General features: G+C 37.0%; 11 protein-coding genes and 1 pseudogene across 12 annotated transcripts; 5 read left to right on the top strand and 7 right to left on the bottom strand.

Moving 5' to 3' along the window:
- The first annotated feature begins 22816 nt into the window (after positions 1–22816).
- On the top strand, positions 22817–26121 carry LOC110763281 (uncharacterized). Its single transcript, XM_021966035.2, has 2 exons — positions 22817–23259; positions 25843–26121. The coding sequence occupies exons 1-2, from the start codon at positions 22960–22962 to the stop codon at positions 25975–25977; spliced, it is 435 nt and encodes a 144-aa protein (XP_021821727.1). The 5' UTR covers positions 22817–22959; the 3' UTR covers positions 25978–26121.
- A 2370-nt stretch (positions 26122–28491) lies between these two features.
- On the top strand, positions 28492–31955 carry LOC110763285 (uncharacterized). The gene is made up of 7 exons (XM_021966037.2): positions 28492–29375; positions 29807–29939; positions 30022–30075; positions 30188–30279; positions 30872–31107; positions 31226–31396; positions 31474–31955. Exons 1-7 carry the CDS (start codon positions 28684–28686, stop codon positions 31569–31571), a joined length of 1476 nt encoding a protein of 491 aa, XP_021821729.1. The 5' UTR covers positions 28492–28683; the 3' UTR covers positions 31572–31955.
- A 3960-nt stretch (positions 31956–35915) lies between these two features.
- LOC110763278 (Myotubularin-like phosphatases II superfamily) lies at positions 35916–49841 on the bottom strand. The gene is made up of 19 exons (XM_021966031.2): positions 49563–49841; positions 49373–49453; positions 49054–49128; positions 47790–47861; positions 47072–47141; positions 45956–46005; positions 44622–44911; positions 44428–44501; positions 44288–44351; positions 44003–44068; positions 43500–43599; positions 43294–43407; positions 41806–41975; positions 41626–41710; positions 40363–40581; positions 39507–39566; positions 39283–39347; positions 37601–37880; positions 35916–36937 (listed from the first exon to the last, which is right to left on the bottom strand). Exons 1-19 carry the CDS (start codon positions 49677–49679, stop codon positions 36419–36421), a joined length of 2571 nt encoding a protein of 856 aa, XP_021821723.2. The 5' UTR covers positions 49680–49841; the 3' UTR covers positions 35916–36418.
- Positions 49842–65595: 15754 nt separating this feature from the next.
- LOC110766352 (protein FAR1-RELATED SEQUENCE 5-like) lies at positions 65596–67848 on the top strand. Its single transcript, XM_088248611.1, has 2 exons — positions 65596–67610; positions 67701–67848. The coding sequence occupies exons 1-2, from the start codon at positions 65596–65598 to the stop codon at positions 67846–67848; spliced, it is 2163 nt and encodes a 720-aa protein (XP_088104737.1).
- Positions 67849–69574: 1726 nt separating this feature from the next.
- LOC148296731 (uncharacterized) lies at positions 69575–72629 on the bottom strand. Its single transcript, XM_088248941.1, has 6 exons — positions 71590–72629; positions 71349–71510; positions 70477–71264; positions 70240–70333; positions 70065–70160; positions 69575–69982 (listed from the first exon to the last, which is right to left on the bottom strand). The coding sequence occupies exons 1-6, from the start codon at positions 72430–72432 to the stop codon at positions 69590–69592; spliced, it is 2376 nt and encodes a 791-aa protein (XP_088105067.1). The 5' UTR covers positions 72433–72629; the 3' UTR covers positions 69575–69589.
- Positions 72630–75232: 2603 nt separating this feature from the next.
- Positions 75233–78856, bottom strand: LOC110763277 (type-1 restriction enzyme mjaxp r protein (DUF668)). Of its 2 annotated transcripts, none has more exons than XM_021966029.2 (2): positions 78699–78856; positions 75233–77829 (listed from the first exon to the last, which is right to left on the bottom strand). In XM_021966029.2, the coding sequence occupies exon 2, from the start codon at positions 77760–77762 to the stop codon at positions 75957–75959; it is 1806 nt and encodes a 601-aa protein (XP_021821721.1). In that variant the 5' UTR covers positions 77763–77829; positions 78699–78856; the 3' UTR covers positions 75233–75956. The 2 variants fall into 2 exon arrangements, with proteins under 2 accessions (XP_021821721.1, XP_021821722.1); XM_021966030.2 differs by having other exon boundaries at positions 75233–77848; positions 78699–78846.
- Positions 78857–84557: 5701 nt separating this feature from the next.
- LOC110763275 (GABA transporter 1-like) lies at positions 84558–89468 on the bottom strand. The gene is made up of 7 exons (XM_021966027.2): positions 89123–89468; positions 88274–88510; positions 87913–88010; positions 86870–87056; positions 86574–86704; positions 85639–85872; positions 84558–85236 (listed from the first exon to the last, which is right to left on the bottom strand). The coding sequence occupies exons 1-7, from the start codon at positions 89247–89249 to the stop codon at positions 84856–84858; spliced, it is 1395 nt and encodes a 464-aa protein (XP_021821719.2). The 5' UTR covers positions 89250–89468; the 3' UTR covers positions 84558–84855.
- A 2785-nt stretch (positions 89469–92253) lies between these two features.
- LOC110763274 (GABA transporter 1) lies at positions 92254–95958 on the bottom strand. The gene is made up of 7 exons (XM_021966026.2): positions 95731–95958; positions 95224–95454; positions 94861–94958; positions 94320–94506; positions 94028–94158; positions 93111–93344; positions 92254–92701 (listed from the first exon to the last, which is right to left on the bottom strand). Exons 1-7 carry the CDS (start codon positions 95855–95857, stop codon positions 92321–92323), a joined length of 1389 nt encoding a protein of 462 aa, XP_021821718.2. The 5' UTR covers positions 95858–95958; the 3' UTR covers positions 92254–92320.
- Positions 95959–106370: 10412 nt separating this feature from the next.
- LOC148296730 (uncharacterized) lies at positions 106371–106988 on the bottom strand (annotated as a pseudogene).
- A 12917-nt stretch (positions 106989–119905) lies between these two features.
- On the bottom strand, positions 119906–122195 carry LOC110763284 (OVARIAN TUMOR DOMAIN-containing deubiquitinating enzyme 5). The gene is made up of 3 exons (XM_021966036.2): positions 121870–122195; positions 121456–121557; positions 119906–121153 (listed from the first exon to the last, which is right to left on the bottom strand). The coding sequence occupies exons 2-3, from the start codon at positions 121545–121547 to the stop codon at positions 120283–120285; spliced, it is 963 nt and encodes a 320-aa protein (XP_021821728.2). The 5' UTR covers positions 121548–121557; positions 121870–122195; the 3' UTR covers positions 119906–120282.
- Positions 122196–124992: 2797 nt separating this feature from the next.
- Positions 124993–130132, top strand: LOC110774480 (P-loop containing nucleoside triphosphate hydrolases superfamily protein). The gene is made up of 7 exons (XM_088249573.1): positions 124993–125262; positions 125918–126565; positions 126849–126937; positions 127718–127817; positions 128227–128478; positions 129108–129274; positions 129678–130132. Exons 1-7 carry the CDS (start codon positions 125104–125106, stop codon positions 129961–129963), a joined length of 1701 nt encoding a protein of 566 aa, XP_088105699.1. The 5' UTR covers positions 124993–125103; the 3' UTR covers positions 129964–130132.
- A 7539-nt stretch (positions 130133–137671) lies between these two features.
- Positions 137672–142493, top strand: LOC110763280 (glucomannan 4-beta-mannosyltransferase 9-like). Its single transcript, XM_088247740.1, has 9 exons — positions 137672–138417; positions 138502–138600; positions 139195–139447; positions 139916–140026; positions 140126–140262; positions 140677–140790; positions 140871–141070; positions 141350–141544; positions 141702–142493. Exons 1-9 carry the CDS (start codon positions 138136–138138, stop codon positions 141862–141864), a joined length of 1554 nt encoding a protein of 517 aa, XP_088103866.1. The 5' UTR covers positions 137672–138135; the 3' UTR covers positions 141865–142493.
- The last annotated feature ends 329 nt before the right edge of the window (positions 142494–142822 follow it).

Below are 142822 nucleotides of genomic sequence, written 5' to 3'. Positions count from 1 at the left end.
CGTGAGGACACGAGGATCATTCTAGGACCAGAAGTGGTCCCCGATACCTGGCCCACTCGCCGATTGGGCTGAAATTTGGGTATGTTATAGCACACACCCATTGGAACAACTTTCATGAAGATCTTCACCTCATCCGAGCCCCAGAGCATGCTGATCCAAGGCCAAGAAGTTGACCTACGAAACTGGGCTGCCAAGGGTTTGTAGCCAAAATTAGTTTGTCTTTAAGCTCTTCTTCCATTCACCCAAATCAGGCCTTAACATGCATGGATTGCATCATTTTCTATCCAAAGCCATCATTGTTACCTAAAGCTCAATGAACTGAAAGATAAACACAAAAATGATTAAAAGCACAAGTTTAACTCAAAAACATAACCAAATCATAAGCTAGAAGGGTACAAAATGATATACAATTATGAACCGATCAAATACCCCCAAACCTAGATTTTGCTAGTCCTCGAGCAAAACAACACAAAACAAAGTTAAAAACAAAACAAGAAGTTAACTAAACCACTTCCGCAGGTAACTCGATTGCATTGAGCATATGCAACAAGCCTTTAAACCTCTAGGCATCCCTAGTAGGAGGAGTTGTGTCTACTGAGGGTTTAACAGAAACGATACCCACAAACATTTTACTAACTCTACAAAACAAAGTGGTTATAAAACTTATTAGATTTGTTAGTCTTTAAGCAAAATAAAAGAAACACAAAAACAAAAATAATTACAAAAACAAAAACAAATAAAAAAGTAAAAATAAAACTCAAAATAATCTTTCCGAACATTTTCTGAAAAGAAATGACTCATGCACATGACTCAAAAGTTAAAAGCTCAATTTTAGACATTATTTACAAGGCGGCAAAGTTCAAAACACAACATGCTCAAAGTGTAGTAGTGTGATAGCCAAATGCAACAAATTCCCCAATCTTAGTTTTCACACAATTTCAAAAATCATACCAAGCACAAATGCAACTTCAAATCTCACCAAAGTTGTCCTCTCACAAATGAATCACTCAGAAGAGGGCTACAATGCAACACTCAGTTATAAACATGAGATTAGAGTTAAATCATAAAGGACTTAACTCAAAATAGGAAGATGAAGAACTTGCATTAATATGATCTCAAGAAGGATGCCAAACACTTAAAAGTAAGAAAATGGATGCAATTCAACCATATGACATTTAAGATCAATTTAGGTCTTTAACATAGGTTGTAATGGGGCCAATGGTGTAAGGTGAGTAAGAAATGAAAGGTATGGATAATACAAAGTCCAAGGAACTCAAAAATGTAAGAGCATAAAATAATTGTTTACAAGACTTCGAATCATCACGATTAGATTTTTTTCTTTTACATGATCAAAACTCCTTATACCTTCATTTACAATGATTCATACTCCTTTCCTTTAATTAAACAAACACCAATTTATTTTGAAGGCCCAAAAATGAATTTTCAATTAACCACCACTTAATCACAACTTTTTTTTTCTTTTTCTTTTTTTTCTTTTCTTTTAGCAATTGAGTGAAGTTCTCTTTTTTTTTTTTTTTTTCCTTTATGTAATATCCCTTCCAAAACTTAGCATGAAAAACACATCCGAATTAGAGCTCATGAGTTCCTTAGAAAGGTAAATATTTATTTTTCGGGCTAAGGCGAGGAAATATAATTGGTAAAATGAAAGAAAAGGTTTACTTGTAGGCTCAAAATGGTTAACAATGGAAAATCATGCTTAAGCATGCATAAGGTTAGCTTGAAAGGCACAAACGATCCAAAGAGGGCCTTAATATCACTTCTTAAATGTCATGAAATCAAATTGCATAAGAATGAATGACTTTTAAGTGTTCAACCAAATCAATGAATAATGAGATCAAACAACAACTTTGATGACAAGAAAATAAGAGTATGTGTATAACACTCATGAAATGAAGCACAAGGCTCAAAAGCTCACATTGTATGGTTATATAAGTCTAATTTATGCTTGATACAATTCTTTGGGTCATGCAAATCCTTTAATTGGAAAATTATGAAACAAATGGCAAGTGCAAAGAAGGTTTCGAACATATCATGCTAGAACGATGCCAAATTAATTAATTAATTTTTTAATTTTTAATTTTTTAATAAAAATAATAAAATGAAATCCAATTTTTATTTAAGTCATGCAAACATTTATCACAATCTCATCATAAATGTTCGGAAAGTGACTCAAAACAAAACAAGACTCAAAATAAAAAAAATAAAAACAAGCAAGAAATTAATTTAATTTATTATTATTATTATTATTTTTTAAAACAAAATTTACTTGCTAAACTCCAATACCCCCAAACCTAGAAATGAACATTGTCCTCAATGTTTAAAATTTAGGCACAAGCAATGTCAAAAATAACAAATGAAGGTATTAAAGCAAATAAAAAATCACAAAACACACAAGAGTTAAAATACAAAAATAAAATAATTACAAAATAAAAATTACAAAACAAACAAACAAATAAAAAGAAATGAAAACACTCAAAATAGTAAGCCCTAAATAGACAGTCTTACGCAAACTAAAACCCAAACGATTGAAAACCCAACCCAAAAGAAGGTTAACCCACTTTGAAACCTAAATAATGGTGAAAACCCGACCCACGATGAAATCCGAAGCCCACACGTTTTTTTTTTTATTTTAAATTTTTTATTTTAAGATGAAACGTGAATTGGGAGCGCAAAGGCGGGATTTCTGAAAAGAGAAAATGTGGTCCCTAATGCCTTTGTTCCTGGGAAGTCACGGGCAAAAGAGGTGAGGGACGTGTCGGCGCGCAGAGGCCGCTGTCACATCCCCCAAGCCAGAATTATTGGCTTCTTGGGTGAAGCGGGATGACTTTTTTACTTTGAAGGTGGTGAAAGGTGAAAAATGCAATTAGGGGGGGGTTGGGGAACGGGTGTGGCGACAAATAGAGATAAGCCGTAAGGGCCGCGCAAAACTCAGAAGTGCAGTGGCTAGGGTTAAGCAGAAACTAAGTCTATAAAAGAGAAAGAGAAAGAGGGGGGAAAACACACAACTCAGAAACACACAAAAGAAAAAAGAAAGAAGAAAAGAAAGTGAGAAATCAAATGGCCTCTTCCTACCCATTTTCGTTGGATCTCAACCTAGCTCCACCGACTCAGACACGAGGCCAAGCAGCGGCACCAGTATGGATGCCCTACTTTGCCTCCGCACGGGGGCCTGTGATAGTAACTGACTCAATACTCCTAGACAACGATGTTGCCATTGGAGTGACTAGAAATTTAGTGACTCCTAAAGATATACGTGTGCTGGGGACAAGGGATGACAACCGGGTCGTGAGCGATGCCCTGGCACTGAGCGTGCAGAGTACGGCAACAGTCGCAAGTTTGGGTCATCGCCTACTTGCGAAGTCCCATGAGGTAGAGGTGCTAAAGGGTCAGTTGGCGGCGGAGCGAAGTATGGTTGAAGAGTGTCAGAGTGCTATAAAAAGCTTGAAAAGGGAGAGGGCAAGGATAGTGGAGGTGAATCGACACCAGCTAGAAGTATTGCGGGACGAGAATAAAAACCTATCAAAAATGGTAGATTTGTATTCTCGCGACATGCAAAAGCAGCTGGAGGACCTAGACCGACCGGGTAAATGCAAGTAACTAGATCGCGACAGAAATTACGCTCAAGCGAAGAGTGCGATTTTTGGGAGCTCGAGTGATGAGCCCCAAGAGGCTGTGCGTGAAACCCCGGAAGAGGACAGCCATATGGCCAAACTCAAAGCTCCAATGGTCGAGACACCGAGCACTGTGAAAAAGTGATTTCTACTGCACTATTGGTGTTTTTATTTTTATTTTATTTTTGGTTGTTTTTGTTTCTATTATTTTATTTTGGAAATAAAAGAGTAAGGTTGCAGAAAGAAAAAGAAAAAGAAAACACACTTCTCAACTAAAATAAAACAAAGACGACAAACGGAAAAGAAAACACAGTTCCCAAACTTAAATAAAACAAAGATGATAGCCGAAAGGGAAAGGCAAAAACACAAAGCACTAGAAAATGAAAGTAACGGGGAAAAACATAAAACACCAGAAAACACGGAAGTAAAAAAATAATAATAATAAATAAATAAATAAAGTGAAAGTAAAGGTGCTCCCCCTTGAAGCGATTAGGTCGAGCATGCCCGGGAAATCCGAAATGGTGTCGACTCCCTCATCAGCATATGTCTATTTAAACCACACCTCGGCAAGCAGATGATACCCTGCATTTCTTCCTGCAAACTCAAGGAAAACCATAAAAAACATCCAGAAACAAAACAATGGCATTCTCACCTATGCTCATTGATGACCTCAACCTTGAGTTATCACTTGCACCACCGAATGCCCAGATAAGGGCTCCTCCAACTCCTGTCTTCCCAAACTCCACATATCATCACGGCACAGCCTCAAACTTTGCTGAGGCAATACCGAACTTTTCTGAGGCAATGCCGAACAGAGCAGTGCTGCTGGGAGGCATGATTGACAGTAAACTCACATCGGCAGATCATTTGCATGTGGCACGTAGGTCTGACAAGATGGCGGTGGATGAGTCCCACTCTTTAACTGTCCTCCATGCGGTCTCGGCTACCAATTTGGGCATGCGATTACTGGCGAGGATGCGGGAGTGCACAGCGCTGACTGAGGAAGTAGCTTCATTGAAGACTTTGGTGGCGGACTTGCAGAAGCGGCTCTACAGTGCCAACCAGAATGTAGAAATGCTGCAAAAGAGAAATGAAGACCATGTAGAGCTGCTGCAGATTCTACAAGTAAGAGAAAATAGAGGCATGCCATGATGATGATGAAGATGAAGAAGATGATGATGTTGTTGTTTTTTTTTTTTTAAAAAAAAACTTTTTTTTTCTTTGTTTGTAATGCAGAGTTTGAAGTGAAATTAAAAAAAAAAAAGTGTTTTTAACACTCAGAAATAAACTAACTAACCATACCATGTAAATAAATAAATAAACTAACTTAACAAAACAAAAACAAAAACAAAGACTCAACAGAAAAGAAAACAAAGAAAATAAAAATTAATTAATTAATTATAAAGAAAAAAAAACTTAATTTAAAAACACACGAATATACAAGCACCTCACGGATGACCAGTTAAGGGCCTCAGAAAACACAGCCAGGGGATCCGGGAAGGTTGGAGGGGTCACAATGGTCCTGCTTAAAACCCAAACTTCTTAGACACCGAAGGTGTCGCCTAAAGAACTCCTAGACACTGTATTGACGGAAGTGCTTACTGGAGTTACCATAAGTCAGCTCATATGAAAAATCTTTTTTTTTTAAAAAAAAAATTTAAAATTTTTAAAAGATATTTTCGTAAGAAAAAGAAACAAAAACAAATTTAGATAACATGAAACAACAAACCATAAACGAAAATGAACTAAGTACTCTAAACAAATTCAAACAAATGACAAAAATTGTTGTACTAAAAGAAACAAACCAAGAAACCAAAGAAAAACACAAACAACACCTTCTATCACCCTTTTATCACCATTTGGACAGATTCGTTTCTCTTTTTTCAGCTTCGACCTCTGTTCAGTTTTTAGCCTATAACTTTCCAACCGTAAGTCCAAATTTCACGTTCTTTATATGGTTGGATTCAGCACAGAAAAACAAAGAACTCATCGTGGACCAAAAGGCAAAAAAAATTACGGAAATAAACAGAATTCAAAGAAGAGAAAGGATTGAAATGCTCCCCCTTGAAGCGATTAGGTCGAGCATAGATGCACTTGGAGGTCGACTTCTCCCACTGCTCCACACTTCCCATTCTTATGATTGAGGTTGCCACCTCTCTCCATTTTTATTAAGCTGTCATAAATTGCTAAAAAAAACACACAAACTTGAAATGGAATTAAAAGGATTAGGAAATAAAAACTAAAATGAAAAGGAAAATCAACACACATCCAATTCCATGCTTCAAAGCAACAAGCACCAATGGGTTGTGTAAGCTGGGACTTAAACCCAGTTCTCTTGCTTGTTGGGCAATTGTCCTTTTCTGTTGGACTACAAACACAACTTGTCCATTAACGTCATTAACTTTAAAACAAGAAATTGTCCAGTTAAGAAAAAAATAAAATAAAGTAGGAAAGCCAAATAGAATCAAACAATGTTACCGATCCCCGGCAAAGGCGCCAAAAACTTGTTGCGTCGATTCAGCTGCACCAAAATGGATTCAGCTGCATCTTCAACTTGTGATACTCGCAAGTGCACGAGCCGTTCGGTAGTATAACATATGTAAGTGCGAGGTCGATTCCACAGGGATTGGTGATTGAATAATCTAATTCATTTTTCAAATAAAAGTAAAGTGGAACTAAGAAAACTTGAAGGAAAATTTAGTAAAATCATTTTGTTACAACAATTGACAACTTGAAAGGAAACTAAGAGAATTTGAGGGAGAGAAGGGAACGGAGCTCTAGAGAAGTGTTTGAGAGCTCCCCCCCTTGGGGTGTGATTTGAAGCTTGAAGACTTCTCTATTTATAGGGCTAAGAGGGAGGAACATCATGATGAATTCCAACACCACAATTCCTCTTTTAATACAACCCATAACTCTCATTTCATCTTGTCTATGTTAGTGTGGTTGGAATCAATTCCATCCCATACTTCTTTTGCTGCTCTTGAAGCTTTCTTCAGATGGGTTTTCAAAGGTGTTCAATTGTGGCTGCCTTTTGCTTCCAACCCATGTGGTTTTCTTTTGATTGCTGAAAAGAAATGATTCTTCTGAACCAGACTTGGTGTAGGAAGGCCAGAGGTTTCAAAACGTATCCAATGAGGCTCAAATTTGGATATGTTTTACTAGACACCCATTGGAACAACTTCTATGAAGAAAGCATTCCCATCGGAGCAGTAGAAGTATGTGTTTTGGGCCTTACAAGTTGGCTGCCGAACAGAGACTGGAATTGACTTCATTTCATTTCATTTCTTTCTTTTTGCTTCACATGCATGCACATGCTTCTCTTTAATAGCTCCAGCATGTACCAACTTGCTCCTTTAGACTTTCATAGCTGGAATGCCTCCCTACTTCACTCATTATGTTGGGTACAAAGTCAGTTATGGCTAAAAGGAGGCACATGGCTAAAAGCTGGCAGCTGCAAATCCTCCTGAGCAGGGTTCAGTGTTGGACGGGCTAAGGACTCCAGATATGTTCAATTGGGCTGCAATTTGGGTATGTTATAGCACACACCCATTGGAACAACTTTCATGAAGATCTTCACCTCATCCGAGCCCCAGAGCATGCTGATCCAAGGCCAAGAAGTTGACCTACGAAACTGGGCTGCCAAGGGTTTGTAGCCAAAATTAGTTTGTCTTTAAGCTCTTCTTCCATTCACCCAAATCAGGCCTTAACATGCATGGATTGCATCATTTTCTATCCAAAGCCATCATTGTTACCTAAAGCTCAATGAACTGAAAGATAAATACAAAAATGATTAAAAGCACAAGTTTAACTCAAAAACATAACCAAATCATAAGCTAGAAGGGTACAACATGAATCAACGAAAACGAAAACAACATGAATCAACAAAAGAGAAATTACCTGAACAAGAAAAACCATAAATCAATTAGCTTTCATAAAATCTTTAAGAAAAGGCATCACTCAGCCAAATCAAAAAGTAGATACCTTTAATCAACAGTGAGCAATGAAATTATGTTTTTTTCTTCTAGACCCAAGATTGTCTGCAACTTTGAATTAAGAAAATATCAAATGAAATCAAAAGGATATGAATATAACCTTTGGGAACAGCAACACAAACAGCTGCAAGCCTAATTCTAAGCAACATCAACAACAATTCGAAGCCCCTATCACAAATGGAACAAATATTAGAATCAACATACCTAGCAACAAAATTCCATAAAGACACTGCCAAACCACATGCTACTCTTTAAAAAAATAAACAGAGCAATTTGCATGTGAATAATTGAACACAAACAACAACAAAAATCCTACAAACAATCCAAATCTAGAGCAAAATGAAAAACCAGTCCAATCAAAGGCTGAGATAATCATAGAGAGTGACTTTTAGCAACCATACCTCAATTCTCAGCGCGGAGTCTTCTGAGCGGCTGAATTTGCAAAGGCCGATATGGGATGAAGGTTTTGGAATGGGAGAAGGAGGAGACGGCCTGTTGTACGTTGGACTAAGAAAAACTAATCATATGAATACCAAAAGGAAGGCTAGATTCGTAGCATGCCTCCCCAAGAGAAAACCACGACTCCAGGCGCATCTCCAACAGCGCATAGCAGCACACCTCCCCAAGAGAAATCGACGGCTCCCAGCGCATCTCCAACAGCGAACGCGAAGTTTCCATGGTTGCCCCTTAACCAGCCCAACCAAGCTGGTTCGAAATGGATTGGAAACAGAGACGTCCTCTGAGCAAACGAAACATCAAGAGCAAAAGAGACGCTAAGGGGAAAGAGCAAAAAGAGAAAGTAGGAAAAAAAAAATTAGAGAGGGGCAACTGGGTCTTTTCACTGTGCTTCTGAATAGGACGGGACCAAGAACAGAAAGCGGGGGCAAAAACATAACTTCACTGTTCCTAATGAAACCCCCTAAACTATATGGTCATTTTCAAGTTCATATCCAATTTTAGACACATTTACAAGAACATTCTTAAACTCCCGGAAACCTTACAAATTGCCCCCTCTATTATCTAAACTGTTAAGTGCTTACATGGAAACTTTGAGTCCCACTTTTATGCTTATGTACAATTAGTCCATGTAGACAAAATAATATTTAAAACTTTAAGGATTCATTTAAAAGATTAGAATAATAATAAACCTAAAATCTATAGGGAAAAAAAAAAAAAAAAAAGGCAGCAACCCCCAATGCCACCCCTTTCTCTCTCTCCCACCTCACAACCACCATCTTCCCCAATCAACCTGCACCAACCTCTCCCACCCTGCATCAATATTCAAAGTTGGCTCATTTACCCATTTTTTAATTCATAACCTTCAAATTTTGGTAAATATCCAAAGGTTCAATGGCTGAAATTTTGAAGAACTGAAAACAACCTTTCAATCTGAAAAACAAAAAAAAACAAAAAAACAAAAAAACAAAAAGACCATTCAAGTTCTCAGCGTTGTTAAGACGGACATGTCTCCAGTGAACCATGTCGCCGCCTCGATCCTAATCTATATGTCTCTCTCTCTCTTGCATCTAGACTAAGTGGGGCTCGGTGTCGCCATTGCAGCGACCAAAGAACTTAGCAACGAAGACCTTTGGCTTCAGTGGTTGGATATGGGATTGCAATTGGGGCTAGGTCTTTAACGGATCTAGAGTTTTGGACTCGCCGAATCTGTGTTGGATCTATGTCGTACAGGGGTTGGTTTGGACTAGAGGAGCGGGGTGGGGGAGGGAGATTTGGGGTAACGATGGGGTGGGGGCTTCGATTGTGGTTGGAAGGATGTTACAATCGTCGTTGGATGGAGGTGGCAGTTGTAATTGGGTAGCTGAGGTGTCCAAAAAAAACAAAGTTCTTGCATTCTTTCACAGAGAGAGAGAGAGAGAGAGAGAGAGAGAGAGAGAGAGAACGGTTCTGGAGGGGATGCATTGAAGGGCTGGGTGTTTTGGCGGTGGTGTTGGGTCTGGTATGGTAGTAAGTTGGGCTAAGGGGTTGGGAGGAGGAGAGGGACAATGATTTTCTTTTTCTTTTGATTTTAAATGAAAATTAATTATTTAATATAATTTTACTTGTTTTGTATAATAGTTTATTAGTTTTTTGTCCACATGGAACCTCACATCAATTGAAAAATAATTCTCACAAATGCTACATCAGCATTTAATAGATTAACTAACGGTTTAGCTATCGAATGGGGTAAATTGTAGGGTTTCCGGGAGTTTGATTATGTACTGGTAAATTTCTCTAAAATTGTGTATGAACTTGAAAATGACCCTATAATTTGGGGGGGGGGGGGGGGGGGTTATGTAGTTTGTCCCTTTTTTTTTTTTTAAACGCTCCATCATAACAACATTGTTGGTGCTATATTTGACAATAATATTATTCTTTGATCACTATAGGTTAATGCTTAATGACAACCCTTAATGAGGAGAGATTACTTGCCTTTTTTGGAGCTACAATAGGGGAAGAGAAGCTTTTAAGAAGTCTGGTGCCTATGAGGTAAATACTAATAATGAGATTTCTGCAAAACTTGATGCTATGTGTGGTTTGCTTTAACATGCATCAAACGATAGAATTTCACCAAACTGAGCATATCGTCATACTCTAGATGACGTGGGGATAATTCTAAGTCTGAGACTGATCACTGACATAGGTTCCACATGCCATGAACAAAAGGTGATAAGGGGCAATAAAATGGTAATACCTGGGCAATAAAGGGGTAATAAACAAACTGCATACTCCTACTATAATGAGTGGCGGATCGAGGAATCTTACATCAAAGGGCGATAGTGTAAAACTTCCTAAAAAAATTGAGGATGAAAAAAACATTGAAAATGAAACAATATCAATGTCATTCATGTCAAAAACAACATTACAAACTACAATTGTCCACGACGAGGCTTCATATTTTGAAAACATAGCATTATAGCTTTATTTTCAATACAAGAGAAAACATATTTCTCAATGTAAACCAACAAACTATCATTCAACCATTGATCTCTAATTTTGTTCCAAAGTGAACCCTTGATAATATTCATGACGGAAAATTTCCTTTCCACTGAAGCTGTTGCAACTGGTAAAACTAAAGCCAATCATTACCAAAAAATTGAGTATTTGGGGCATTTAATATTTGCCTCTAAAAGCAATTGTAGAGGCAAATATCTTGCAAAACCTCACCTAATGAGAAGGAGGGGCGGAATGAGAATGGGCCCCTAATACACGCGCCTCTATTGTTATTAGGGGCAGAAAATTTCAAAGATCCGCCCTTACTATTTGTGTTGCAACGTTGGCAGATTACATTAAAGATCTTTAATATAGGGGCAAATATCCGCCCCTAATACTTTCAATTATTAATTTTAAAAAAAACACAAAACACAAAAGCAGCTCAAATCAAACACAAATTTTGTGTTTTGAATTCAAAATTTACAAAAACGATCCAAATTATTTTTCGCTCCCTCTTTTCTCTTCTATTCAAAGTTTGAATTTCAAACCCACGTCCACTCAACTCGAACACAGCTTTGCAAAAGAAATCTCAAAGCGTTTCTTCTCATTTTACTGCAACACACGAAGCATTTCAACGATTCCTCTTTTCTGGATCAAAAACTATTAATTAACAATATATCAACAATTAATAGACTAACATTAACCAAAATTTTAAACAAAAGAAGAACAGTCGTATAATTTGTATGAACAAACCTTGAGGAAAAATCAATCAAATGATTAAAATGATCCAAGAAATTATTCACCATTCCACTTCAAATTCTTCAAAACCTGTGGAATGTACCTGTAAAAATGAAAACTTCGAAAAGAAAAAAAACCATGGATTAAAGAATACAAATTGAGTTTTTCTTTTCTCTATTGCAAACCTTTCTTGTGCTTTTTCTTTTGCTTTCTCGGATACACCAAGTGAATATTGCATGGGAGAAAGAATAAGAAGAAATGGGAAAGAAAATACGACGAAGAAGGAAGAAAAGAAGAGAGAACGATTTCAGAGCTAGACGAGAGCAAAAATGAAGGAACAAAGAGAAGAACTAAGAAAGAATGAAAAAGGAAAAAAATTGAGATGAAGGGTTGTGCGGCGCTGGAAGAAGAGGAAGAGAGAAATATGGGAAGTGGGTGCGTTGGTGTTGGAGAATTAGGGTTTAGATTAATCTCTCTTTTTTTATTTGTTAAAATCAGCCTCTGAAAGGAAATAATTAAATTTAAAAAATAAAAACATTCATCTGCCCCTAATAAAAGTCATTAGGGGCCAATCTTATTTGCCTATAATAATTGAACTTTATTGGGGCAGTGTTTACCACCCCTATAGGTAGTAAAACTAATAGAGGCATTTACTATGCACCCCTATTATTGTTATAGCGGCATGTCCATATTTCCGCCTCTAACAAACATTAATAGAGGCAGATCCTTATTTCCGCCCCTAATACTCACATTTTTTGTAGTGAATGTAATAAGCAAGTACACATAATTGAATGCTTGAAGCATCCTTGTCTCCACCAATTTGTTTTAGCAAGACCACTAATCCCTTGCAAGTGATAGAAATCACTACTTGAATGTACATGATGAATATAAAGCTTAAGTTGATCTTGAAGTACCAAAAGATCCACACCTGAAAAGTCTTGAGGATAAAATTGAGCAAGGCGAAGTAACTTTTGTTTAACAAAAGCCACAAATGAATCATTTGGGCTCAAACATGCCAAACAAATAAGCAACTCAGTATTACCTCAGTAAAGTGATCATCTAACTCCATAATTTGCTCATCAATGACATAAATAAATAGCTACACACGATAATGATGACGGTTTGTCTTAATTGGAGCATTATGCTTGACCTCCCTAGAAGTACAAATGTCTCATCCATGTTAGGAACTTCAATATGATGTTTGTCATGAAACAAAGATACTTCATCAACCAATACATCAAACCCATTATTCATCATCCAATATAGTTTTTCCTTGCATAATTTCACTAAAGCCATCACATTCACAATTTCTTGATCTTTCTTTCGCAATGATTGTGACTAAGATGGGCGCGATTCGGGTTGGACCGATTTTTGCCTCAAATTAGAACCGATCCAATACTATTCATCTGGTTTGGATCGATGTGGTTTTAATAAAATAATTTCACAAACTATCCGGTTCGAGTTGAACCAATTTCGGTCCGATTCCAGTTCAGTTCGGGTTGAACCGGATTATAAAAATTATTTTTTAATACAATTTTCAACTGAAATTTTATTTTATTTAACTTGAAAATTAACAAATTATTCAATTTCATATAAAAATAAATATTAAAGTTAGAAAAGAAAGATATTTTGAAATTGAACTTGAATAAATATTAGTTATTAGATTAAAAATATAGCATTAAATATAAATAAATATTGAAATTATATATTTTTTAATTTGACCGGTTCAGTTCGGCCCGGCCCAATTTTTGAAGACATGAAACCGGATCCAAAACCGATCCAAACCGGCCTGGTTCAGTTTTTGACCGATTGTTGACTTTTTTGGTCAACTCGATTTTTTTCCGATTTGGTTCGGTGCGGTTTGGCTTAGATTTCCGATTCCCCAGTTTGAGTGCCCACCCCTAATTGTGACACATCATTTGTGAGTCATAATATAGCTTTCATCAAGAATACGTGAAACACAAACTCAAAAGTAAGTATTTCTCTCATTAACTTATTTGCTTCATTGGCACTATCATTGAGATTATCATTAATAATGTTTTGAAGGACATGAACCACAGATGAAAACATAGAAGTGATGCTAAGTAAAGTACCATAATGTGAGTTCCATCGTGTGTGACCCGCACGCTTGAGATTTATTTCATGATTTAAGCTTCGCCTCGTTATAAGACAATCATTTTCAAAAGTTATCACAATTTCTTCTTGAAATTACGCTCTAAGTACCCGTTTGGCATTGCTTATTTGGGGCCATAAGTGATTTTTTGAAGTCCAAGCCCGTTTGGTAAAGGGTTAAAAATCACTTTTGTCAAAGAATTGCTGTGAGCAACTTTCATATTCCAAAAATGCCCTAATCTAATTTCACGCTCTCTCATTCTTCTCGCTTAGGCCTCTCTATTCAGTCGTGCTCTTCAGTCTTCATGCCCTCTCTTTCTATAGCTCTTCTCTTCCATTCGTTTCTTTTTGGATCAATCGAAGCAAAGGCACAATGTAAGAGACACAGTATATATATTTATTCCCAATTTTACTATTCCCTTTCGCTTTAATTTATCGAATTTTAATTGCTGCTTTGGGATGAATTTTGTGCTTGTATTTGTGTTGAAGTTTTTTTTATATTGTTAAACCAAAATCGAAATTAATCTATGTTTTTTGTTGCTTTTACTACCATGTTGTCGTGTTTGTTGTTTGGGGTTAAGGATGTTTAGATTTTAGGGCTTTGGTGGTTTGATTAGGGTGTTTAATGAAAGGTGCACACCAGGTGTTCGACTAAAGGTCTGAACGACCTTTCACATCTGTTGTTGCGCACAACAAAAGGTGGTCAATTAGTGAGAGTAGTTCCAGTGGAAACTTGTAGGAAATCTTTCTGTGAGCTGCCAAAGTTGCCCTCATGGCCTCAGATCAAGGTGCACATTTTGATCTTGTCAGCTGGGAAATCTCACGGCCTGGAGCTCCGGGCCGGGGGGATATGCGTTAACATGTGACGTCCTTCTTTTGGATGCTGTGCGGTTGTGCGCGGGCGTGCCAGCACGGTCTACCGTGCATCGAGATGGTGATGTGGATGAAATGGTTAAGTGGTGCGCCTGTTTGAATTCGACTCCTAATCAAACGATTGTGGCCGAGAGAGGAACTGATCTCGGCCGTCAAGTTCACGGCCTGAGCTACAAGGCCGTTTAATGGTGGTGTTGATGGTGGGTTTTGGGGCGGTGCTCCGGCGCGTTGCTCAGGGAGCGACGGTCGTATGATATATGGGGTGAATGAGAGAGTAACAGAGATGGTGCTCCGGCGCCTTGAAAATCAAGGGTCGTATGATATATTGATGAATGGATTCTCCTTACAATCTAACACTACTCCTAGGAAAGTAAGTAAAGGTATTGAAGGTGCATTACATGAAAATATAATTTGCTCCGTGGGAGGCTTTTGGTTTGGTGTTTGAACCCTTTGAATGTAGCTTGAGCTTGGTATTTATAGGAAGAGCCCTTGGAGGAGGAATCGAGGCTGAAAATCTGCGTGGTGGAGCATGATCAGAACAAGTAGGTAGTCCAATCGACATTTGGGATCGTAAAGTATGGTGGTGTGACTCCATAAATCCTGGTAAATCTCGGCCGCAGCCCTGATCGTGGGTTCTGCGCCTCTGGCCGTGGAGACGCATTTAATGCTCTGATAGCTGGTAACCTAATTTCTCAGGCTATAAGAATTTTTTTTTGTAAGAATGTCTGCGCTTAACCACTCTGATTTCTGTCGCCAAATCCTGACGTTAGTCACTTCCCCTCTTCCCTCGTGCATTAAATGCCTCTTTGCAGCCAGTGGGTTTGCTAGTCAGAGGCCTTACTTCATTAAATGAAGTGTGGGCCCCGACTGCCACGTGGCGATCTGTTTCTAACATCTTTGGCCGTGTCTTTTTCGTCCTTCAGCCTCGGCCTGCAATGCCGCGGTCGAGGCCGAGATGATTATGCCTTCGCCGCTTTTCCTTTGTCTCTGGGAAGACAAAAACGCCACGTTCAGTTCATGAACAGGTGCTAGGGCCGAGCAGAAACGCCTTCGGTCACTTTTACAACCGTGATTTATTAGGCACAAACAGATCTGTGTGGTAATGTTGGTTGAGTTTGAAATTATGCCGCATGTAGCTTGTTTTCAAATTGAAAGGGGGCTAGCCTGGATTACTTAGTGTTGTGTGGGGATTAAAGTAGATAAACATGATAAATTACTAGGTTGTTTTCACATTGCAAAGGGCCAATGTTGTTTCCATAGTTACCTTGTTTTCTTGCATGCACTGGCCTATGTTGTACTAGACATTACCTTGATTTTCTGAAAAATCTCAAGCCTCTTAGAACATAATCATTAGCGAAGATATGATTATGGCAAGTTCTATTACGAGACCTCTTGCATGTATGTGACTAGTTCACCCTTTTCTTGACCATCACTTTTTCATATGTTTGTTGAGGTTTGCGGAATCTGAACTGTAATCTTCTCTAATGGAAGCCATTCCTATAATTTGGCCTTGTAGAAAGGTCTTCTGGAGTTGCACTGTATCCAATTTGTTGCTTTGCCAAATCTTACCTCCTTATGAAGTTGTTGAATGCCAATTAGAAAAAAAATGAATCTTCTATATTTTACACCATGATATGATCAATAGATAGTTATCTACCTTTCTAATGCAATAGTTACTACAACTCTGAATATCATGGCGTCTTGATTTGAGCTATGGTAGCATCAGTGCTCTTACTGGTGCTCTCTCTCTCTCTCTCTCTCTCTCTCTCTCTCTCTCTCTCTCTCTCTCTTATTATAATGTTAGTTTAATATATTGTAGGTTGTGCTTACAAGCATGGTAATCTTCTTCTAATTGGTAGCCATCAAAAGGAAAGGTGAGTTCTTGTCTACGAATGAAATTACATTTAAGGTTTGAGATTTTTTAATGATTCCTGCCGAAAGCAAAAAAACTTTTATGATTATTCCCTAATGAAATAAATTTAGAATTTATTATAGTTTATGGCAAGATTTCTTTTGACAATGTACTTTACATAATTTTTATTTTAATTATGTGATAGGGTCTGTCTCTTGAGCAATTCAAGATTATAATTCCTAAAATTCCTGCATATTTCATTGTACAAAAATTTCTTCTTTAATTTTTATCAGCAAAGCTGTATTCATAGTTCTACTAGCACACAACGAGGAATGTCCTTTACACTGTATTGTTGAATACTGAGATGAACTGATGTTAAAATATATATATTTGTTCGTTAGTTCTCTGTCCCTTAATTTTATATTTTTGCTAGCTTGAACCATTTATGAAGATGTTACTTTTTAATTATACAACAACATATTAGAACATAACATGCCCTATTAGCCTTGTTTTCTATCCATGGTTTTTACAGTGTGACTTTCTAATCCCTTAATCGGATTGTATGCAGTCAGTTAAATGTTACCTATTCTTGCATTTGAGGTAGATGAACAGCTATGCACTGTTCATATTAGATAAACATCTATACACTGCATTTGAGTTGTGGCTAGTTTGGTTTGTTTTGTAATTCACTTGCATACATATTTTATATATAATGTCTTTGTTGTAATAAGATGGCAAAGAAGAATAGTAACTTCACCACAACTAAAAATGTTGCAAGTGGATCTGAAAAATTGTCATCATTGTGGAATGCTCAAACTATAGCCATCTTCATTGACCTTTGTATCAAGGAGGTGGATATAGGCAATCGTCCCGGTACTCACTTTAATAAAGTTGGATGGGCAAGGTTGGTTACAAATATTAGTGAAGAGATAGGAAGACCGTATGAAAAATTACAATTGAAAAACAAGTGGGATTTACTAAAAAAAGAATGGAAATTATAGAAAGATCTAAAAGGAAAGGAAACTGGTCTTGGGTGGAATGTCGCTAAGAATATCGTTGATGCATCTGAGGAATGGTGGCAAGATAAAATTGAGGTTTTTTTGTTTGTTATTGTTTTAATATAATTTCCATAAAATACTATAATCCAATATTAAAACACAATATAATTTCATAATCTCAATAGTCAAAATAATCAAATTTATACAAATGCAAGACAATCCATCTTTGAAAGTAATGATCATTTAAAACAAAGTCCACTCATTTCCTGATAATCAAAGCCAAGTCCCAAGACTCGCTTTCACAACCAATCAATCAAGTATCCCATGACTCCAAATATTTCATAAACTTCAAATATTAATATAACATCCAATAACCACAAAATGCTATAATCCACAATTAAAATTACAATAAGAGTTCATAATCTCAATAGTCAAGATAGTCAAATATACATATGCATGACATTTCATCCTCAAAATAACGATCAATAAAACAAACACAAAGCTCACCCTAAGAGGTCTCTCCTTTCAGAGTACGCGAAGTATGGGTACCTCACTCGAGAGCATACGCAGATCTAATTAATAAGTGTACCCAACAATGAATTCTAACTCAACACTCAAGTTCCCAGGTCTCAAGGTGTGCACAACCTTTAAGAGGGTTTATAAGGTCATTCTAGTACTTTTCAAAAGGTGAAACTAACTTGGAAGGCTCACGATCAACCTAGAGGTCAAACTTCCCATATTGGTCAACCGGGCCTGCGGGGCCCATGACCTTCGATTTCCGATCCAAAAGTTCTAATGCATTCAACGGCGTCCACTAAACAAGTCTTGTAAATTTGGTCTCGATCGATCGGTCGGATGTAAGCCAATTACCCGATCAGACGGTGATTGCTTCACCCAACCCTAGAATCATTGATTTGGAGTATTCAGGACTCCAATTCTCGATCCGCATGTTCCCACAAGATCCTAGAGGTACAAAGAACAACATATTTGAAATCGAGACCGATCAAACGATCTAAACCTATCAAACCCGAATATCGCATATTGGGTGCAATATTCGTTCGACTGTCAAATGATAACCGATTCCAAATCCAAGCATATCGTCGTGCTTAGGACGACAAGGAGAACATTTTAGAATGTAATGGGCCGCCACACAATGGCCCACACGCCGCCACCTTCGGTCGGAAGCGCATGGGTGTCTTGAGAAATTTCCAGCAACGGAAAATTCTCGAAACACCCTACAATACCTATACCAATACTTTCAGACTAACAAGGGAGTCACCAGAAATGGCGTCAGAAACTTCCAAAATACTTGAATTTCCAGTCATTCCAGTTTAATTTCCTTGGGTTTTTGAGCTGTGAAAATGGGTGGATTAGATAGAGGACATCGATACAAAACTTTTGCAACCAATTTCACTTGAATCGGATACCGGACGACGACGAAATCGCCGTCAGAAAATTGCTGCCGCGCGCGTAGAGAAAGAGAGTGTCGGGAAGAGATGGAGGAGAGAGAGTGACTGGTCTGTTTTAAAAATTCAATTTCGAAATATTTATGGTTGTGCCACTGCACTTCCGTTAACCACAACTTCTTCGTTAAAACTCCGATTTGGGCCTACTACGTGTCTATGAACTTGTGAGAGCGAGCTCTACGAAACAGTGCCACTCATTTCCCCCAAATCCTTCTATATTAAAAAGTGACCAAATTACCCCTAATCCCAAGGGCAAAATTTTAATTTCACAAAAGAATTAAATTGGATTAAATCGATTAAATTGGGTCAGAGATGTTACAGGAGCAGAAGTTGGAATGTGCTATAAGATTCTAAGATTAGGCTGTTAAATCTAAATAAATAATAACAAACATAAACAAAAAATTAAAAATTAAAAACCCCTATATGTATATACACTTACGTATACTTCAATCCCTAGGTTGCGAGAATCCCTAAAAATCAAATCAACAGTTGCACCCACTACATCACTAACAATACGACATCATTTTCTTCGAGGTATTCTATATACTATTTGCTTTCAAGACCCAAGTCAATCTCAAATTGCGTCAGCGGATGACTTGCACTTACTAGGAATTCCTTGTTAAAGACTAACAATTGCAATGATTTATCCCCATCATGATGAACTTTCCTTGCAATTTGTTAAGAGAAAACAGTTTTTCCGGTTTAACTTTATTCACAAAACTAACAAATAACATGTGCAAGCTTCCTTAATTAAGTATCACACCTTTGTAGCAAGAGATTACTTATAGCTTACACAAATTACATGTTATCTTGTGCAATCATAAACAAATTACAGGATAGATTCTATTTGTTGAAAAAATTTATCAAGTAATTTAGGTATGATGCAATTTTGGTTATTTATTTCATTAGGGTTTGAGTATTTAGGTTTGGTTTTGTTATGAAAAATTTGTTGATTCTCAGAACAAAGACAAACACTTATCTAGCTCAGAAAATAACCAAACAAACACAATTCAAGAGAGAAAACCCTAAATTGCAGTGACTAGTAATTTCTGCCGTGAACAGTGTTTTAGGGGGTTTTGGTGTCCGTTTTTTACGCAATATACCTTTCTGAATAGGGAATGACCTAATTAACACAACTTACTGCCTTGTTATGACATATGGGCATTTTTAGGGTTTTAAGGCCATCTGGTAGGTCAAAAACGTGTTTAAAGTTTTGAAGATATGAAAATCAAATTAAAACATGCTTTTCCAGATTCTTTAATATTCTTGATATTTAGAAAAAAAAAACATGTTTAATCCATCTTCAAATTTTAAACATAACCAAAACTCATCATGGCATAAACAGATAAGAAATCGTAATAGCCATGCTTGAAAAACAATTTCAGTGTGTGCGAATAACCATGTGCTTTGATACCAACTGTTAGATTTCTTTATATGCATGTTCATGATCTTTCACACAATCTAAAATATATAAAGACATACTTGATGCCATCTTTCTTGAGTACACGAACTCTGAACTCATTCAACCGTAGGAGCAACAATCCCAGCAAGAACAGGAACGACTGAAGACTTCTGCTCTCTCTCAGAATCTGTTTCAACTCTCTCTTTATGATGAGATTAGGGTTAGAGAGACGAGAGCAGGGCCTTAAGCTTATATAGACTAGGTCAAGTCGTCTCTACTCATCACCAAGGGCCAACTTGACTAATCTTCCAAGCCCACCAAACAACGGTTCACACAAAAAAGGAAACAAAAAGGACCCCTTAATAGGCTTCAAAATATTTCCTTATTCCACAAGGATTTGGGCCTCAAGGTATAACCTAATTTAAACTCTTATCAAAGCTTAATATAACTGTGGGGGTCTTTTTGTTCCAGCAGCCTGACGAATGGGCTGGGCTGCCGTAAGGAGTGATCTGGTAGAATTATCCCCTTGTGTCTGAGTTCGAAGATTAAGCCCCAAGAATGTTTCAAAAGGGTAGTAAAGCCCTAGGAAACACCTTGGTTACCTTCACCAATGAAAATAGCAACAACTTACAGATAGATTTTCTAGCTTGGCATGAGAGGCTTGTGGCATGGAAGCAAAATTGTTATGAGTTTAGCACTGGAGAGAAAGCTATGTGTTTTTGGAGGTATTAAGGTAGAAGAGGAGGAGTTTGTAGGAAGATTTGGCAGAGAATGAGGGAGAGAGATGAGAAGGTGTGGCTTAAATGTCTTTCCGGCAGCTTGACAGAGACTTTGTCAAATGCTATGATAATCTGCCAGAAGAGGGAAAATGGGGAGAATGGTGAATAAAGCACGAATTTGCTAGGTTTTGTAGGTGAGAGAGGAAGCTTGCTCTCCAGATGTGGGTTGGTTTTGATGGGTAGAAGATGGCCCTTTTTATAGCCGTTGGAAGCCAACCTTTCCCAAAAAACCCTAATGGTTTCTATCCAATTTGGCCAAGCTTCTTTCCTTCATTTCTCCTCCCTTCTTTTGACTTATCTTATTCTGGCAAAATCTTCTTTGCCCAATCCCACAAAATCAGGGATTTTTAGGAGCTCAATGCTCTTCCCGCGGCTGCCACAGTGGAGAACCTCCCATTTTCAGCCATCTTCATTCCTTCTTTTCTCCCCTTTTCCATGGCTAGATCTGATGGAGGGAAAAGAAATGGGTAGGTACACTGGTCTGAAGGGTGCCTTGGCTCCTAGCAACCTATGTACGCTAATACCCCATGGTTCTTTGCATGCTCCACCTTGATGTTCGTTATTTGCCCATGTGCTGGAGCCTCCCAGCACATGGGCAACTTTGGCTCTTTGTCATGGCTTTTATCTCCAGCCATGTGTTGGAGATTACAAATATTTATTTTGGTTGTGTGGGCTTTTCTAAGGTGATGGTCTAGCTAATTAGGGGGATGGGCCAATCCTTTTCAAGTGATGGCTATTTTATTGAGATAATGGGCTGATTTTCTAGGCTATTGGGCTGCTTTCCTTCTCACTTTTATGCTCACCCACATGTTTGGGCCTAAGAAATGGGCTTGAGTTTCGAGGCTCCCAAGCAACTCGAGAATTCCATTTCTCGGCCCATCAATGGGCCTCATGACAACTTGTTACCATCCATACCACAACCCACTCAAGCAAGCCCCGGGCATTTGCGTGGCTTGGGCCCACTTAAGCTTGTAGCGTGGCTAGGTGTAATAATAATGATTTTTGCTTGGCATTGCATGTCGCTTGGCGTGCTTGAATTTTGTCGCCTTTAAAAGGGATATGATGCCTAACAGGATAATTAGCATGGGTTTGTAAGGTCGGTGCCTTTTATAGGCTCATTTCAATTCTTAGCATGACGGATTTCACATTTATTTGGCATGGCACACGGATCGTGGCTCGTGCAAGCGTGCATGAAGAATTTCACATGCTTCGAACCAAGTTTCTTCTTAATAAGGTGTCGCACTGGGCCGGGAATTTATTTGGGCCCAATCCTGGATTTTTTGGGCCTCAACAATAACTTAGTATCTAGTGTACCGATCTAAATAGGAAACATAACATAGAGGACCTTTGGATTTGAGATTTGGTGGGAGTAGAGACATGGGTTGATGAAGGTGTGGAGGGATGAGACGAAAGAGAGATGAGGGAGATACAAGGGTTGTGGAACAAAGGGAGAGGGAGTTCAGAGGGAAAAGTAGAGGATTGATGGGCCAACATTAGAAAATACAGCAAAGGGAGGGCTTTCAAAAGGAAACACATAAAGTAAAGGAGAGGAGCCATACAAAAGGAGGCGCAGTAGCCACACCATAGGTGGTGGAGGAGTCGCCTCGAATGGCCGCAGGATAGCCACCAACTGGTCAGGAAAGGGCGGTGGAGACGAGAGAAATATTAGAGAGAATGAGGAGCCTATCTCTCTAAAGCTTCTCTGTTAAGAAATTGCACGTTGTTCAATTTACTTGTTTAAACTCATGAATGTTACTCAAAAAATTGATGAATATCAAACTATAAATTTGATTTTGAGACCTGTCCTATTTTCTTGCTCATCTTATCTTTAAAATTATAGCACTCTTTGAAAAATCTGGATTCCCTAGTAAATCTGGGCCTTTTGACCAAAAATATCTGGGCCTTGGGCCCTCAATGTAACTAAAAGATAAAGTTAAAAGAAAATTCATAATTAAAAGCTTTTATTTTATTATTTTCATAATAAGACTACAATGTGTTTTTTCCAAAAAAAGAAAGAAAAGAAAGTTTATTTTTTAAAATTTTTAATTAGACGAGGACGTTCTGGAGTAAGAGATGGAAACATACAAAAGCGTTTTCAATATCTCATGAACATCTCCTACTCTGTTTCCTCCGCCGTTTACAAGCCGCCAACCCCACTTTCAGAATCGCCCTTCTTTCGCAGAAATGGCAGAAAACTCGGAGATTGTAAGCAAAGAAGAAGATCCTAAAGGACCCAAAAACTTATTCTCACTGTTTCCCAAGTTCAAGCTTCAATTTCCATTCTTGAAGCAAGAACCAAAAGCAGGCGTGGCTGTTGAAGATGAACCGAGGAAAGCAGTAGCTGGTGATGAAGGACTTGAAAGTAAGACTCAGAAACCGGACATTGTGAGGTTCCCAAAAACGCAACTTGTTGTTCCTCCTCCTGTGGCGGTTGAGAATGAAGAGCCTTCAACTAAGACTTCCAATCCTATTATACTCTGGCAGGCATGGTTTTTTGAACTTTATGTATTTATTTTTTCTGATTTACATGAATTTATGTTGGGTATTGAGAATAAATGGAGGGAATGAAGAAAGAAAATGAAACCTTGTGTGTTATGTTGTTTGGTTTAGAATTAGTTGTATTTGAAATATGGGTTTTCATTCATGATGTATGTAAGTTGGGTTTCATGCATCCTCTTAGGTGAAGATAAAAGTTTTCTTAAGGAAAGGTATTTTGAAGAAAATAAATTTTGGGTACGAACAAATATCATATCATGTTGTGTGGACAGAAATCTATTAGAAAAAAAAAAGTATTTTGTTTGAACTTTTGATTACAAAAAACCAAAATTGGAATAGGAAGGGGCCAAGTATAGGAGTAACACTTAAAGAAAGGGGTTTTGGGCACCCAACTTGGGATTCACAACCCTTTATCAAAGTTTGCATTGCTTCCCCCAAAAAGGGGTAAAAAAAAGAAGTCAAACAGAAGGTTCTTAATTTTGTTTGTACCATGAAGCCTATAGACTCACCTTGCTATTTATTTCATTATTGCTTGATTATAGTCCACTGAAACGTTGAGAACAGCAAGATGCTTGTAATAGAGAGCAGTCTATATATGCTTAAGTGGTTAAGTAGCCTAGCTTAGTAAACATATGGACTATGGGATTTGGAGGAAGTACAGCAAGGATGAGGAGATCTGTTTACTTAACAGCGTATTGATATTATGAGATTTTGTTTTGAAGATTGGTGATGACAAAGTTATGCCAATGTCAAATGATGATTATTTTAGCACAGTGGTGGAAATTCCCAAGTTGGTTCCTTAGGTATGGTTGAAAGAGTGTGTAGGGGAAGTTGTCATTGAGATGTAGGCGGGGTGATGAATATCAAGTATAATTCACTAGATAAGAAATTACATAGTTATGTTGGTCAATATATGGGTTGGCCAATATGTAAGGTACTTATCTGCTATTTTTGGTGCCTTATTAGTGGATGGAGATATGTTGCTAAGAGTTTGAATGATTTATGTTGAACAAGACACTTCCTTCAACCTAACATTTCAGTATCTTATGGAATGTAATTAACTAAGTTTATGGTTTAATTATTTCGCTTGTAAGGCAACAGGACTTGGAACATCAGTTTGGTAACGGTTTGATACTTGTTGACTGGATGAGCTTTGCATCTCATGTGAGACACCTGGTTCTATGTTCATGGTCAGCTGAATCTTTAGATATTTTAGTAAAGCCCCATTAGTGGCACTGATTTCAAAGCTCTAAGAAAGGTGGTTAGGATTTCATTGTTTTGACTTTGTTTCTTTATAAAAAATAAAAAAAAAGATTTCTTTGTTTTGATAAAAAAAAGAAAAAAAGAAAAAAAGAAGATGCATATTTCATTTTTCAAGGAAGCACATGAATCAAACAAAGAACAGTGGAATAGTTGAGGAGATGGGATAGGCCACTAGCCCTGCTCTCCACCATCTCCTTCAGTTCGCTTGTGTTCGTATTGTATACCTGTACTCATTGAGGCGGGAGGCTGAAAGTTAATACCATGTGGATCCTTGTCTTCTCCTGTTGTGATGAAATTATCGGAGCTCGCTATGAAGTTCCGACTTTGTGGCTTTCTAGTATCCAAACTTGCACTTAAGTTCAGATTATGCAACAGCATGCTAATAGTCAATCCATTAGCGGCTAAGTTCATCGGCTTTCTGTCCGTTATTTGTCTCAATGAGCTATTTTCTTTCTTCTCCAGCATGTTTCATTTAGCTTTTTTTCCCTGTTAATTTGAATATTTTCTGTTCTCAGTACACATTCATTAGCCTCCTCATAGTTGTACTGATCACCCATTTGTTTTTGGGCACATCTCATATCAAATTTCACTCATTATGATAAACTGATACTTGAATTAAACGAGGGAAATTAGATAGGACCGCAACTTTTCCAGGCTGTCTATATAGGTGCAAACCATGCATTTTGGGGGTTTAAATATCATGTTGAAGGCCATATCTTGTATACAGAATAACATGTTTGTTAAATTTTGAGTTAAAGATTATGAATAAGAGGGGGTATGGGTGGGCTGTGGAATACCTACATATTTGAGACTTTGGGGTTGTGTTTGGCAGTCATCTGAATATTTAGTAAGGACAGTAATTGTTTGGTTGATTATATTAGCCATTGTGTTGGCTTTTCATTATTTTTTTGGTACAGGTTGGTTTTTTTTTAAATAATCAATGTCGACTTTGTACTCTTTTCTAATGTTTTTAATTGGCAGTTTTTCAGCTTTCCCAATGAATTTTCAACTACTTTAGCACTGTGCTTGTTTGTGGGTACTGTGGCCAGATGGTTGAGGTTTCAGTACACTTTGTTTCAGATATGGAAGAAAAACTTAGCTGGAACTGGTGGTATATGCACAGGTTGTATTTTTCTCTCCCCGCTTGGAGAGTGAAAGACAACTGATTTATACAACCTTTTCATGCAAGTTTTTCTCCAGTTGCGAATATGAACAGACACTAAAGGAAAATAAAGCTGGATGTCCTTCAAATTTAAGTTTTACTTATTTCCTTTAATTATTTAGTAATTTTACTTTGCCTACTTTCAGGTTTACGCTATTGGGGGGTTTCTGGTTTTGAGGTGGATCTGGGCAAGATGGAACGAAAGAAGGGATCGAAAGGAGGGGTCTTCTGATGATGAACAATCTTCTCCTGATGATGAACGATCTTCTCCTGATGAATAGGTTTTTCATATGCCATAGTTAACCCTTGAAATATGGAACATCGATAATGCACGTTACTTTCTGGATTCCTTTTGTAAGAAAATCAGTCCATCAAAACATCAGTGTGCTTAGTAAAGAAAGTGGCTTTCCTTTTGATTTCCTCTATTCATTTTGTCACTACTAGTTATTAGATTAAATTGCTCTTTTGATTTGGTTCCCTTTGATTGCTTATGGGTTACACATCTCATGGATGTGATTAGTTGTGCTGCACAAACTAGATTTAGCTTTCTGATACAAAAATCTTGGACACCTCTTAACAATCTACTTTGATAAATTGGATCAAGATATACATGTACCAAGAAAAGCCGGACAAAACTACCATTCGAGTGGCGAAACAATGCATTTGCAGCCTAATTTTGAGGACATCTGCATCCCAAATTAAGATGAACAATGAAGCTTGTTAAAGTTTCTTGATACCATAATTAATGATATCTGAACGTGATCTATTACCCAATTTTTATACCAAAATCCTTATCATGATACAAGGAGGAATGCCAATTTGATGAGTTCTAACTTCTAACCAGAAGTGCTTTTAACTGCGTTTGACAAAATCATTTAGATATGTAATTATGGTTCATAATAGCGATTTATGAATGCTTTTCTATGAAGCACTTAAAGTCTGTCTAACAAAAATTTCGACGTTTCTTATAATAAAAGTGTTCACAACAAAAACGTTTATGAGCAAAAGTGTTTTCTATAGAAGTAGTCCCAAATGAGACTGTAGACCAAAACTTTGTACTCGAAGGACATAAACTATCACATCTCAGGATCAGCTCCACTGTAGCACGATATTGTCCATTTTGGGCCCCCCTCTCTGCCCTCACGGTTTTGTTTCTGGGAACTCACGAGCAACTTCCCAGTGGGTATCCCATCCTGAGATTGCTCTAGCCCCAACTCGCTTAACTTCGGAGTTCCCATGACTCCGAAACCAGTGAGCTCCCAAAAGGCCTCGTGCTAGATGGAGACGGGCATGTACATATAAGGCACATCATCCCCTCTCCGTTGGTCGATGTGGGATCTTACATAAACACCACCCCTCTCCCCCCCCCCCAAAAAAAATCCCCCAATCTTTTTGACTTCACCATCCTCAATTTTTTTTTTTATAGGCAAAATTGTAGCAAAAGTCCTTGGACTAAGACCGAACTTTACTTTTCGACCCTCATATTACTAAATTGTTATAGTGGTACTTTAATTATGCCTCCACTTTCAGAAAATCGTCCTTTCTGTCATCTCAGTCAACTTTTCCGTTAAAAATGAGGGCATATTTGTCTTTTCATTAATTTTAAATTGATTAAAATGTTAAATTTAAAATAAATAAATAAAAACTCTCTCTCTCTCCCCACCGATTTCTTCTCCCCCCATTCCCCATGACCACCACCCGCCCTAGCCCGCAACTACAGAAAAGAGAAAACAAAAAAAATCATCCACAAAATCCAGAACCCTAACAACTACTAGAACCCTAGCAACTACAGGAAAGAGAAAAAAATTCATCCACTGAGGCTTGTTTTTTTATTTAATTTCTTTCTTTTGTTGTTTGGTTTTATTGGAGGATTTGGGTCTGATGTGTGTTATCTCATCAAATAGATGGGTGTGGGGGAGAGAGACTTGGAGCCAAGATTCCAAATCTAAAGGAGAAATTGGTGGGGGTCTAATGTGGGTTATTGGGTGGGAGAAGAAATTGGTGGGGTTTGGGGGAGAAGAAATTGGGGCTGGGGAGAAGAAATCTGGGTGTATGGAGGGGTAAGAAGAAATGAGAGAGAGAGAAATGAGATTTATTTTTCAAATTTTTTGTGTGAAAAGACATTTTTGCCCATGCTAAGTAGGACTTGTCTATGCCATGTCATCATTTTTAACGGAAAAGTTGACTGAAATGACGGAAATGACGATTTCTGAAAGTAGAGGCATAATAAGTACCATCGTAACAATTTAGCAATATGAGGGATGAAAAGTAGTCTTAGTCCATGGACCATTGCTACAATTTAGCCTTTATTTTAAGTTTTTAATTTTATTTTCAAATTGAATTATGAAATATTGATTATCAATTTAATATGTTCATATCTTAATTTTAATTTTGTTAATTAAAAAGTCTTGTTTTAAGTTTTTTATTTGAACTGAATTTTTTAAAATTTTAAATTATTGAGCTTTTTTTTCATATCAATTTCGATTTCATAATTTTTGTAATGAAATTTGACTGATGAACCAATTTGACTAATTGGACACATGGGGACCTAATTTCCCGAATCAATAGCACATAAATTGACGAATTTGATGGATTATTTTGGTGAAGGGAGTATTTTTACACATCACTTTAACTTTAGGTGTACCATTATTATCAAGTGCAAAGAGAAAAATCATTGTTCTCCTTTATATTTTTCAATTTTCTTATTTCGGTATAAAAATAAAAATAAAAATAAAAGTTAAGAAAAAAAAACCGGAAAAATTCTGTAGAGCAAATGAATAGAGACGTGTTGGTGGTAGTCCAAGTGTAAATGTGTAACCAGACGTTTGGCGTAGCTGACGGAACCGTTACGACTGATGACAACACCACAATCTCACAAGTTCCCGAATCCCTAACCCTTCTGTTTCCGTCTCCAACGTTCCGTCACTTAACCTCAAACGCCGTCGTCTCCTTCCTTCCATTCTCCTCAACCTCAAACGCTAACCCTAATGGCTTCCTCCGACGATTTCTCTCTGATCGACTCCTCCTCTCACCTCCACGCGCCGCCGCGCCCCCGTGACACAATCGACTCCACCACCACCGCCAACAACGGCGATTTCTTCCCCCGACCCTTCCCCGACGACCCGGACCGGAGTCCGAACCCGACACGAACCCCCAACACTAAACGGAGCTCTTACTACTACAAAAAGCTCAAACCCTCCTCCGCAAACCCTAACCCTACCACCAGCACTACCGAAGCCGAGTCCTCCAGCGGACCGGAAACGGCGTCGCAGCGGGGTGACTATCGGAAGGACCGTGAGGAGTGGAGCGACACGGCCATCGCGTGTCTTCTAGAAGCTTTCACTGAGAAATTCAATCAGCTGAACAGGGGAAACCTGAGAGGGAGGGACTGGGAGGAGGTGGCTGAGATGGTCAGCGAGCGATGTGGGACTGGTGGTGGTAATAAGTCAACGTACAAGACCGTAGAGCAGTGCAAGAATAAGATTGACAATTTGAAGAAAAGGTACAAGGTGGAGCTGCAGAGGATCACTAGTAGTGGGTTGGGGGCCAGTCATTGGCATTGGTTCAAGAAGCTTGAGGTCATTCTGGGGAGTTCTCTTGTGCCTAAAGGTGGCGGTGGTTCGGATGAGGAACGCAGCAGCGGCAGAGCCAATTCTAATGTGGCTAAGCAGCCTAAGAGGTATGGTAAATTGTAGTAATAAATTTGGTATAAGTTTGTTGATGAATTGATTGTTTTGGTTTGCTGGGGTTGTGATTTTGTGTGAATTATGAAACGGGGTTTGTGAATTTTTATGTGGTTTTAAGACTCGGCAAGTGAGAAATGAAATTTCAAGTCAGTTGGCAATATAAGAGTGAAACTGCTTGAACTTGTTTCTGTAGTTATCCTTTTGGGCCATTTGACTGAATAAAGTGCGCCCTTTGGACTAGAGTTAATGGCATTGCTTTCATGTTTCGGTGTTTTTACTGGTTGAAGACAACAATGGGCTACTTTATAGGTTTTCTTGCTCAAATGAGTGAAATCGGCTAGTTGGGTGTGTTTGATTAGTGATTATTGGTTTTCTTCTCCCAAACAAAACATCTTTATGGAGTGCCAGATATTTCTATTGGCAGATACACGCCTGGCAGCACTGGATTTACAAACAACCTGAAATCCAAATCGATGCCAAATGTAAAATGGAAAAGAGTAATGCTTAAAATTAGTGGTGCTGCATTAGCTGGGGACTGCCAGAGCATCGACCCCAAGGTGCAAGCTTTAGCTGACAGGTTATTGATGTTTGATCAAGTGTGCTGAATAAATAGGCTGAGCTGCTTCTTTCTGTCGTTAGGTAGCAACGCAGATTGCTGAGGAAGTGGCAAGAGCTTGCCGTCTGGGGGTGGAGGTGTTTCCTGAACTTGCATTTCTTTTTTAACAATAGTTTTTACTTCCATTCCTTCATAATATTTGTGTTTTTTCTCCTAACTTAAATTCTTTGAATTCTATTCTTTGTAAAGGTAGCAATCGTTGTTGGAGGCTGTAATTTCTTTTGTGGAGACACATGGGTGTCTTCTACTGGATTGGATAGATCTACAGCATACCAAATTGGGTAATGTCCAATGTTTTGACTGTAATTGCAATTATAATCTGGTGTCCACTACTTTTGTTCAATTATATGGCTTGGATATCATCGTGATTGTGTTCAAATGGTCAATGAGCAACATCAAATTGGGTAATGCCCAATGTTTTGAACTGTAATTGCAGTTTTTTTCTGGTGCCTTCTACTTTTGTTCAAATTATGTTCAAATGGTCATTCTCCTTTATCAAAACTAGTTTTGGGTACTTAAAGGGGGCCCCTTTTGATTTAAGCATGTCTGGATGTTTTGTGTAGCATGTATATGCTTTATTTAGTGGCCTTGTGGGTTGTTAGACTTGGATAGAAAATTGCAGGGATTTTTAGAATTAGCTAGATTTTGCATATGCTGCCTGTCTGGGTGTAAAGTAATGTGGGTATCACTAAAATATTTTAGGCTTATCCCTTTGTTTGCTTCAGTCGATAAAAAGAAAATCCTTTCCTTGCTTACATCTTTGCATTTATATCTTAACTTCTTTTAAAAGAATGGAATAAGCAATCAATACACTTATCCTAAACTTTTGATTGGTAGAAGCATACTGATGTTTTGACGTTGATTTCTTACCAGTATGATGGCAACAGTCATGAATTCTGTACTTCTTCAATCAGCTTTAGAGAAGGTAGGTGTTCAGGCACGTGTCCAAACAGCATTAACAATGCCAGAGGTTTCTGAGCCATATAACAGGCTTCGAGCCATACGACATCTTGAGAAAGGCAGAGTTGTTATATTTGGTGGAATTGGTGCTGGCACTGGAAATTATCTCTTCACCACTGATATTGCAGCAGCCTTGCGAGCTTCTGAGCGTGAGATTCTACCATGTCCCCTATATGTTTTGTTTCTAATATACTTTTTTTTTCTCTATGCTTCTTGTTCCTTTCTCTTTCTGTTCCATATGGTGTACATATATGTTTTCTGGTTCAGTTAATGCAGAGGCAGTTCTTAAGGGTACAAACTTTAATGGCATATACGAGTGTCATTCTGGTAGCAACAGTGTCACTGTTGATCATACTTGCTATAGGGAGGTTGTTTCTAGAGGCATTACCTCTGTGGACGTCATGGCATTAACATACTGTGAAGAGAATGGAATTCCTGGTTGGTCTCATTCCTTTCCTACTTGCACAAATGTTAAACCCTCATTTTTACTAAGAATAAATGTGCTTTGTCTGTAGTTGTAATTTTCAATTTGCTGGAACCTGGAAATATTTCCAGAGCTTTATGTGGAGACCAAGTTGGAACTTTGATTGATCAGGCAGGAAGGATTAGCTAATGCATATGGAGCAATCCGTTCCGATGTTTTGAAGTGTGGTTTAAGTTTCTATGAAGTACCACTGGTCCTGAAAAGGATGTCGGATTTTCTGTTTCAGTGGCTCCCCTTGCATTCGCATGACTGTAATTTCCCTCAGAAAACCTCAGTCTCTGTGAGAGAGAGCGCGAAAGCAGACGAGTTAAGGCAGTTGGTTCATTGTAAATGTTAACAATTGTGTATTAAGAAAGCAGAGGAAGCAGCTGGGTTAGGCAGTTGGTTCATTGTAATTGTAAAATGTAAAACGGTTGTGTAATAAGAAAACAAAGGAAGAAGGCGGATTAATGCCTATGTAAAGCTCCCAACCGTAGGAAATTTATGAATTATTATTAGTTCACAGTTCATCCATTTTTTCGGCTCCCATCTCCTAACCATTAAGTTCACCTTTTCTTTTTTATTTATTTATTTTTCTCTCTTTTCCCTGAGCTTGTAATTCTTTTAAGCTTCTTTACTGCTAGTCCTGTTGTAACCACTGAGTTACAATAAAAATGTAAAATCCCAAATATTTGGCTGCAGCCCTTCTTTTCGTGTAAAATTTTGACTGATTATTATACAATTTTCTTATGTTCAATTGTAATTGTTGCCTGACAATTTTGCAGTATTTATACAACCAAATGTTTAATTAGTTGAAGCGAATTAAAGGATTAATAATGGAGCATTTCTTTTATATACTTGATTTACCAGTTGCCCTTCATTTATTTAAAGAACGTAGCTTGGCTTCTTAAAACTGAGGATGAATTTCTTGCAATTGTTGGTGTATTTCCAAAATGGATGGCAGTCACTACTACCTTACAAGGCAGGGTTTGCATGCACCCAGGGGCGTTTCTATGTTAAGGGCAGGCTGGGCAGCTGCCCAACCCAATTTTTTCCAAAAAAAGATATTGAATGGCTAGCTTCTCTCCTCTTGTCTTGTCGACAACAACTTCTCCTCTTCTCTGCAGCAACTTCTCATCTACTTCTCTTGATATATAGACATCAACTTCTCCTCTTGTTAGCAATAATTTCTCTTTTTGGAAACAATTATTCTTCTCATTCTCTCTTTTTTAATTATCTTATGCATCTTTAATTTGAAATTGAGTATTCTAGGGTTTAGGAATGAATTAAAAATTGGGAATTTTGTTGAAATTAATTAGGGCTTTGATTTTAGGAATTTTGTTGAGATGTTTGATTTGTTGTTGATATTTTTGAGTTGTTTGATTAAATGCATTAATGCTATTTTGAGAATTTGTTTGTTTTTGTTGAGATGCTGATTTCTCTTCTTGGCAAAATCTTCCTGAATCTCCCATTGTTAAGCCTCAAGTTGAAAGAGTTGAGAATCAAAGAGTCGATAATGATCAAGATTTTAATATTAGTATCTCAAATGTGATCCAGGATTACGTTGTCTAGTTTTAATTATCTCAAGTGTGATCCAGGATTACGTTGTCAAGTTTTAATTATATCTCAAGTGGAGTTGAGAATCTCCACTCATACCGTCATTGGCAGACCCAGAAAATTTTTAGCGGAGGTGCAATATTGACTAAGTATGAAAAATGGTATTTCGGAATAATCATTTTCTCAAGATAATTTTTTGCGGCTTTTATTCCTTACACATCAAATAAGAAAACTTGATTTTATGGGATTTTAGTATGAAATATATATTGACTTAATGAGCCATCATTTTTAGCCTAAATCGAATTTTGCACTAAAACCGATTTTTCATATTTTGATTTGGTGGTTATTTGATTTTCTAGTATTTTTATTCGAATTCAAATGGGGGGTACTTCCTTATTTACATTGTAAACTTAAGTAAATGGAGTAATATAAAAATAAATGAAAATGGGCACCTACAATGGTTTTTCCGGCAAGGAGAGGTGCAACTGCACCTCCTTGCGCCTTACCACTGTGTACTGTCGGGTTTTGTATGTAAGTTTTGCCCGATGACATTCGAATCCTGGAACCGACATTGCATGCACCACCTCTAAATAACCATAGTGTTGAAAATTTCTTCTCTTTTTTTTTGGGCCATATATGTTTAGTGTTCGTCTTCTCCAAATTTGGGGCTGATGGCTTGCCTATTGTGGAAGCTGGAAAACATGATTAGTAGAATGGAAGGGGAAGATGAGGAAGGGGACGAGGAAAGGGTGACGGAGGTTCAGGCAAGGAGGAAGGGCTCTATGGATATGAATGGTCAGCTGAACAAACACTAGGCAAGCAAAAACAAGCACATGATTATCACCGGAAGGCATAGAGCAAAGGGTAAGAAGGTGAACACCGGAGAGGTAAATTGCTCAACCAAGACTTGAATAAGTTCAAAACATAAACAGGAAACACTTCGAAGTACATAAGTCAGAACATAAACTCTTGCAACATGATCAAAGTACATAAGTTTAGTACACGGCACAACACCCATAGCTAGTTCACAGTAAATCAAATCTTCTAGAAGAACTACTGGAATTTTCTTCTCCTTTCTTTTAGACCTCAATGGCACAGAAGCTTTTTAGTTTGTCCCTATAATGATGATAATCGGTGCACTCGTCCTTGCGAAACTTACATTCACGACCATCATTGGCACATTTGAGATTGGGATGCAAACGCATTGTCTGCCAAAAAGAAAAAAAAACAGAAAAGGATAAACTTGTTAAAAAAGAAGAAGAAGAAGAGCTTAGTAAGAGCATAGTAAATTAATGAAGGCTGCTCATGCACGCACAAAAAGGACAATCTGGAGGGCTGTCTCGCAATCATGCTGCCTATATGAATCGAGAATTTTATATAATGGAGTTTTAACATGGTTAGGCTAGGCTGCTCATAAAGAGCTACATGCATATACTGAGATTAATTAAGATGAACTTGGAAAGCTAATTAGCAGAGTCCACTAAACGATGGCGTAATCCAAAATGGTGTTGGGACACCATTTCCCCAATAACTTGGAGGGGAGTGTTGGGTGATGGTTTTGTCCTCTTAAGTTGAAGATATGCCCATGTCACATGCTATGGATGCATTTTCTCCAAAAGTGGTGGAATCATCTGTGTAGTATCTGCAGGATAGTTGGAAGGGCAAAATGATATTGACTCGTTGTCCCCTACGAAGAGAGCCTCGTCTCCAATGCTTTTGACCTCAACATGCTCAACGTGCTCCGATTCACCACCTTCATCGTCGATTAGTACCTTGAAACCATAAAGCTCGTGGTCATGCACTCCCTAGAGGAGTTTTCCTTTTATTTGACAAATCTTCGAACAAGTAACAGATCTCCCTTGGTTGATTTCACCAGATATGCTCGACCTTTATAATGGTCTTGGTCTTGGAACATACAATGAGGTTATGTTGGAAAATATTTCTTAACCAACATGTACGAAGAATTCAGGTCGAACGTCACAATCGATCCAGTAACGCTTCCAACTGCATAGACGACTTGGCCTTTGTTTAAAATAGCGTCAGTGAACTCATATGATGCAAGTCTAATGCCAGTCGAATAACTTCGTCCTCTTTTAATGAAAGAAAAATAGTTGTCACCAAGGGAGAATGTTAGAACCGCATAACTGTCCGGATTTAAAGCTGGATCAGCGGACAAAATAACATTGGGGGGCGATCAAACAATTCACAGTGATACAATCCCGGAGACGGCACTGCTTTGCTGCTGAAAAGGTTCAAGAGAATTATATGGGAATTCAATATTCTGAACATTCATGCAGAGTTTTCCTTCACAAAAGCTATAGCGCTTGGCCAATTGGTGTTGGGTTGGGATCATGAGCATGGGAGGTATGTTGTTATGCCATCGAACGATTGTAAACTTTTGCAAGACAAGACCATTCTTTGCAAACGGGAGCAAATCGACCATGATCAATGGGTTCCAACAACTTATCAAGGACAAAAAACATAGAGGAAGGTTTGCCCATTCTGAATCAAAATCAAACTCAGAAACAGAATCAGAATCGCTCAATGCATCTCTAGCACCACCACCCATCTTCCTAAACCTAGCTGCGGTAACTGGCAAGCCCTCCTCACCTTTATTTATGCATACATGCATGGCTGTTTCTCTAGCCTCTTCTTAATCTGATTTATATTTTTATTCTTATTGTTGGGGCTTTTTTTCATTTTAAAATCAATTTTCTGACCACCAAAACTAAAACGGGACTTCAATCAGAACTTTTCCCTCCTTTATCTCCCTCTATTGATAAATGCGCACATATTGTAATTCACAAAAACAAATCTAAAATCCAAAAAATAGCATGGTTTAAACTAATTTGAATAGTCAGAACTTTCAATTTTTTATTTTATTTTTTCTGTTTGACAATGTTCAAAACTTCAGAAAATAGAGGAAGATATTTCCACTAAAAGAAAAGCAAAATTGTATTGCATCCGAATCAATCCGGGTATACATCGATCGATGCCGACAAAAATAAGCAAAAAGAATTACACAACTCAAATTGCCTAAAATCTGTACGCAGGCTAACCTAATTTAGGAGATAAATTTTAGCCTTTATGGTTTCCATACGAGCACCTGACAAAAAGAGTATGAGAAGTAGACGACCATATATACAACAGATCTTGCTTGTATCATTTTGGTTTTCCTTTCACCACTCCACAGACCTGCCTATACTAAAAATGGTCTTCAACTAACTCTACATCCTCTGTACAAAAGATCTTGAGACCCATCCTTCAATTTTTGGGTCCCTCCATCTGCGTTGCTCTCATGTTCATTTGATAGTATTCTATAAAAAATCTTGGGATGTTCTAAAGAGACTTGGAACTCTACCTGAAAATTTCAATAGGAAGAACCTTGGAGGAGTGAAGTTGGTGCTCAAACCTCCAGCAGCTCAAAATCTAAGTACTGCTCATTTAGGCTGGAAATAGCTATCATAAATAGAAAGTTTATCAAATGCCTCGTAGTTGGCCTTCAGTCCGACAAATTGGCTAGCCAACTGAGCACAGCCAGCATCTGGCCACCTGCAGCCTCCATCTCGCATGCGTAAAGGGCATAGAGTTTCGCATACTCGATCAATTGGGTTGCTGGAAACCACATCATCTGCCATAACTGTAATTGAAACAGAGAGGTCTGATTTATCATCATGCTGTACAGCGCCATCTGCTTCTCTTCTTGAGGAAAAAGATGACTTCAGTGGAGGTTCAATTTGGCTGCTTTCAACATCAACGGTGCAATCTCCACCGCTTGAAAAGTGGACCTTGCATCCCAGTGATTGTATAGCTCGCTTTACGGCCTCACTTTCCTTGCTTGCCCTCTTGGCCAAAATCATAGCTGAGCTGCTGACTTGCTTTTCATTTTGCAAATCTGCACTTAACAATTCCATAACGGCAGTGATTTCTTTAGCTTTCCTTTCTGCCGCTTCTTTTTCCTGTGAGGAGTTTATACAGAACCAACATTGCCAACAGTAAATGTTTTTATTCATGTCACATAAGCAAATTTGGAATGCCATTTTATTTCTAGGAATGTAACAATCAGAGATGCGCAAAACATAAATCACTGCTTTCAATAACATAGTAAGCACAACAAACAAAATGTTAATTGACTATCCCAATTGTTTGTTGTATCCTTAATCGGGTGAGTGTGAAATAGGGGTGGTAATTTCAAATACAACTTGCAAGCAACAAAAAGATGCATACACATGTTTCTTTTGGTTGGCTGCAATCGTGAGCAATATTGAAAAGAGATTATAAATAAAAGATTAAGAACAGATACCTTTGAAACATAAAACATATGTTTAACTGGCATTTCATGAACAAAATTTCAGATTGTCTTCTGCTTTCATTTCATAATCCACTTTTTATAAACTCTCTCGATTGAGTGATTTTTCAATTTTCTTTTTTAGTCAGAAAAAGAGTCTTAAGTCTTGAGTTCTAGAGAGCTCAATAACACACAAATATATATACTTAAACCTTTCAACTGGAACATCCTACAAGGTTTGAACCTGCAATTTAACAGTCCAGCCATTCATTCATTCACTCACTCAGTCACTCAACTCAGTCACTCACTAGGGCCTAAAAGTAAGAACTATTACCTTCTGTAGTTCAGAGAATTTAATATCCATCTTCCTAAATTGAGCTTCAACATCTCCAGCTTGAGCCTCTGAGGGACAAGCCCATCGGAGATGGAATTGAGGCCAAAGAGTTGGTGCTAAAGCTGCTGCTGGAGGCAATATTGGACCATCGTGCTTCAATGGATCATAAAAGTAGTTATAGTGCACATGAGAACTTCCCTTCGAAGCACGCAAATCGGCCAAATATGCCCACATGCATCCACAAGCTTCAGGTACACCACATTGCTGCCTCTCCTTTTCACTGAAATAGATAAGCAAACAGGAGACTTAAGTTAGTCTATTTCAAATTTCAGTACTTCTCTCAAATAATAAAAAAAGAAATTAAATAACCAAACCATGATGAACTCAAAAGAAGCTCACACAAAAAGAACACACAAAAAGACAAAAAGACAAAAAAAAACGAAGGGGGAGAAGAACAAATAGATGTTGACCAAGTGAAGGATTTGGTTTTTGACACTGCCAGTAACTATGATATCAATGCATGTGAACAACTAGAAAACCTCACAACTATCAACATTCCGAAGACATGGACACACCAAGTGATTAACAATGAAATATACTAGAAAATATCACGAGTAGAAATCAAAATATAATAAGAAATTTCTGAACTCATTATCATGAGTCTCCCCTGAACAAAATTTGATATTCATTCCAATGCATAATGTATGTCATTGATAAAGTTTAATCCTTTCCAAGCTTCAAAAGCGTAGTTGAAACAGCTAGTCGATCTACTAGATCACTACCTTGCCCTATCAAATATGTCTAAGCATTTGAAACACAACCTGCTCTAGATTCTTCCCCATCCTATCCAGACTATCACTGCAGCCAGCTACATGCAATCATATGATGACTTAGTAATACATGTACAAGTACATTATTACAGAGTAAATTAAGATGACTAGGTTACACAATTCACTTACGAAATCTCTATAGTTACTGCTCAAGTCTGCTGGGTAATGGTCTGCTGGAATAACCTTTGTTATTTTGTTTTTTCACCTGTTTACATCTTAGGTACCTGACTCCACACCCTAAAGTAATAAACCCTAGCCAGGAAAAACATAATAATAATAATTTAAAAACCAACAGAAACTAAACTGCCACTTGAGCTCCTCATGTATGCATATAATGATATTCAAAGGTTACCTTCTACAAAATGCAGGAGATTATTTAATTAGGTTTTGACCTTTCGGGCTCTTTTGGTAGAGTTTTTTTTTTGGAAAGTAGAAACTATTTATGTTGAAATTAGGATTTAATTTTTTTTAGGGCGAAGGTTTTTTTATCCTCTTAATAAATAGAGGCTAAAAGCTCTGTTGTAAATTACTTAAAATTTCAATTACCAATAAAGTTTAGCCTTCAGCTTTTAAATTTCTTTTGAGAACTCAAGGTTTGTTATTTGTTTCCCTCTCATAACCATGGAAGATCAATATCCATCAACGTATGCCTACATCATGTCACGCTCGTAAGAAAGCCCAATTCTGAGATACTAAACAAAACTGTGAATTCACCATCTTGAGATATCTATACATTGGTTTGATTCTCATCATGCAGTCTAATCTAAAGGAAGACAGATCAATTAAGAGTATGCAAAAGATCAAAGCCCCATAACAAACTGCTTCAAGGTTAATGCTCATAAAGGAATTTACCTATTACAGAAGAAGTTTCCAAAGCGACAGGATAGAACACAGTCCACAAGATCCACCAGGAAAGCCTAAATCATAAACCAGTAGAAAGTAAATGAACTATTGTTCCCTGACCACAAAGGGCAATTAAAAGAACAGATAAAGCTGTTCGATAACACATTCAACTACATTTGTGATCAGTTTCATCAAAAAGAGAAACAAGTGTACTTTGGAAGAAGGATACATACTGAAGAGAACTCAAAAGCGAAAGGATACATTCGCAACAATTGTGAAACACAATCAACCCACTGCATCAAAATACAAACTAGATTAATTACCGTATGAATGCTGAAGACAACAATTTTAAGTGCAACACATTCTCCTTTCAAATGGAGAGAAAGTACAGAAAAATCTAGCATACAACATTCGAACTGAAAAAGGAAAACTTGACAACAAACTGGAAGTTGGACTGAGAGTGAATTGCTGCTCAAATCAAATTCAACAAAGAACTAACCACTTATTTTACAATTTTGGTAATACGTAATTATATATTGGATGTCACTCTTACATCTCTCAATTAATAAACCTGGCTGCTCCTATTTGTGCACAAGAATAAAACATCAAATAACAAACAAACAATGCATTTGTAACTAGAAACCTCAAAAACATAAAGAATTGGAGATGATGTACTTTTATTGTAACTAGTGTAGAATACCTCACATCAGGTGGAACAACAAAATTAGATGAACAATAGTGAATTAAGATAAGTCCTAAGAAGATGCAAAAGATAACTACCTAGATACACATTTAATCCACAACCTCTATAATGTATTTTAGGAATATTTTGTTTAGGAGGTGTGCGAGTTGAGCAAAATATTTTTGTTTTTAACTTTCTAGGAAGATGGGAAAAGAGGTGGATGGCGAGAGTTGGGAGGTGACAATTGTGCTGCTCTGTCATCTCTTCAGATTCTAATCATAGCCATCGGATAACAACCAATAGCTTATTAATTGAAGGATATCCTCAACATTTAAAAATTGACATTGATTTAGAAGTATAAAATAGTGAGTTAATACTTTATCATATACCCACATAACAATGCGCACCTGCAGAAATATGGGAGAATAGTTGTTCTGTGCGTGAGAAGTAGGCGGTTGAGATGTGAACGATGCTGATGGCTGACGCATGGGTGATGACTGGATACTCCCAGTAGAGGACTGCCTTGTCAATTCAGAAGGTATGCTGCAACTTCCTGTTACAGTTGGCATGCCCACTCGATCTGCAAATGGATGACCAAATGCTAGCCAATCTTTCTCAATAAGTGCCTGCATAGAAGAAAATAATCAAAGTATTTTTGAGTCACATTACATCACAAGTGCACATTCTGAATGTTCTAAGTCAAAAGACATTCGCTACTGTCAGCACCTGACCATATGTTTAAACTAAATATTTTACAGTGCAACCCTGTAAGAAGTTGAATTCCAGGATATGTACCAGTTTCACAATTTTGCCAAGTATGCAACTCGAGCATGTGTAGAGTTAAAATAAAAAGGGAAATAAAAGGGGCTTTCAGCATTAGGTCCCTACACATAAGCTTTCTCTGCACCCAGTCAGGCAGAAGATTATATTCTGTATGTGGTTCCCAAAAACAGAATTGTTTTTTTTTTTTAACAATCTTTTTATTTTTGTCATTTTATTTTCATTTCTTAAAAAATGTCAATGCTTGGATTGATAATTTACAGTGTAAGGTACCGCCCCAAACCCTAAATTCCCCTAAACCATACTAAACCCTCCGAACCATCTATTTTTTAGGTTTCCTTCAAAGATCATCTCTACAAAAATCACTTGAATCCAAATCCATTTGACCGCTCAATTAAATGGTTGTTATTTCAGTGTTTTCTTGAAGCACCGTGTTCGTCTATTTTATTAGTCACAACTAGATGTCTTAATGGTTTTCAATTTATCTAATTTTTTGCCACAATGATCTATGAATAAAGACTTGAAAAATAGACGATTCGAATCATTGAAATTTTTTTTGTAGTGGAACCCCAAAAGGTGTGCCATTCCGAGCAATCAACACTCCGACATCAAAACCGCAGAAGGACCACCTAATAAATGGAAACAAATGCACTCCTTTTTAACAGAAATGAGTTTCTGTTAGGGATTTTGGCATATTTTGCCAAAATAAAAATTATCCTACATTCCACCTTGCATGTAAAGTATTCATAAAATTGAAGAAAAACTAGGATCATAAATGATAACAGCTTAGAAAGAATTTTCTAAGCCTAATATGACTCGAGGACCACAGATAAAAATACAACTTTAACTGTCCAAAAAAAAAAACCTGTCCAATTATGTCCAGCAGATACCTGAAATCCTGTGACTGTCCGATAGTATGGATCAAGCAGCAAATTGGCAAGCGAAATCAGCTGAGTAGTTCTGTCCCATCCATCACTAAACAAACGAATGGATTATTTGGAGATTAAAACTCCATAAATGGAAACACTGAATCAGCTAATTTGATGGAGTGCAATAATAATATAACTTACCTACAATGCACAAGCACCGATGCCGACTCCAAAGCAACACGGGCAGCAATCCAAGCAGAACCAGCCAAGACACTTTGAACATGTATTAACCAACCACTGTCCCCAAGAGTTGACACTGAAGCAGACATACTGCTAAGGTTGCCTCCACCCCAAGTCCATCCACCGTGTCTCTGTCAATAGCAACAAGTATAAAACATATATTCTCACCCACCTCAAACACAACTTTTTTTTTTTTTTGGGTAAATTTAAAACAAAGGCCATAAGAAACTTCATCTTCCCTTATTCTTTTTCTCTCCTTTTTTTTCACTGTAAATACTTTCACCAAAATCAATATTCTTAACAGTGCTTCTTAGAAACCCTCAACATCAGTGGCAAAACCACTTTTAGGCTCATGGGATTGGGGACCACAACCCTCTGAGTTCTCTAAAAGTACTCTTGTTCCACTTTCTGATTTAATACATCTAATATTGGATTTGGCACCTTCCTAGTATATGAATAACCCTCATTCGGTAAAAAATAAAAACCTTACTTGTTGCAGAGTGTAAAAATCTTACTTCTAGGGATTATTTAACCCTCTACAATTTTTTTACAGAATTGTTGCAGGGGGTCATTTGTTTTGGCACACGGGGATCTTGCCCAAAAATCTTGATTCAGTCAATGAGTACATATTCAACTTTGAGAAAAGTTTACGGAAGAATATCAGATGCAAATTGTGTTCGTAGTTTTTGGGTGTTTATATTTCTAGGTTTGCCCCTTTTTGACGTGAGAAGTGGATATTTCTTATAAAGGTTTGTGAGGAATAAATTGATGGATGGGTATGTTACTGTTTACGGAAACCCATATTCAGAACCAGTCCTATAGCTTCAAAAGAATGTTGGGGATGCGAAAGGGGAGATGCAGCCTTGGGGTTTGATCGTCAGATGAGAGAGAGAATAGGAGAGGGAAGAGAGGGAAGAGAGGGAAGAGAGAGAAGAGAGAGAGAGAGAGCAGTCCCCAATATACCCTGAAAAATTGACAGAAGCAATTGTCGGGGGCCAAAGTGAAACTTGACTTCAAATCTGAACACCAATTTTTGACGAAATTAATTTAGGGACAAATTTTTGACATAAATCAAAGTCATTTAACTTGGTGATGCCACGACTTAAGATACAAGCTACTTATCGACATTCATGCTTTGGAATTGCAGATGTATGGTCTTCCCAATAACCTTATCCCAACTATACTGCCTATTTCTCATGGTATTCTCGAGACAAGAAAAGATAATAGCTATAATTTTTTTAATAAGAAACTTGAAATTTATTAAAGAAAGAACCAAAAAAAAAAGAATACAAGATCCGATGGACGAGATCCATCAAAAGTAAAGAAAATCATGTTTTATCATACCTATAATACAAGATACTTAATAGCCATCAGAAGATAAACAAACGATAAGTACCACAATTTAACACAGATAAACAATCCAGATATTCATAAGATATCAAGACTAACCAAGAAAGATGACATCCCATCCGATGAAGCTGCACCATGAGTGTCTAAGTAGTCCCTAAGCCGGGCAAAACTCTCTCTCATTGCGTGTATGTTGTCTATCCCAAAGAAAACTATCTGATACACCCAAAAAAAAAATAGTATGTTATATATTTTTTATATTAAACACCATAAGATGCATAAATGAAAATTGCAAACCATAGACATACCTCAGATTGAAAATAATTTGAAGATGACTCAGAGCCACCTCCCATGGCACCATTAGCTAAAGCATTTTTTCGAGGTCTTGCATCGGCTATATATAGCTTCCTGGCACATAGAAAGAAAGCAATCAAACATTTTAACTTCTTTAAACATATATATATATATATATATATCATAAGATATACATGTTATTAAATAGTACAACCGAATTTGTTTATCAGAAAATGATTAACACCACCTTTACTTATTGAACTCAAAAAGCTCCCAAGCATAGAAGAATGTTATGGAATAAGAAATGTTAAAAAGTAATTAATGAGGACATGCATCATGGAAGGACATAGAGGCTTTTAAACAGCTTATAAACACTTCTTAATGCTTGTTGTTTTGCAACATGCCGCACTAGCGATACTAAGTCATTAGGAAGTCGATGAAACAAGAAAACATGAACGTGAAAAAATAACACAAACAAAAGTACAAAGCAAAACGGACAAGAAAACTTATCACTTACCTCCGTTTACCTCTTGTACCAGTAAGTTGAGCACAAAGTGCAGCAACAATCTTTTCATCGGTGTTGCTGTAGACAAATGAACAGATATGAATTTGTGGATCAACACAATTTCATAAATAAAAAATAATAATCCAAAATATATTATAATATATAGGTGCTCCAAATTCGAAGCACCAAAAGTACATTCCTTTTTAGGCTGTCCCCTTGATTGTGTCATGCATGTCTGTACTCTGTGTGTGCACAAAAAGACAGTAGATTCAGCTTTGAAAACATAGTTTATATTACCTTCTCATATTCATCATGATACCAACCAAGGGTTGGGAAGAACGTGCAAGAACTGCTCCAGTTTCTGTAAGTTGTCAAGAATATTAAGAAGCAAGTACAAATACCACAACAAACAGAGTAATGAAAGACTTATAGCATACTTGGATGACACCACGTAACTACAGGCAAGCGACCTCTTGCACGGAAATTGGAAGCCTGGAGCACTTCATCATCACTAGCATCAGCAACCATGCAAAATTATTAGTTGTGTAGTTCCAAGGCAATGAAGCAAGCCTCATTAAACCCTGAAAAGTCTTAGGGCAGAAGTATGGAAGGATGCATCTCAAACTCTTACGTAATGGATTTCGGAACTATCAAGGCAAATGGATAACTCTGGCACATTGTATAGCTGGAATTTATACTACTTATTCTCCACAAATCATTGGAAAATGTGAATGAACCACCCTCAATCATATTCATCGATGCATGTAAGGAGCCTTTTCCGAGAAGCCGAAGATACTCATTTAGTAACCGCACCTTTGGGTTGGTGTTATTGAATTTGGAAGGTCCAGAAACAAAAGCATAAAGATCCCATAGACTCGCTGGCTTTGTACACTTTAATAGTGCATTAAATACTGCACGTCTCTGGAAGTTTTTTTTTTTTTCGGGTGAAAAACAATACCCATGTTAGACTGCTGTTCACAACTTCACATGCAAGCAACTAAAAGAATTCATCATAATTTTAAAAACATTTCAGCTTTGATACACGACACCAAGGTTTTGTAAGCCATTTTGAGTTGATAGGACACAAGAAACCAATTGTATAAACTGCTCATTCTTTTAAGTTATCATATTGTTGCATTCTCCCCTCTAAGCAAAATTATGTCAGAACCCCTAACATAACAAACTACTCTTTGCATCATTGTTTTTTGTAGTTTGTATTTTATGCGGCAGAGAACTTGTCCACAATTTTGTAATTTTATAAGGCTCTAATTTTTAAAAGAAAAAAGCTTCTTTTACTTTGCACATATGTAAACATAAACTGAAGTATTATATAAAGTAACATATATAAGCATAACGTACATATATAAGTATAATATACATATACAAGTATAAAATACATAATACTTTTTCTGTATATGTGGTCCAGACGTGCTGCCCCTTTGTGCAGCTGCCAGCAGCTGTTACGAATTTGGTTTCAGCTGTTGCTAGTTGCTGCAATATGCTGCTGCAAAAGGTAGCTGCTGAACTGCTTTTTGCAACTTTAGCTGCATTTATTCTTGCTGAAATATTGGAGAGACTGTCCAAAATTTCGACCAGACTTGTGGCATTTTTTGTGAAAGTTAAAGCTAAAGCCTCAATTTTCACGACATGGCAAAAGCATAGTAATGTCCCCTTATGTTGACCGCCTCATTTTTGGTGAAAGATGATGATGATGACTGATGTTAATTAGACAATCAATGTAATGAAGAGCATTCAAGGGATTTCATAAAGTGCATTTTGTCTTTAAAAAGAAAAGGACGATCATCTTAATTTGATAACATTAGTTTTTGAAAGTGTCATTCAGTTTTTTCACACCATAAACCATTTGATAGTCTTTAACCGAAATTTTAAGGATATAAAAACTTTAACAGTGATATACTGGACCAGAATACAAAAGAGTCAAGAAGTATTCACAGGAAAATTTACCTGCCTTGTTTTAGGGCGAAAGCCAAAGACGATGATCCTCATGTCTTTACCTGCAAAATACAAATGCATGGAACTATTAGTTCTCTCAGTCTCTGCAGAAGACCTTCCATTGGACTAGCAAACTAGATTTAATAAAACATATGAGTATCTAATCAACGGATCCCATACACAACCACTCATAGTTGGAGCCACAATTCCAGTAGTTACTATGGAATTAAAAAGAATAGATTGCTTATACAAAATATAGATAGCTACACAGCTAAGTCTTATTGAAGGAACCTTAAATTTCCCAAACATCAATTAACAAAGGATCATAATGAACTAACATAATCCCTTCAGTCACTATGACCATATGTGGAAAGGGATGCGGTCTAAACTTCAAACTTCTAGCAGAAGTAGAGGGGAAAGTGCACGGCTGTAGTGAGAAGTCCAAATTGTTATGAACAAGCATCCACAAAAACATTTGGCTCTTGTGTAATTACTTAAATCTACTGGAAACTGTAAACTTGTTCAAGTACAATTCGTCATTGCAAATTTCCACAGTGGTCATGACAGCAAACAAAGAAATGCGTATGATCATGAACGCTCTCAGGTTGATCATAACGGAAAAGAACACATGTAGGCTGCTTCTTTAAGTGGGCATTCAAAATTGTATAAGTTCTATTCTCACCACACACCGAGAGAGAGAGAGAGAGAGAGAGAGAGAGAGAGAGTGTGTGTGTGTGTGTGTCTCTGTGTCTGTGTCTGTGTCTGTATCTGCAGAAATGCAAACTGGCACTATTCGAGAAAATCAAAGTAGACCATGAGGAAAACTTTCGCCTGCACAAAACCATTGATCTTTAATACCACTCAGTCAGATAACCATGTTACTGCCATGCCACCCATACTTAGCAGTGCTGAAGATTTCTGTGTGGTTCACCAAAACTATCTAACAATCTACAAATTACCATTAAAACGGCAATTTGACTGAATTAGTTTAGATCTAGGATAGAATCCAGACCTCTCATCAAACACATTCTTCAAATGATACACAAAATCTCACATGACAACCAATTAAACAAGAAAAAGATTCAAAGCAATACAAAATTAACATGGGTACTTCATATGAAATCATACCAATGACCTGAAGAAGTCGCCTTGATGGAGTCTTGTCAGATTGACGAGGGGTTGATTGATTCTTTACAGCCTACAAACTCAAGGAAATACAATGAACTGGATATTGCCATACACACAAAGAAAAGCACAATAAAAGGTGAAAAACAACATTGAATAGTAAAATAATTAAAAGAGTCCGATCACTAACAGACATATATATATTGGTTATTTTTCTTTTTGAGTCCATTCAATGATTTAGTTGAGCAAACAAAACCAAGGAAACTTAAGTAGTCTTAAAGCTCTGCCATCTCTCAAAACATGGCAAGGAATGAATTTATTCTCAAAAGAACAAGAAGAAAGAAACAAAGAAAATGGAACAACAAGTGAAGAGATAAATGGTTCAAAAGAAAAAGATCATATGTCAAAAAGGGTTGATCACTGATGTATTGTTGGTATATCACTAGCAAAGTGGAACAACCAATAGGAAAGCACGAATGCCAAACATGATGGAGGTGGAGAGGACTTGGATGAGAGAGCTTTTGTAGTTAAAAATGTAATAAAATATTTCATATGAATAGAGTTTCTTTTAAATAATAAATATTAAGCATTTCACTAACAGTTAAAAACATGTGACCGGGCATCTCCTGTAAAAGTTGCAATTACAAATATATTTGAGACTGGAGCACCAAAACCAAAGTTATCACAAAAGATAAATACGCATATCTCAATTAGAACTTACAATTTTGTTGAACTTCTCAATTGTTGCCAAAGGTATCGTGCCAAGTGCAATAACATTCCTAGTTCCCTCACTCTTGAAAAACAAAAAGTAAGCATATCAAATAACCTGGGGTAGAAAAAAAAACGGGAACACACAAGTACACCACCAACCAAGACCATCATTATATCAAAGATTATTAAATACACGAATTAAATGTTTTACATTCCTCCAAACCATAGGCAACTTAGGGGCAAACAATTTCACTAACCATAAAATACACAGATATAAGACCTAACAAATGCAATATGTAGTAGAAGACCCTTTTTTTTTTAATGAGCAAGCCATAGGGCCAGAATTGACATGATGGAGATCTATCCATTGATAGGTAAGAGGGCTCCTCTCTTAGCGTTTCACACTAAGCAAGTATAACATAGCATAATATAAGAACAGGATCTCCAATTTCTTCTCACAAATCTTGAAGTGTTTTCTTCTCCCATTTGTTTTTTCTAATTTTCCCCATCACCTTCTTCCTCTTCATCATATGCATCAATTGCACATTGAAACAATGTCGAGCAGAATATATGAAACAAAATCAGAACAGGCCAGATTAATATGGCTGACTGTTGACACTATTCATACAGATACTCAGGTCAGCCCAATATGTAAATTTATGGCTTTACGTAATTATACCAGCATTGTTAGGACTCAAGATCCCACATTGGAAAAATAGCAAATCCTAGAGTGGTTTAAGAGCTCTTGGGCACCCTTCCCTTACAAGCCGGTTTTTATGGGCAAGTTCTACCCATGGGCTCTTAACAATTGGTATGAGAGTCTAGTTTCACCATGCAACTGGGCCCCATTCTATGGAAGGGGCGACCTATAGGCTTGATTAAAATGATCGGTGTTATGTATGGGCATGATATCGAGTCAATGAATACTGACGAAGACGTTGGGTACAGAAGTGAGTTGGAATGTTAGGATTCAAGATCCCACATTGGAAAAATAGTATATCCTAAGTGGTTAAGAGCTCGTGGGTGCCCTTTGGGGCGTATCTAAGTTTCAACCGAGAGAGAGAGAGAGAGCGAGAGCTTTTTGTTTCAAACTCACTCTTCTAACATTACTCACTCTAGATTGCCACATATATAACATCAATTTCAGTGTTAGCAAGATTATTCACTCTTCTAACATAAATTTTCCTTGGGACATGCATAAAACGAACAGAACTAAACTTTAGAATGATCACATTGAAGAGGGTATATTGTCGAATATCATATGAATTACTTACCAAGAAAAGAAGACGAAAATTGGTCACTATCAAGGTACCTGCCTCATCAGTATTTGCAAGAACAACGCCATACCCCTGAAAGTAAACTTTGAATATTAAGGTTTCTTATGCATACCATTAGTTAATGAACAAAACACCACATTACATCCATCTTCGTCAGTAACTATTGTTGTTTACAAATTTTACAAAGAAAAAATCCTCCACAGCTATGCAGAATTGATCAAGAATTCAAAACTGCAAGAACAAAAGAATTACATTGCACTTCAACAATCCCTATTTCGCATTATCATTCAAGAATTCAACAAAGAATTCCAAGTACCTCAACTTCGACCTGTTCAGCTTCAAGCAAGCACTCCAATTGCACACGCGAAACCGACCGAGAAACGGACCGCGAAACCGGCTGGAAAACAAAAACAAAAAACAAAAAATGAAGAAATTGATCAACTAGATTTCATTAGAAACGGAAAATTCATAGGCACAGAGCCCTAGAAGAGAGGAAAGAAGAGGACCTCAATGGTCCAGTCGAGGGCGTCCCAGCTACCAGTGACCTCCATCTTCTCGGACTCGGAAGAGTCCCTGAGAGGCGTCGATCGACCTGAGCTTGAGCGGGGCTTTGGCGCTGCCATGCGGCGAAACGACACCGTTTGTCCAGCTTTTGACAAGATAATAGAAGAGAGAGAGAGAGAGAGAGAGAGAATTCGAGAAAATGGAGATGGAGACGTGAGGTTTTGTCGTCGCTGTTTGTTGTGGGTGGAAATCGGCTATGCGCTTTACCTGCCTTTCAAAGGAATAGCGGTTCGCACGCCATCTATTATATTATTGGACTTGTTTTCGTTCGGAGCACTCCTTCCTTTTCTATTTCCGCACTTTTAAGTCAACTGGACCCAAACTTTGATGAGAATTTTTGTTCGGACTAAATATCCTCAAGGAATTAACAATCCACCCAAATTGTGTCAATTTATCCTTAATTTGACCAAAAGAGAAAGCTGACTGGGACACTTGACCAAAAAAGTGGAACTGCAATTTGGTCTTTTAAACAAATGAGCCCGTTATCTTTGGACATCGACATGTTTGCGCTTGCTAAGATTACACCGTAGAGCTTAAATCGATCTATATTTCAGCAACATCAGCAATTTAACAAGTTTTTCACGAAATTCAACGACATGGACCAACTTAAAGTACGGTGATGCGGACATCATTGATTAGTTTCCTAATTTATTTGTTAGTTTTTTAGGTTCTCTAGTTTTCCATATTTTTAGTTTCCTAATTTATTTGGGTTAGAATTTCTGTTTTAGTAAGGGATTTTTATTCTATTACCTCTAGGTTTTAATTTGCTATAAATACCCTCATGTAGTTCATTGGAATGGAAGTTGAGTTATTGAGTAAAGTTTATTTTTCCATAGATTGGAATTCTTGTGTGAAGCCAAACCCATTGGTTTGCCTAAATATTCAATTCACTATATCATACATCAAATTTGTCACCAGAGCCATCTTATTGTTTTTCCTAGGGTTTGAAAATTTCGAGTCACTTTTTTTGCATGCGGTGTATTGATTGTATGACTCCAACTTAGGCTGGTAAGACATACCAACTAGAGATGGACTCTGAACGAATTGTTCAAATGTTGGGAACTCTAACAAAGCAAGTGACAAATATGACCACCATATTCGAAGAACGATCCAAATTCGTTGGTCGTTTTGCATACATAGAAGCATCTATTCAACATGACAAAAAAAGTGTGAATGGAGAAGAGTTGAATCATGATATGAGACATCACGATAGAACGAATGACCGAGATGGAAAAAGACGTGTTGGAGCAGAATTTCTTTCAAGAAGAAATGCCTCCACGGGTTCTCGACTGAAATCCGTACACTTCCTTGATTGGAAAAGAACTTCGGAACGAACGATGGAAATGGAGTGAGTACTGCAAAAGCCACTTTGACGCTCAAGTCAGTGTTTGTGCAGCGGACTCTTAGTGCTCAATTGAATTTTTTGTACCTTTGCTTGGAGGTTTAGTCGGGTTTTCATAGGGCTTCGGGTCCTTGGGTTTAGCCCTACTTCCCTAGCTTTGTGCATCCCATCCTCCACTTCTTGGTAATGGGGTTCAGATGATCGGGTTGTGTCTCCCTTGCTCCGCACTTCTCTAGTGGGAGGGAAGTTCGATCATCCCACATCTTTTAATCATGGCATATGGGTTAATCCATGACACATGAGATTTGGTCCTCACAGTGGCCCCCTTTTTTCCTCTCTACACGCTTCACGGGTGGAGAGGGAAAAATAATTTAAGTGCAATTTGGATTGCTTCGGATTTAGCGCGCGATGTCATGATGGGCTCATGGCTGAGCCTAAACAAACAAGTTTTTTTTCTTTCTTGGGCTTGTTGGTCAAACCCAAGGGAATAATTCATATTGCATCATTGCCAACTGATCGGTTCATAATTGTATATTATTTCTTACCCTTCTAGCTTATGATTTGGTTATGTTTTTGAGTTAAACTTGTTCTTTTAATCCTTTTTGTGTTTATCTTTCAGTTAATTGAGCTTTAGGTAACAATGATGGCTTTGGAGAACATAATTCATGCAATTCAAGCATGTTAAGGCCTAATTTGGATGAATTGATGAAGAGCTTAAAGACAAATTCATTATGGCTACAGCCCCCTGCCAGTCCAGTTCCGTAGGTCATATTGCAAGCTTTGTTTCAGCAACCTACATAGCTCGGATGAGGCCACATTCTTCATGAAAGTTGCTCCAATTGGTGTGTACTATAACATATCCAAAATTCAGCCCCATTGGATAAATCTGGAGTCCGTTACCTAGCAAACACAGAACCATGCTCAGGATGGATCTTATCAGCGCGGAAAATGAGTTAGCAATTTGTTTCGGCCTTAACTTCTTCCTCCGACCTTGGATTAGCCCAAATAACATATGGATGGAAATAAGACATTCTGAACTTCAATTTAGAGTGCTTAAAGTCCTAATTTGATTAAGAGAAGCCCAAGTTGTAAGCCCTTGAAGTTGCTGGTCATGCTGACCTCAGCATGTGCTGGTTGGATGCTTGGTCATGGTGAGCTAGGTATGAGCTATCATTTCTGGTTGGAAGCTTGGTCATGGTGACATGAAGATGAGCTAGGGCTGCTGGTGGGATTTAGTGGTGAAGTGCATCAACCAATTCAAGATTTTCTAATACAAGTGCATCACCCATTTCAGATTTTCTAATACAAGTGCATCAACCATTTCAGATTTTATAATTCAAGTGTTGTATGCATTAGTCTTATTGAATTCTGATTTTCACTTCCCCTAGGCCTATAAATAGGGAAGTTCTCTAAGCTTGTAATAACACCCCAAGGGGGGGGAGCTCTCAAACACTTCTCTAGAGCTCCCTTCCCTTCTCTCCCTCAAATTCTCTTAGTTTCCCTTTGTAGTTCTCAATTGTTGTAATAAGATCATTCTATTAAATTTTCTTTGTACTAAATATCAAACACATTTCTCTTCCTTCCCTAAGTTCTCAAATTCTCCAAGTTCACAAACATCCTCCAAGTTCTCAACCACTCTCTTCCAAATTCTCAAAGTTCCTAAACACTCTCTTCCAAAATCCACAAAGCTCTCAAAACACCTCTCTACTTTCTTCTCCAAATCCTCCAAGTTCTCAAACACTCTCTTCCAAATCCCCATGTCTTAAACACATTCCCTTCCAAAATCCTCAAAGCTCTCAAACACATGTTCTTCCAAAATTCTCTAAAGTTCCCAAACACTTTCTTCTCCCTCCTCAAAGTTCTCAAACACTTCCTTTCTTCCTCAAAGTTCTCTTAGTTTCCTTAATGTTTTCTTAGTTGTAATTTATTTTTCTTTGTTATGTAAATTCTTTTCTTAAGTTTTCAAGTTGAATTAGTTTCCAAGTTTCAATTATGGTTTTTGTTCTTATTCATTATGCTTATAAGTTAATATGCTAGTTTGAATGATTGATCACCATTTAGGCTTGCATGTTAGCTATCTTGGTTTGAATTAAGAGTATACACCATGCTTTAATTCGAATTGAACTATGAATAGGAAGAGTATGTATGGACATTCGACAACAGGGATTAGATACATACTTGGTTGTTTAAAATGTTCTTCTATGCTTAATGGGTTCCTAATGCTTAATTTTAGGTTAGACAACAAATGATCAAATTAGGGAATTAGGAACACAAGGTTATGACCACACACCATGGCTTAATCATACTTTAGCTAGAATCAATCCATTAATCTAAATTGAACTTGGGAACTTATTTGCTTGAGTTACTTATTTCTTTCTTCCTTGTTTTATGTTCTTTGTTTTTGTTTCTATTTTGTGTAGGGAAACTAAATTGGATCATTCAATCACCAATCCCTGTGGAATCGACCTCGCACTTACATATGCTATACTACCAACGGTTCGTGCACTTGCGAGTATCACAAGTTGAGGATGCAGCTTAATCCATTTTGGTGGAGCTAAATCTACGCAACAAGTTTTTGGCGCCGTTGCCGGGGATCGGTAACATTGTTTGATTCTATTTGGCTTTCCTACTTTATTTTTTTTTTTCTTAACTGGACAATTTCAAGTTTTAAAGTTAATGACATTAATGGACAAGTTGTGTTTGTAGTCCAACAGAAAAGGACAATTGCCCAACAAGCAAGAGAACTGGGTTTAAGTCCCAGCTTACACAACCCATTGGTGCTTGTTGCTTTGAAGCATGGAATTGGACATGTGTTGATTTTTCCTTTTCATTTTTAGTTTTTTTTTATATTTCGTAATCCTTTAATTCTGTTTCAAGTTTTTTGTGTTCGTTTTAGCAATTTATGATAGCTTAATAAAAATGGAGAGAGATGGCAACCTCAATCATAAGAATGGGGAGTGTGGAGCAGTGGGAGAAGTCGCGACCTCCAAATGCATCATGCTCGACCTAATCGCTTCAAGGGGGAGTATTCCAATCCTTTCTCTTTAGTTGTTTTGTTATTACTTCAGTAATTTTAATTTTCTATTTCTTTTATTAAAAAAAAATTAAAAAAGATTTTTTATATTAGCTGACTCGTGGTAACTCCAGTGAGCGTCTCCGTCAATACAGTGTCTAGGAGTTCTTTAGGCGACACCTTCGGTGTCTAAGAAGTTTGGGTTTTAAGTGGGACCTTTGTGACCCCTCCAACCTTCCCGGATCCCCTGGCTGTGTTTTCTGAGGCCCTTAACTGGTCATCCATGAGTTGCTTGTATATTTGTGTGTTTTTTTTCAAAAAATAAAAACAAAACAAAACAAAAATTAAAAAATTAAAAAATTAAAAAGTTTAAAAAAAAATTGAAATTTGAGTTTTTATTTAATTTTCCTTGTAAATTGCAATTTGGAACTTCTTTGTTGTTTTTTTTTTCTTTGTGTGGTCAGTTAGTTGTAAATAATAATAAATTAAAAAAAAAATCAATTTGGAAGTTCTTTGTTTTCTTTTATGTTCTTTTTTTTGTTTTGTTAGGTTAGTTTATTTATTTACGTGGTGTGGTTAGTTAGTTTATTTCTGAGTGTTAAAAACACATTTTTATTTCATTTCAAACATTACAAACAAAGAAAAAAAAAAGTAAAACAAAAAAAAAACTAAAAAAACAAAAAAAAAAAAAAAAAACATTCAAGTAAATTAAAAATAAAAACAACTTCTTCATCTTCATCTTCATCTTCATCTTCATGGCATGCCTCTATTGTCTCTTACTTGCAGAATCTGCAGCAGCTCCACATGGTCCTCATTTTTTCTCTGCAGTGCTTCCACGTGCTGATTGGCACAGTAGAGCCGCTTCTGCAAGTCCGCCACCATAGCCTTCAAGGAAGTTATTTGCTCGCTCATCGCGGCACACTCCCGTGTTCTCGCCAGCAATCGCATACCCAAATTGGTAGCCGAGACCGCATGGAGAACAGTTAAATTATTGGACTCCTCCACCGCTGCTTTGTCAGACCTCTGTGCCACATGCAGATGATCTGTCGGTGTGAGCTTGCTGCCAATCATGCCTCCAAGCAGCGCTGCTCTGTTCGGCATTGCCTCAGAAAAGTTCGGTATTACCTCAGCAAAGTTTGAGGCCGTACCGTGATGATATGTGGAGTTTGGGAAGACATGGTTTTGAGGAGCCCTTATCTGCGCATTCGGTGGTGCAAGGGACAGTTCAAGGCTAAGATCATCAAGGTGAGTGCATGAGGATGCCATTATTTTGTTTTTGGATTTTTTGATGTTTTCTCTAAATTTGCAGGAAGAAATGCGGGGTGCTCTTCTACTTCACCGAGATGAGTTTAAATAGACTTATGCAGATGAGGGAGCCGAAAGCACTTCGGATCTCGAGGGTGCTATCCTGTGCTCTTTTCTCTCGGATCCCTTCATTTCTGGCGCAAATTGCGAGCACGTTTTTTTTTAAAAGGGAGCATGTCTACACTTTCACTTACTTTTGCCTCCCTGTTTTCTGATGTTTGTGTTTTTGCTTTTTCAGTTTTTATTTTATTTTATTTTATTTTATTTTATTTTCAATTATTTTCTTCTTGTTTGACTGGTTTCTTAATAATGTAGTTGGAAGAAGAGACAAAATTAAAGATGCGTCTTGGGCACCTGGTGCAAGAATCCCAACTCTTCTTTTAAATTATTGTTTGAATTGCGTGTTTATTTCAGTTTATTTATTTATGTATTTATTTTGTTTTTTATTTAATTAGGTAGTATAATTTAAAACTCATAGGATATTCTTTGAAGGAGCTAAATTTTTGGTAACTCCAGTGAGCAACCGCAGTCTATACAGTGTCTAGGAGTTCTTTAAGGCGACACCTTCGGTGTCTAAGAAGTTAGGGTTTTAAGCGGGACCATTGTGACCCCTCCAACCTTCCCGGAACCCCTGGCTGTGTTTTCTGAGGCCCTTAACTGGTCATCCTTAAGTTTTTCTCTTAAAAGAAGAAGCAGTTATTTGTGTATTTACTTAACTAAAAATAAAAAATAAAAAAAATAAAAAATCTTGTTTGGGTCTTCGTGTTTTTGTTTGATTGTCGTTCTTTACATTTAGGGTCAATCGTTTCTTTGAGATAGCTAACGTTTTTATTTCCCAATTAAAGAAAAAAAAAACACACATACACTTTAAAATTAAATAATAAATAAAAACTGAAATCATTTCTTCTTGGCGCTCGGTGTCTCGACCATAGGAGCTTTGAGTTTGGCCCTCTGGCTGTCCTCTTCCGGGGCTTCACGCACAGCCTCTTGGGGCTCATCACTTGAGCTCCCAAAGATCGCAATCTTAGCTTGAGCGTAACTACTCTCGTGATCCGCTTGCTTGCGTTTACCCGGTCGGTCTAGGTCCTCCAGTTGCTTTCTCATGTCGCGAGAGTACAACTCTACCATCTTTGATAGATTTTTATTCTCGTCTCGCAATACTTCTAGCTGGTGTCGATTCACCTCCACAATCCTTGACCTCTCCCTTTTCAAGCTTTTTATAGCACTCTGACAGTCTTCAACCAAACTTCGCTCCGCCGCCAACTGAGCTTTAAGCACCTCTACCTCATGGGACTTCGCAAGTAGGCGATGACCCAAACTTGCGACACATGCTGTACTCTGCACGCTCAGTGCCAGGGCATCACTCGTGACCCGGTTGTCATCCCTTATCCCGAACACACGTATATCTTTGGGAGTCACTAAATTTCTGCAAACTCCAATGGCAACATCGTTGTCCAGGAGTATTGAGTCATTGACAGTCACAGGCCCCCGTGCGGAGGCAAAGTAGGGCATCCATACTGGTGCTACTGCTTGGCCTCGTGTCTGAGTCGGTGGAGCTAGGTTGAGATCTAACGAAAAGGGGTAGGAAGAAGCCATTTGATTTCTCACTTTTTTTTTCTTTTTCTTGCTTCTTTTCTCTTTTGTGTTTCTGAGTTTGTGTGTTTTTTGTTTTTTGTTTTTTTCCCTTCTTTTTCCTTCTTATAGATGTAGTCTTTGACAAACAAACCCTAGCCGTTGCAGCGTCTAAGCGTTTTCTGAATATCCAGCGTTCCTCGAGTCCCACAACCTTCTCACTTTCCAACCGTTTCCAACACATTTGTCACGACTTGCTTTGTCTGAACGGACGCGTTCAGCAAAGTTGTCGCGCCTTTCCATGAGCCCGTAATTTTCGCTTGTGGATCTGCGGCGCCTCTATGCGTCGACACGTGGCTCCTGCTTTCTGCCCGTGACTATCCATGAAACGACATCAGGGACCACATTCCCTCTTTTTAGAAATCCCGCTTTGCGCTCATAATTCACGTTTTATCTTTTTAAGAAAAAAATTAAATTTAAACATGTGGGCTTCAGATTTCATGTTGGGTCGGGTTTTACCGTTGTTGGGTTAATTTCATTTTGGGTTGGGCTTTCAATTGTTTGGGTTTCAGTTTGTGTAAGACTATCTGTTAGGGCTTACTGTTTTGAGTGTTTTACTGTTTCGTGTTTTTTTATTTATTTATTTTATTTTATTTTATTTGATTGTTTGTTTTGTAATTTTTATTTTGTAATTGTTTTATTTTATTTTTGTATGTTTTGTGATTTTTATTTGCTTTAATACCCTTCATTTGTTGTTATGACATTGGTTGTGGCTAATTTTTAAACATTGAGGACAATGTTCATTTCTAGGTTTGGGGGTATTGGAGTTTAGCAAGTAAATTTGGTTTTTCTTAAAATTAAAAAAAATAATAATTGAAAAAAAAAAAATTTATTTATTTTTTTGCTTGTTTTTATTTTAAGTATTGTTTTGTTTTGTTTTTGTTTTGAGTCACTTTCCGAACACTTATGATGAGATAGTGATAAATGTTTGCATGACTTAAATAAAAATTGGATTTCATTTTATTTTAGTGTTTTTTTTTCTTTATTAAAAAATAAAAAAAAATTTGGCATTGTTCTAGCATGATATGTTTGAAACCTTCTTTACACTTGCCATTTGTTTCATAATTTTCCAATTAAAGGATTTGCATGACCCAAAGAATTGTATCAAGCACAAATTAGACTTATATAACCATATAAAGTGAGCTTTTGAGCCTTGTACTTCAATTCATGAGTGTTATATACATACTCTTATTTTCTTGTCATCAAAGTTGTTGTTTGATCTGATTATTTATTGATTTGGTTGAACACTTAAAAGTCATTCATTCTTATGCAATTTGACTTCACGACATTTAAGAAGTGATATTAAGGCCCTCTTTGGATCGTTTGTGCCTTTCAAGCTAACCTTATGCATGCTTAAGCATGATTTTCCATTGTTAACAATTTTGAGCCTACATGTAAACCTTTTCTTTCATTTAACCAATTATATTTCCTCGCCTTAGCCTGAAAAACAAATATTTACCTTTCTAAAGAACTCATGAGCTTTAATTGGGATGTGTTTTTCATACTAAGTTTGGGAATTTCGAAGAAAAAAAAAAATCACACAATTGGTGAAATAAAAGAGAAAAGTTGTGATTAAGTGGTGGTTGAATGAAATTTCATTTTTGGGCCTTCAAAATAAATTGGTGGTTGTTCAGGAAAGGAGTGAATCAATGTAAATGAAGGGTATAAGGAGTTTTGATCAGGTAAAAGAAAAAAATCTAATCGTGATGATTCGAAGTCTTGTAAACAATTATTTTATGCTCTTGCATTGCGAGTTCCTTGGACTTTGTATTATCCATATCCTTCATTTCTTACTCACCTTACACCCTTGGCCCCATTACAACCCATGTTAAAGACCTAAATTGATCTTAAATGTCATGTGGTTGAAATTGCATTCATTTTTCTACTTTTAAGTGTTTGACATCCTTCTTGAGATCATATTAATGCAAGTTCTTCATATTTCTATTGCGAGTTAAGTCCCTTATGGTTTAACTCTATTCTCATGTTTATAACTGAGTGTGCATTATAGCCCTCTTCTGAGTGATTCATTTGTGAGAGGACAACTTTGGTGAGATTTGAAGTTGAACTTATGCTTTGTATGATTTTTGAAATTGTGTGAAAACTAAGATTGGGGAATTTGTTGCATTTGGCTATCACACTACTACACTTTTAGCATATTGTGTTTAGAACTTTGCCGCTTTGTAAATAATGTCTAAAAATTGAGCTTTTATTGTTAAAACGTTTAAGTCATGTGCATGAGTCATTTCTCTTCAGAAAATGTTCGGAAAAATTGTTTTAAGTTCTTTGTGTTTTTGTGTTTGTTTTTGTTTTTGGTTTTGCTTAAGGACTAACAATCTTTAAGTTTTCTAATTACTTTGTTTTACAGAGTCAGTAAAACGTTTGTGGGTATCGTATCTGTTAAACCCTCAGGAGACACAACTCCTCCTACTAGGGATGCCTAGAGGTTTAAAGGCTTGTTGCATATGCTAAATGCAATCGAGTTACCTACGAAAGTGGTTTAGTTAACTTCTAGTTTTGTTTTTAACTTTGTTTTGTGTTGTTTTGCTCGATGACTAGCAAAATCTAGGTTTGGGGGTATTTGATCGGTTCATAATTGTATATTATTTCTTACCCTTCTAGCTTATGATTTGGTTATGTTTTTGAGTTAAACTTGTTCTTTTAATCCTTTTTGTGTTTATCTTTCAGTTAATTGAGCTTTAGGTAACAATGATGGCTTTGGAGAACATAATTCATGCAATTCAAGCATGTTAAGGCCTAATTTGGATGAATTGATGAAGAGCTTAAAGACAAATTCATTATGGCTACAGCCCCCTGCCAGTCCAGTTCCGTAGGTCATATTGCAAGCTTTGTTTCAGCAACCTACATAGCTCGGATGAGGCCACATTCTTCATGAAAGTTGCTCCAATTGGTGTGTACTATAACATATCCAACATTCAGCCCCATTGGATAAATCTGGAGTCCGTTACCTAGCAAACACAGAACCATGCTCAGGATGGATCTTATCAGCGCGGAAAATGAGTTAGCAATTTGTTTCGGCCTTAACTTCTTCCTCCGACCTTGGATTAGCCCAAATAACATATGGCTGGAAAGAAGACATTCTGAACTTCAATTTAGAGTGCTTAAAGTCCTAATTTGATTAAGAGAAGCCCAAGTTGTAAGCCCTTGAAGTTGCTGGTCATGCTGACCTCAGCATGTGCTGGTTGGATGCTTGGTCATGGTGAGCTAGGTATGAGCTATCATTTCTGGTTGGAAGCTTGGTCATGGTGACATGAAGATGAGCTAGGGCTGCTGGTGGGATTTAGTGGTGAAGTGCATCAACCAATTCAAGATTTTCTAATACAAGTGCATCACCCATTTCAGATTTTCTAATACAAGTGCATCAACCATTTCAGATTTTATAATTCAAGTGTTGTATGCATTAGTCTTATTGAATTCTGATTTTCACTTCCCCTAGGCCTATAAATAGGGAAGTTCTCTAAGCTTGTAATAACACCCCAAGGGGGGGGAGCTCTCAAACACTTCTCTAGAGCTCCCTTCCCTTCTCTCCCTCAAATTCTCTTAGTTTCCCTTTGTAGTTCTCAATTGTTGTAATAAGATCATTCTATTAAATTTTCTTTGTACTAAATATCAAACACATTTCTCTTCCTTCCCTAAGTTCTCAAATTCTCCAAGTTCACAAACATCCTCCAAGTTCTCAACCACTCTCTTCCAAATTCTCAAAGTTCCTAAACACTCTCTTCCAAAATCCACAAAGCTCTCAAAACACCTCTCTACTTTCTTCTCCAAATCCTCCAAGTTCTCAAACACTCTCTTCCAAATCCCCATGTCTTAAACACATTCCCTTCCAAAATCCTCAAAGCTCTCAAACACATGTTCTTCCAAAATTCTCTAAAGTTCCCAAACACTTTCTTCTCCCTCCTCAAAGTTCTCAAACACTTCCTTTCTTCCTCAAAGTTCTCTTAGTTTCCTTAATGTTTTCTTAGTTGTAATTTATTTTTCTTTGTTATGTAAATTCTTTTCTTAAGTTTTCAAGTTGAATTAGTTTCCAAGTTTCAATTATGGTTTTTGTTCTTATTCATTATGCTTATAAGTTAATATGCTAGTTTGAATGATTGATCACCATTTAGGCTTGCATGTTAGCTATCTTGGTTTGAATTAAGAGTATACACCATGCTTTAATTCGAATTGAACTATGAATAGGAAGAGTATGTATGGACATTCGACAACAGGGATTAGATACATACTTGGTTGTTTAAAATGTTCTTCTATGCTTAATGGGTTCCTAATGCTTAATTTTAGGTTAGACAACAAATGATCAAATTAGGGAATTAGGAACACAAGGTTATGACCACACACCATGGCTTAATCATACTTTAGCTAGAATCAATCCATTAATCTAAATTGAACTTGGGAACTTATTTGCTTGAGTTACTTATTTCTTTCTTCCTTGTTTTATGTTCTTTGTTTTTGTTTCTATTTTGTGTAGGGAAACTAAATTGGATCATTCAATCACCAATCCCTGTGGAATCGACCTCGCACTTACATATGCTATACTACCAACGGTTCGTGCACTTGCGAGTATCACAAGTTGAGGATGCAGCTTAATCCATTTTGGTGGAGCTAAATCTACGCAACACCAACCTATGCACATTGTTGACCTTTCATGCATTTGAATCCTTACTTTCCATGTGAAACATCCAAATATGAATTTTGTCGTGCACATTTCAACTATGGATTTTTGTGCTTTGGCCAACCTCATGTGAAATATCCAAATATGGAGAGCCAATCCCTTGCGCAAGTGGACTCTTTCAATTTATTTTGAATTTTCTCACTACAGCCGATCCCAGATGGGCCCCAAGCAAATTTCTTTTCTTTTCCTTTTGCGTTTCAGCCGATCTAGTGGACCCTATGCCCTTTGCGCACTTGAGCCGATCCGATGGACCCCATGCCCTTTGCGCACTTGAGCCGATCCCAGATGGACCCCATGCAAATTTCTCTTCTTTTCCTTTTGCGCCGATCCGGTGGACCCCAGCTCTCTGCTCTTCCCTTTGGCGCTTAAGCTGGTACAAAATGGGTTTTTTTTTTTTTTTTTTTTAGCGTGGGGTGCGCTTGCGCTTGAGCTGACCTTACAGACTCCAATACCTTTGAGCTGACCTCCCGGACCTCTGTGCCTTCGGTTTCTCAGTTGATCCAGGTGGTCTATGACTTCTTCTTTTTTTTGGGTGCACCACTTGACTTTCCAGACCCCAATGCCCTTGAGCTAACCTTCCGGACCCATGTGCCTTCGGTTTCTTAGCTGATCCAGGTGGTCCAGGACTCTTTCTTTTTTTTGTTTCTGGGTGCGCCGCTTGACTTTCCGGACCCCAATGCCCTTGAGCTGATATTCCGGACTCATGTGCCTTCGGTTTCTCAGCTGATCCAGGTGGTCCACGGTTTTTTTTTTTTTGGCTGCGCCACTTGACTTTCCGAATCTCAATGCCCTTAAGCTAACCTTCCAGACCCATGCACCTTCGATTTCTCAGCTGATCCAGGTGGTCCATGACTCTTTTTCTTTTTCTTTTTTTCTGGGTGCGCCGCTTGACTTTCCGGACCCCAATGCCCTTGAGCAGACGTTCCAGACCCATGCGCCTTCAGTTTCTCAGCTGCTCCAGGTGGTCCATGACTTCTTTTTTTTTTTTTTTTTTTGGGTGCGCTGCTTGACTTTACAGACCCCAATGCCCTTGAGCTAACCTTCCGGACCCATGCGCCTTCGGTTTCTCACCTGATCCAGGTGGTCCATAAATCTTTCTGCTTTTTTTTTTCTTTTCGGGTGCACCATTTGACTTTCCGGAACCCAATACCCTTGAGCTGACCTGCCGGACCCATGCGCCTTCGGTTTCTTAGCTAATCCAACTGGTCCATGACTTCCTTTTTTTTTTTTTGGCTGCACCGCTTGACGTTCTGGACCCCAATGCCCTTGAGCTTATCTTCTGGACCTATGCGCCTTTAGTTTCTCAGCTAATCCAGGTGGCCCATGACTCTTTTGTTTTGTTTTTTTTTTCTGGGTGCGCCGCCTGACTTTTCGGAAAAGGGACTAATATGGGCGTACAATTGGAAAAATGGAAATATTAGAAGGGTTAGGGTTTAGGGTATTAGTCCCTTTCCTATAGCAGGAACAATTTGGTTGCAATTTTTTTTCTTTCATGCTCTATATTCAGTTTAAGTTTCATGCTTCATGATTGTAATGTTTTTTTTTTAAGAAAAGCGATAAATTTCTTTTTTAGTTACACTATTAGAATTCTGAAACTTTAATTACTTACTTCAATTTGGGTAATTGTCATCATAGAATTTGATTGGTTGTATTTTGAGGTTCTCTCTTTATTTGGTTGTTGTAGTTCATTCTAATTACTGTTTTTTTCTTTCTTGCTGTTCAAATTTGTAGATTGTGTAATTTTATGATTTCTCTTGCTTCTAATTTTTTCCATTTTTCCTATTGTAGGTGCATAAATTGCAAGGAAGGTTCACATCACTGCATTGGTTACCGAAAAGGAGTATGTATACATGTAAAAAAACAAAGGAAATTTGTACTGAAAAGGAGTACGGATACACGTAAAAAAACAAATAAAGGAAATTTATAATGGATAATTTGTCTTTGTGCCAAAATCATGAGTTGCTTAGGTGAAATACACATCTGTTTTTATTATTTGATTGTGTCTTCCGAGGGGTGGTGCCAAGTTTTGTGTTATTCAATGTGAAAGGAAAATCTCTTTGAGAAACCAAAGTAATTTTATATTTATATCTTTGAAGAATTCATCTTGCGATGTGACGTAAGAGAAGATTAATTGGTGACTCTTTCTCAATTTAGATCAGGCCTTCGTCCTGAGCTTCAAAGAGGATTGATTCCTCATAACGTGAAAACTTTAGAGAGGGCTTTTGAGGTGGTACAAGAATTGGAGCATCATCTAAAGTCCTCCAATGTAGTCAAGCAAACTAATTCTCAAAAATCTGATTTTCATGTTGGCACATCCAAGACTCCACCATCAAAGGGTTTTACTACGATTAATTTAGTTAAGGGCTATTCTCTGGTGGGAACGTCATTTTGCGAACCTCTAAATCAGAACACCGTTGGATCAAATCTAACGGATGATAAGAAGCAAGTGTAACTGAAAGTGGGTAAAACCGTACCACTGGAACGTGGCTTCCTCCCTCCAAAACACACGCCACACTCTTGAAGACCACAATATCTCCCTCCAAAAAAAGTTCTGTTTCTTTGTCTCCATTTGTGTCTCTCTCTCTCTCTCTCTGTGTCTCAAAGAACATGGTTTTCTTCTGTTTTCTGATTTGCTATTTTGTTTGAGGAAAGAGAGCTGTTCAGTTTTCTGGTTTGGTGATTCAAATAATACAAAGCAAGGTATTATCCTGATGAGCACATGCACTGTAATTCATTTTGTGTTTTCATTTTTCTGGTTTGATGATTGTGTTCTGTGCACTTGTGAAGACTTGAGGACCCATCTGGTACCAAAAAAACTGGTGCGCGTAACACCTTGATAGAATCGTTGAGCACAGTCGAAACTAGCATTGACTTGGAGGAGAAAGTGTTGGAGCAAATCGGAAACTGGAGTCGTCGTTTGAAAGTGTTGGAGCAAACTGGAAACTAGCGTTGAGTTCGAATAGTTGAGAAGACGAAGATCGAATTTGTTTGGGGTTATTGCTTCAAATCGACGACAATATCATATTTGTTGAAATTTAAAAGCTCAAAATCAATTACGAGGTAAGCCTCTATTTATACTTGAGAAAATGTTTTGACCAAATATATGAGCATAATTTACGCTAGTTTGGATGTAGGTTGTTTAAAGTTTCAGTAGAGACTTCAAAAGGCCTCCTGGGTGTAGCATTTATATTCAGTAATAGGTTCATAGATTATTTTGTTTCAGACTCCACGATTTACTAATGTTGCATAGTCTAGTTGATATTTGTGGAAAATTTGAAGATCAAAATCACTTATGAGGTAATTGATATCTTGTATTTGTTAATTTTGGTATCCTGGAGGAAATGTTTTGACCAAATATATGGGCATAATTTACGCTATTTTGAATTAGGTTGTTTAAGGTTTCACTAGAGACTCCAAAATGAATCTTAGGTGTAGCACTTGTATTCACTAATAGTTGAAATTTTTCGTTTCAGACTTCATTATTTACTAACATTTGATAGTGTATTTGATATTTGTTGAAAATTTGAAGATCAAAATCACTTACGAGGTAACTGATATCCAATATTTGTTAATTATAGCATACTAGAGGAAAATATTTGACCAAGTATCTGGGCATAATTTACGCTAGTTTGGATGTGGGTTGTTTAAGGTGTCACTAGAGACTCCAAAAGTATTCTTAGATAAAGCATGTGTATTCACTAATGATTCATAGAATATTTCGTTTCAGACCCCATTAGTACTAAAGTTTCGATAGTATATTTGACATTTGTTGAAAATTTGATATTTCTATGTTTATATTTTGCATATAGTATTGTGATATTTGAAAGCTCTTTGAATGTATGTGGCAATATTATTATGATGGTAATATGATTTTCAGGGTTAAATTGCAAGAATTGTGAAATGGAGTCTGAAGCACAGGTGACACCGGAAGTTAGTGTGGAGTTCAAACCAAAACTAGGACTTGAATTTGATTCCCTTGAGGATGCATTGAAGATGTATAATCTGTATGCACTAAAAGCAGGATTTGGTGTTCGTTGTTCTACAACCAAAACGTCAAGTGTGACGGGGGAGATAATAAGGAAAGAATTTGTATGTTGTAAACAAGGGACAACCAATATTACGGGTAAGAAAAGAAGACGAGGATGGGTTCGAACTGGTTGCTTGGCTAAACTTGCTGTTTTGTTGCCATCTTTGAAGAACAAGTACATTGTTGTAGCCTTCAAGGAGGAACACAACCATGAAATGACAACATACGACCAAGTCCATTTGTTGAGATGCCACCGTAAAGTTACTGAGTCTGCAAAGGTATATAATGCATATCTTTCAAAAGTTAATATCCCGGTACATCAACAATTAAGCATTCTTGAGGTGCAAGCAGGCGGAATGGAAAATATTGGGTTTTTAAGGAAAGATGTCTATAATTACCAAAGAGACATGCGAGCAAAGGTGACTGGTCATGACGCAGATCTTCTTAATGAGCATTTTTTGCGTGAACAAGAAAAAAATGCATCATTCTATTTCAAGATAGAGGTAGATTCAGAAGGACGAATGGGTAATGTATTTTGGGCAGATGCAAGGTCAAGACGAGCTTATGGGAGTTTCGGAGATGTGGTGGTATTTGATACGACTTTCAACACCAACCGTTATGGCATGGTGTTTGCGCCTTTAATAGGTGTTAATAATCATCGTCAGACAATATTGTTTGGTTGTGCTTTCTTAACCAGTGAAAGCACAGAAGCATTTATTTGGTTGTTTGAGAAATTTAAGAAAGCCATGCCATGTGGGGCACCGAAAATGATCATTACTGATCAAGATGCAGCCATTGCAAAGGCAATTGCAGTAAGTCTCCCTACAACATTCCACAGATATTGCATATGGCATATAATGAATAAGTTGACCGAGAAAACCGGCATAGGAGAATGTTTTTTAGAGCTGTGCAATTGCATATGGGATATGGACACCAAAGAAGAATTTGATGCGAAATGGGAAGAAGTTATCACAAACAATGGGCTGAAAGAGCATACGTGGCTGACCTCAATTCATGCCTTGCGGGAGAATTGGGTTCCGTCATATGTAAAACATGTGTTTTCGGCTGGGATGTCAAGTAGTCAACGGGCCGAAAGCTGTCATTCGTTTTTCAAACAATATATTAACAAGAACAACACGTTGATGGAATTTATAGTACGTTTTGAAAGAGCTCTTGCTTCACAGAGGCACAAGGAATTATTGGCTGATCATGTTGATCAGAACGAAAAACCTCCAACTCCATTTCTCACACCAATGCAGCTTCAAATGGGAGGCATTTACACAAGGGGAATTCTTGACATCTTTGAGCGTGAGGACTTCGAAAGCCTTTTATGCTTCTTTGAAGTTATAAAGGAAGATGACACTCTTTGTACATACAAAGTTATTGAGAGGGTACAGCCGGGGGTTACAAGGACAAATGAGATTGTGCATGAAAAAGATATTGATCAAGCTTTTTGCAGCTGTCGTGGATTCGAATTTCGTGGTATTCCGTGCCGACACATCATATCATTTTTAAGAATGAAACAGGTTGCGTATTTGCCAGAGAAGTATATATTAAAAAGATGGATGAAAAGTGCGAAGGCTGGTGTAGTTTTCGATAAGGATGGCAAAGAAGTTAAAGATAACGTTGATGGTTGTATTTTGGTTAAGAGATCAACATTGTGCAAAGTTGCAGCCGATTTGATTGATTCGGCGTTGTTGTATGATAAAGGTTCTGAGTTGCTGCAAAAAACGTTTAACGACATTCGTGGGAAGCTTATTAGCTTAGTGTCATCAAGAGCTCCTCTTGAAGAAGCCAATAACGAGGGGGAAACTAGTTCTGTCCAAGTGAGAATAAAAGATCCAAACCGAGTAAAATCAAAAGGTCGTCCGAAAAGAGTTAAAGGACAACGTGAGAAGGCTGCGGGACGACATAAACGTCGGTGCACTGGGTGCAGGAAGAGTGATCATGATAGAAGGAGATGTCCAAGACTTGGGATCCCGTAAGCAAAGATATCGTCTATTTTAGTTGAAGATATTTTCTTTTAACAATTTGTCATTATGTATGAATTTTTGTTGTGCACTGGTTGCAGGTCTTCATCTTCAGAAGCAGACATTGGTGCTCCAGTTACTGAGAATATGCAGCCCACTCAAAGGACGCAGAACAATGAAAGTACTCAGCTTTCTATGGCAGAGGCATTTATGCAGGAGTTTGATTTAATGCATGGACCCGAAGTTTGAGTATCTAGTGAGTCTTATTGCGTCTAAAGATACCTTTATGAGTACCTTGTGATACTTATATGCACTGACAGAGTTTGAGTACCTACTGGTACTTATTGGTACCTGTTTGCTTTGGTTTTCAATGTGCGTCAAGCGTTTGAAACACTCTTGTATTTCGTACTACTCGCATAATCTTGAAGGTTTTTTTTTCTTTGTTGACAATCAGCGATAATGATACTAAAGATTAACTCGACATATAAATTTATGTAGGAAACTGATAGCACACAAAGGAAGACTTGAAAACGCGTAGGAAACTGAAACAGCAAGTTCTGGGCGACCGGTCGCGGATACCTTGCGACCGGTCGCGGATACCTTAGTGACACCTTGCGGATACCTTACGACCGGTCGCGGATACCTTGCGACCGGTCGCTTTGGCACAGAGTCGAAAACCAATTCAGACTTTGCAATCTGCCGGAAACCGACCGGTCGCCCATAACCTGCGACCGGTCGCTGGTCTTTATTTTTGTATCTTTTAATTGAGCCATTTTTCTCAACATGTGGAAGCCAAGCCATAATGCTTCAGTAAACTCCAGTTGTTGATATGATGAATTTAACCATCGGTTGGTAAATTGAATCTGGAAATAATGAAAATGCATGACACCCACTTGTTTTATCGAACAATTCCATTCAACATAAAATTTATGTTTTAGTAAATATGGTTGAAAATTACCGATAATGATATTCTATGTTAAATTGACATATTTTTTCCCTTTTAGCACCGGTCGCTTTTCACGTTTATTGAAATTTCGACTCTGCCTAAAAACGACCGGTCGTCACTGTTCACGCGACCGGTCGTCACTGTTCATGGCGACCGGTTGATCAAGCCTTGATGTCATTGTCTCCATTCGGAACTGGTAAAGAAGAAAGAAACCGAAACCAACCCCAAAGCCACTACTAGGACACCCGGGGAACCAGTTTTGGGACTTATGGGGATCCACTTATGGGATTACCAGTGAAGGAACAAGTGCACCACCAGCCGATCAGAAGTTCCCTTTTTGACTGAACATGTGCAACTCTGTTGTATTCTTATTTTGTTTAACTTTTTTATTTAAAGTATTTTTTTTCCCCTGTGTTTTATAGATTGGTCGAGACGTGCAATACATGCATTTCATTATGGGGAATGTCGACTTCTTCAACCAACACTGAAACAAAGAAAAGTCGGCGCGGTGCTAAGATGGTCATTTTGGCTCCTTATTATAATTATAATGAATTTAAAATAAAAAAATATTTTTGATTAGCTAAAATGGAGTGCGTTGCTAGTAAAATACAGTTTTTTAATATTTGTTCTATAAACAAAGGAGGCATAGCCCCAGCAAAAGATATTTTTTATACCCTCAGTGCAAATCAGAGGGGATCTGGTAATCCCAACAGAATCCTCTTCCAGTACCTAAACCATTCTTACCAACAAAATGAAAACATGAACTACCCAAATAGAGCTCTACCGAAATAGTTCAATAATTCCATCACCCACAATCACACCTATATACTGCAGCATCCCTGCAACAAGTCTATTGCAAGCTTTAACCGGAATAAATGGATGGCATCAGCACTCAATTGCATCAACTCTACATTGGAGCTGAGAAATTCACAATATTTTAGGACAAATATCCCGCAATCCCCCCTGAAAGTTAGCATGACACCGTAAAAAATTTACATTATCAATTTGCAAATAACATATGTAAATTTGTAGGTGGAAAGTTACTCACCCACCAACTTGTTGGGGAACATCAGTTACTCGATTCACTGGCCACTCAGTTGTTCGTAGAGGACAACCACCAACATATCCAGCTTCTTTTAACAACATAGGGATCAATTTCGCAACCGGCTGCAATGCTTTTATCAATGTTTGAGTTCTGCACAAATCTAATTTGGAATCGTACACAAATATTTCACAAGTGGTTAAATCTAAAGTGAGTGTCACCCAGTGCTTCTGCCTTACACAATTGTAAGGCAGAAAAACCTTCTTAACAGACATCCAAGGTTTACTCCACTTATGCAGCTCGCCGTTAACCATTTTCACTAGAGCTCTACTATGGGGCCTGTCGTCTTTTCCCCCATAAAGCCGCATATGCTTCAAATCTATTGCAGCATACTTCTACATAGCACCATATCAGTTATGCATCAATTTAGATACCAATTGAACCAAGTCATCATGCTTAATTATGAAAGAGTTATACCTGAAACAGAGTATCGACTATCGTCCAGTCCGAACCCACTAAATTTGGATACCTCTTCTGCCGCTCTCGTACCAGATACAATCCCATGTCAATGTTCTACACCAAAAGTGTTGTTTTCAATATTAACCTAATAAATGAACCATTATGGTGGAGTAATGGAGATCTCTATACTTACCGTGTCATCCAACCATCCATTCATGCTCAGAAGGCGAACAAAGAAGTCATGTGAAGCGTCTACACCTTCTTCTCCACATAATCTCACATGCGAACTGCAATTGTCAACAAATATTGCAATCAAATCAGATTCGCCAAGTTCGATAGGAGAAAAGGCAATCGGACTCACCAACAGGTCAATAAGTTGTCATAATACAATCTTTGAAATTCATTAAAGGCTAAAACCGGGATAACTTACTCCTTTTCTTGGCCCCATTCCCACAAGAATTTCGCCATCTTTAGAAGGGAATCATGAGGAATTGGCCTCAGGGGGTCAAAAGTAAAACCAACTGTGTCATCCTCAATATTGGGAAACTCCTGCCCTTGCCATGGAGTTTCTCTTAGCACAGACCTTGGCCTCTTCATGGCAGGCTGAACAGTCGTACCTCGTCCTCGAACCTTCTTCTTTTGGACAACAGTTACACCATCATCAACATCATTCTTATCTTCATCTGCTTCATCATCTTCAATTGAGATTTTCCTCTTTCGACAAGGGTTTTGAAGAAATGTAACTAGGGTCCGACAAACCAATGCATGGTCATCCCAGTTTATCTCAGGGGGTATGTATTCCAGCTCTCCCTTATCATTTACAACAACATTTTCAGGCTGATGACCGTGACCCTCATTTCCACCTATAGAATCATCTTTTTCCATTGGGGTCACCTTTACAAAAGATGGCAGAACCACATTGCCACCTCCATCGCCTATAATTTTTCTCAATGCAACCAACTCTAACCTCATGACTTCCATTCCATGAGCAGTAGAGTCCTTGAAATGTACAAATTTCTCCCACTGCTCACTTTTCTCGTGATGCAATAATGCAATCTCATCCCTCAACTGCTGCACAACATGGTTTACTTCAGCAAGGTCCTTACTTAATTGAGGACCAATATTAGGTGCATCACCTTCAGGAAAATCTGATCCCCAACTCCAGTAATTTTGCTGCATCTCTCGTAGACTTGGTCGCAGCAGGCGCAACGAAAGAGGCTGTCACAAAAACATAGTTAACATGTTATGTACAATACACATAACAACATCACTCATCAAATAAAGATATTATTTGGTGAATACCTCTTTGCTCTGAAAAATGTACGCGTTCAGCTTTCTAAACTCGGGGGTTTTATCTGTAGATTCCCACCAGCAAATCCGAGGCATTAATTCAGCTTCATCCTTCCGCTTACAATATCTCAGGGGAGCCATTTCCAATTCAGGAATTACTTCATAAGCCCAAACCTACACCAAATCATTTCCTGAGTCAATACTTATTTATGAACATAACTTTACAAAACATAAATTATTAACTAAACAATACCTGGAAAGCAAAACTCAATCCCTTTATACTCCACGCTGGTCTGTTAATTCTTATACGCTTCTCGTTCTCCACCTTTTTCTTCCTTTTTTTCACGGCCCTTTTCACCTCCTCTTTTCCCTTGCTCTGTCCTTTTCCTTTCTCATGATCCTTCTCATCAATGTCTTTTTTCCCAGGAGCAAACAACAAAGAATCCTGTAGGTACTCAAATGATATAGAACCCCATGGAAAGTTGTTGAATTCCTCCATATTATGTACTAAGTGTACATAGTCTTCATTGATCCTAACAATGGGGGCTTTCCCCAATATCACAAACTCTACAAAGTAAAGCATTCCCAATTTGAAGCAGTCTTCACTTCCCCTTTTGGAGTTTAAGAATGCTTTTTCTATGTCGTGTAAGGTTATGTGATTCTTGTTGGTGAAATGACGATTAAGCAGCTGATGCACACCACCATCTGCACTAGGTATGGAAGGCTCTACTCCAAATTTCAACCCACTAATTAGACAGAAGTCTTTTGCAGTGAACTGCACCACTTTGGACCCTATTGCATAACTAAGCCCGTGCATGTCCTTGACACCGAGTCCAGCGACGCGGCGAAGGGCCAGACCATGCACGAGTTGACCACTAAATTGAATTTTATCTACGTCCATCAAGTGCCCAAAGCATGACCCTCTAAATCTTCTCCTGTGTTCTTCATTGAACTGCAACATAAAATTAGAAAGTACAGTACTCGGCACACACAAATTATTTACCCTCGCTGAATACACCTCTGATTCCGGACAACAAAGTTCGAACCCATATTCCATTTTATACCTGCAACATACAACATGTACCCAAGTTAACATACAAAGTTCAACACGTTCAGATACAAAATCTGAAAGTCATATCTATACTACTCACTATCTCAGATCCCCTATTCAAATGAGAAAAACAAAGCTCTAGCATCTGGTGTAAAAGTAGACATAAATATTAAATATCTAATATATAAACATTGAGATACAGAATCTGGTATCCAAATCCATACTAGTCACGTATTAGAAACACACAAAAATGATACCCATATCCATACTATTTGCACTTTTATCAACACCTTCAGATACAAAATCGGATACCCAAATTTATATTTCTTACCTATTATCAAGATAGAAAAATGATACACATTCAAATTTAGAATATGATACCCAAATCTGTACTACTCAGTTATTGGCAAGATACATAAATGATACCCAAATCCATACTCAGCTATTCGCAAGATACAAAACTGATACCCATATCCGTGCTACTCAGTTATTGGCAAGATACAAAAATCATGCCCATATACATACTACTCGCATACTATCAACACATTTGGATACAGAATCGGCTACCCATATCCATACAGAATCTGGTATCCAAATCCATACTAGTCACGTATTAGAAACACACAAAAATGATACCCATATCCATACTATTTGCACTTTTATCAACACCTTCAGATACAAAATCGGATACCCAAATTTATATTTCTTACCTATTATCAAGATAGAAAAACTTACCCAAATCTATACTACTCAGTTATTGGCAAGATACATAAATGATACCCAAATCCATACTCAGCTATTCGCAAGATACAAAACTGATACCCATATCCATGCTACTCACTTATTGGCAAGATACAAAAATCATGCCCATATACATACTACTCGCATACTATCAACACATTTGGATACAAAATCGGCTACCCATATCCATACAGAATCTGGTATCCAAATCCATACTAGTCACGTATTAGAAACACACAAAAATGATACCCACATCCATACTATTTGCACTTTTATCAACACCTTCAGATACAAAATCGGATACCCAAATTTATATTTCTTACCTATTATCAAAATAGAAAAATGATACACATTCAAATTCAGAATATGATGCCCATATCTATACTACTCAGTTATTGGAAAGATACATAAATGATACCCAAATCCATACTCAGCTATTCGCAAGATACAAAACTGATACCCATATCCGTACCGTACTACTCACCTATTTGCAAGATACAAAAATCATACCCATATACATACTACTCGCATACAATCAACACATTTGGATACAGAATCGGCTACCCATATCCATAATAATCAAAATATGATCAACACATACCAACAGAACTGGCTGATGCTTCTTTAAAATATCAAAACTCGATTTGGGAGAAGTTCAGAAATGCAGATTTTGCACATACCGTTGATGATTCTTAGGCAACACTCGATTACGGAGGAGGAGGGAAGGAATGCGCGACTGGAAAGGGTTTTGATATCAGATGCAACACTCGATCATGAAGAAGTTTAGAAATGGGTCTTGAGATGAGAAGTTCAGAAATGGGTGAGAAGTTGATATTTTCCACAAATGAAAACCTCTTTTTTCTTTAATCTGGTTTTTGGGTGAAGTTATGACTTTTGGGTATTTGTTGTCAGATTTTGGGGTTTGCAGATTTTGGGGTTTGCACTGATAATTCATAAATTAATTAAATGGTGCAAGGAATTATAAAAAAAAAAGGCGCGCGCGGCAAAAGAGAAACCACATTGCACCCGATTCTACTGTGAGCTTGTTTTTTCTATCCAACCGTTGAGATCACTTCAATGGCTGAGATAGAGCCCCAAATAGAGGTTCGCAAAAAGATGTTCCCACCTGAGCCGCTGGCTTTAGTTAAAATTGCCAACGAAAAAGGAGCACTAGTGGATACCCATGGTGGTGGGATGACAAGGTGTTATAAATGTCAAGGTTTTGGACACTTTGCTGTCCACTACCCAATGAAGGAGGCAACAAGAAATCTGTGGAAAGAACATTACGCTGAAGGAACACTAGTGGATACCAGTGGTGGTGGGACGATAAAATGTTATAAATGTCAAGGTTTTGGACACTTTGCTGTCCACTGCAAGAAATTTATGCAAAGAACATCACGCTGAAGGCACATTCAACCCAAGCTTGTGAATCAGTCTCCACCAAACAAGCAGGTGCAAATTAAAGAGGACATGCAACGCATTGATGCCGACATTTTGGATCGTGATTCCAACTTTATCTCGCTGGAGTCGAGCTCTTCTCAACCAGGAGGAATGCTGCGGACATCAGTGATTAATTTCCTAATTTATTTGTTAGTTTACTACGTTCTCTAGTTTTCCATATGTTAGTACGATTTCTAGTTTTCCAGATTTCTAGTTTCCTAATTTATTTGGGTTAGGTTTCCTACTGACTAGGCTTTAGTCTGAACCCTATTGCATTTGGTGCTATGTTAATTTCTTGAAACATTTTGACTATTGCATGTCTTTCTAATAAATGATTTGGTTCTTGGAAATGCTTTGTGTTTAAGAATAAATAATATGAAATGATTTTGTTTCTCGTACATGCTTTATATTAAGTCGTATAGGCTCTCTTCCTCTCTGTCGTATATATATATATTTTGTGTTAAAATGAGTCCAATTTTAGTCTCAAAGGGCAGTATGTATTTGACTGGTGAAAACGTGCGGCACCAGTTTATCTACTTTGACTGAGTTTGCATATTTTGGATTGCCTGAAGTATTAATTTATGTTTTAATACTAATGTATTAAAAAACTGTTCTTTTTTTCACAATGTGAAATTCTAAACTACTCCAATCTACCGAGACGGAGTTTCGAACCCGGGTAAAACATCTGCAAATACATTGTAATTTTTGGATTTGTAATACAAGCTCAGACAAATTTCTATTCACTCTCCTAAGTCATGGAATTCAAATTTAACTAATTATCTAAAAAGTGTATAAAATACTTCATAAACTAAAAAAAGAAAATTTCTAGAAAACATCCTCAGAATTCTTACCAAAACAAATTAGCGCTTACTGAAGATGAGGGAGGGCCGGGTAAGTAACAGGCAAGGCTAGTGCATATATGGAGACGTAAAGCTTGCCATCACAATTCAGTCGCTAAGAAAGAACATGCTTCACCATAAGAGGTTTCACCATAAGAGGCCTTTGAGACGTGGAGAGGGCCTTCTATACTAGATTTACAATCAATTATTAAAAACGTATAGCTGATGAAATATACACGGTACACAGCTTAAGTAAATACGGCAAACCATGCTGCGCGAATAAAAGAATAGAGGAGCCAATTCCAGTGGCTTGAACTCTCACCAAAAGAAAGAATGTTCGGAAGCTCTGTCTCTACCTTTTAACTTACCAAAAGAAAGGATGCCTTTAATACAATGATATTGAAAGTAGTGGTTGTTTCTCCGGGACCAAGCAATGATCAATCTGTCCAATAGCATTCGGGAATTTCATCGACTAGCCAGGTAAAAGCATTTGCTTAATGTGGTTAGTCGTGAAAATGATTTGGTAATTTCCGTGATCTGAAAATTATACTACCCATCCAGATCCAAAAACTCATCATAGATTCTACTGCTACCACTCTCTAATAGAGCTTTTGCATTGACTTCTCTGCCAAATCTCCAGACATAATTCAACCCAACAAGCAGCTCTGTTATTGTTGCTTCTGTCTTTTGTTGATTTGCAAAGTAAAGGGTTTGTACCAAAAGCACATGTGTCCTGGAAACCAAGCTTTGCTGTTCAAAACTCCTCTCAGATTGCCATCTTATCATATTATGAGCAAGAGGTGCCAGCCACTCTAATATTCCTGCCATTGCCTCATTCCACTCTCCAGCAAGAACTGTATCATAAACTGATGAAGTCAAGCTCTTACTGTACGGCTTTAGTCTGGCCCTTAATGTAGCTCTCACACTTGCAGGCAGCATATTGTACAGGTCATCTCTTGCATCAAGACCAATCAAGTGAGGAGATGCAACTAACTTCTCAATTACGATGATAACGTTTGCATAGTGCAGTGCTAAGGCAGCAGCACCAAGGGTTTCAGGTGGGGCATCCAACAACCTGTGCTTGGAACTGAAGATTGATGTACTAGGATGACTTTTGTTGCCAGAAGCTAGAATGTCTGCATTGGCATCTCTGGCTACATTGAGAATTGTTGAACGAACATCATTTGAACTCAAGTAGCAATTGGTGACGGGTGAAATGTTTGCAGTTATCATGCATCCTTTGAAAGGTCCAACTTGAGTCAACCTACTGGACTTTGTGTGTGATTTCTTCCCATGATTAGTCTGTGAGCGATTCCACAACTTCCTGATGGTTCTATTCGTTGCAGCAATTGCGCCTGACTTTGTTGTTGACCTCCCAAGAGGGCCTGAAAAAAAGTTGACATCTCTATTCTTTCCCGAAATAGGGCCTGATTTTGTAATTGAGTCACCAAGAGGACCTGAATAGCAAATGTTGGTTTTATTTGTTTCCGATATTGGCCCTGATATAGCACTAAACCTCCCAAGGGGACCTGAAGCAAATCTTGGAAGACCATTCTTAGGTGGACGGACTGAAGATTGCATTAGTGCAGAAACTGAATTGCTACGATTAATGTGATCAGAATTAATAATTCCAGAATCTTTGGTATCACCAGCATCTACCATCTGTTGAATTCCAAAGACATGATTGATCCTACTGAACATTGTGAAGAGAGATCTTGCCAAAAGGAGGACTACGTAATCATAAGTCCTGTTCCACAGAGAGACCTCTTTCAAATTCTTCACCTCCTGCTGCTTCCACACTACCTTCTTCTGAAACTCAAGCAAATTCACACCATCTAAGTCATCATTTCCCTTCATTCTCCTCAAATTTTGTTCAAGCTCTGTAAGCACTTCCATCTCTTCATACAAATTTGCATTCGCTGAAATGAACTTCTCCATCTTCTTAGCTTTCCTTTCCATCTTCTTCCATGAAAATTCCCATCCATAAGGGTCAATACCATTATTGATCCAATCAGTAAAAGCATTCTCAAAACTCTTCAATGCAGGATCAGTACAATTTTTGGCAAGCCTGGCCACAGATTTTGCCACGCGGACCATATTCTCAATCAATTCGGCGCATATCAACCCTACAATGAAGTCATCATCATCTGACACAAGCTTTTTTATACCCACTGAATTTGTGATTTCTTCTCTTAGCTTAGCAACCTGTTTATCACTCAGAAATTGCCATAGGTGGACCAGCTTAGACATCAAGCTTGCAACTTCAAAGGCCAAAACTCCAATCACTGCTTTCTCAGGCCCCTCATGCTTCCTTTTAGTCTTCCAAAGACTGCGAAACCACGATTCTGCAACCATCTCTTACACCCAGAAAAGGTTTTGATAAATGATCTCTAAGCCAAACCCCACGTCATATTTCTTGATCCTGCAAAAAATTTATAAACCTATGATCAAACGATTAGGTCAAACAGCTAAAATTTAGGGCATTAACTTGAAGAAACACCCAGACAGCTTAATATCAAAAATTCAATTACCATAATGCTCTCCTAGGTTTCTTGTCTACTACATGAAAAGTAGAGGAAGGGGAGAGGAGGAAACATAATCCGGATATTAAAATTTTGATACGCTGGAATTTGGGTAGAATCAGAAAACTAAGTTTTTTTGCTTCTGTTCAGTGGTTTCAATTTTTTGAGAAGTAAAAGAATACTATAAGAATTTCATGCATCCAAGATCCACAAATCAAAAGAAAAGAAAGCTACTCCTCTCAGAAGAACCTATTCTAATAGTATTGGTAAGAGAAGTCGGCTTAGCTAATGCATGAAATGGCAACCCCGTAGACTCTTTCTCGACAACTAACCTCAGAATTCACTAACAAAGAAAAGCAAACCCCCCCAAAATCACAAGAAAATAAATCTTTGGGCAAACAGTTCATAACAATATGTGACAGCCCAAAATCAAAATCCCATTAAATCAGCAAAATTCCAAGATCTATTTTTCAGAACCCAAAAAGTTTATTTTCATTATATTTCTATATAATTTCTTTACTTTTTCTTTCTTTCTACTTGGATAATTAAGAAATTTATACAATGAACAAATTAAAGCCAGATTTACTGATTTAGATTACAGCGTCAGTTGTATAACCAAGCAAATTCACAAACACTATAAGCATCAACCCAGATTTAGACAACTATGTTTTCCAATTTCTTTGTTCAAATGAAGTTAAACAAGAAAAAGGGTACGATCATATGCACAAAAATTCATAAACAAAATATATAAACATGTCATAAAGCTCACCGATCATATGAAGAAGAAGTAACCGACGAATCTTTCTACCCAAAAATTAGAAGAGAGAGAGAGAGAGAGAGAGAGAGGGGAAGTAGCGGGGAAGCTGCACTGAGAGCTTCCGCAGCCCACATGGAAGAGAAGCAGAAAATGTAGAAAGACCAAAAACGAGTGATATTTAAGATACATATCTTATTAGTTATTACTAATCCTTTGGGTTTTGCATTTTCTACCCTCTGTCCTCTAAATATTTATACCTACCTACCCCCAAGTTTTTGTGTCTTGCTAACTTTGTCCATTCTTTTTCACAAATTTATCTTCTTTGTCCCCTTTAATTCTTTCTTGTGCAAAGAAAAAAAAACACAACAAGAATTTAGCTCAAAGTATTTCATAATTGATTCATTGTTTTTCTTGAATCTATTTCTATGTATAGACTGCGTTTACTTGCCTCGAATCCATATTTGGAATGAGAAACGGTTCATTCCATTTGTGGTTTTAGTTAAATGGGAACTTCAAAGACAACTAAAAGAAAGATAATTAATTATGTTAAAAAGGCATACTACAAATTCAATTAGGGCATATTTACTAATTAGGAATCGGAGTAACCATGGATTAGATTAAGCATGAACACGATTAAACAAGCATCGGAGTCATACATTTCATCCATTCTCCAATTCCACCTCCCCTCTTTGGAATCAAATCTCTTCAATATCAGGAATCAGAAATCAGATTTGTTATGAGCAGCATATTACTGTTCATTCCGCCAATATAAGTAGACAAATGAGTCATTCAGAATGAGAATGACTACAGGTGGCAATATTGTACACGACCCGTTAACTTGACACGAATTCGCACAAAAAATTCAGTATTCGGGTTTGAGTTATCATGTTGACTCGTTAGTCACCCGTTAAGCTATCGTGTCGTGTCGTGTCAATTCGCGAATACCCGTTAACCCGTTAAGCTCAGAGGCATTTTTGTAAATTTATCTGCTTCTTTTTTTCTCTTTCGTCTTTTCCTCCACAATTATAAAGCAACAAATCGTCATCAATCAAGAGCATCAATTTACGAGGAAGAAGAGGAACATACTCGCAGGTTTCAAACCCAAGCTCTCAAAGAAGGGTTCAAACTCATTAATAGGGTGGTACCGTAGATACCCCTATTCCATCTCTCTCTCTCCCTCTCACTCACTCTCATTCTCTTCCAGATCCAAATGTTGTGATTGTTTGATTTTTTTTTTTTTTTAAACTGGTTATTTTTTAATATTTCTGTTTTTATTTTATTTTATTTTTTTTTCGTTTTGTTTTTAATTCTTAACGGGTTATCGTGTCGTGTCATGTGATTTGCGAATTGTAATAGGTCGTATTCGTGTTTGACATTTCCAACCCATTTTCTTATCGTGTTGTGTCGTGTCAACCCGTTAATAAAAGCGGGTTGACACCAACACAACATGAACCCATTAATAAAAGCGGGTTGACACAAACACAACATAAACACTGCAAACACGACACGAATGACAGATCTAAGAATAACTGCCATTCGACTCATAACCATTTCGGTTTGTAAACATGCCCTTACTTAATCTATTACACGAAATGCAAAATTACAGCTTCTATCATTTTAAACATTCAATGTGAATAAAAATAAACGTAACCTTTCAATCTGTTTTATACTCTCTTCTTCTTTTTTCTCAACAAATTGAGTTGTTTAATTTCTTCATTACGATGGATATAGGTGAAATTTCGACTATATTACAAATGTCATCATGAATTGTAGACTTCCATGCTCCGTTTGTTTGGTTGGGATTTTAATCATGAATGAAAATTCGTTTCTCATTCCATCACGACATGATGTTTGGCCAACTTGGAAAGGAAACAAGACAAAGCAATTGATATACAACGAGAGATGGGTCAAATGATGTATAAGGCTATAAAAACCATATATATATATATATATATATTTTGGTGTTTCGGATTGCTCGAGCACTTAAGTAAATAGTGAATTTTGGTAAAGCGCGATACAAGTTTCATGTTTCGTTTTTTTAGGTTGGAATAAGTAGTATTTTCTTTGTAATTAAGTTTTAAAACTATTATTAAAAAAACTTCAAGAATTATTTTTGTTAGTCAATTAGTTTTGGGAGCTGATTTTTCCACTCATTTTTTTAGTCAAGCCACTTGCCATGCCGGTCCGCCCTATGCACTTGTCGAACCACTCAGAACTAGTGACACGTGTCAACATACCAATTGATGCCAACATTCCCCCATCAAAGAAATCACATAAAGTGCCTCCCATTTTTACTCTATAAAATACGACACTCGCCCCAATGCACCAGGTAATAGTAATTTGTCACATCCATTATTAAGCTGTCAAATTATCTTCGCTATTCAAACTTATGATAACTTAAGTATCGAAGTATCTTTGACCAGTACCACACCAATGCCAAAGTTCTTCCCTTTGCTTTGCTCTTTTATAAATCCACCAAGAGTTGTCTATGAGCGAATGACACAACCTTAGAACCAATTGTGTATGAAAAGGTATTATGTGAGCATTATTATTTTGGTTTATACGAGCGGCCAAATAGTTTAAGGCATTCATGTTCATTGATTAGCTAGTAAGTCTGATTTTATTTCACTAGGAAATGTTCAATGTCCAAAGCTACCTATCCTAATGTAGTGCCTTTTCCACTGAACTCTTTCAAGTGTATTCATTTTAATTTTTCGAATATTATCCATTCATATGGGGAATTGTTAAGGAATCATATTTTTAATTTTTTAATAATTGAATGGAAATTAAAATAAAATGTGGGATCAATTGTTCTCAATTGGAAAGATTTTTTTGACCTACGGAAATTGTACATGTCTAATGGGTTTGGTACTTGACCGTTCCAATTTCATTAATTTGTTATAAAACTATATATAATATTTTAGCATTTTCAATGTTCTGTTATTCCAAAGAAAAAATTAAACATTTTGAAGAGTAAGGTCAACTTGTCAGTTTTAAAGAGAGAGAAAGGGGCTGCAGTTGAGTGTTACAAGTCTGTTGGAGGGAATTTTGCTTATGTGGCTCGCCTAAATTAACATTTCAAAACTATTAAAGAGATTACTAAAGATGCTCTTACTACGGTAGAATAACATATGGTCCCACAAATTTAGAAAATGACCCTAACCTTAAGCCATATATAACCCTAGAAGCTATTGAGAATACCGAAAACTCATAATCATGCCTATTTTGAAGTAATGAAATCTTTAAATTGGAAAATGTGGATTTGTAGGTAAATGACCAAAATACCCCCATACGTGTTTTATTTCTCTCCACACAAATAAAATGTGGATGTGCTATAAATGTTCATATAACATGTTTCTCATATAGAAAGTCATTGAATATATATATATAAATATTTGTACATTTGTTGTGAAAAATAACCAAAATGCCACTATATACGTATGATTATCGAGGCCACTCGGCACCCTTGGCACGGGGCCTATCTGATGTAGCACAAATCATACGTTCAATTGCCAAAACGACAGTTTGCTACTTTCAAAGAGAAAATTGATGTTGTTATACTTATACCCGGTCAGTCATGATACAAACAAAAGTGAAAGACTATTGGAATTGACAACCTCAAGGAGTCTGACTGTTCAATAATATACTGATGTCATTTCATTACAATCAATTTGTATGCCTAACTTCAGCCCACATGTGTCTTACTGTTCAATAATATACTGATGTCTATTTCTGCAAGAAATGTATGGCAAAGAAGAGCATGGTGTAGCGACAATTATGTCAATTTTTGCCAGTCGTGTACTTTGATTTTATGTCAGTTTTGGACTCTGGCTTTATACCAATTGTAGAATTTATGTTTGTTTGAGTTTTATTTCTAGCGGGCTTTTACTGTTGCATTTGTTTGGACTCATTTTTATGAGTTCCGCTATTTTGTAATTGACATTGCCATTTTATTAATGAAACTTGATTCCGACCAAAAGAAAGGGAAGAGCGTGGCATAGCGGCAATTAGTAACAAAATGAATCAATCATTCGCAAGATGAAAAAGAAAAAATTTCCATGAATTATTTCTTTTGTTCCGTCTATGTGTTGAACTAAAAAAATATGTAAGGCCAAAATATAAATACATTAAACTGTAAGGACTGAAATGCAAAACCCCGATCGAGAGAGAGAGACCCATCGCAATCATTAATGAGGACCACGCGGAAACATGACGTTTTACCGTTCTGCCCCCAGCCTTTATTGTATCTGCAAAGCGGGTCGGGTCATGGCGTACGGAGGTTACCGACATGCAAAGCAAATGTGTGAAAAAGCCGCCAAGTCGATCCGACCGATGATCCGGGAATCAAGAAAGTTGAATTCACATGGACTGCAAGCATAGTGCTCAAAAACAGAGATAGATTCAAGGGGCTTTCACCACACCACCAACCCTCACTAATTAAATTCCTGGTAGTTGCCTAGTTGATATTATCTTCTTATCTAAAAAGTCCAAAAACACCTTTTGTTTTTTTATTTTTTATTTTATTTGGATTGATTGTCTTTCTTGGTCACTTTTTTTTGGATGGTTAGTGCAAACTCAACGTTATTAGGGAATGTTTTAATGAATTTTAATTAAAATTTGACTGACCAATTTGGCTTATTTGCCTAATTCATGTTTTTTTAATTTAAAATTAGGTCACGCTTAGTTGATGAGTCAATTTTGTTTATCTCTGTCTTTGTGCCAAGGGGACCCAAGAAGAGACTATGGTGGCAATTACCATTTATAATATTATATGGGGTTAGTTTATTATTACAGTACATGCCTCTGATTTGCAGAAACAAAGAAAGTTGAAAGTTGAATGATGAACTCTCATCATGAGAGCAAACTTGCGTTTATCACTTTTTTAGGTAGATTGTCATAATTTCTTTTTTAATTACAAGCGATAATTTAAATTAGAGCGCAGGGGGTTCGAATATGAGACTATTGGTCTGCAAGTCAAGAACAAAGTATTTTTAATTCCATCGAAAAGCGGTTTGAAACAAAAATCACAATCCTCATTTTAATTTGTGTAGTCATACAACCATGATCGTCGTCTAATACTACATTTCATTGATGAAGAGTAGAGAATTGATGGATCCTATGCATATTAGATTATATAGAGTTTACCACTAAACAAGAAGGTTTGGTGGTGGTGGCCCCATCTCATGGAGTATCATCTTTGAGACATACTCGATGTTAGTTAATCTCTTGATTAAGTTGATTGGTTGTTCACGGACGATTCTGGATTATTTCACTTCCATGGGTTATCCGTCACCATTTGCGAGTGGCACAAACCTTCTTGTTATGGATGGTGCGTCCAATACTTTATTCTTGTAATTTGTTCTGTTTAATATCTAGATAATTTGGCCAACGGGATCTAGCCAAACGGAAAAGGACCTTGATTTGCAAATTAGTAGCCTAAGGTTTGAATTTCATGACACCTTAATTGTGTGTGAGAGAGAGAAACCTTCATCCCCTCTAGTTAGATAATTTGTGTGCAAAAGGAGCTAGTAATAAATAAATAAAATCTTGTTTGTACCTTGTGCCATGGGCCTTGATATTTGACATCAGTACCCTCGGTCGAATGGCAAGACTTGTTCTTGAAGCCCAATTTTCATTCTAAGGACTACACTATTTAGGGACATGAATCACCACCTCGTGTCACATCTGGAGTCCCAAATCGAAAATATCACAAAATATTTCACCCCTTTCGTACATGTAGGAGTACCCCCTCCCCCCAAAAAGCTTAGGTACGATTTTCCCTATCATCCTAAATACCTTGGGCTCATTCAAATGATTGAAAACCTTAATGCCATGTTTTTCTAATCATTGAAAAGAAAACTTCTTAATTATCAGAGAATATATGGATCATCTATCTAAAGGAAATATTTTTGCTCACCACTTTAACCCAGGAGGTATGTTCACCATCCATCAAAACATTTGACACATGTTCATAAATATAACCATGGTTACATAAATCAAAGTAAAAAGTTAATCATGATTATGCTTATGAACACGTGTCAAGTATTAAACAAGATAGTGAGTATACACTTTGAGTTAAAATGGTAAGCAAAAATATTTCCCTATCTAAAAGGCTCCGAATTTTCATTTATAGAAATTGAAAGGAGATACATACGGTTTCCACTATGTTTTACATGTTAGCAAATAAGCGATACGTTTTGGCATCAATAACTATCTGTCGAACAGATGCCACTGCCCCTACTCCGACTAACAAGAAGGAAACTCCTGCTATCAATGTGTTCACCCAAAAAATAAGGCTCTGTTTGGAGGGTTTGAAAGTTGCGTTGTAGAAAATCATTGGCAAAATGAAGTCTAGAGGAATGCATCCAAATGCCCCCAACAAGGCCATGATATCTCCAAAGAAAGGCAACATTGCAGCAAATGTTGTAGCTAACACCACGGACAGTGACCGGAGAATCAATCTCGGCACAACATTACGGGTGGAAAATTGAGGCATCTTTGGGTCTGCAAATTTTTTCTCAAACACTTCATTTGTTGGCTGCAAGTAAACCTACAGATAGACAGACTCGTGTTAGTCTTGTGGAATAAGATGCATGGAGCTTCTAAGTGCACCCATCACCCACAAAATATATCCAAACTTCCAATTATACTCCTAAATTTACTGATCAAAGAAATTAAATAATCCTAAATCCTAATTGATGCGGAGGGAGATTTAAATTTGGGTGTAAGGAAAGGACTCACTGCCCTAACCAACTGGCCTAATCCACGTATAATATGCTTTTTTTATTATTATATTGGTTAGCGTTTGGGTTTCTCGTGGGCTTGAATTGAAAGTCCACCCCAGAAAAGTCCATTTTAAAAGTAATTTTTTATAATTGGGAAAAGTAATTAGTAAGGTTATTTTGGGCTTTTGGATCAGAAATGTTGAAGCTAGCTTTTCTGTTCGTCTTACCACTGTGACAGCAGAAACTTGCAAAAGAGTGAAGACATTGGTCATGAGCAAAAACCAGGTAGGCAGTAAAGGCTTCTCATCACCCATAAAATTAGAAAGAACTGTTCCCATTGCTTCATTGCCAAACGCCCAGTACCCAGAGATTGCCACACTGAAAAATGTTGTCACTATCACACTATAGCAAACACATAGGCCTTTGAACATCTTGCCTTTTACCGGAGGAGCTAAAGTTGCCTGCAAGTTTGATACATCTTTAGCTCATTGAATTCAAATATAGAAATAATTGATTGATTTCTTAGCTCATTATCTTTCAAATACAGAAATAATTGATTTTCGTTATGGAAATATATTTTTTTTTGGAAAACAATCTAACCTACTCTATTATCAAACTGTTATTCTAACCCATGTATATACAAGAGCGCACAAGTGCTAACTAGTAAGTTCATATGCCGCTAGTTACTCGTTTGGGACTACTACACAATGTAAATTCATAATCCTAACCATTCAATTTTGAGTACTTCATTTAATGGTCACCCTTGTGACATTTTCATCCAAATGAAAGATCGATTGTTCAACCACTTGATTATTATCGCGATTATTTACTCGTTTATCGAAAACATTGTGTTCGCTTATTTATTTAGTTACACTAAGATAATTAAATATTTTCGATTTGAGTAAATTTTTGCATGGATGATATATCAATGATCACCTAATTAAAAAGTGAAAATAATTCAGATTATGAAATAGATTGGTGTGGGCCAAAACTTGTGAATATGGCCGTATTAACATGATAAATAATTTTTGTACACTACCACGTGATCACACGAACAATCTCACAAATTTTTCTTTGATTGTTTCACAAGAAAACATTTTTCAAGTTTCAATTCATGAGCAACAATTTAAGCAAGTAGATGAATGAAAAATAGGTCAAATACCTGTATTTCAGGAATTATTCCACTTGCATATGTAGTAGCGATGATTGAAATGGCATTGAAGATACCAAAATTGCGGTCTTTTGCACTTCCTTTCACGGTATAGTCCCTCACAGGAGCCTTATTAGAATGTCCTGCAAAAAGAAAAAAAAAGTATTTTTTCTTGAAAATTAGTTTTCACTTTTCTGAACAACTTAAAACGAAAACTATTACCAAACATGATTTTGGCTTTCATAAAAAGTGAAAAGAAAAATTAAAAATTGAAAATAAAATGGTTATCAAATATGCCCTAATAATACCAATGTATATGGAACCAGCCGTGACGCAAGCGCTGAATGCAAGGCAAAGGATAAGAGAGACAAGGTTTATGTGTCTTAGGGAGTGGAAGGATGGCATTTGAGCCAAAATCAGTGTCACGCCTCCAAACATAGTTATAAATTGGTAGAGCTCCATTTTCCCATCTGGGTTGGAAAGCAGGTAAATAAACTGCCAAAGAAACCCAAGAAAAGACAATTATATTAAGTTTTAAATACATAAATCTACCAAGTTCACTACCATAAAGTTTTAATTAAAAAAAACAACATGAAGGGGATGGGGAGCTCCAAATTACAATTAAAGAAATTATAAGTTGCATGTCAATTATTATTTGAACATTTCGTGGAAATGGACCTAGATTGGCCGATTTTGTCTTACAGAGTGATCTATATAGGACAATTATTGGCGAAATTTGTTTCTCCGTGACAAATTGGTGGGTCTTTTTGTGCAGTTGTGCTAATTTGTGTGAGGGAAGTGTATCTTCTCTTTTGCGGCTATGTTGGTGCGGTCCCTATTCCCTTTGAGGCGGTGGTTTCGTTTGCTTTTGTTTTGTATTTTATTTTGGCTTTGTGATGGGAAGATTCATTTTGCTAGACTGTATTGGTTTTTAGTTTGAACTCCCATATGCTTGTTGTTCTTTGTTCCTATGTATTGGCCTTTTCGGCTCTTGTAATCTTTGTTTTTTTCCTCCTTATAACTTTGGGGCATGAATGAATTGTGATTGACAAAAAAAAAAAAAAAAAAAAAAAAAAAAAAAAAAAAAAACTCCAAATCATTTTTGGTGAGCTCTTTTGTTTAAATTAGATGTGTAAAATTGGTCATGCTTTGTGGACACAACATATACAAATTAGGGGTTTTCTAGCAGCGTGATTTTTCGGTGAGACGATAACACTATCATTTCACAAATAACTATTTTCTTCCCCAAAATAAATTATAAGTAGTTGATAAACAAGAAGTATATACTAAAAAAATGTACCAAAGTGTACTAAATATATAGTTAATTGACAAATCAGAGGGACACACTAACCTTAAGGCTCTGCCCTCCAAGTAGAGTGCAAGCAATAACAGCACCATAACATATCCCAAATTGCAAAGGACCAACAACATATTTGCCCCATCCAGGACCTGGCAACACATGAAATTAACCACATGCGTAAATATATATAGTCTCATTTTATGGAGGGATTCCTCAAATAGAAATTATGTGGGATTCATTATGATTTCACTTCAACGATTCAAACCGTCTATGTTTTAAGTCTTCATTCACAGATATTTTTTGGAAGAAAAAAAATTGAAAATTTGGAAACTATTGAGACATCTAGTTGTTATTAACAAAATCGACATACACGATGTTTCAAAGAAAACATTAAAATGACAACTACACTCACCTAAAATGTCTCTGGCCATGTCTCGAAAGCGAAGCTGACGATTTCCAAGCTTTTCTTGGTGCTCCAGAACCAGAGATAAAAGATTGTAGGAATAGAAAGTGACCAAACCAGCCAAGGCAAGGCAAATGAGTCCTCCAACCCAGTCCCAGCCTAGCAAGGTGAGCGCAAAGGGAAGACTTAGAAGCACGGGACCCACTATGGATGTCGTCAAGTGATACCCACAATGCAACCACGACCCTATATACCACAAATCAAACCACACACAAAACATTTTAGAGACAGAGAAGTAAATAAATACATCTTATAAATATATCTTTATCTCATAGAGCTTTGAACATTTTCTCAAAAATCGGGCCTCCTAATTTTTTACTTTATAATATATATTAATATTATAAAAGCTGTATATATACTCCAGCATGCATCATATTGACACAAAAGTGTATTTGGTGGAACTGATTTTTAGTGCATCACATTAGATTATGCGAGGGCTCCGGTTTAAGTTTTGCACACAGCCTTCAAAATCTCAGGACCGGTCCTGATAACGAGTATAAGTTCAGAGACCATTGCTCCTAAAAACTCCACGGGACTCGACTTGAAATGACCATTTTATCTCTAAATATGACAGAAAATATAACAAATATGACGACAGGACCAACAGTAGGAGAGGAAATGAAATAAAGACCAAAATGCAAATTGGCCATAAAGTTAAGAATTATTACTCCTAAAAAGCCCAAAAAAGAAAAGGAAAGAGAAAAAAGAACCCTATCCCTAGTACTGAAAGCTCCGGCATAAAGAAAAGAGAAAATCAAACAATATCATATCATATACTAAGTTCTAAGCACTAATAACCTTGAGATTTGAGGACGAACAAGGCTCCGGCATCAAGCTCTTTTGGAGGGTTGGCAACCACACCGTTTTCCTTGTGAACACTTGCAGTTGCAGATACTTCCATCAAGTTTGGAGCCACCGTTCCCATCTCTCTCTCTCTCTCTCTCTCTCTTCAGTGTATGCAGAGACACATATAAGTATATCCAGTACTTGGGCAGGTGACTCGCTATATATACTGATGATGAGAGCATAAGAAAGAGGTAGCCATGCCCAAGTCAAGGTCAACCATACACTTTGGACTGTTCGATGCTAAAGTTAAGATAAATAAATAAAATGAAGAATATATTTCAACATAAGAAATGATATATAAAAGCTAGATGCCCTTGTTCAACGCGACTATTTGCTAAAAAGAAAGCTGTCCGCCAACGGCAGATTATACTAAGATACAATTTCGGTATTTTCATCCAGAATGTGCGTTTTGGTCAGTGGCAGGCCTATTAGGGCTCGTTTGGTACGGCGGACTGTCATGAACTGGACTAAATACTAGTACTGGCTTGGATTGGCTTGGCTTGGCATAAGCTGGATAACACTAGTACAGCGTTTGGTGTCTGTTTGATTGGACTAGGACTATTTATTTATTTTTTAATTTTTTAATTTTTTAATTCGTCAAAAAAAAAAAGGATTATTTTTTTAATATATTTTTTTTGACTTTTCTTCTCTCTCTCCATCTCTTTCCTCGTTTTTCCTCTCTGCTTCACTTTCTTCTTCTTCCCATCTGCATCTTCTTCTTCTCCTTCTCCATTTTCTATCTACTTTTCTTTTCTTTTTTTTGCGAAAATTCTATCCTCTTCCCAGTTTTTTTCTAAAATTTCATCTCCTCTTCTTCTCAATTTTCTCTCCTCTTCTCAGTTTTTTTCAAAATTTTTATCTCCTCTTCTTCTCCATTTTCTTTCCACCGATTTTTATCTCAAAAGAGAGAGAGAGAGGTTGGGCACTGGGCAGTGGCGTGGGGGTTGGGCTGGGCATAGGGTTGGATTCTGAAACTTCAAAACAGGTTATTGCCGGAGTTAATTGAGTTATTTCTTGACTTGGGATTTTGCAGCAGACTTTGAGAGAGAGAGAGAGAGAGAGAGAGAGAGAGAGAGCATCTGCCATTTATGAGGGTGGGAGGTTATGGCCACGACGAGGGGTGAGAGGTGATGGCTGCGACGAGGGGTGTGGTGGGGTGGGAGGTGTTGGCTGCGACTAGGTGAGGAGCGAGAAGGAAGTCGGGAGCGATAAGAAGAGGAGCGGATTAACTAGTCCCCCCTTCACACACGGGACTCAGGAAGCACACCTAATGAGGTGTTTTTGGTGGGCCCAGGATTGTTAATTCCATTTAACACTAGAACCATGTCACAACAAACATGGGATAAAAAGTTAGTGTAAGCCAGTCCAAGCCTAGAAGGTGTACCAAACAAGCCCTTAAGGTGCAAGTAAATGTCTTTATTCTTTTACTTTCATTTATTTTTATATTACTACATTTACTTAAGTTTACAATTTAAATAAGGAAGTGCCCCCCATTTGGATTCAAATAAAAATACTAGAAAATCAAATTCCCACCAAATCAAAATATGAAAAATCGGTTTTAGTGCAAAATACGATTTAGGCTAAAAATGATGGCTCATTAAGTCAATATATACTTCATACTAAAATCTCATAAAATCAAGTTTTCTTATTTGATGTGTAAGGAATAAAAGCCGCCAAAAATTATCTTGAGAAAATGATTATTCTGAAAAACCATTTTTCATACTTAGTCAATATTGCACCTCCGCTAAAAAATTTCTAGATCCGCCAGTGGTTTTGGTCTGAGTTTATTTTGTCTATTTATGGTCTGAAAAGTCATAACAGTGACGATTAAATAGGGACCTGAAACCAAACATTTTACAGTGCCTCACCCAAGTGTGGTATGGGTTTTCGCTATATGAAGAAACAACTACGTACAATTTCCAGGGAGAGGTTTGAGATCCTAAAGCGACAATGTATGCTTATTTAATTTACTGTGTGAAAATGCGTTGTTCTTTAACATTAGAGTCAAATGACGTTTTCTCCTCAGATTATATATGTAGATATTATCAATTCCCCCTTCCCCCTCCCTCTTCAGAACTCTATAAAACTGGTCAATCTACCCTCATAGTCAGAGTCTTGGCAATTCCAATTAATAAGATGCCGTCAAATAAAGTCAAGTGTTGAACACATGAGTCACTTTTAAGGGCCTCTTTGTCATTTCACGCCTCATTTTAGTAAGTCACGTTCTCAACACTTGACTTTCTTTTGACGACATTTAAGGGAACTTTTTGTAAAGAATATGGCATGATATGACCAAGAGGCCCTCAAAAGGTTCAACACGTGATTTTATTTGATGGTATCTTGGATAAAATTGCGAGAGATATGATGGTGAGAGTAGATTGACCAGTTTTGTATAATGCGGGGGTGGAAATAGGTTGAACAAAATATCTTTGGACTGGCCCAAGCGATTTCAATTTCAGACTCTCTTGTTATTTGGCTTGATGCTCTTGATTTTGTAAACTTTGCCATTTGATTTTGCATTTTCTTGCACAGCTTCTCCAATTCCATGATCTTCCATTGCATACCTTGCAAATGTGCTCTAAGTTTCTCATTGTCAGCCGAGAGATCAAATTTATCGGCATAAACCACATGTTGTTCATTGGCATCAAATTTCCTTCCCCTATTTCTAACCTCATTACACCAACGACAAAGCATAAACAGCCTCATATAAATAATCTTTAAAAGAGACTCAATATTTTTTTTGGTCGAAAGAAACTCGATGGTTTAAGAGTGCCGATCAAACCCACAAAACAAAACACAAATTCTTGAGAAAACAAAGTAGTTCTTCTTGCATATTTAGCTGTGACAGTAATCCGACTGAAAAGGAGTCCTTTTCTCTTCAACTCTCAAGAGTCTTTAAGGAAAAGGGGTCCAGTACTTGAACCCAAGGAATATATGCTCACCACCCATCTCAACATTTGACACACGTGTCCATAAATCAAAGTAAAAAGTTAATCATGTTAATGCTTATGAACACGTGTGAAGTATTAAAAAGGGTGGTGAAGATACACTTTGGGTTAAAGTGGTGAGCAAAAAAATTTCCCTATCTAAAAGGCTCCGAATTTTCATTTCTAGAAATTGAAAGAAGATACATACGGTTTCCACTATTTTTTACATGTTAGCAAATAAGCGATACGTTTTGGCATCAAGAACTATTTGTCGAACAGATGCCACTGCCCCTACCCCGACTAACAAGAAGGAAACTCCTGCTATCAATGTGTTCACCCAAAAAATAAGGCTCTGTTTGGAGGGTTTGAAAGTTACGTTGTAGAAAATCATTGGCAAAATGAAGTCCAGAGGAATGCATCCAAATGCCCCAAACAAGGCCATGATATCTCCAAAGAAAGGCAACATTGCAGCAAATGTTGTAGCTACCACCACGGACAGTGACCGGAGAATCAATCTCGGCACAACATTACGGGTGGAAAATTGAGGCATCTTTGGGTCTGCAAATTTTTTCTCAAACACTTCATTTGTTGGCTGCAAGTAAACCTACAGATAGACAGACTCATGTTAGTCTTGTGGAATAAGATGCATGGAGCTTCTAAATGCACTCAAGCATTTGATCAGTGCACCCATCACCCACAAATATATCCAAACTTCCAATTATACTCATAAGTGTGAAGGAAGATTTGAACTTGGGTGTACGGAACGAACTTACTGCCCTAACCAACTGACCTAACCCATGTGTAATATGCCTTTTTTATTGGTTTTAAGATGCATGTATGTTAAGGCACTAAACTTTAGGTTGGTTAGCGTTTGGGTTTCTTGTAGGCTTGAAAGTCCACCCCAGAAAAGTCCATTTTAAAATTAATTTTTTATAATTGGGAAAAGTAATTAGTAAGGTTATTTTGGGCTTTTGGATCAGAAATGTTGAAGCTAGCTTTTCTGTTTGTCTTACCACTGTGACAGCAGAAACTTGCAAAAGAGTGAAGACATTTGTCATGAGCAAGAACCAGGTAGGCAGTAAAGGCTTCTCATCACCCATAAAATTAGAAAGAACTGTTCCCATTGCTTGATTGCCAAACGCCCAGTACCCAGAGATTGCCACACTGAAATATGTTGTCACTATCACACTATAGCAAACACATAGGCCTTTGAACATCTTGCCTTTTACCGGAGGAGCTAAAGTCGCCTGCAAGTTTGATACATCTTAGCCCATTGAATTCAAATATAGAAATCTTAGCTCATTATCTTTCAAATACAGAAATAATTGATTGTCGTTATGGCAATATTGTTTTCTTGGAAAACAATCTAATCTACTCTATTATCAAACTGTTATTCTAGCCCATATATACGCAAGAGTGCACAAGCGCTAACTAGTAAGTTCATATGCCGCTAGTTACTCATTTGGGACTACTCCACAATGAAAATTCATAATCCTAACATTTCAATTTTTAGTACTTCATTCAATGGTCACCCTTGTGAAATTTCATCCAAATGAAAGATATCGATCGTTCAACCACTTGATTATTAATCGCGATTATTTACTTGGTTATCGAAAACAGTGTGTTCGCTTATTTATTTAGTTACACTTAGATAATTAAATATTTTTTTATTTGAGTAAATTTTTGGGTAGATGATCTATCAATGATCACCTAATTAAAAAGTGAAAATGATTCAGATCATAAAATAAACTGTGGTGTGGGCTAAAACTTGTGAATATGGCCGTATTAACATGATAAATAATTTTTGTACACTACCTCATGATCACACGACCAATCTCACAAATTTTTCTTAATTGGTTGACAAGAAAACATTTTTCTAGTTTCAAGCAACAATTTAAGCAAGTAAATGAATGAAAAATAGGTCAAATACCTGTATTTCAGGAATTATTCCACTTGCATATGTGGTAGCGATGATTGAAATGGCATTGAAGATACCAAAATTGCGGTCTTTTGCACTTCCTTTCACTGTATAGTCCCTTACAGGAGCCTTATTAGAATGTCCTGCAAAAGAAAAAAAAAAAGTGTATATTTTCTTGAAAATTAGTTTTCACTTTTCTGAAAACAGAAAACGAAAAATTATTACCAAACATGTTTTCAGCTTTTAGAAAAGATGATAAGAAAAATTGAAAATGAAATGGTTATCAAATATGCCCTCATAATACCAATGTATATGGAACCAGCCGTGACGCAAGCGCTGAATGCAAGGCAAAGGATAAGAGAGACAAGGTTTATGTGTCTTAGGGAGTGGAAGGATGGCATTTGAGCCAAAACTATTGTCACGCCTCCAAACATAGTTATAAATTGGTAGAGCTCCATTTTCCCATCTGGGTTGGAAAGCAGGTAAATAAACTGCCAAAGAAACCCAAGAAAAGACAATTATATATTAAGTTTATACATAAATCTACCAAGTTCACTACCATAAAGTAGATGTGTAAACTAGAAGTGTTCATGTTTAGTGAGCTGTTTTGTTTAAACTAGAAGTGTAAAATTGGTCACGCTTTGTCGACACAACGTATACAAATTAGGCGTTTTCTAGTAGCGTGACAGTGGAAATAGAGTAATTTTTCGGTGAGATGATAACACTGTCATTTCACAAATAACTTTGTTTTTTTGCCCAAAATAAATAATTAGTTGATAAACATGATGTATATACTAAAAAATGTACCAAAGTGTACTAATGACAAATCTGGGGGACACACTAACCTTAAGGCTCTGCCCTCCAAGTAGAGTGCAAGCAATAACAGCACCATAACATATCCAAAATTGCGAAGGACCAACAAAATATTTGCCCCATCCAGGACCTAGCAACACATGAAATTAACCAAATGCATAAATATATATATATATAGTCTCATTTTATGGAGGGATTCCTCAAATAGACATTATGTGGGATCCACTATGAATTCCACTTCAACGGTTCAAACCGTTTATGTTTTAAGTCTTCATTCATAGATATCTTTGGAAAAGAAAATAGAAAAATTGGAAACTATTGAGACATCTAGTTGTTATCAACAAAATCATCATACATGATGTTTCAAGAAACACTAAAATGACAACTACACTCACCTAAAATGTCTCTGGCCATGTCTCGAAAGCGAAGCTGACGATGTCCAAGCTTTTCTTGGTGCTCCAGAACCAGAGATAAAAGATTGTAGGAATAGAAAGTGACCAAACCAGCCAAGGCAAGGCATATGAGTCCTCCAACCCAGCCTAGCAAGGTGAGCGCAAAGGGAAGACTTAGAAGCGCGGGAGCCGCTATGGATGTCGTCAAGTGATACCCACAATGCAACCACGACCCTATACCACAAATCAAACCACCCACATACAAAACATTTAGAGACGGAGAAGTAGATAAATACATCTTATAAGCATATCTCTATCTCATATGAGCTTTGAACATTTTCCCAATTTGGATTTTGGTCCGTCAAATCTAAGGAACTAAAGAGCCATTTTTCAAGTTTGGGGACCATTGCTCCTAAAAACTCTATGGTACTGATACTACTGAAAGCTCCGGTAGAAATTAAAAAGAAAATCAAACAGTATCATATCCTATGACATATACTGAGCACTAACCTTCAGATTTGAGGACGAACAAGGCTCCGGCATCAAGCTCTTTTGGAGGGTTGGCAACCACACCGTTTTCCTTGTGAACACTTGCAGTTCCAGATACTTCCATCAAGTTTGGAGCCACCGTTCCCATCTCTCTCTCTCTCTCTCTCTCTCTCTCTCTCTCTCTTCAGTGTATGCAGAGACACATATAAGTATATCCAGTAGTTGGGTGGGTAACTCGCTATACTGATGATGAGAGCATAAGAAAGAGATAGCCATGCCCAAGTCAAGGTCAAACATACACTTTGGACTGTTCAATGCTAAAGTTAAGATAAATAAATAAGAAATGATATATAAAAGCTAGATACACTGTTCAACGACTATTGGAAAGTGTTCTTATTTCAAAAACTGTTTTGGACAAGTCAAGAAAGCCGTCCGCCGACGTCAGATTCTACGAAATACAATTTCGTTATTGTTTTTATGTAGAATACGTGCTTCTTGGTCTCGAAAGTCATAACAGTGACGATTAAATGGGACCAGAAACCACATCATTTTATAGCGACAAGGATTCGCTATAAGAACAAAGAACAACGTACAATTTACATGGAGAAGTTTGAGATCCTAAAGCGACAATGGATTAAGATATCTCTGTTTGGTAGTGCGCATGCTTATTTAATTGGGAGATTCACTATTATACTTAGGGGTGTATTCAATTAAGAGTTTAAAAGAGTTTAGAAGTTTGGGTGTATTCAATTCAGATTTTAAAAGAGTTCGTAAAAGTTTGGGTGTATTCAATTCAGATTTCAATTGATATTAAAAAAATACATCGAAATCTAAGTGTATTCAATGATGACTTTTTAAAAGTCAAACAAAATTTAGCTGTATTCAAAAAGTAATTTATTTTGAAGGAATTAATAAGTTGCCCGATTTTGTTAGAAATTAAAGTGGTAAGTATAAATACAAAAGGCTTTGACAAATCTTATGTGAACCCTAGAAACTTTGAACGTGCTCTACGCTTTCCAGTCCTTGAATGTGTGTGCAAAATTTCTTCTCTTTTTCTACGCTTTCTACGCTTTACAGTGCTTGAATAATTGTTGTTGCTATACATCATCATATATCCAAGCAATTGATGTTGCTTGTATTCAATGCACATCATGTATGAATCGTTGGTGTTTCTTGAATAGTTATTGTTGCCATCATCAAATATCAATGAACAGTACATCATCATCATATTTATTGCTGTGCATGTACTTTTTCTACGATTTTTCTACTTTTCATTCTTTTCATTTTTTTTTTTTGGTTCCTGTTTTTTTTTTCTTGAATAGTTTTTTGGTTGCTGTTTTTTTTTTTTCTGTACTTTTTCTACATCATCCTTTTTCTTTGGTTGCTGTTCATCAAATATCGATAGCCTTCTTCATCTACAATCATCATTTTCTTTATTCTGTGTTAAGTTTAAGGTTCAAACTAAGTTGTTGGTTTAATCTTCTGGTTTTTCTGTCAAGTTTCCTTTACTCACTAGTCATCGAGTTGTCTAGCTGTCAGATAGGCTCATTAGCCGTTGCCCGTTAAGCTAAGGCGTTGAGAGACCTAGGCAGGGACTAGCAACCTTGAATTAGGAGGAGAACAGAAGGAAAGCATAAAATCCAGAATTTTAAAATGGCAAGCCTTAGGAGAATATTGTCTATCCGTTCTTCTGGAGAAGCAAGCTCTAGTAACAGTCCTAGCCATAGAACCCTACGAGTTAAAAACTCTCAAGAAATAATCATGCGGGACGTAGAAAAGGAGTTGTGCAACTGGGATATACCCAGAGTACCCATCACTGATATATACTATAAAGGATCTTTCAAGTTCAGATCTGATTACGCAATAAAAACTGTTGAAAAAACGATATCTGTCATTGATAAAAAAGATAGTTTTCAGCTATTCACCCAGAGTCAAATCGACCAGCATCTGGGGAGAAATTATAACTATTTGCACATAGGATTGGTGCAGGTAGCGGTGAAACCACTTACCAGAACAGGATTGCCCAGTTCAATCTTGCTTTGTGTAAGAGATGGAAGACATAGAAAATTCACGGATTCCTTGTTAGGAATAGTTGAGTCAACCTTAGGGGAAGGTCCGATATACTTTAACTGTTTCCCAAACTTTTCTGTTGCACTTTCCGACGTAAATGTCTTAAAAGCTTTAACATTGAATATTCAAACTCAGGGTTATGATATGGACCCAGGATCCCAAAATCTAGCGATCATTTATAGGGTTTCATATAAGGTTATGAACACTGTCTGTCCCAAAGCTAAAGATTTAGACAGCAAAGGTGAAACTACCTTGTTCCAAACCAACCTTGAAAAATCAAACGTAGCAGTCCCAAAAATGATAAAGTGGAGTGATATAACCCTACCAGAAAAGTGGATTTTGGATGAAATAGTACCAAAGAAGCCCCTTGAAAATCAAGAACCTACTCGGATCTCCCAATTCGCTGATGGAGAGGTAGAAATACAATTCTCCAACGCTAGAAAAACTAGGATTGATCTAGCGCCCTTTGGATCTAACCTAGAACCACATAGGTCGAGTACCTCTAGGATTGATCTAGCACCCTCTAGATCCAACCTAGAACCCCATAGGTCGAGCACCTCCTCTGATGTAGCTTACGATCTAGACCATGACAGAATGATCTTGGCAGGTCTTAGGAGAACCCAGGAACATACACAAAGGCCAGCCTACAGGTTTGAGCAAACCCTTCCAAACCCAGGAATTAGGATAAATCCACCTCAACCCGAGCCTTCCTTCTCGGATGTAGAATTTGAAATAAATATGTTAAAATCCTTTGAAATAGAACACGAAAAGATAAAAAGGAATAATCTGAGTATTGAAAATATTAATAAAAGAATCTGGTTTGAAACAGCCTTTCAGGAGCATAGGCAAAATCATCTCTGGAAAGCCCATACCGCCTTTATGAAAGAAAAGAAATTCAATTGTTTCTTTTTTACGTGGTTAGATTGGTGTGCTCAGAAATATGACATTCCTGAATATAGGAGCCATATAGAGATGATAGGAAGCTCATTCTCGACTTACACTTCCAAAGATGGGAAATTAGTAAAAGCCGTACATCCACCCGAGATGGTAATTAAACAGAAAGATATGATAGCGGCTCCCTACAAAGAAACCACTTTCCTTGATGATAGCGCCAATAATTTTCGCACAGCTAGTAAAGAGGATATAGGCGCAGTTATTCAGCAAAATAATTACACCAACCTGTTTCTGCAGTCTCTAGGAAAACAAGTCACTAGGATTGAAACGTCTGTTTCTGTAAAGGAGCAGAAATCCGACCCCGGTCCCTCAGAAACTAAAAGGATCAAGGAAATGAGTAGTCAGGTGTTCTTCAAACCACCTCCCCCTTTAGATAATAAAAACTTTAAGATGGGAAGAACATTGTCAGAAGATGAAAATTTTGTTGATATCCTGGCAAAGAAATTATCAGAAGTAAAATTGTCAGATAAAGGAAAAGGTCCTCAAGTGTCGGTTCTCACTGAAGGAGAAATAGAAGACCTTGAAACGATGTTTAAGGAAGAACGACCTGAAATTAATAAGTTAACAAATGAAAAGAAATTCACTCAAACTGCTAAAACAAGAAATTACTACCCCAGACCCACTCCAGTAGATTTACAGTTTGAGGAAGATGGAATGTGGAATTCCGCTCAGTATGATGGAAGCTCCATAGTAGAATGGAATATTGATGGTCTAACGGAATATCAGATCATTAATGCAATGAAACATATGATGATGTACGCTACAGCCTCTAAGATAAAAGGAAATGGAGATAAGAGGGTGGCTGAAGCTATCATCGCAGGCTTTGTAGGTCAATTAAAAGGATGGTGGGATTTCCACCTAAGCGACTCAGCAAGAGCCCAAATCTTGAACGCCCAGGTGGCTATTGGTCAGCAGAATGTACAAGACCCAGTAACTGGATTAATCAAAAGTGAAAACATTTACCAGGAAGATGCGGTAAATTCACTAATTTACACAATTACTCTACATTTTGTAGGAACTACAGAATTACAGCACGACAGGTCTAGAGAACTCTTAATGAACCTTAAGTGTCCTACCTTGTCCCATTTTAGGTGGTATAATGACGTGTTTTACTCCAAGGTGTTCACTAGGCAAGACTGTAATGCTGACTTTTGGAAAGAGAAATTTCTTTCAGGATTGCCACTTCTATTCGCTGAAAAGGTTAGGAATAGAATTAAAGAGAAAAATGGTGGTGTCATTCCTTATGGGTCTTACACCTATGGGGAATTGTCCTCTGAAATCTGCGCAGAAGGATTAGCTCTTTGCACAGATATGAAATTAAGAAAACAGCTTGATAAGCAAAAGGCCCTAGGAAAAAAGGAATTAGGTGACTTTTGTGAACAATTTGGTTTTGAACCAATAAAATCATATTCACATAAAACATACAAGAAGGGAAAGAAATTTGGGGGGCGTAAGACTAAAATTACGAGAAATATAAGTCTGAACCTAAGAAGCCATATAGAACTTTCAGAAAAAGGAAATACACAGGAGATACCAGCAAAAAGGCTAGTAAAGGAAAGAAAGGAGCTGTCCCTACATGCTATAAGTGTGGAAAAGTAGGACATTATAAATCTGAGTGCAAAATGAAGGATAAAATCAGTAACCTAAGCATTAGTGAAGACCTTAAGCAACAGCTTTGCCAAATAATGCTTAATTCATCTAGTTCTGAACAAGATAGTGATGACGAACTAGCCCAACTAGAAAATGAAGAATTGTTTGAATCAGATACTGAGACTAGCTCAGGTAGCGAGGAAGAGTGCGCCTGTCAATTTAAAGATCTGAGAATATGTGTCTTAACAAAAGAAGAAAGTCTAATAGTAGACTTAATTGATAAAATAGAAGATCCAGAAAAGAAGAGAGAAGCTTTGGAAAGTTATATCTCGCTAGCTAGAACCGGACCAAATAATCCCCAACCGGCCATAGCTAATGTAAGACAACCAGTTGAAAACTATAGTTTTTAGACTATAGTAAACAGAATGAATGATAAAATTCATAAAAAGGAACCTACGCTCAACGACCTTCAGTGCGAAGTCCATGATGTGAAAGAAGAACTTAGAGAGTTAAAAAATAGGGTTAGAGTTTTAGAACTCTATCGTCCTTTTTCAGAAAAAGATACAGAAGAAAAATCTGAGCAATTAGAATTCGAAAACCTAATGGAAGAATTTCAAGAGAAAATAGAACCTGTAACAAGAGAAACCCTACAGGAAGAACAAGTTAATACTATGAGATTCATTAATAGCATAGATAAGGTAATATCACAAAAATGGTATGCAATGATAACTATTGTTATTAATAAAACCTACAAGTTTACTGTTGAAGGGCTGATAGACACTGGAGCCGATCTTAATTGTATAAATGAAGGTGTTGTACCAACGAGGTATTTTCAGAAAACTACCCAAGTCCTACACACAGCAGTCAATAGTCAAAGGATGGGGATTCAGTTTAAATTATCTAACGCTGCTGTACTTAATCAAGGAATTTGCTTTGAAACCCCTTTTGTCTTGGTGAAAGGATTAAACCAGTCCCTGATATTAGGAACCCCTTTCATTAATATGCTTTATCCTTTCTCTGTTTCTGAAGAGGGAATAAGAACTGAGGTAGAGGGTCAACCTATAGTCTTTAGGTTCTCTCAACCACCCAAGCATAAGTATATTAATGAAATTCAAGAAAAGATAAAGAAGAAAGAAAGTTATCTATATCACCTGAAAGAAGAATTGCAGTACAAAAGAATAGAGGAACAACTGCAAGACAATAGGGTAAAAGAAAAGGTAGAAGAAGTCCAAAAGATGTTTGAAAATCAAGTTTGTGCCGAAATACCCAATGCTTTTTGGAATAGGAAAAAACACATAGTGGAATTGCCGTATGAGCCTGATTTTGATGAAAAGAAAATCCCAACCAAAGCTAGGCCAATTCAAATGAATGCTAGGCTAATGGAAATTTGTAAATCTGAAATTCAAGATTTATTAGGGAAAAAGTTAATTAGGAAAAGCTCATCTCCCTGGAGCTGTTCTGCCTTCTATGTAGAAAACGCAGCAGAATTAGAAAGAGGGGTACCTAGATTGGTGATAAACTACAAACCTCTTAATAAATCCTTAAAATGGGTTAGATATCCAATTCCTAATAAAAAGGACCTTTTGGATAGATTGAATAAGGCAGTAATTTTTTCTAAATTTGATATGAAATCGGGATATTGGCAAATTCAAATTGCGGAAAAAGACAGGTACAAAACAGCCTTTAATGTCCCCTTCGGACATTACGAATGGAATGTTTTACCGTTTGGTCTAAAAAATGCTCCCTCTGAGTTTCAAAATATTATGAATGATATATTTAATCCTTACACAGCTTTCACCATTGTTTATATTGATGATGTTTTGGTTTATTCTAATTCTTTAGAACAACACTTTAAACATCTGAATATCTTTTTGAGAGTTGTGAAGCATGCAGGATTAGTGGTTTCGGCAAAGAAAATGAAATTATTTTCTTCAAAGATTCGTTTTTTGGGACACAATATTAATAAGGGACTGATAGTTCCTATTGATCGAGCAATATCCTTTGCTGAAAAATTCCCTGATGAGATAAGGGACAAGCAACAGTTACAAAGGTTCTTAGGAAGTCTTAATTATATAAAAGATTTTTATAAAGATTTGGCTCAAGATTCAAAATTGTTATACCAAAGGTTGAAAAAGAACCCAACTCCCTGGTTAGAAGAACACACTAAAGCGGTAAGAAGGTTGAAAATTAAAGTCAAAGAACTTCCTTGCTTAGCCTTAGCCAACCCCGAAGCCTTTAAAATAGTAGAAACAGATGCTTCAGAAATCGGGTATGGAGGAATCCTAAAACAGAAGGTCAATAATTCAGAACAACTGGTTAGATTCACTTCTGGAGTTTGGAAACCGGCTCAAAAGAATTATTCTACTGTTAAGAAAGAAATGCTAGCCATAGTCCATGCTGTTTCTAAATTCGAGAGTGATCTTTTAAATAAAAAATTCCTGATAAGAGTGGATTGCAAGGCTGCAAAAGACATTCTGTTTAAAGATGTAAAAAATTTAGCATCAAAACAAATTTTCGCAAGATGGCAAGGAATACTATCTGCTTTCGATTTTGATATTGAATTTATTAAAGGTGAAACTAATGCGCTCCCTGATTTCTTAACTCGAGAATTTTTGCAGGGTGCGAACCAGGAGTTCCGGACAAATGACTCCAAGTAGGAGCTCTTCAGGAGCTCTTGCTAGGTCTTCCCCGACTGATCCAAAGCCCTTGATGACTTCTTCTCCATATAATAAGGGTAAGGAGAAGCAGATTGCTGAAAATCCATTCCGTGAGTATATGAATATGTCTGTAGCAATTATTGAAATGAATGATCTGGACAAACATCCGAATTTTCTAGCTGAAAAATATTTAAGGGATAACCTTCCTCCCTTAAATAAGCCCCGTCTATTCTATGAAACTCTCCTAATTGAAACTAAATCTGTTAATATAGTTCATCGTCATAGAGGTGAAAATACCAACACAATAGCCTTTTCCAAAATCCAAATTCTAAATGTTATTTCCTTGGAAGAATGGGGTCCTAGCCCTAAAAGGGCTAAAAGATTTATCCATCCTGAAATTAGGCCATATTCATATAATTTCTGGGATTATAAAAAAGCATGGGAATATGTCTTATGTTTTCAAAATCAAAACTATTCTCATACTTGGTTCATCCAATTTAAGCTTCGGGTTCTGAAAGAACTCCCAAATTGGTTCAAGAGCTTTTTCCTTATCTGGGGTCCTACTATGGAATACCTTCCTCCTGAAATTAAGGAGTCTTTTCAAATGAAATTTTGTAAATGGAATAAGAATCATCCTGATCAAAGGACTTTGTTCATGTGGTTCATGATAATGTATGAGCTACCTTGGATATTAAAATGGGAATATGTCATCTCGGAAGACATTGATGAAGAATGGACCTATATTCCTAACTTAGTCCGAAGCATCTTAATTCGTTGGTGGGACAAATTCACAAGAGACCACTTAGTTCCTGTCAAGATTACCCCAGCAATTATTCCCTCCTTTGATCTTGTTGCTGCTCAGCCTTTGGTCACTTCTTCTGCCAGTCTAAGTGTTTCGCAAAGGCTACAGATGCTGATAGATCAGCCAGGCTCTTCTTCATCAAAAGAAGATTTGAAAAAGAAAGTCCTCGAGATCCTGGATTTAGATGACGAGTCGATGGCATCAGCTTCCGCCACTCAACCTGAAGATGAGGTGGACCCTTTTGCTAATGAAGACATGCTTGACCACTTTCATCCAGATCTCCATTCGGATCTTTATGGTGGGCCCAAGTAATATTATGTCTGATAAGAAGACAATTTGTGTTTACTGTAATTTGTGATAAAGCTTTTTACTTTTACGTTTTTCTGGTAAAAGCAAGACGTTCCTGCTTTTACTCTGTTTTATTTGCCTTTTGTAAGAGTCTGCCTTTTTCCTTTTTTGGCCGTTTGCGTGAATGTTCGGACAGAATCATTAAAGTGAAGATGCCGCTCTACTGTAGACTGCTTTGTGATCTTCTGCCTCTAATTGACACGTCAACAGCCATGAGGCTTTAAATGAAGGGCTTCTCCTCCTTTGCGAAGCACCGAAAAAGATCGCCTCTCAAGCAGAAAATAAACTTTGTGTTTTGTGTGTTTTGGAGTGTTTTTGAGTGTTTTCAAGTGCTGCTTCTGCGAAGCTTCTGTTAAGCACTACTGCTTTCCCTGCTTCTATGTAAGTTTGTTGAATATTAATGATACTACGTTTGATATCGTATTTAATTTCTCTATATTATTATCCTTGGTTTTGGCTTTGTATGTTTGAATTCCTCATAATAATTATGTTTATTCTCTACGTCTCTACACTACCTTCCGCTCGAAAGCTAAAAATTGATTGAGAAAAATTTTGCTCTTAAGAGTCTGGGCCAGTACCTGGTATATATATATATATATATATCTAGTCCATGCCAAAAGGAAAAAAATTATCTTCATATATTTATTTTTTCTTATGAACTAATTAAAGATTGCATGTATTATCTAGTAACATTATAAATGCAACAAGGAAAAGGAAAAACACCTTATAACCCAAAAAAAAAATCTAGAAAATCTATTTTCTTTGGATGCCCTTTTCTTATTTGGTTGTAAAGGTACTTTTCTCTTTTGAAAATCTAGAAAAACGATAAACAAACCAAATATAAAAAAAAAATAAAAAAAAAATATTTAGAACTCTAATCAACTCTTTTAAAATCTACGACAAAACTCTAACAAACACCATCAAAATCAATCTAGGAATTCAATCAAACTCTATGTGGAGTTGATAGAAATCAATTGAACTACATTTAACTCTATAAACTTTATAACTCCATTCAACTCTTTTAAAATCTTAATTGAATACACATATAGGAGCTCAAATTATAAAAAAAAATCCCATATGAAATGGACTTTAGAAACACACTCAAAGCCCATTTACAATAGAATAAAAAGGATTTTAACTTCTTTTAAATTACAAAACTACCATTGATTTTTTAAAACAAACCCAACCCCAAAACCTCATAAAAAAATCCAAAACACTCAATAGGGCATCAAAGGAATTTAATAATTAAAATTAAATTCAATATGGCCAGATGTCATTATTTGGGTGTTTTTTTGGGTTTGTTTATAGAAATTAAATGGTGTATGGTTTATTTATAGTTTTAGTACTAAGAATGGATATATGACTAAATATCTCTATTTAATTTATTGTCAGAAAATGAGTTTTTGTTTAACATTAGAGTCAAATGATATTTTCTCCTCAGATTATATGTAGATATTTCCCACTCTCATTTTCTCCACTTACACTCCCTTTTGCTTTTTAATATGTTTTAATCAATTTTGTTTTTTTATCTTATCTTTCCTATTATATCCTTACCCTAGATTAACGTTTTGATAACTAAAATAAAGAAAAGTTAAACGAAAAAAATTAAAAATTATAAACGAAGTTAGAGCGTGAATCCAAAGAAGTTGTCACTTTAGCCATCTCTCATCTTCTTGTTCAGTTCAGCCACAGACCCTTGTTGTTGTTGAAGACCATTGCAATACTCCAGGAACCTTGTAGCCACTGAAGAACCTTGTTTCCAACTTTGACCTTCACTCGGTTTTGCCCACCTATTGGGCACATAATCCGCCTTCAACCTCACACAGTCTGCAATCCCTTATATCAATCCACCTAGAGCTTGACGCGATTTCCATGACACTGCCATTTATGTGTCATCTCATGGTAAAGTACCCCATTGAAATATGTTTTGACGTCACCCTTTATGCCCTGGATACAAGCTATCAATGAACTAATAGCAGTGTTTCTTACTAAGATCTTACGCTTAATAGGCTTTTTTCCAGGTAGTAGTGGAACTTTGGGTTGCCATATAAGAATGAGAAATTTTTTGAGAGTTTATCATGTTTTGTTTTTGTTTTTGAGTTAGTTTATGTGTTGGGTATTAGGCAGTGACGTAGCCACTATGGGGCTTTGTTAGCCACGGAAATGGCTGCTGGTGCGACCCCTTGGAGGCACCTACTGTAATTCTGTACTAGACTTTTATATCTCAACACTAACCTTAGTCAAACATCTTGGCTTCTAAGAGGATCTTCTTCTCTATGCAACACTGTAAAGCTATTTCTCTGGATGGGGTGAGAGCTGTATTGAGCATGTGTTGTTGCTAGAGAAGGGACCTCTTTATATAGATGCATTACTCGAAAGCCTTGCCCATCAAGGAGCTGTTCACAGTTACCTTTAGTTTGCTGCTTGTCCAACCACTTTTTGTACTTTCTGCATTCTTTCTTCATGTGCCTTGGTTTCTTGCAGAAAAAACATTTCATCCCAGTCAATGGTTTCAGATACTTTTCAGTGTTGCCACTTTTTCCTTTTCCAATCATGGCATTGTTCCTATTTTCCTTATTCTCCTTGGTCTGAACCAAGTTCACCATTTTTGCTCCTCTTTCCCTTATGATGTTGTGTTCCTGATGAACACAGATGGTGATCGAATCATTCAATGTCTAGCATTCCTTCTGAGCAATATAGGTTTCTTTAAGGGACTTGAAATCCTTTGGTAATGAATTCAAAGCAAAGTGCACCATCATATCCTCATCAACTGTCATCTCCAGTTCCTGCAATTTTGTTCCTATGTCAATCAGATTCAGAATGTGAACCCTCACACAGCCTTGTCCATCATACTTCATGTCTATCAACCTGTTCAGCAAAGTGCTTTTGACTGCTTTCTCTGATTCCTTAAACCTCTGTGCAATTGCCTCATAGTATTTTGTTGCGTCGATACAGCTCCACCAAAATGGATTAAGCTGCATCCTCAACTTGTGATACTCGCAAGTGCACGAACCGTTGGTAGTATAGCATATGTAAGTGCGAGGTCGATTCCACAGGGATTGGTGATTGAATGATCCAATTTAGTTTCCCTACACAAAATAGAAACAAAAACAAAGAACATAAAACAAGGAAGAAAGAAATAAGTAACTCAAGCAAATAAGTTCCCAAGTTCAAATTAGATTAACGGATTGATTCTAGCTAATGTATGATTAAGCCATGGTGTGTGGTCATAACCTTGTGTTCCTAATTCCCTAATTTGATCATTTGTTGTCTAACCTAAAATTAAGCATTAGGAACCCATTAAGCATAGAAGAACATTTTAAACAACCAAGCATGTATCTAATCCCTGTTGTCGAATGTCCATACATACTCTTCCTATTCATAGTTCAATTCGAATTAAAGCATGGTGTATACTCTTAATTCAAACCAAGATAGCTAACATGCAAGCCTAAATGGTGATCAATCATTCAAACTAGCATATTAACTTATAAGCATAATGAATAAGAACAAAAACCATAATTGAAACTTGGAAACTAATTCAACTTGAAAACTTAAGAAAAGAATTTACATAACAAAGAAAAATAAATTACAACTAAGAAAACATTAAGGAAACTAAGAGAACTTTGAGGAAGAAAGGAAGTGTTTGAGAACTTTGAGGAGGGAGAAGAAAGTGTTTGGGAACTTTAGAGAATTTTGGAAGAACATGTGTTTGAGAGCTTTGAGGATTTTGGAAGGGAATGTGTTTAAGACATGGGGAATTTGGAAGAGACTGTTTGAGAACTTGGAGGATTTGGAGAAGAAAGTAGAGAGGTGTTTTGAGAGCTTTGTGGATTTTGGAAGAGAGTGTTTAGGAACTTTGAGAATTTGGAAGAGAGTGGTTGAGAACTTGGAGGATGTTTGTGAACTTGGAGAATTTGAGAACTTAGGGAAGGAAGAGAAATGTGTTTGTGAAGTGTTTGAGACATGGAGACTTTTGGAAGAGAAGGGAAGTAGAGAGATGTTTGAGAACTTTGAGGATTTTGGAAGAACATGTGTTTGAAAGCTTTAGAGAATTTGATGAAGGAAATGGGAGAAGTGTTTGGGAAGTGTTTGGAGAAGAGAGTATTTGAAGAATTTAGAAGAAGAGAAAGGAAAAGTGTTTGATATTTAGTACAAAGAAAATTTAATAGAATGATCTTATTACAACAATTGAGAACTACAAAGGGAAACTAAGAGAATTTGAGGGAGAGAAGGGAAGGGAGCTCTAGAGAAGTGCTTGAGAGCTCCCCCCCTTGGGGTGTGTTTACAAGCTTGGGAAACCTCACTATATATAGGCCTAAGGAAGCTGAAAATCTGAATTAAGTATGGCTAATGCATACAACACTTGTTTTATAAAATCTGAAATGGTTGATGCACTTCACTAATGCATACAACACTTCCATTATAAAATCTGAAATGGTTGATGCACTTCACTAATAAATCCCACCAGCAGCCCTAGCTCATCTTCATGTCACCATGACCAAGCTTCCAACCAGAAATAATAGCTCATCCTGAGGTCAGCATGACTAGCAACTTCAAGGGCTTACGAATTGGGCTTCCCTTAAGCAAATTAAGACTTTAAGCACTCAAACTTGAAGTTCAGAATGTCTTCTTTCCATCCATATATCATTTGGGCCAATCCAAGGTCGGAGGAGGAAGTTAAGGCCAAAACAAATTGCTAACTCATTTTGCGCGCTGATAAAATCCATCCTGAGCATGGCTCTGTGTTTGCTAGGTAACAGACTCCACAATTATCCAATGGGGCTGAATTTCGGATATGTTATAGTATACACCCATTGGAACAACTTGCATGAAGAATGTGGCCTCATCCGAGCTATGTAGATTGCTGAAACAAAGCTTGCAATATGACCTACGAAACTGGGCTGGCAGGGGACTGTAGCCAAAATTGAGTTTGTCTTTAAGCTCTTCATCCATTCATCCAAATTAGGCCGTAACATGCATGGATTGCATCATTTACTATCCAAAGCCCTCATTATTACCTAAAGCTCAATGAACTGAAAGATAAACACAAAAAGGATTAAAAGCACAAGTTTAACTCAAAAACATAACCAAATCATAAGCTAGAAGGGTACAAAATGATATACAATTATGAACCGATCAAATACCCCCAAACCTAGATTTTGCTAGTCCTCGAGCAAAACAACACAAAACAAAGTTAAAAACAAAACAAGAAGTTAACTAGACCACTTTCGTAGGTAACTCGATTGCATTGAGCGAATGCAACAAGCCTTTAAACCTCTAGGCATCCCTAGTAGGAGGAGTTGTGTCTCCTGAGGGTTTAACAGAAACGATACCCACAAACGTTTTACTAACTCTACAAAACAAAGTGGTTAGAAAACTTATTAGATTTGTTAGTCTTTAAGCAAAATAAACGAAACACAAAAACAAAAACAAAAATAATTACAAAAACAAAACAAAAATAAAAAAAAATAAAATAAAAAAATAAAAACTCAAAACCATCATTCCGAACATTTTCTGAAGAGAAATGACTCATGCACATGACTCAAAAGTTTTAACAATAAAAACTCAATTTTAGACATTATTTACAAGGTGGCAAAGTTCAAAACACAACATGCTCAAAGTGTATAGTGTGATAGCCAAATGCAACAAATTCTCCAATCTTAGTTTCCACATAATTTCAAAAATCATACAAAGCACAAATTCAACTTCAAATCTCACCAAAATTGTCCTCTCACAAATGAATCACTCGGAAGAGGGCTACAATGCAACACTCAGTTATAAACATGAGATTAGAGTTAAACCATAAGGGACTTAACTCGCAATAGAAAGATGAAGAACTTGCATTAATATGATCTCAAGAAGGATGCCAAACACTTAAAAGTAGAAAAATAAATGCAATTCAACCACATGACATTTAAGATCAATTTAGGTCTTTAACATAGGTTGTAATGGGGCCAAGGGTGTAAGGTGAGTAAGAAATGAAAGGTATGGATAAAACAAAGTCCAAGGAACTCAAAATATAAGAGCATAAAACAATTGTTTGCAAGACTTCGAATCATCACGATTAGATTTTTTCTTTTACACGATCAAAACTCCTTATACCTTCATTTACAATTATTCATACTCCTTTCCTTGAATTGAACAAACACCAATTTATTTAGAAGGCCCAAAAATGAAACCCAAAAATGAAATTTCATTCAACCACCACTTAATCACAATTTTTCTCTTTTCTTTTCTTTTCTTTCACCAATTGAGTGAATTTTATTTTATTTTTTATTTTTTTATGTAATATCCCTTCCCAAACTTAGCATGAAAAACACATCCGAATTAGAGCTCATGAATTCCTTAGAAAGGTAAATATTTGTTTTTCGGGCTAAGGCGAGGAAATATAATTGGTAAAATGAAAGAAAAGGTTTACATGTAGGCTCAAAATGGTAAACAATGGAAAATCATGCTTAAGCATGCATAAGGTTAGCTTGAAAGGCACAAACGATCCAAAGAAGGCCTTAATATCACTTCTTAAAATGTCATGAAGTCAAATTGCATAAGAATGAATGACTTTTAAGTGTTCAACCAAATCAATGAATAATGAGATCAAACAACAACTTTGATGACAAGAAAATAAGAGTATGTGTATAACACTCATGAAATGAAGCACAAGGCTCAAAAGCTCACATTATATGGTTATATAAGTCTAATTTATGCTTGATACAATTCTTTAGATCATGCAAATCCTTTAATTGGAAAATTATGAAACAAATGGCAAGTGCAAAGAAGGTTTCGAACATGTCATGCTAGAACGATGCCAAATTAATTAATTAATTAATTATTATTTTTTACAATAAAAATTTACAAGGAAAAAAATAAATAATAAATAAAATTCAATTTTTTATTTAAGTCATGCAACATTTATCACAATCCCATCAAATGTGTTCAGAAAGTGACTAAACAAAACAAGATTCAAAACAAGAAAGAAATTTAAATTTTTTTTAATTTTTTTTTTAAGAAAAACCAAGTTTACTTGCTAAACTCCAATACCCCCAAACCTAGAAATGAGCATTGTCCTCAATGTTTAAAAATTAGCCACAAACAATGTCATAACAACAAATGAAAGGTATTAAAGCAAATAAATAAAAAATCACAAAATCACAAAAGAAAACAAAAACAAAATAATTATAAAATAAAAATTACAACACAAACAAACAAACAAACAAAAAAAATGAAACAGTAAACCCTAATCACACAATTCCGAAACCCAAAAAAATTTTGAAGCCCAAAGCCCACAATTTCGAAACACAAACCACGGTGAATTTAACCCACTTTGAAACCCAAACTAAAGTGAAACCCGACCCACAATTTGTTTTCATTTCCAGCTTTTTATTATTATTTAGTTTTGTAAAAACAAACTATCGAACCATGAATAGCAACACAAAGAGCGGGATTTTAACATGGGTCATGATGTCTCGGTTCAGTGTAAGGGACCAACAGACAGGGTGAGACACGTGTCGACACATAGAGGCGCCGCAGACTCCACAAGCAAAAATTACGGGCTCATGGAAAGGCGCGAAGACTTTACTGAACGCGTTCGTTCAGAAAAGACACGTCGTGATAAATGAGTTGGGTATGGTTGGAAGGCGAGAAGGTTGTGGGACTCAAGGAATGCTGGAGATTCAGAAAATGCTCAGATGCTGCAATGGCTAGGGTTTGTCAAAGACTAAGTCTATAAGAAAGGGTGAAAAAAAAAACGCAAACTCAGAAACACACAAAAGAGAAAAGAAAGAAAGAAAGAAAAGAGAGTGAGAAATCAAATGGCCTCTAACTACCCATTTTCGTTGGATCTCAACCTAGCTCCACCGACTCAGACACGAGGCCAAGCAGCGGCACCAGTATGGATGCCCTACTTTGCTTCCGCACGGGGGCCTGTGACAGTAACTGACTCAATACTCCTGGACAACGATGTTGCCATTGGAGTGGGCAGAAATCTGGTGACTCCTAAAGATATACGTGTTCTGGGGACAAGGGATGACAACCGGGTCGTGAGCGATGCCCTGGCACTGAGCGTGCAGAGTACGGCAACAGTCGCAAGTTTGGGTCATCGCCTACTTGCGAAGTCCCATGAGGTAGAGGTGCTGAAAGGTCAGTTGGCGGCGGAGCGAAGTATGGTTGAGGAGTGTCAGACTGCTATAAAAAGCTTGAAAAGGGAGAGGTCAAGGATAGTGGAGGTGAATCGACACCAGCTAGAAATATTGCGGGACGAGAATAGAAACCTATCAAAGATGGTAGAGTTGTACTCTCGCGACATGCGAAAACAGTTGGAAGACCTAGACAGACCGGGTAAACGCAAACAAGCAGATCGCGAGAGTAGTTACGCTCAAGCTAAGATTGCGATCTTTGGGAGCTCAAGTGATGAGCCCCAAGAAGCTGTGCGTGAAGCCCCGGAAGAGGACAGCCAGAGGGCCAAACTCAAAGCTCCAATGGTCGAGACACCAAGCACCGAGAAGAAATGATTTCCTACTGCATTATTGTTGTTTTTATTTTATTTTGTTGTTTTTGTATTTTCGCTATTTTGTTTCGGAAATAAAAGAGTAAGGTTGCAGAAAGAAAAAGAAAAAGAAAAAGAAAACACACTTCCCAACTAAAATAAAACAAAGACGACAAACGGAAAAGAAAACACATTTCCCTAACTAAAATAAACTAAAGATGATAGCCGAAAGGGAAAAGCAAAAACACAAAGCTCTAGAAAATGAAAGTAACGGGCAAAAATATTAAACACCAGAAAACACGGAGGAAAAAAAGTAAAGTAAAGTAAAGGTGCTCCCCCTTGAAGCGATTAGGTCGAGCATGCCCGGGAAATCCGAAATGGTGTTGGCTCTCTCTCTCATCAGCGTATGTCTATTTAAACCACACCTCTGCAAGCGGATGATATCCAGCATTTCTTCCTGCAACTCAAGGAAAAACATCAAAAAATCCAGAAACAGAAAAAAAAAAAAAATGGCATCCTCATGCACTCACCTTGATGATCTCAACCTTGAGCTCTCACTTGCACCACCGAATGCCCAGACAAGGGCTCCTCCAACTCCTGTCTTCCCAAACTCCACATATCATCACGGCACGGCCTCAAACTTTGCTGAGGCAATACCGAACTTTTCTGAGGCACTATCGAACAGAGCAGTGCGGCTAGGAGGCATGATTAGCAGCAAGCTCACTCCGACAGATCATCTGCATGTGGCACAGAGGTCTGATAAGGCAGCGGTAGAGGAGTCCCACAATTTGACTGTGCTCCACGCGGTCTCCGCTACCAATTTGGGCATGCGATTACTGGCGAGGACAAGGGAGTGTGCCGCGATGAGCGAGGAAATAGCTTCCTTGAAGGCTATGGTGGCGGACTTGCAGAAGCGGCTCTACTGTGCCAATCATCACGTGGAAGCACTGCAGAGAAAAAATGAGGACCATGTGGAGCTGCTGCAGATTCTACAAGTGCGAGAAAATAGAGGCAAGCCATGATGATGATGGAGATGAAGAAGATGAAGAAGATGATGAAGAAGATGATGATGATGTTGTTTTTTATTTTTATTGTTTTTTATTTTTTTATTTTTTTTTGTTTTTGTTTTTGTTTTTTTTTTATGCAATGTTTGAATTGAAATAAAGTTTGTTTTTAACACTCAGAGAAAAAAAAAACTAACTAACCATACCACGTAAATAAATACATAAACTAACTTAACGAAACAAAAACAAAAACAAATCAAAAACAAAGACTCAACAGAAAAGAAAACAAAGAAAATAAAAATAAACTTAATTTAAAAACACACGAATATACAAGCAACTCACGGATGACCAGTTAAGGGCCTCAGAAAACACAGCCAGGGGATCCGGGAAGGTTGGAGGGGTCACAATGGTCCCGCTTAAAACCCAAACTTCTTAGACACCGAAGGTGTCGCCTATAGAACTCCTAGACACTGTATTGACGGAAGTACTCACTGGAGTTACCATAAGTCAGCTCATATGAAAAATCTTTTTAAAATTTTTAAGATAAGAAACAAAAACAAATTAAGATAAAATGGAACAACAAACCATAAACGAAAATGAACTAAGTACTCTAAACAAATTCAAACAAACAACATAAATTGTTGTACTAAAAGAAACAAACCAATAAACCAAAGAAAAACACAAACAGCACTTTCTATCACCCGTTTATCACCATTTGGACAGATTCGTTTCTCTGTTTTTCAGCTTCGACCTGTGTTCAGTTTTTAGGCTATAACTTTCCAACCGTAAGTCCAAATTTTACGTTCTTTATATGGTTGGATTCAGCATAGAAAAACAAAGAACTCTCGTGGACCAAAAGGCAAAAACAACTACGAAAATAAACAGAATTCAAAGAAGAGAAAGGATTGAAATGCTCCCCCTTGAAGCGATTAGGTCGAGCATGGATGCACTTGGAGGTCGCGACTTCTCCCACTACTCCACACTTCCTATCTTTGAAGTTGCCATCTCTCTCCATTTTTATTGAGCTATTTACATTGCTAAAACAAACACATACAAAAACTTGAAACGGAATTAAAGGATTACGAAATATATATAAAAAAACTAAAAATGAAAGGGAAAATCAACACAAGTCCAATTCCATGCTTCAAAGCAACAAGCACCAATGGGTTGTGTAAGCTGGGACTTAAACCCAGTTCTCTTGCTTGTTGGGCAATTGTCCTTTTCTGTTGGACTACAAACACAACTTGTCCATTAACGTCATTAACTTTAAAACTTGAAATTGTCTAGAAAAACATGAAAATGAAAAATAAAAATAAAACAAGTAGGGAAAAGAAATAGAACCAAACTATGTTGCCAATCCCCGGCAACGGCGCCAAAAACTTGTTGCGTCGATACAGCTCCACCAAAATGGATTAAGCTGCATCCTCAACTTGTGATACTCGCAAGTGCACGAACCGTTGGTAGTATAGCATATGTAAGTGCGAGGTCGATTCCACAGGGATTGGTGATTGAATGATCCAATTTAGTTTCCCTACACAAAATAGAAACAAAAACAAAGAACATAAAACAAGGAAGAAAGAAATAAGTAACTCAAGCAAATAAGTTCCCAAGTTCAAATTAGATTAACGGATTGATTCTAGCTAATGTATGATTAAGCCATGGTGTGTGGTCATAACCTTGTGTTCCTAATTCCCTAATTTGATCATTTGTTGTCTAACCTAAAATTAAGCATTAGGAACCCATTAAGCATAGAAGAACATTTTAAACAACCAAGCATGTATCTAATCCCTGTTGTCGAATGTCCATACATACTCTTCCTATTCATAGTTCAATTCGAATTAAAGCATGGTGTATACTCTTAATTCAAACCAAGATAGCTAACATGCAAGCCTAAATGGTGATCAATCATTCAAACTAGCATATTAACTTATAAGCATAATGAATAAGAACAAAAACCATAATTGAAACTTGGAAACTAATTCAACTTGAAAACTTAAGAAAAGAATTTACATAACAAAGAAAAATAAATTACAACTAAGAAAACATTAAGGAAACTAAGAGAACTTTGAGGAAGAAAGGAAGTGTTTGAGAACTTTGAGGAGGGAGAAGAAAGTGTTTGGGAACTTTAGAGAATTTTGGAAGAACATGTGTTTGAGAGCTTTGAGGATTTTGGAAGGGAATGTGTTTAAGACATGGGGAATTTGGAAGAGACTGTTTGAGAACTTGGAGGATTTGGAGAAGAAAGTAGAGAGGTGTTTTGAGAGCTTTGTGGATTTTGGAAGAGAGTGTTTAGGAACTTTGAGAATTTGGAAGAGAGTGGTTGAGAACTTGGAGGATGTTTGTGAACTTGGAGAATTTGAGAACTTAGGGAAGGAAGAGAAATGTGTTTGTGAAGTGTTTGAGACATGGAGACTTTTGGAAGAGAAGGGAAGTAGAGAGATGTTTGAGAACTTTGAGGATTTTGGAAGAACATGTGTTTGAAAGCTTTAGAGAATTTGATGAAGGAAATGGGAGAAGTGTTTGGGAAGTGTTTGGAGAAGAGAGTATTTGAAGAATTTAGAAGAAGAGAAAGGAAAAGTGTTTGATATTTAGTACAAAGAAAATTTAATAGAATGATCTTATTACAACAATTGAGAACTACAAAGGGAAACTAAGAGAATTTGAGGGAGAGAAGGGAAGGGAGCTCTAGAGAAGTGCTTGAGAGCTCCCCCCCTTGGGGTGTGTTTACAAGCTTGGGAAACCTCACTATATATAGGCCTAAGGAAGCTGAAAATCTGAATTAAGTATGGCTAATGCATACAACACTTGTTTTATAAAATCTGAAATGGTTGATGCACTTCACTAATGCATACAACACTTCCATTATAAAATCTGAAATGGTTGATGCACTTCACTAATAAATCCCACCAGCAGCCCTAGCTCATCTTCATGTCACCATGACCAAGCTTCCAACCAGAAATAATAGCTCATCCTGAGGTCAGCATGACTAGCAACTTCAAGGGCTTACGAATTGGGCTTCCCTTAAGCAAATTAAGACTTTAAGCACTCAAACTTGAAGTTCAGAATGTCTTCTTTCCATCCATATATCATTTGGGCCAATCCAAGGTCGGAGGAGGAAGTTAAGGCCAAAACAAATTGCTAACTCATTTTGCGCGCTGATAAAATCCATCCTGAGCATGGCTCTGTGTTTGCTAGGTAACAGACTCCACAATTATCCAATGGGGCTGAATTTCGGATATGTTATAGTATACACCCATTGGAACAACTTGCATGAAGAATGTGGCCTCATCCGAGCTATGTAGATTGCTGAAACAAAGCTTGCAATATGACCTACGAAACTGGGCTGGCAGGGGACTGTAGCCAAAATTGAGTTTGTCTTTAAGCTCTTCATCCATTCATCCAAATTAGGCCGTAACATGCATGGATTGCATCATTTACTATCCAAAGCCCTCATTATTACCTAAAGCTCAATGAACTGAAAGATAAACACAAAAAGGATTAAAAGCACAAGTTTAACTCAAAAACATAACCAAATCATAAGCTAGAAGGGTACAAAATGATATACAATTATGAACCGATCATATTTCTTAGCAGTTTCTGACTTTGGAATGCTACCTTTGACTGATGATGCCATAGCTCTCTGCATAATTAGTATTGCCATCTTATTTGCTTTATTCCATTTAGCAAACTTGGTTTTGATTTCTGCAGCAGGCTCTTGAGGAGGATCTTCTTTGAAAACAAAATCATAGTCTAGAAAACCAAGGGATATTTCCAAATCCTGCTTCCATTTCTGGTAATTTGATCCAGTTAGAGTTTCGATGGTGTTGTGGTTCATTGTAGAGATTTTTATAAAATCAGATAAGCAAAACTGTCCCCAAAAACTTTACTTAAATATGTCAGTTTATACCTGTGGGTTTAAAAAGCCATATTTCAAAATCCCAAACAGCAAACTGCACAAAACTTCCTGCATAAGAAATCTCACATCTGTGGATGTAGAGAAAACCTGCTAGTTTGTGTAGTCTGTTGCTCAGATTGTTCCATCAATATCGTTATCAATCTATAAAATTCCCATATGTGGACAGAGAAAAATATAGAAGGCTACTTATACTGATGCAATTTTTGATCAAACTGTCGTTTCAAGGTTTCTCATACAAACTGAGCAGCTGTGGCTTGCTTAGTCTGCACAATAGATCCAAAAACTTGATCAAAAGACCTTTTGCAGTATGATCGAGCAGTAATACTATATGCCCTGGATCATACTTAAACAGATAAAATATGCATGCTTTTGAAAACTTCATGTTGCAGTTTTATCAAATAAAACAGAAAATTTATATGTAGATTTGTCGAAACATGGATTAGATTAAGAAACAAAAGCCTAGAGCTCTGATACCACATGTAATTCTGTACTAGACTTTTATATCTCAACACTAACCTTGGTCAGACATCTTGGCTTCTGAGAGGATCTTCTTCTCTATGCAACACTGTAAAGCTGTTTCTCTAGATGGGGTGAGAGCTGTATTGAGCGTGTGTTGTTGCTAGAGAAGGGACCTCTTTATATAGATGCATTACTTCAAAGCCTTGCCCAGCAAGGAGCTGTCGATTATTCTGGTTGCATTAGGAGTAGTTGTTTCAATCCATGTAGAACTAGGAAATCAGTTATCTCTTGTATTCCAAATAGGACAGCTTTTACAAAAGTATAACTTGATAAGTCTTGTGTTTATTTCTGATCATGCAAACCTCTCGAATCCTCACTTGATTAGAAGACCACAATTTGTGGTTAAGAAAATAAATTGTCTTACACCTACCAGCTACTCGACGAAATGTCTGCTGCGCATCCTTTATTTTTTTAAATGACTTGGCACCAAAACGATGCCATTCAGTCTAGTTATTCTTTCCTTGTGGCCACCTAAAACTTGTTTCTTTTTAAAAATAAAAAAATAAAAAAATAAAAACAATATTGATGCAAGGTTTATTCAAGGGGCATGAGTTTTTGCAGCAGGTGGACCATATAATCTTGCCTAGACAAATATACATTGTTAATTATGTCTTACTCGATTAAAGGAAAAAAAAAACTGAAAATTAAGTGCAAGTTGGAAAATTAAGTATAAAGAGAAAAAAAAAAGTGAAGTAGAAAGAAATTAATGTAGGATAAGGGTAGAATAAGAAAGAGATAAGAACAAAATTGATTAAAAAATATTAAAAAGCAAAAGGGAGTGGGAAAATCAGCTCCCATTATCAATACCCCCTTCCCCCTTCCTCCTCTGAACTATATAAAACTGGTCAATCTACCCTGACAATAAGATGCCGTCAAATAGAGTCACGTGTTGAACACATGAGTCACCTTTAAGGGCCCCTTTGTCATTTCACGCCTCATTTTAGTAAGTCGCATTCTCAACACTTGACTTTCTTTTGACAACATTTAAGGGCACTTTTTGTAAAGAATATGGCATGATATGACCAAGAGGCTCCCAAAAGGTTCAACACATGATTTTAGTTGATGGTATCTTGGATAAAATTGCGAGAGATATGATGGTGAGGAGTAGATTGACCAGTTTTGTATAATATGGGGGAAAATAGGCTGAACAAAAATTCTGTAGCGATAACTTTTCATGCAGTTATTTGGACTGGTCTAAGCGAGTTCAATTTCAAACTCTCTTTTGGCTTGATGCTCTTGATTTTGTAAACTTTGCCATTTGATTTTGCATTTTCTTGCACAGCTTCTCCAATTCCATGACCTTCCATTGCATACCTTGCAAATGTGCTCTAAGTTTCCCATTGTCAGCCGAAAGATCGAATTTATCGGCATAAACCACATGTTGTTCATTGGCATCAAATTTCCTTCCCCCATTTCTAACCTCATTTGCACTACATACACCAACGACAAAGCATAAACAGCCTCATATAAATAATCTTTAAAAGAGACTCAATATTTTTTTTGGTCGAAAGAAACTCGATGGTTTAAGAGTGCAGATCAAACCCACAAAACCAAAAAAAAAATCCTGAGAAAACAAAGTAGTTCTTCTTGCATATTTAGCTGTGACAGTAATCTGACTGAAAAGGAGTCTTTTTCGCTTCAATTCTCAAGGAGTCTTTAAGGAAAAGGAGTACAGTGCCTTGAGAGTTGAAGCGAAGAAGTGCCAAATAAAGACCATAACATATGACAGTTTAAATTAGTAGTAAAAACACTACATGATAAATAAACAAAATAAAAGCCATACCTGCTTTGATGTCAACTGCTGCAATCTTCACAACTAATAGCAAGGAAAAGAATAAACTAACAGAGATACAATGATAAAACTACTAAAACAAGATTTTGTTCCCTTTCTTTCTCATTTCATTCCCTTTTCATTACAACTTTCCATGCCATTCCATTCCTTTCAAAACTCCCAGAATAATACAATAATCAGGAACAAACCGCCAATTACAGATTTGACAGCATTGAACATTGCTTCTAAAGCGTCTGGATTGCTAAACTTTTGGCTACAAAACTTAGTCCAGAAAATTTAGAAAACATAAAGGGAGAACCAATCTGAATATAACCAGTCTACTGTAGTATCAATAATTAATGTAGGGCTCAAAACGTGCCTGTTCACACCACAAATTACAAACCAAGTGATGAGCAAACCAAGTGTGTTTTTGTCGTGGGTTGCGGCAGCTATTCGATGATCATATTCGGACCACAGAATTATAGTGCTCACCAAGCCCAAATGCATGCTTATGGTACGACAACATAATACTCGAATCAGAGGAACCAGTACTGCTGCTATCAGATTTGTACTCCTTGCCCATCTCCACGTCAGGGAAGGATCCTGAGTATATCATGATACACTTTTTGAGGCAGTGAGTTAAAGCACCAAGCTCTAGCTGTCCTCCCCATGCCGCTGTTGACTCCACTTCTTTACAGTAGTTCTCAAACCTCTCTGCAAGTGAATTCCCGGAATCTCCATCTACTGGATTCTCTGACAAGAAAAATGGGAGAAAATCAGATGCATGCTTCCTCATATAAGCAGCCACCATTTCTCGAAGCTCTTGGTACGTGTAAGGTGATGAACCTCCAGAAAGATGGGCCAGCTGATCCTGGATAGCTCGGTAGAGGCAATGACCATCGGGCTTTATTTCATTAATGGTCAAACCAAGCGGTTCAAGCTTTTTCGCTAGTTTCTCACTCTCAATCAATCGATCACTTACTAGGTTGCTCTGCTCTTCTTGAATTCTTTGCTCCCTAGCTGCATCTTGCTGAGCCCTTTTGTCCCGCCTCTTTGAACTCTTGCTGGGCTTTGCTTGGTCAGGTTGACTGGTGACAGAAACACCAGCTATGGCTTTCACTAAATTGTCAAGTTTGGCTTTCTCAGTTCCATTACTAGTGCTATAACCTAATGAAGCAAGTTCTTCAGCATGTTTTTCTTTAAGCTTAGCAGAAAGCCGAGAAATCTCTTCCTCCACCTGCTTTTTCTTAGCTTTTTGTTCAGCCTTGCTCCCTTTGGCAGCTGCCTTCTTCATTTCAGTTTCCTTGTCCTGAAGTTTTGATATCTCTTTCCTGTATAAGCAGACATGTCAAAGGGGAATAACAGAACTATCTATGGGAAAGTTAACAAGGTCGACCTAAAATTTTTAAGGCACCAGCCTCAATGAACATATAATAAATCGTCATTCTTGTTATATCAACCACCTCTTGGAGAACATGAAAATGCATCACCAACGCAATTTCATCAATGCAAATATATAGAAGTTAAACTGATCTTATTTGCACTACCAATGTAACCACCAGCCAAATACAACATCATAAGAATAAGTAGAAGATAACAACTGATAAAAATGCAGACATGATGAGCAAACAACCTGTGCCTTGAAAGCATTTCATCGCGAGTTTCCCGTGTATTTTCAGATGATTTGTCTGACATTGTTTCAGATACTTCTTGGGCATCCTCCATTTGAGCAACCCTTAAAGCCACGTTGAAAAGTATTAGTATTATCCATCAGGAAGATCATAAAGTTTCCCACTTACTAAACCCTGGCCTAACCCAACATCTAATAAAAGAAGAAAGTAAGAAATTTTCATGACTAAACCAAATCCAAACATGAAAGATAACACCACGATATACAAGGACCAAGAGCTAATTTTACAATAAAAAAACCTAACATTAAGACTCTGTTTCGGTTCCCGGATTTGAACCAACGATTTGGGCATGCTGAGACTATGAACCTGAAAATCCAAATTTATTTTAGCTGATATGTATAACGAAATCTACTTACCTGAGAGTCTTAATCAAATTTGATTACCCTTTGCAGACTGCAGTTGATGACCCTGGTTGACCGGCGACGTCTGGGAGTTTAAGAGAGAAACAGAGTGTGAGAGATGAGAGATGAGAGATAAGAGATGACAGTTTGGGTTAGGGTTTGATTTCGAGATATGGGCTGAGGAAATGAAATTAGGGATTACGGCTGAAACTGAGAGTTTGAGAATCTAGAGAGGTGATGGTGGTATGAGATAAAGAGTTACAGAGAAGAGAAGGGAAAAAATAACATGCTAAAAAACCTATCATACCCCACGTGACCACATTAAGCATAATTCCAAACAAAGCTCACGAAACCCTAAATTAACTTAAGTGCCTAAATGAACACTACCATCACTATTTGAAAAAGCGTCGTTGCGGTTCACACCCATTACCTCATGTAGTCTTAAAGTGACAAAACTTGTGATAGATATGGTGAAAACATGGCTTTCAACGATAACTACGCATAAGAACGAACAAATACACCAGAACAACCAATACAAAGAACAATTGGGTGATTGTTCCTTGTCTTTTTGTTGTAAGGCTTGACTGGGCTGCTGGAAATAAGGTGCATCAAGCCTTTGTGTACCCCATTTATGAGTGCAAGAACCAAACCCAAAGCACTCCGAAAGATAGTGGATCTTAGGGAGTGCTTTGTTTGGACTCCTCATTGGCTCCTTGAACTAGAAATGGAAATGAGATTCAATGCTTGAGACAAAATTAGAAAAGGGCTTGGCATGAGAGGATGAGGTGTGAGAGCTAAAGACCACAAGTTTAGCAAATGAGAATGCATGTGTTTCCCTTGGTGTTGGCTATTCTTGAGCTTGGGAATAAGGTTTTTAGGAGATTTTGGTGGTTAATGACGTTTTGACTATGGTGATGGAATGCATAGCTTGGGACTTTGAAGATTATGGTGTTTATGGGTATGATTCTTAGAGAAGTTCATGAGTTCTGAAGATAGGAGGATGAAGTAAAGGCTTGGGGTTATGCTTCTGTCTGGGCTTTATAGGGAAGAAGGATTTCAAGGATAGAAAGGTGAGAGAAACGTTTGAGGAGGTTATGGATGGGATGCTTGCAGTAGCCAAGGGAAAGGGGTCAATGGTTGCTTGGATGCTTGTAGCAACCTAGAGAAGGGTCCCTTTGCCTGGGTCATGAATGCCAAATTATATAAGGCGAGGATCTTCCCTTATTTCCAATAGGTAAAAAGAGGTGTTGGAACCAGTGTATTTCTAACGAGTAAAAAGGAGCACTGAGACATGCTTATTTTCAGTAGGTAAAACTAGGTATCAGAAAATTAATTATTTCTTATGGGTAAAAGGAAGTGCGGAAAACATATTCCTTCGATCAGGTAAAAGGAAGTACTGGGAACAGCTTGTTTCCAGTGGGTAATAGGAGTGGCATAAATAGCTTGTTTCTCGCTCGTAACAGGAGGCGCCATAAAGTATCTCATTTGCTTATTCATATGGAAGAACTCCAAGTAATGGGCTTGGACTTTAGTGCTCCCTATTTTTCAGTTAAAATTTAGCTAAAAACCCACAAAAGTTATTTGAGGAGGTCTCTATAAAATTTGAATTCCAATTATGCTTCATAGTTTAGTGAGTCATAAACAATATAATTATTTTTTAACTCAATGTAAATGGCCCATCTCTATGAAAAATAATATAAAACTTTATCATTGTTTAGGTTGTTAAATCATATATACTCCATGTATTTATCATATGGAGCTCCAAGTAGTTTCTTGTCTATCTGCCAAAATTTGCAAGCCAATCATTGTCTCCATATCTGCAGTGAATCTTCATGCTTTGTCCACCCCCTAACTTGTTGGTTATATAGACATGCATGCTTGCATGAATGCATGCACTAAAATGCAGCAATAAAAAAAAAATGAAGAAGGTAGTGAAATGAAGTCTCTGCAAGACCTCTATTTAAATATGAACCTTCCAAGCATGTTGGGTTTTATTGAAATCTTTGTTTCTCTAATTTCCATATAATTCGTTATTTTTGTTTGTTATTAACTCTCTATGAGTTATATGTTTTGAAACTTAATTCTTCATATGTTTCAGAATCCCAAGCTAATTTACATTTTTTGTTTGAATTATCAACAATAACATAGTCAGTGGAGTAAAGCTAAGTTCGTTGAGCTCTTCAACCTCCACCCATACAAGTACAAGTTTGAAACCCTAGGCACCCAATAAATATTTGTGTAAGCCCCCTCCCTCAATCGCTTATCCTAAAAAAAACATTAACATATGATTTTTTTTTTAAACATCATTAATTTAAGGGATTTTTGTAGAAATGTCACATGAACTTATATATCAGTTTCAATTTGTCACCTTAAAGAAAAATTTAAGCAAAATGTCACCTTAAGTTTTCAAAATGCATGATTTGTCACCTGACTTTAACATCATCCAATTTTCCATCTATTTTGAAGGGTATTTTAGTCTTTCTAATATGTAAACTCTCTTTTTTATATAATTTAAATATAAAGCTGTGTAAATCCTCTTGCTTGGAAAGACTAAAATACCCTTAAAAAATGGAAGGAAAAATTGGATGATGTTAAAGTCAGGTGACAAATCATGAATTTTGAAAACTTAAGGTGACATTTCGCTTAAATTTTTCTTTAAGGTGACAAATTGAAACTGATGTATAAGTTTAGGTGACATTTCTACAAATATCTCTTAATTTAAAATCAAAGTTAATTTTTAATATGCGCAAGTCATCAATTTGACAAATTTTTGGATGTAATCAGACGATATAGATTGTTTTTGAGCACGCATATTAATGAGAACCACGAATAACATAAAGAAAAAAACAAAAAGAATGCAACCTGATAGTTTTCTAAATCTCATGAATGTTTTGTGATAAAAGAAAAAAAAAATTTGATTAAAGGATTGGGTTTCGTGTAAACAGTTTTCAGTTGTGGGTTTTCGACCACCAAATCTTAATTAAAATAAAAAGCCCATCTCAAATAAGTTTGGGCTTACAATGGAAATGGTTCTTCCTTCCCAGGTCGCGAACCATCGCATCTCGAACGTCAAACGGGCATCAGTTTCATTCACAGCAGAAGCTCAAATCTTGCAATATAGTTTTCAAATGACCAAACTACCCTTACACCCCCAACCGCAACTAAAGTCTCGCGAAAGGGCACACACTAGAGACCGCCGACCTCACTTGAAGAGAAGGGCAACCTCCCCTGTCTCTGAGCGTTGCTGCTATGGCGAAAGGTGACGATGCAGTGAGGAAGAAGCAAAACAAGACCAATAGAAAGAAACTCCGCAAGAATGACCAATCTACCTCTGCAGTTTCTGCTCGCGTTGCCTCCATTATCGCCGCCAAGAAGCGCCGACATTCTGGTAAACGCCGCAAATGTCAGGTACTTGCCGTTTGTATTTCTTTCTTTCTGTTCTTGGGATAACATGGTTTCTTAAATTTGATTATTTTGTATGATTAAAAACAACACGTGGAGAAAAAAAAAAAGGAAAAATTCGTATCTTGGTTGGAAGTTGTTGCATGTTAAAGATTGGATTTTTGAATGTCAGTTTGTGATATTTTGTTAAGATTGCATTGGAGTATATGGAAAATGAAATTATTTGTTCTTTCTTTATTTTATGTGGTTCTTTTGGGTTTTGTGCTTATTTCTTTGCGGTGTGTCAATATGGAGTCTAAGTTGGATAATTTTTTTTTCTTCTATTGGTGGATAAGTTGTGTGTGTGCGCATGAGTTTTCTCTTTGCAGATTGTACATTTACTATGGGATTAGTTTGAGTTTGTTTTCCCTTCTGTTATCAGGCATTTTCTGTATTAACCTTCTTCCTGCCAAAAAAGTTGTCAATGTATAACTTTGTTGATCTTTTTCATTTCAACTGGGTGGCTTCCTAAGTTGTTCTTGTGTTGCGACCTTCCACATAATATGTGAGGCCAAGTTTTACAGTAGTTTTCCTATATTTGAGGAATTTTCAGGGAAGCATTTAGATTTGAATATCTGGTCCTGTGTAATTATGACCAGTTTTATTTATCATGACATTGCAGGGTATGTGCTTTAGCCTTCCTACCCTCGATGATCCCTTCAACGACAGGAATGGTGCAAAGACTTTTGAAAGAAAAACAACCAAGAAAGAGATGCTTCCACGTAATCATGAGAAGGTGTTTTTGAACGAAAAAAGTAGAGAAACTCTAAGAAATAGTGAAAAGGTAGATAATCCAGGGCAGGAAAAGGAGACAGTAACAAGTTTGAAGGATGAGCTAAAGAAATCAGTGACATCGAATAATAGCAGGGCCCAGAAAAGCCAAATTGACCCAGGAAGGAAAAAGACTCAGCTGAATGGGAATGGTGGCGTCTATGGGCATCATGGACAGGTCTCTGAAAACTTAGATTGTCCATCTAAGTATCTTATTCAGTGCTTGAATGCAATAGAAAATTCATTGCGTTGTGATGGTACCTACAATAATGAGGAGGACAAGCCTTTTTTTGTTAGTACTTGGGGAGTTGAGTTTTGGAAATGTTATTCAGCTCGAAAAGATATACTAGAGACAAGTGGAACTTCTTCTACAATAGAGCAAATTGCATGGATGGTTTCCAGCGCTGCGGATTCAATTTCTAGAAAGGATGAAGAAGATCTATCAGTAACCAGCCCATTTCTTTTGTTCCTTGTTCCATCCCAGGAGAAAGCCACCCAGGTTTGTGTAATATAGTAGCTTAGCTATTATTGGTCTTGCCTCTCAGTTCATTGTCTTTACATAATGGTTTTAAGCAATCATTGTTGAAATTTTTAAAGACCAGTTTGAGTGGCTGAACACTGTAAGGTTCAATATAGACCCCATAAAAGTGACATAAATAGTGGGCTTGAAAATATTAATTTAAGCATGATATAATATATCACGTGAAATATTAATTTAAATATATATAATAGACATTATGCCCTCGTTAAAAGATTTATCTGGTTGTTTGATATTTTTGAAGGTACGCTCAGTATGCAAACCTTTGAAGGTTCTTGGAATACATACAGTGAGTATACACCCTGGTGCTTCCTTAGATCATCAGATTGAAGGGTAAATATCAACTCTGATCTTATGAAATTGGTGCCTAAGGATAATGCCATTTTGGCAATGTTTATTGCGGATTTGACCCAAAGTTTATGGCAAGTGGCCTTTTATTAGTATCCAAAGCCGATAATTAGGTTTTTCAGAATACTGGAGTTCTTGTCATGGGCATTCTTGTACCTATGATATGGCAAAAAGTTGGAGTTAATATACTCAAGTACAGTATGCCTAGCCTAGCTGGGTAAATCATTTTGTAGTCTGGTCCAAGTCCAATTAAAAAACTGTATGCATTTTGCTTGAAACCCTGTTATGAACCTGTATGCAATTGACAATTGAGTTGAAATGAATACTTGCAAAACTGTTCAAGTTCAGTGCCTTATTGTTTCTTGATGAGACATATACCATTTGGATACCCTTGTTTTTTGTGTGGAACTTTCATATCCTTTATATTTATTTATATTTATGTTATTTCCGTTCGATTAAATAAAGAGTATTTGGAGGATTTCTCATTTCATGTACTTGTTGACCTGTTACCATGTAAATATTAGTTGGTGAGTTTCATCACCTTAGTTTTATTTTATCATTGAAGTTTTAAAAACTATTATATATCTACTTTTATATATGTCCAATGATGCTGTTCCGTGTGATGCACATGTGTGTTTGCTTTCTCTATGTATGCAGAGCTATAAGCTTTAAGTTGTTGGTTCTGTGCTGGATCTACTTAGCCTTTCATATACAGTTTTGCCTTTATTCAGTTGCTGATTAAATTTTGGTTTTGTAAATAAATAGTCTGACGAGTTCTGAACCTGAGTTTATGATTGCAACACCTGAGAGACTTTCAGAGCTTCTTTCCTTGAAAGCCGTAGATCTATCTGGTGTTTCCTTGCTGGTAATGTGTTTGTGAACTTTTTTATTTGTTATGCAATATCTAATATCAGGTGCACGTTTGATTACCTTATTTACATATAACTACACTACCACTGTTACATAAGGTTTCATATATTCGATTCCTAGGGATTTTTTTGTCGTTTTTATATTTTTGAGTGTGTGGACATAAGTGTAGAATTTGTCTACTTAGCTCACAGAGGCCTTTAGCCGATGCTTTTTTTAGTGCTCTATGAAATATAGGATTGTGTATTTCACCAGAAGACCAATGAGAACTAACAGTTCAGTTTTTTTTCATCAATGATCATCAATCCACCAAGTGTTACCATCACGACATGTTATTTTCCTTTTCTTTCTACCTGGTTTCAGAAAGAGAAAAAAAGTTTGTAATGCATCCCTTGTCACTTGAACAGGTTGTTGATGGACTGGAATCTTTCTATAAACAAGGTTGCTTTGATAAAATAAACTCCATTCGCCAATCTATGAGTGGAAAAACCCATACAGTTGTTTTCAGCGATTGCTATAGACATGCCTGTGTACGAGGGTTACAAAATCTTCTGATGGGATCAGTCCATAGATTATCTCTAAATAATTCTGTTACCGGTCAAAGCGCATGCATCATTCAGTCTGTAAACATTTGTCTGATGAAAGAAAAACTACCAAAGGTATGTATATGATTTTCTCAAAAATTAAATTGTGGGGTTAACTGTAATTCCAAAAGAAAATCATTCCATAATTTTTAAATTTTAAATTTTAAATTTTTTATAAGTAATTTGTTTCATTTTGCTACTATAATTATTTTCTTTTATGTAGGAAGTTTGATATATATATAATTTTTTTTTTTTTTGAAAAGAAGAAGATAATATTGGATAGAGGTACTGTTGTAGGATGGACTTTCCAGAGTTGAAAATGGAGGTGAGCTGTAAGCCTCAATGCCTAATGTATATCTTAATCTGAAGAATTGGATGGTAATGTTAGAGTACTTAGGGTTGGTTTGTTGAAGAGGGGAACTTGGAACTCTTTTCATGAGCAAGTTCCAGAATTCTTTCACGTACCCAGTGAGAAGTGAGAAGTATTCCATAAAATATATTTGCATAAATACTTTTGATCTCTCTCTCGTGTTGAAAAAATATATACATGAGTAGTTTGTAAGAAGATGTTGTTGAGTTATAGTGGAGAAAGTGCATTCGTTGTAATTATTTATTTATTTAATTTGTCAGTTAGTTAAACTGTATTCTTGGGGAATATATCCGTGAAGTAGCATTTTCAGCTATACTGTCAAATACTTTTGCAGGCCATCCAAGTTCTTGATCAGGCTTACGGTGGGCGACTCCGTCCTCAGGCTTCAAAGGTGCTATATATAGTAGGGAAAGATAACAAGCATCATAAACTAGTTAATGCGCTAAAGTTCAAGGGCTATTCCATCTCACCTGACTCAGTTTTCTCAGAAGTTGGGAACAGGTTGATGTTCATACTCTTTATTTTATTCATGGACGCCTCTGATGACTTTCATTTCATTTTTTTCATGATGGATGTATGTTTGGACTTGATTGTTATCCAACTTTAGGGTTTAAACTGAAGGCAACTTGTTCAATCAATTGAGTTTCTAGTCATAAATTTGAAGGCTTGTATGCAGAAAGGTAGACGTTAGTTTACATTGGACTATAAGGTAGAATTTAGGTACATTCTCGGTTTACATGCTCGTAATCTATTATTTAAAAAAACCAAAGTTGATCGGATACCTCTGCGTGCTTGCAAAGGAAAGAGTATTGCTTCCCTTTTGATGTCTTGTAGATGCTGCTCTATGCATGTTCATACTCTCTTTGTGCAAATGACTCATTGTTTGTCTTTGTCATCTGTTCAGTGTGGAATCCAAGGGCAGGGCAAGGCCTGCAGTCTCCATGATTGACATAGACCAAATTGGTACAACTGAATTAGGTGAATATGAAGTTGTAATTTTACCCGATATGACTCTTTCAATCGAGAGTTACATTCAAATCCTCACGAGAATGGCTCGCTACACTGTGAATGGCGTATTGCATAGCTTGTTTACCAGAGAAGACGCAGAGCTTGCTGGACCGCTGACAAAGATCCTTGAACAATGTGGGCAGGCAGTGCCTGAAGCCCTAAGAAAAATGTCTTTTTCATAAGCCACGCCAGAACGTCGACATTTGAGTTTGCTTTTTTTCCTTTTTCGATTACCAGTTTTGCCAAATCTTGTCAGTTTATGATAAATTTCATCTTGCTAGCTTTGTCAACTTGCGTAAGAACTTCTACAACGATATAATGTTATATATAACACTGAATTTTCATTTTCAAGTGTAAAAGAGTGCAAATTTTTCTTACTTTTAATCAGGAGATCGGATTATATTTCAAGAGTATTTACCAATGACTCCATAATGTTGTTCGTATGGTTTAAAATATTTCAGTGTATTCGTTATCCTTTCTTATTTTTTCTCAAAATAAACTTCTATTTTTTTTTTTTTTTTACACTGAAGTGTATAATATTAATAATCTTAATATTATCACGTGTAATGGTTGTCGTTTTTGTCCTCACATTCTTGATTTTCCTGTTTGTCGTCTTACTCATCAATACAATCAAGAACAAAACAAAGCTGGATTATGTTTGCATTGTTATTTTTTATCTTTCCGCTAAAGATAAGAAGGAGAGGAGGGAAATTCACATGCACAAATCTTATGGGGATATGGATCTAGAACTACTTGAGAGCACACCAAAAACTTGGGCAATCCAACTAATACCCCATTGGTGTTTGCATTATTTTGTTCAGGTATACTAATTGAGCGTACTGATCATGAATGACCCAAATTCAAATGCTCAATCTATATAAATAAGCTTTCGCTTTGTTTGTACCATATCTGACCCTCCACTCATACTGTGACACGTGGAATGGTAAACTCTCCCAATCGCCTTGATGAACAAACATTCGACATCATCTACCGATCAACATGCAAAGCCTACAATCGGCACGCGTTGACGATTCTGCGGAACAAACCTCGAAGGCCCAGCCTAGATATCCACAGACTCGTGTCAACCTCAGAAGACTCTCCCACGAGTCTCACATTGAAACTAAGTACTAAGAGCATACGAAATGCCCTCTATAAATAAGCCCCTTCACTACAGACAAGGGGTAAGACTTTCAGCTTGACTTTTATGCTAAATACATTGTCAGTAGAAAAGCCCTTAAGAGAAACTGACTTTGGCATCAGAGGGTCTTTAGCTGGTACCACACTGGTGCTATGTTGTTAATAATATGTTAACTCGCAATTGTACGGGGCAATTAGTAGGATAGCAAGACAAGTACGAGGTCGTACCCACGAAGACTGAGAAGTTCAAATTAGTTATGTACTTTAGATTACCGAATTCAAGAAGTTAGGAAGTTAAATCTAAAACAGAATTTAAAGCAAGAGTGAGTTTGAAAACAAATGCAGCAAGATTAAAATGAACTTTGAAGTGAGAATGCTTGTGATTATAGAAAGAAATGAACAAACTGAAATTGCAACGGAAAGCAAGTAAACAAAAGTAACAAAGGGTGGTTTTGAAGGTTAAAACACAGGTTTGGAGACTAGGGCATTCGATTCACCATAACAATTCAATTCTGGGTTATAAAGATTCAAGTAACAAGTCTAATTCAGATTCAAAGATTGATTCTAGCTAAAGTATGATTAGGCCATGGTGTTTGGTCATAACCTTGTGTTCCTAATTCCCTAATTTGATCATTTGTTGTCTAACCTAAAATTAAGCATTAGGAACCCATTAAGCATAGAAGAACATTTTAAACAACCAAGTATGTATCTAATCCCTGTTGTCGAATGTCCATACATACTCTTCCTATTCATAGTTCAATTCGAATTAAAGCATGGTGTATACTCTTAATTCAAACCAAGATAGTTAACAAACAAGTTCTAATGGTGATCAATCATTCAAACAAGCATGTTAACTTATAAGCATAATGAATAAGAACATGAATCATGAATCAAACTTGAAACTCCAAACTTATAAACCCAGAATATTCATGTTAGGTTACATCGAAGCCCTAGTTATGGATTTAGCTACTCATAATGGAAAAGAGACTTGAACAGAAATGAGAAAACATAATGAATGCAATAAGAGTAGAAAAACCCTTTTTCTGAAGTTCTTGTGGTGTCCAAGGCTTCTCCAAGTGCTTCTCCACTTCTAATGCTTCTCCAAGAGCTTCCCCACTTCTAGAAAGATGTATGAAGGATATGGAGGTGATTTGGGATGAGTTTGAGTGAGTGGTGATGGCTAAGGAAGATGAAATTCGTAGGGAAATGGAAGAGAAGTTTGCTGGAGTTGTTTTGGTGATTGTTGGAGTGTTTGGGATTGTGAGAGTGTTTGAGGATGGTTGGAGTGAATTGTGGGGTTGTGAATCCCAGGATTTGTTGTGTCTTTAATGTGGAATGGATGTGGTATTTATAGGGAGAGGGGAGTGATAAATCTGAATTCAATATGGCTAATGCATACAACACTTGCATTATAAAAGATGAATTGGTTGATGCACTTCACTAATGCATACAACACTTGCATTATAAAATATGAATTGGTTGATGCACTTCACCAATAAATCCCACCAGCAGCCCTAGCTCATCTTCATGTCACCATGACCAAGCTTCCAACCAGCTACAATAGCTCATGCCTAGCTCACCATGACCAAGCTTCCAACCAGCTCATCCTCATGTCAGCATGACCAGCAACTTCTTGGGCTTACGAATTAGGCTAGGCTGAATCAAATGATGACTTTAAGATGTCTATTGTGAAGTTCAGAATGTGTTTGATCCAACCACACAAGTATTGGCCCAATCCAAGTTCGGATGAAGAAGTTAAGGCCAAAACAAATTGCTAACTCGTTTTGCTCGCTGACAAAATCCATCCTGAGCATGGTTCAGTGTTTACTAGGTTACGGACTCCAGAGTTATCCAATGGGGCTGAATTTTGGATATGTTATAGTACACACCCATTGGAACAACTTTCATGAAGAATGCGGCCTCATCCGAGCTGTGTAGGTTGCTGAAACAGATCTTGCAATGTGACCCACGAAACTGGACTGTAGGAAAAATGAGTTTGTCTTTAAGCTCTGCTTCCATTCATCCAAATTAGGCCTTAACATGCTTGAATTGCATGAATTATGCTCTCTTGCTCTATTGGCCTACAAAACACACAAATAGAGGCAAATAACTCAGAATTATAGGAAACTAAGCAAAAGAAGTAAGTAAATTGGGCATGTATATGTATGAAATTATGAGCTTAACATGCTACGGACCTCATGAGGCACGGTTCTCCTTGATTCAGGATTGGCATCCCAAGAGGAGGGGAATCTGTATCAGACACTTAATCGATCCCTAGATCATCCACACCACTTGTAAGTTGCATATATTTCTATCTGTTTAGTTTTAGCGCCAACAGGACTAGTGTAACAAATGGTTGTTGCCATAATCTTAAGTCTGTAGGCAAAACTTGCCATGATATATTCTTCAATTATGCCCTTGCGTCTAAACCCAATGTCAACAAATCTGAAGCTTTGGCAACGAGTACACAAGTTTGGAACCAATGTGTTGAAATTAAAATTCCCTCAACATCTTCTATCACAATTCCAACTTTAAAGGCATCAAAGCTGAAGAGCTTGGATGAATGTAAAAAACATATCTCTATTAAGTGCGCTCGGGAAGTTGGTGGAAGTATTTTCGAAGGTGTGACTAGTGTAACGAATGGTTGTTGCCATAATCTTGTGTCTACGGAGAAAACATGTAATGATCTATTCTTCCACTATTCTCTTGCTTCTATACCCAATGTCGACAAATCTGAAGCTTTGGAAAAAGGTACACAAGTTTGGAACCGATGTGTTGACATTACAATTTCCCCCACGGGAGATTTATTATTATATCCAATATAGGAGCCTAAATTATAAAAAAACCCTATATGAAATGGATTTTAAAAACATACCCAAAACCCATTTACAACATAACAAAAAGGCTTTTAACTTCTTTTAAATTACAAAACTACCATTGATTTCTTAAAACAACCTAGCCCTAAAATCTCATTAAAAAAGCCCAAAACACTCAATTGAGCATCAAATTAATTTAATAATCAAAATTAAATAAAATAGGGCCAGCTATTATTTTTTGAGTTTTTTTTGGGTTTGTTTATAGGAATTAAACAGTGTAGGGTTTATTTATAATATTAGTGCTAAGAATGAGTATATGACTAAATATCTCTTCAGTTTAATCAGGAGATCGGATTATATATTTCAACATTACTTTGCATTAGCATTAATTGCAGACAAATTTGTTCAGACCTATCGATTTCAAGTGTGGTACGAGAGAGCTGCTTCTGACTGCTGTCATGGGTTTGCCAAAGTAGAAAGATTAAGAGACTTCCCACCTGCTTTGGGCTACATGGGCAGCACAAACACTTGACCATATCGTTGAGCCGTTCTATCAAAACAATTTCCACGAATTAATTTTGGTCAAGACCAACTTGTTATCCATTTATTAGGTACCAATAGTCTATGGTCAAAGAAATTATTGCAGAAAATTCTAAAATTTTGATCTACATATTATGTAGGAAATCCAATTAAGTTCTGCTAGAACACAACACAACTGCTGTCGACAATTTGTCTAACTTTTCTTTCAATAATTCCGCCACAAACTGTCATTCTTTGAGTTGGACACCTTAACCAAACACACTTGAACACCTTTCTAAACTTAAGTTCCAAGGTTTGAATCAAAGAATATTGAGATATTTACAGTTAGATCTGCCAGAGGTATGAGTCCAACTCCACATGTTTCATGTGTTACACTCACACCAGATTTTTTTAACATCCATGAACTGCCGCGGACATCCAAAGGGCTCTGAAAAGGAAAATAAAAACCTACAAATGAATATTTTGTGTGTGTATTTTTATCAGAAACATTAAGAAAAGAAAAAAAGAAAGTAGGGTTGAGAGTTGACGGGAGGAGGAGCGGGTTGGGGTTGGGGTTCTAGGTTCTCCCAACAATATTTCGGGTTCAATAGTATATATTTAAGCATTTTGTAGCTAAATTACAATATAACATGGGTGCATAAATTTTTCTTTTCGTAATTTTAATGAATTAATAATTTTGTTTTGTCATTCTAAAATCAAAAGAGCTACTTTTGCATGTGTGTGTTAGATTTTGATTAGTCTGTAAGGATTACTCCTTATATGTACGGTAATGATCCTAATTCCTACCACAAATTTCGTGCAAAGCTCTTGAAAAAAAGAAAAGAGATAGTTGCAAAGCTCTTGCCCTACATTGATGGACTAAAACGCAGTCACCCATGATCTTTTGGCCACTATTAACGATTAAAATTCATGATTTTCAGTATTTGGATCACAATATAACTACTGACATTAATTTTAAATGTTCAAATGTAGAAATTTGTTTTATGGATGTTATTGTAAAGTGAGATCAAAACTCCGCGCCATACAAATCTGCACTGCGCATATTCCGACAATCAAAATTATATATTAAGCTAATCATGTCTCTATAATTGTAATGGTTAGGAGATTTCTTTCTCTACTTTTTGTACACGTTTGCTTTTATTCCTCCTTGTTGTGAACACTATAGGAAACTATTAGCCCAATGGAATATTAAGGCCGTGTTTGTTGGCCGGCTAGGACAAGACTGGATTGGACTAGACTGATTGAGACTAGACTAGACTTTGTATTCTAACCAGTATGTGATTCATTTAAGCCCACCAAACAACAGACTAGATTTATGTCTAATTTAAGTGAACTTGTTCAGTCCAAGCCAACCCGTCAAACATCGCTGAAGTGTACTATTCCAACACTTTTATTTACTTGATTAATCCTAGCTGCTTTGCATGATGAACACCTCTCATGTTTCTCTTTCATGCCTATATAAACACTTTGTAAGCATTATAGTTCATCCCTCTATCAAATGGTCATCACAAAACAGCTCAAATAATTTCTCAATAATAATACAAACTCAAATGAATAGTTTTCATGCATCAATCATTTGGTTATTCTTTAAAACGCCCTATGAGTGTGTTGGCTGTTGTCTTCGAACAACCACATTTTTATTAAAAGCAAGAAATATGATTATCAAAACATTCAAATGCTATCAGGCGTCTTCCATCCAAGAAGTAGAAAGAGGAAATTCCGATGAAGTATAAAGTAATTGTAAGTGCTGCCTATACGTGGTAGGCTTCCAAAATGCCACATCAGTCTTTATATTGTCAATGTGCATGCCATTTTTTCATGCTTTCAATAAATACATCATTGTACTAATTACCCAATTACTTTTCCGTTTGAGAAAAATTAGTGAGGCAATTATAATAAGGCATCTCACCCTGGCTATGGCCTAGGTTTTGAGCTTAAATGACCATTTTATGCTTATCTTAACAATACTTAACTTTTAATTCGAGACGGGGCCTAAATGCTAGTTACCTTTCTCTCTTGTCTTTCTTTTTTGACTTTTCTCATTCACTGCATGCCACGTGTATTCCACTCACACATAAATACTAAATGGGATAAAATGAATAGAAAATGTAAAAAGGGACGTCACAACTATATACTTTTTGGTGGGTCCTAAGTCTTGACGAATTGGATGTTTAATTTAATTAGCATATCATGAAAACGAAATGTGTTTTCTAATCATTTTTTTCCTCTCTAAACACAAAGTCTGCCCTATGCCGTAAAAGATGATCATAACCATAGAATTATTGTCATGTCACAGAGGACCTGCATTGTGGACAGTAAGCTAAGAGAGGGTCCTTCCCAATCATTTCCTTTTTCTATAAACAGCCAAAGAGATGGGAATGCATGCGAGCTTAATTATTTTCACTGCTATAATAAGCAAAAGAGGTAAAGAGCAAGTTGACATACCTTGTGTACAAGACAAGCACACAACAGTCATGGTCCCTTTCATGGTCTATTAGATCTAAAAGTTTAATAGCATAATTGGGTAAACAAAAAAAATAATGGTGTGATGATTCTTCAATTAGAATCACTCTTCCTCACTTTTTTTGGATGATGGTTTCAAATCCCACAGATTACCTAGTCCATAGAAAAAAGCAGTCAAGATACTGGTTAAGCAAAATGATAATAAAAACACAAAGATAGAACCCATCAAAATATGTCTTTAAAAAAAAGGCTATGAGCATTGAACGTTATTTGTTTAAGAAATCAATGATGTGTCAGCACATCTGTAACATGTTACAATCTTACTTGTTAAAAGCAAATAAGATTCAGAATGGATCCATATTTGAATAAATGATAGATTCAAATGCTAAACGTAATTAATCTGAGTTGCATATTACACTAGCCAGGTTGTTATTTTGAATAATTAATTATGTAGATTTTTGTTTGAATGTGTGGTCTAAATCGAGCCCTCGTTTACCGGCAATTTGATTGATGAAAATTTAAATTTCTGAAGAAATAAACCTAGCTAGTTTTTGGAGCCACCCAAACCCGACTAATTGAGGTCTAATTCAAGGTATAGCCAACGTTTTACCTTCCAAGAAAATGAAAGCTAAACTAGCCAATTCCAGTTAATGAGCATTTAATATTAAGAAGAAAAAAATGGGAGTGCCAAAAGGAATTTATAGAGGCTCAACTTATGTTAATAAACAACTCTACTTTTCTTCAGAATAGTTGTAAATTGTAATGCAAACGCTGCCGGAATATGACATTGTTTCAGGTCCACTGTCTTTATCATTTTGACCTGTCTCTTGTTTTTCATATAGCTATTATTTTTCTTTTTCCTTATACATATACATACACTGCATGTCACACATAATTTGCAGCCTCAAGCAGTAAGCCTTCTCTGTTTTCATAAATAGCAGAGCAGGACAGCCATTACTGAAGAGAAGGAGAGACACTTAATTATATTTGGTTCTCCCTCTCTCTCTCTCTCTCTCTCTCTCTCTCTCTCTCTCTCTCTCTCTCTCTCTCATCAGGCTTGGCTTGTTTTTGTGTTTTTCTTGGTGATTTTTTGAGTAAAGTCCAAATTTAGTTCCTCAAGCTTTCATTAGTGATCATAAAACCAGAGAGTGTGCTTGGATCCAAATTCACTGACACAAGTACATCCAGCTCTCCAGCATTAGCTTGAAGTAACTCAGAAGCAAAAATCACTGCAAACACACGAATACAACCAAAAGCTAAACAGATCCAAAAAGAAGCTTGTTCTTTTCGCAAAGCCAGAGAAACACCTTTACTATATATAACCAATAAGCACTTCTAGTCCCAAACCCAAAAAAGCACTTCTAGTCCCATCAGTTTTTTCATTGCTTTCTCTTTACAATGGACACATTGCAAGGAGGGCAATTTGGGTTGGTTTTGCAGCAAGCCAAAGCCCCACTGATTGTGCCATTGCTGAAGTTTTTGGTGGTTGTGTGCTTGGGCATGTCTGTGATGCTTTTTGTGGAGAAGGTGTACATGGGCATAATAATAATATTTATTAAGCTGTTTAGAAGAAGGCCTGTGAAGCATTGGAAATGGGAGGCCATTAACGATGATGTTGAGCTTGGGAACTCAGCTTACCCTATGGTTCTTGTGCAAATTCCTATGTACAATGAAAGAGAGGTACTTGTTTCTTTTTCCTTTTGAAAAGATAGTTTATTTGTATTTGGAGTTTTTTTGAGAAGTGCATTGTGCTGCTTGATTCAGGTTTATCAGCTTTCTATTGGAGCTGCATGTGGGCTTTCCTGGCCTTCTGATAGGATCATAATTCAAGTTCTTGATGATTCAACAGATCCAACCATTAAGGTTCTTCCTTCAAACTCATTTATTTAATTTAATGATTTCTTTTTTCTTTTCCTTTTGCATATTCTTTAGCCAAAGTTGATAGACCGATATGTCATATTGCTCTGGTAAAGTGTAAATCTGTACTAGGCATTTAAACAAACATGATCAATCTTTGATATTAGTAATTCCATCACGTAATATGTTGGATTGTTTGACAAGAGAATATTTCATATTAATTTATATATTGTTTAAGGTTTTTTGGGTGTCTGTGGGTCAAATCTTATGAAAGTGTTTCAATGATTAATCTATCAAAGAGAAAATATTAGTTTATCAAAGAGAATAAAAAAAGTAATCTTGGTCAACCTCATAGATAAATTTTAACCAATCAAAATCCATTAACTAATGTTTACCAATCCAAACGTGGGCAACGTGCTCTAAATCCATAAAGCAACCCAACCAAACTCAGCCATGCGACTTTGACCTCCTTCTTTAAGCATTCCCTTTCGGGAAAAGAGTCCAAAGCAGCAATTTCCCCATAAAGTCCAAAACTTTCCCAATTCACTCAACAAACCTTTCAATTTCTGATGTGGGTTTTTGGCCTGAAAAAAACTACAGGATTTGGTGGAGCGAGAATGCCAAAGATGGGCAAGCAAAGGAATAAACATAAAGTACGAGATCAGAGACAACAGAAATGGGTACAAAGCAGGGGCTCTCAAAGAAGGCATGAAGCACAGTTATGTCAAACAGTGTGACTATGTTGCCATCTTTGATGCTGACTTCCAACCTGAACCTGATTTTCTCTACCGCACCATTCCATTTCTGGTCCACAACTCTGATATTGCCCTTGTTCAAGCTCGCTGGAAATTTGGTAATCTTATGATTAATCTTGTTTTAATTGTATTTAATTAAATTAAGCTCGTTAGTGCTTTGGTATGGTTTTGGTGACAATGCTTGCTATGAATTATGAATTTATTGGTTTTTAAAGTTAAGTTTCTGGGTCTCTATGCTTCTTTTCTTTAAAAAAGATATAGAAATCTAGAGCGTAGTGCTTAGATACAGGAGAAGTTTTAGTCCACATATGTTAGTTAGCTGTTAGCATAACATCGTAATATATATTTTTTTCTACTTTGATGCATAAGAAACCAAATCCCGATTAATCGAGCACTTAACAATTGCAGGGTTTTCAATTTTATGGATTTTTAATTGTATTTGTTTAGTGAAATAACTTGTGAGAGAGAGGATAAGTCTTTACTGGTTATCCAATAAAGGAAAATAGAGTTGTAAAAACACAGGGGTAAGGGTAAGGGATGATGATGGCTTCTTGGTGGCAATGCAGTAAACTCAGATGAGTGCTTGATGACAAGAATGCAAGAGATGTCACTGGATTACCATTTCACGGTGGAGCAAGAAGTGGGGTCTTCAACTTATGCCTTCTTTGGTTTCAATGGTAATTTTTTTTTTTTTTTTTTGAAAATTACTAACGGTGCTATGTAGAAAAGTTTCAAGTATCCCTAATTAATGATATGACACTGGGAATGTGATGCAGGCACGGCGGGTGTGTGGAGAATTGCAGCGCTCAATGAGGCTGGAGGATGGAAGGACCGCACAACAGTGGAGGATATGGATTTAGCAGTCCGAGCTAGTCTCAGAGGCTGGAAATTTGTATATCTTTCTGACCTTAAGGTAATGAAGTTTGTTAAAACGGTTGTAGTCTTGCAAAATATCAAGAAATCTCGAAAGAAGTTAGCTACCTACGCTTACAAAGAGCTAGAATTAGACATCCTCTGTTATTGAGGTTTCATAAATTACCTCGGAAATAAAATTATGCTGTTTTAGTACAATTCCATTGACATGAGCAAATCCCATATGATGCTTTCTTTGTTTCTGGGAAGAAAAAGGCATGCATGCATGTGTAGTGCACGTACTGTAGATGTAATATGAAAACATGTTGGGAAAACAATGGAAACTTGTTTACTAACCAACCTGAGTAGAGAGCAACCGGTAGTCAACTTTTCATTGGACTTTTCCTCGTTGTGTGATAATTTCAATGTGACCATTTCACATTTGATCCCATATTAATAATTGTCTACATTTCAGGTGAAAAATGAATTGCCAAGTACTTTCAAAGCCTACCGTTATCAGCAGCATCGATGGTCTTGTGGCCCTGCTAATCTCTTTAGAAAGATGGTAATGGAGATTGTGAGAAACAAGGTATTTCCTTACCATATCTATTTTAGTTTTTGCCTAAGTTTATTCCTTCATACTCACTGTTACTTTGCAATATATTGCAGAAGGTGTCCCCGTTGAAGAAGTTTCATGTGATCTACAGCTTTTTCTTTGTTCGCAAAATTGTAGCACATATCGTCACATTTGTCTTCTACTGTGTCATTTTACCAGCAACGGTTTTGGTTCCTGAAGTTCAAGTTCCCATTTGGGGTGCTGTTTACATTCCTTCTACCATTACACTCCTCAATGCTGTTGGAACTCCTAGGTCTCCTACTCTCCCCTTTGTTCTTTTCCTTTTTTAGTGAGCCAGTTTTCTTTTTTCTCTTGTGGTGCGTTGCATTATTAATGGCAAGCTATTTAGCTTTTCAACCCAAAACGCAGTGTTTTCTTGGGGTTTGGGTTTACTGTGGGTAACGTTGTTGTTTCAACCTGTTATAAACTTTAGCAAACCTGCAGAACTTCTAGCTCTGCATTGACAGATATGCAAATGTTTTCCTTTGTATTTACTTATTCATTGCTAATGCTTTCGAGGTCATATTTACAGATCACTCCACCTATTGATTTTCTGGATCCTCTTTGAGAATGTCATGTCTCTGCACCGGACTAAGGCAACATTTATAGGTCTTTTTGAAGCAGGGAGAGTAAATGAATGGGTCGTCACTGAGAAACTGGGAGATGCTCTCAAGACAAAATTAGGTGCAAAAGCTCCCAGGAAACCTCGATTAAGAATTGGAGAAAGGTATAAATCTATGCATTTGGTTTCTGTTCTGTTTATAGAATTCCTTTAAAATGAATAACTTTTCAATTTGTTTTGATAGCATTTGATGCCACAAGATCTTGTCAAATGTAAGAATGTGAAGTTTACATTTTCTTTTCTTGTGATTACTAATAAACAGACTACATATGCTTGAGCTCATTGTTGGATTCTACCTCTTCTTCTGCGGCTGCTATGACCTTGCCTTTGGAAAGAACGGCTACTTTATCTACCTATTCATCCAATCTGTTGCATTCTTCATTGCGGGGGTTGGTTATGTTGGCACCTTTGTCCCCAACTCATAGCCGTACACATTGTTTCAAGAATTCATTCATCAACATCCCTTCTGTCAAGGAAAGATGAAATTATTATTTATTTTCGTCCTGGAGTTATAGCTGTTTTAGATTGTTTATAGGTCATTCTTTTCTGATGAGCGATGGTTCAAATTGAGTTATTTCTTTGTGGATAGTCTAGGAAAATGCAAGGATGAGAGTGCAGGGCCGGTAAGTTACATGGCATTGGAACTGCCTTTGTACCGTAAAAAGAACCACCGACAAGCAGCAATATGGATTTTGCCTCGAGAATTATGTAATTGAAGGGCTGCTGATTTGTAATAACAAATTATATAGGATTTTGCTTGGGAATAATGAAGCTGGTATCAAGATGCAGAAATAGAAATTTAAAAACAAGAAGCTCTTTCTCCACATGTTTACATTTAAAACTACGTTTCAACTATAGAGAACACTAGTTTTTAATAGTCAACAACTGGATTAATTCATGAAATAAAAAAATCAGCAAAAAGATTGAGAACAGTAAAAGCAAACTTAGCCAGGGAGTGACTGACATAGGGTAGGTGTAGGGCTGCAGGAATGTCAGCGAAATCTTTGTAAAGTCACCCACTTGCAATCCATGTGGTCCCATATCTTCTCTCTCATTTACTTTTGACTATTAGACTTATTGTTTCTCTCTTTCTCTTTGCTACAACAACTTGTTTGTCCCTCTTTTTAAAATTTATTTTTTGGGGTCAAATTCTCCCTCTAATGACATCTTCTATTATCTTCGGAGGGCAACTTGATAACATCTTCTCCTTTTCTTTTGTCAACAACAAGTATTATTCTCATTCGCTCTCATTTTTCTTTCTTCTAAGAAAAACTCTAGCCGCATCCTGGTCCATTTTCTCCTTGCCGACAACCAACCACAAGGAAGCTAAGGGGGGAGGTGGCCACTGCCGCTCCTCCCCTTTGCCCATATTCCCCTTCCTCT

This window comes from Prunus avium, chromosome 2 (assembly GCF_965620075.1).
Source record: "Prunus avium chromosome 2, drPruAviu1.hap1.1, whole genome shotgun sequence".
Classification (NCBI taxonomy): domain Eukaryota; kingdom Viridiplantae; phylum Streptophyta; class Magnoliopsida; order Rosales; family Rosaceae; genus Prunus; species Prunus avium.
Note: the sequence above shows the minus strand (reverse complement) of the source record. Positions and strands in the feature narration are given on the sequence as shown.

Excerpts from the sequence above, each read along its gene's own strand:
- LOC110763281 (XM_021966035.2), top strand. The coding sequence starts at position 22,960 with ATGGCAGAAAACTCGGAGATTGTAAGCAAAGAAGAAGATCCTAAAGGA. Across the intron at positions 23,260-25,842 it reads ATCCTATTATACTCTGGCAG|GTTTACGCTATTGGGGGGTT; the intron begins GCATGGTTTTTT and ends GCCTACTTTCAG.
- LOC110763285 (XM_021966037.2), top strand. The coding sequence starts at position 28,684 with ATGGCTTCCTCCGACGATTTCTCTCTGATCGACTCCTCCTCTCACCTC. Across the intron at positions 29,376-29,806 it reads GTGGCTAAGCAGCCTAAGAG|ATACACGCCTGGCAGCACTG; the intron begins GTATGGTAAATT and ends TTCTATTGGCAG. Across the intron at positions 31,108-31,225 it reads AGCCTTGCGAGCTTCTGAGC|TTAATGCAGAGGCAGTTCTT; the intron begins GTGAGATTCTAC and ends TTTCTGGTTCAG.
- LOC110763278 (XM_021966031.2), bottom strand. The coding sequence starts at position 49,679 with ATGGCAGCGCCAAAGCCCCGCTCAAGCTCAGGTCGATCGACGCCTCTC. Across the intron at positions 47,142-47,789 it reads TTGAGAAGTTCAACAAAATT|GCTGTAAAGAATCAATCAAC; the intron begins GTAAGTTCTAAT and ends TTGAGTTTGTAG. Across the intron at positions 44,502-44,621 it reads ATAGTTCCGAAATCCATTAC|TGATGATGAAGTGCTCCAGG; the intron begins GTAAGAGTTTGA and ends TGCTGATGCTAG.
- LOC110766352 (XM_088248611.1), top strand. The coding sequence starts at position 65,596 with ATGTATAATCTGTATGCACTAAAAGCAGGATTTGGTGTTCGTTGTTCT. Across the intron at positions 67,611-67,700 it reads TGTCCAAGACTTGGGATCCC|GTCTTCATCTTCAGAAGCAG; the intron begins GTAAGCAAAGAT and ends CACTGGTTGCAG.
- LOC148296731 (XM_088248941.1), bottom strand. The coding sequence starts at position 72,432 with ATGTTAACTTGGGTACATGTTGTATGTTGCAGGTATAAAATGGAATAT. Across the intron at positions 71,265-71,348 it reads ACATTTTTCAGAGCAAAGAG|CCTCTTTCGTTGCGCCTGCT; the intron begins GTATTCACCAAA and ends TTTTTGTGACAG. Across the intron at positions 69,983-70,064 it reads TAGTCGATACTCTGTTTCAG|AAGTATGCTGCAATAGATTT; the intron begins GTATAACTCTTT and ends GGTGCTATGTAG.
- LOC110763277 (XM_021966029.2), bottom strand. The coding sequence starts at position 77,762 with ATGGTTGCAGAATCGTGGTTTCGCAGTCTTTGGAAGACTAAAAGGAAG.
- LOC110763275 (XM_021966027.2), bottom strand. The coding sequence starts at position 89,249 with ATGGGAACGGTGGCTCCAAACTTGATGGAAGTATCTGCAACTGCAAGT. Across the intron at positions 85,873-86,573 it reads GAATAATTCCTGAAATACAG|GCAACTTTAGCTCCTCCGGT; the intron begins GTATTTGACCTA and ends TCAAACTTGCAG. Across the intron at positions 85,237-85,638 it reads AAGTTTCTGCTGTCACAGTG|GTTTACTTGCAGCCAACAAA; the intron begins GTAAGACGAACA and ends GTCTATCTGTAG.
- LOC110763274 (XM_021966026.2), bottom strand. The coding sequence starts at position 95,857 with ATGGGAACGGTGGCTCCAAACTTGATGGAAGTATCTGGAACTGCAAGT. Across the intron at positions 94,959-95,223 it reads CATGGCCAGAGACATTTTAG|GTCCTGGATGGGGCAAATAT; the intron begins GTGAGTGTAGTT and ends ATGTGTTGCTAG. Across the intron at positions 94,507-94,860 it reads TTGGAGGGCAGAGCCTTAAG|TTTATTTACCTGCTTTCCAA; the intron begins GTTAGTGTGTCC and ends TTTCTTTGGCAG.
- LOC110763284 (XM_021966036.2), bottom strand. The coding sequence starts at position 121,547 with ATGGAGGATGCCCAAGAAGTATCTGAAACAATGTCAGACAAATCATCT. Across the intron at positions 121,154-121,455 it reads GAAATGCTTTCAAGGCACAG|GAAAGAGATATCAAAACTTC; the intron begins GTTGTTTGCTCA and ends CTGCTTATACAG.
- LOC110774480 (XM_088249573.1), top strand. The coding sequence starts at position 125,104 with ATGGCGAAAGGTGACGATGCAGTGAGGAAGAAGCAAAACAAGACCAAT. Across the intron at positions 125,263-125,917 it reads GTAAACGCCGCAAATGTCAG|GGTATGTGCTTTAGCCTTCC; the intron begins GTACTTGCCGTT and ends ATGACATTGCAG. Across the intron at positions 126,566-126,848 it reads CCCAGGAGAAAGCCACCCAG|GTACGCTCAGTATGCAAACC; the intron begins GTTTGTGTAATA and ends ATATTTTTGAAG.
- LOC110763280 (XM_088247740.1), top strand. The coding sequence starts at position 138,136 with ATGGACACATTGCAAGGAGGGCAATTTGGGTTGGTTTTGCAGCAAGCC. Across the intron at positions 139,448-139,915 it reads TCAAGCTCGCTGGAAATTTG|TAAACTCAGATGAGTGCTTG; the intron begins GTAATCTTATGA and ends GTGGCAATGCAG. Across the intron at positions 140,791-140,870 it reads TGGAGATTGTGAGAAACAAG|AAGGTGTCCCCGTTGAAGAA; the intron begins GTATTTCCTTAC and ends AATATATTGCAG.